The sequence below is a fragment of the Ceratotherium simum genome, chromosome 33, assembly GCF_057802395.1.
Source record: "Ceratotherium simum simum isolate JZ-2026a chromosome 33, ASM5780239v1, whole genome shotgun sequence".
In the NCBI taxonomy this organism is placed as follows: domain Eukaryota; kingdom Metazoa; phylum Chordata; class Mammalia; order Perissodactyla; family Rhinocerotidae; genus Ceratotherium; species Ceratotherium simum.
This window is the reverse complement of record NC_141932.1, coordinates 3,838,109-3,974,667: the sequence shown is the minus strand read 5'-3', so window position 1 is coordinate 3,974,667 and position 136,559 is coordinate 3,838,109. Positions and strand designations below refer to the sequence as shown.

The following is a 136,559-nucleotide window of genomic DNA, read 5'->3' as shown; positions in this document are numbered from 1 at the left end:
ACGCATTCCAAAGTCTTCTTTTTGTATAAAGATTTAGGGCTCCCCACTGAGGAAATGGGATCTGAAGATGTAGCTGCTCCGCGAGTAAGCTGTGTCCCATGCAGCCTGCGTGTTTCTTGCTTGTATTTGAGGAGGCCCAGCGTGCTGGTTGACAGCTTGGGCTCTGGAGAAAGGTTTCTTGAGTTCAAATCCCAGCTCCACTCCTTGCTGGATTGCAGCCTTGGGGAAGTGATTTTCTCTTGATGCCTCATTTTATCATCTGTAAAATGGGGATATTAACAGAGTAGAAGCCCTCTTATCATCATGATCAGGACCAGTAGTTGGTTGGTTCATCAAAAAGTTGTTAAAATGGGCAATTAAAAATACTTTAAAGCATGTAAATGTACACTCATTTGCCACTCTTTTGATATAGGACCAAGGTTTTGCTTTATTTTTAGTGTGGGTCTATGCACCTACAATCTCCAGTTTGTCCCTTAAAAGGGGAGAAAAACATAGGAACTCTTGCAAAGCAATTTGAGCATAGACCCTTTCTACACCAAAACAAGAGAAGAAGTCCATCCATACAGCGATCTTGCCTATTCGAAGGTAATACGTTTCTGTCGTGGTGGTGGTTCTTTGTGTGTGTGTGTGTGTGTGTGTGTGTGTGTGTGTGTGTGTGTGTGTGAGGAAGATCGGCCCTGAGCTAACATCTGCCAATCCTCTGTTTTGTTTTTTTTTTTTTTTTTTTGCTGAGGAAGACTGGCCCTGGGCTAACATCCATGCCCATCTTCCTCTACTGTATATGGGATGCTGCCACAGCATGGCTTGACAAGCAGTGCGTCAGTGCGCGCCCAGGATCCGAACCAGGGAACCCCAGGCCGCCCTAGCGGAGCGCAAGCACTTAACTGCTTGCGCCACCAGGCCGGCCCTGGTTGTTCTTATTAACAAGTGGCCTTTATCACATCTTTCCCAAGTACTTAAATTTGCTTTGATGGAAACAATTCTATGCACTGAAATTTTCCTGGTTTATGTAATAGTTAATGGCTTTACAGAGTTGAAATCAATTCTATTAGCATGAAAAGGTTTGGAATGAATACAACTAACTCTTGGTAATCATGCAGCTGAACTACAGAGAAGAAAGCTGGCACCAGAGAGGAGGGCAGGCATATCAGAGAGCAGTCGGCCGGCCGCGGGCACCCGTGAGCCCTGGACTTCGGCCGTATGTCTTACAGAGGGAGTGGGGGACATCCCTTATCCCAGAAATCACTTAAAACTGGAGTTTGTTTAAGAAAGATTCTACTGAATCTACCTCCGAGGGTTGTTTTAAGGTTTAAATGAAATAACAGTTCTAAAACACAATGCTTGGCACACAGTAAGTTCTCAGTAAACGTTAGTTAGTATATTATTATCTAGGGCAGCGTTGTCCAGTTGAAATCTAATGTGAGCCATAGTAACTTTAAACTTTCTAGTAGCCACATTAGAAAGTAAAAAGATGTTGGTCAAAGGGAACGGACTTCCAATTATAAGATGAATAAGTTCTGGGGATCTGACATATATCACGGTGACTCTAGTTAACAATACTGTACTGTATACTTGAAAGTTGCCAAGAGCGTAGATCTTAAATGTCCTCACCATGCACAAAAAAGAGGTAATTATGTGGGTGATGGGGGCGTTACCTAATCCTATTGCGGTAATCATTTCGAGATATATACGTGTAGCAAATTATCATGTCGTACACCTTAAACTTATACAATGTTGTGTGTCAATTCTATCTCAATAAAGCTGGAAAAAAGTAAAAAGAAATAGGCGAAATCAATATTAATAATATATATGATTTAACTCAATATAGCCAAAATATTATGATTTAACATGCAACAGATAAAACCATTATTAATGCAATAGTTTACATCCTTCTTGTTGTATTAAGTCTTTGCAATCCCGTATGCATTTTTCACATATAGCACATCTCCCTTGGAATGCTAAATCCTCATCAGAAATCATTGATCTGCAGTTAGATGCCATAAAGTTTACAGTTGAAAAAGTAGATTCTCATATCCGAGTTGTTCCAAACATGCTTAAAAGTTGTCCAATAATTGAATAAAGTAGCAATTTTAAAATTTTCATTAAAATTAAATTAAAAAGTCAGTTCCTGCTCATAACCCAAGTCATAAGGAAACATCCGAAGGACACTTTACAAAACAGCTGGCCAGTCCTCTTCAAAACTGTCAAAGTCCCCAGTAAGCAGGAAAGTCTGAGAAACTGTTATGGACCAGAGGAGGCTGGGGAGACAGGGCACCTCAAGCGACTCAGGTGTCCTCGATACGACTCTGGAACAGAAAAGAACCTTAGAGGAAAAATGGGGAGAGTGGATCAAGTTTGGAGTTTAGTTAATGGTATCGTACCAATGTCATGGTCTTTGTTTTGACACATGTGCTATGATTACATGAGATGTTAACAGTTGGGGAAGCTGGGAGGGGTGTGTGGGAGCTCTCTGAACTACCATTGCAACTTTTCTGTAAATATAAAATTATTCCAAAATAAAAAAGTTAAGGGCTGGCCCCGTGGCGTAGTGGTTAAGTGTGTGTGCTCAGCTGCTGGGGGCCCGGGTTCGGAACCCGGGCATGCACCAACGCACTGCTTGTCAGGCCATGCTGTGGCGGTGTCCCATATAAAGTGGAGGAAGATGGGCACAGATGTTAGCCCAGGGCCAGTGGCATGATGTTAGCTCAGGGCTGATCTTCCTCACACACACACACAAAAATTACAAAAAAAAATCCAGGTCTTCAATTGCATTTATTTACATCTTTGTATCTCTGTTTCTTCCTCTGTGAAATGGGGAATAAACAGCACCTGTTTCACAGAGCCATTGTGGGGATTAAACAAGTTAATGCTTTTAAGAGCCTGGACCAATGCCTTCCTGTTGGAGGCACTCAGCACGTGTTAGTGTCTGTTACTATTACTGTTGCTGTGATTCTGATTGTTCATACCTAAGTGCAGAGGCCTGGACTTGACCCCCGACATTCTGATTTCGATAGTCTAGGTCCGAGCCCAGGAATCAGTATTTTATCCAGTGGCACCGGGGTCTTCATGCAGCTGGTCTGAGGCCTTGACTTTGAGAAGCGCTGGAGTGGAGGGCAGGGAAGAGGCAGCCAGCCTGGGGGACAGGCCTGTACTAGAACACGGCACTGGGACAGTCCCCCTGGGAGCCCATCGTCTGGTGCCCCTAGGGCAGCCACTGCTGCAGTCCCCTCACGCAGCACCCTCCCCTCGTAAGCCTACCAGGCATCTGTTCTGTTTGTCTCCTCTTCATCCCATTGGTGACAGAGAGATTCCTGCCCTAGGGTTATGGGGATGGCCCCACGTGACACCTGACACTGCACAGATGAGATTGACAGCAGTTTATCAGTCACAAATATTCATAGCCTGGGGGAGGAGGACACAGAAGTCCACCCAGGGCCACAGGGGGGTTGCACTCAGGAGCAGAGTGACCAAGAAGGGGCTGTGGGGGCAGGCTTTTGGTGTGAGCCTCGGTTCCTGTGACTGGCTTATTTGAATAATTCCACAGGCTGGCAGGGAGGTGAAATTCATTATGTTGGGGACTGGGTGTGGTGCGGCTGGCCGGGCTGAGAGGGGAACTAGCTGGGGGGGAGCCTTTCCCACTGGGTTGAGGACAAGGGTGGCGAGAGCAGGGGACCTCACGGTTAGGGCTTGGGGCCTGTGAGGCTCAAAGATCTTAAGGCACCACATGAAATTTTAGATCTTACAATACAGCATCCTGACTAGTTTTTAATTATTCTGCAAGACTCAGGAGCTGCACTATGTGCCCCTTCCCTGCACCTCCCCTGAACCCCCAGGAAGTCTAGGGGTTGGGAGGCACCTTTACTGGACTCCTCAAGCCACTGAGGCAACATTTCCCGCCCACTTTCCCTCTGGGTTGTAATGGTTCTGTCTGTCTTCCCCTCTAGGCTGTGAGTCTGTGGGGCAGACACCATGTCTGATTGTCTCTGTGGACCCAGCTGCCAGCCCCAGGACTGGCACCCAACAGGCTTCCATGATTGTTGGATGAATGGAAAGCCAGAGTGCAGGGCCTTGCCCAGTGCGATGGATGAAACGCGGTCATATTTGTTCTTGGCAAATGGGACTATGTCTTTTTCCCAGCCCCCTCAAAATCCATTTAAAGGAAGAGTGGTAAAGCAATAGATAAAGAAATAAAGACTTTCCTAGACTCCTCAGGGGGTAATTTCCCATGCTCGAGCTCCAATGACTAAACAGGCATGTAAAAACTTCTCCAAAACCAAGCTTCGTCTGACTTCCCAAGTCAACCTAACTCCATTAAAGGGGGTGTGGGTGTGGCTGTGTTGGCACAGGTGCATCTGAGCTCACAGGAAGCTGTTCTCTTTTCTTACAGCAATTTGGGTACACATGGAGTTGCTCCTTTAATAAATAAGAAGAAACTGCTAAAAGCCACAGAAACCAACGGCGATGGTGATGACAGACAGATGGAAGGGAACGCCAACTCCTTTAGATAAATCAGGCAAAAATGATGGTACTGTGTCCTTTGTCCTAGTGAAACCCAGTACTAACTAATTAGTAAAAATTAGTTTATTACAAGGAAGAGGTTCTATATGCTCACCAGAAGCAGCCCAGGTGGTTGACGTTAGCTTTTTGTAACTTCTACTGCATACCTTTAAGGGCCTTTGTACATCCGATCACTCCTTCTCTTTCATGGTATGGTGAATGTAGCTCTCTTAAATTTTATTTAAAATTGAGTTTTGTTAATGTGTCAGCTCATCACAGCAATCGATGTCAGATCCCCCCTCCCAGTTTTATTATGATATAATTGTCATATAACATTATATTAGTTTAAGGTGTACAAGATAATGATCTGATACATGTATATATTGCAAAATGATCGCCACAAGTTTAGTTAACATCCTTCACCTCACATAGTTACATTTTTTTTCTTGTGATGAGAACCTTTAAGATCCACTCTCTTAGCATCTTTCAAATACACAGATGTCAGACTTTAATGAGCTGGTGAGAGTTTACCAGGTGCCCGAGTTATTCAAAAGCAGGATGGGTGCTTAGGGAAACCCCTTGAAGAGCAGTGGTTCTCATGGGGCTGCCCCCTAGGGGACATGTGTCAGCACATGGAGACATTTTTGGCTGCCGAGATAGGTGGGCAGGGTGGAGGTGTCGCTCCTGGCATCTAGTGGGTGGAGGCCAGGGAGCTGCTCAACATCCTACAGTCCACAGGACGGCCCCACACCCAAGAACGATCAGACCCGAATGTCAATAACGCTGAGGATGAGAAACAAGGTTCACTTTCTTCCTCTCCTCGCTCCAAACATAATGTCCCAGGCTGCTGCCCGGCTTGTTCACTGCTGTCTCCTCGGCAACTGGCACTTATTGCGCATTTGATAATGACCTGTTGAGTGACTAAATGCCTGTCATCGAGGCCCAGAGCACGCAGGGGGAGGCGGGGGTTCCTGAGAGCTAGCACTGACCCCGCTTGCTTGAAGACAGGCGTGAAATGGCAAGTCTAGGTTTCCAACCAAATTGGGAGCAAAAAATAATAATAAAAAGGAGTGAATGAGTTCCAGCGGGTCTCTGAGCGCTTACTAGAAAGCAGGCACCCAGCCACAGTGCTAGGTGCTCGCACCAAGATTCTTATTTAAATACGGCTTCCACAACCCCACGCAGACGGGTCACGACAGCCCCTCCCGTCCCAACCCCGGGCTCCTCCCACGACCCGCCCCACGGCCGCCTTCCCCATGCGCATGCGCTCACTGCCTCCCCGCAGGACTCAGCGCATGACGTCACCACGCAAGGGGCGGAGAGCGAGCGAGCGGTGTTACCATGGTGACCGCGACGCGCTCAGAAACGTCCACAAGTGACGGTCGAGCCCCCCATAACAGACCCCAAGGCTCGCAAACTGGCGGGCCACTCGCGAGGCAGGACCTGGGAGGCGGGGCCAACGAAAGAAAGCAGCAACGCCTGGGTCGCGGACATTTCTCACTCCCATCAGCGACCCTGTCGCTCGGCGGCCACTTCCGGATCCAGGGTCGGGTCGCCAGCTCCCAGCCCGTCCGCAGCGTGCAAAACTACAACTCCCAGAAGACTTCGCGGCCACCTCCCTCCTTCCTTCCCGCTTCCCCAGCAATAACTGCTGGCCAAAGCATTTACAGGCGCTTTCTATCCATAGAGTCATGCCTCGATGTAAGTATTTGTATCGCAACCTCCTTTTTACTAACAGGTGCGCCTCTCGTTTCTCTGCCCCTTTGAGACTACAATACCCAGAAATCTCTGGGCCGCTCTTCCCCAAGCCCTCAGTTGTAGGGTTGCCTTGGAGACAGCGAGACGCCGGAAACCTGACCAATGAGGCGGGGCCAAGCTGGAAGAAGGATTCCGATTGGAGGACAGGCCACGCCGCCTGCTTTAAAGGACCGGTCAGGGGTGCACATGCGTATTGCGTTGGCCCCGCGCGCATTCTCTGTCGGGGAGGCTGGGGGTCCGCAAGGCTCCGGCGAATGGGCGATGTCGGAGGTCGAGTTGGGGGGAGGCGGAGTCTGCGCGTGCTCAAGGCCTCGCCCCCAAGCCAGGAGTGCGGGCTCCGAAGTGCCCCGGGAGGTGAGTGAGACCTCCGGCTCCCCTGCCCCGGTTTCGGGATGAGATTCTCAGTCTCCATGGTAACGTTCCTTCTCGCTCGCATGTGACGTCATAGCTCCCCCTCTAGGGGGAGGGGAGAGAGCAAATTTGAAAGTCGTGGATTCTGAGCCGCGCCTCCTCCTCCGGGCCGCCCACCCTGAATCCCCCACCCAGCGAACGGTGGGCCGGTATCTTTTCATCCTTTCTGGGCCTCGGTTTCCTTTCTCGTGAAATGATCTTGGGAGCTCCTCCTCTGCCGCTTACTAGCTTTGGGACCCCAGGCAAGGTACATAGGCTCTGTACCTCAGTTTCCCCATCTGAAATGAGGATGATAATAGGGGCCGGCCCTGTGGCGCAAGCGGTTAAGTGCGCGCGCTCCGCTTCAGCGGCCGGGGGTCGCAGGTTCGGATCCCCAGCGCACAGATGCACCGCTTTTTGGTAAGCCATGCTGTGGCGGCGTCCTACATAAAGTGGAGGAAGATGGGCACAGATGTTAGCCCAGGGCCTGTGTTCCTCAAGAGAAAAGGGGAGGATTGGCATCGGATGTTAGCTCAGGGCTAGTCCTCCTCATAAAATAAAAATAATAAAATAAAATGAGGATGATAATAGAATTTGACCCGTAATGTTGTTGTGAGGATTAAGGAGCCTTGGGATAGTGCCCCGCACACAATGACCACTCGAGTGTTAACGTCTCTGATTGTCATCATGTTTTTTTAGGGCATTTGATCAGGTCCCTTCCCCCTCTGGGGTCTCAGTGTGTTGATCTGCAAATTCTTCATATTGGGTTTTTTTTTTTTAAGATTTTATTTATTTATTTTTCCCCCCAAAGCCCCAGCAGATTGTTGTATGTCATAGCTGCACATCCTTCTAGTTGCTGTATGTGGACGCGGCCTCAGCATGGCCGGAGAAGTGGTGCGTCGGTGCACGCCCGGGATCCGAACCCGGGCCGCCAGCAGCGGAGCATGCGCACTTAACCGCTAAGCCATGGGGCCGGCCCGTCGTATTGGGTTTTGTGAGCACGCAGCTTTGTTCTCAGCACACAACCGATGACTTTGTTCTCCCAGAGGGATGCTTCAGGGTTTGGTGGTAAGACACCAGAATTCCAGAAATCTGCCGTTGTCTCGTCCACTGCTGTGTGACCCCAGTGAGTTTTAACCCTTGACAAGCCCTGGATTTCCTCAAGTGGAAAATGATGGGGATGGACTTCTAATTCTAGCTTCTGGTCCAGGCACTGCCCCTAACTTTGCTTGGTGACCTTGGGCAAGCTTTCTGATCCAACGTTGCACCATCTGTGAAATAACCAAGGAATGCACAATTGAACTTGGAGGTAGCTTTCTGGGCTAAAATTGCAGTCGGTAGATCTGGTGCCCCACGCAGACGTCATCCCACTGTTACTCTCCCTTTGTGGTGGCGGAGTATCCTTCACCTCTTAGTCTCAAATAGGCCTTCACCCATTGCTCATCAGTACTTGTTTTCCCAATTGTGTAGCAAAAATGGGCCCACCCATGTTTCCCTCACCCCTTTCTGAAACAGGAGTGTTAACTAAGCCGGTGCCCTGCATGACCCCTGGTGGCATAAGGCATCGGCAACATTGAGTCATGTGGTCAGGAAGTTATTATTTTTCAGTTCCCTTTCAGGTTTTCTCATTAGTGAGGGAGTGACCGTATCTATCCCAGCTCCAATGCCTACCCATCTCTTATATCAGAGTATATCTTGTTTCATTGTATTTACTGTAAGAATCTGTTTTCTCTTTATGGCAGGTGATACTGGCTTTCCATTGGGGCAGTACAATGAAGTTTCATTATTAAAATAGTTTTTGAACATTCAGTGGTTCTTATTCTTGGTTGTACATCAGAGCCACTTGGAACTGTAAAAAAAAAAAAAAAAAAGAATACCAGCCCCACCTCTGGAGATTGGTTCAGATTTTCTTGGTTGTAGCCCAGTGCATTGTGTTTTAAAAACTCCTCAGAAGATTCTAATGTGTAGTAGGATTGAGAAATACCGACTAGATGATCTACAGAGGTCTGTTGTGCTCTCACATTCATTAATTTTTTCATTCCTAAATCCTAAAGAGGTCTCTGCTTGTCCCCCCTTTGGCATCCTTCATTTGGTCACTAGCCCCTTCATTTAAACTCATAGTCACCCCATCACCTAAACTAACAGCTAGGGACGGTTCGCTTGCCTTGCCTCTTCCAGTGTGTAACAGCTGCTGGCATTCTGTGCTGCTATGGGCTGAATGTTTGTGTGTCCCCCACCCCCGCCCCAAAATTCATATGTTGAGTCCCTAATGGCCAATGTGATGGTATTTGGAGGTGGGGTCTTTGGGAGGTAACTGGGTTTGGATGATGGAACCCCCATGATGGGTAACTGGGTTTGGATGGTGGAACCCCCATGACGATCCGGATTGGTGCCCTTATAAGAGGATGAAGGGACCAGACCAGAGCTGTCTGCATCCATTGAGCCACACGACCTCCTGGAGGCAGGAATTCAAGTCCATGTTTTATAGACGGTCGCTCAGACGTTAGGAGGTGGAGCTGGGATAAACGTGTTTGGAGCCAGGGCCCTTTGTGGACATCGCGGTGCTAAGCTGGGGAGGTGGGTGTAGGGTACTCACCCAAGAACATAATTTTTTTTTCCCCTTCTGGAAACCCCTTGGATGACATGTGCATTTTAAAACTCTTTCAGGTGGAGCGACTTAGCCGGAGGCACGGGAGCAGGGACGTTTCTGGAGAGTAAACCCATGAGGACACGATGGAGGTCACTCAGTGCCCTGAGCCCCGAGAGGCCTGGAAGCAGGACCCAGCCGACGACCAGGAGCTGCTCTTGGGGGAACTGACCATCGTGGAAGGTGAAGGCCACGGATGTTATGGGTTTGGGAGGAACGCCCGCCGGACTGTCACCAAGCCTCGGAAAACTCCTCCGGATGAGAGGCAGCACCAGTGCGCCATCTGCGGGAAGAGCTTCGAGCAGCATTCAGACCTGCTCAACCACCAGCGGATCTACAGGGGGAAGAAGCCCTTCAAGTGCAGCGAGTGTGGCAAGGCCTTCAGTTACCCCTCGGCCCTGATGGTGCACCAGAGGACGCACACGGGCGAGAGGCCGTTCCCCTGCGCGCAGTGCGGCAAGGCCTTCAGCCACAGCTCGGCGCTGCTGCTGCACCGGCGCGTGCACACGGGCGAGCGGCCCTACGCCTGCAGCGACTGCGGCCGCGCCTTCTCGCAGAGCTCTTCGCTCATCCTGCACAAGCGCACGCACACCGGCGAGCAGCCCTATGACTGCCCCGCGTGCGGGAAGGCCTTCACCCGCCACTCGGCCCTGGTGGAGCACCAGCGGGTGCACACGGGCGAGAGGCCGTACGCGTGCAGCTGCTGCGGCAGGGCCTTCAGCCAGAGCGCGCACCTAGCGCGCCACCAGAAGGTGCACGTGGCGCAGAAGGCGCACGGTTGCGGGGACTGCGGCAAGGCCTTCCGCTCGCCCGCCGCCCTGCTGCGGCACCGGAGGATCCACACGGGCGAGCGGCCCTTCGGGTGCCCGGTGTGCGGGAAGGCCTTCACCCAGCGCCCCTACCTGGCGCAGCACCTGCGTGTGCACTCGGGCAAGAGGCCCTTCGAGTGCGACCAGTGCGGGAAGGCCTTCGGCAAGTGCGCGCACCTGGCGCGCCACCGCGGGACGCACGCGTGTGCCCGGGCGCGGCCGGGGAGGGCGCACGCCGGGGAGGGGAGGCGCCCCACGAGCGCGAGGACGCCGGCGCTGCCTTGGGGAGCTCCTACCTGCTGCCGCCCCACGCCTGCGGCTTTAGGCGCGGCAGAGGCCTCGCCCAGTATCGGCGGCTGCACACCCTCTAACCTGTGTCCCAAACTGGGGGGCACTAGCTAACCGGCGTCACAAATGGGGGTTGGACGGTGGTATGGCCCACTTGGTTCATCACCTCGGAGACACGGGGTGGAATTTGGGGAAGGGAATCAACAGCAGAACCTCCTTGAGAGGCCTCGTTATGCTCCCCTTTGAAAAATATATTGGAAAGCCTTATTTTGTCAATCTCGGAGTTTCTGTGCCTCTTACTTTGGAGCTGAACATGAGACTGTAGGGATAATGGGTCATCGGGCCCCTTGGCTGCACTTCCCCGTGCGGGCGCCCGCTCTGGGCCGGAGGGTCGAGGAGGTGAGAGCACTGCTTCAGAACGTTCCTCTGTGGAGGCCAGGAGACCAGGGCCTGGGAACTTTTTAGGCATCTCCATATGTATATACGTGGGTGAATAGCTTTCTAGTCTGCCCAGAGCGCTGCATGTGCGCCAGGTACCGGCCTAAGCGCCTGACAGAGGGAAGGCATTGAATCCTTGTGCCACCCCTTAGCTAGCACTGTTGTCGCCTCCATGTTACAGGTGGGAAGACCCGGGCTCCAGAGGGGAAACCAGAGCTCAGCGCCACCTTGGCAGCTGGGCCCAAGGAGCTCACTCTTAACCACTAGGCAACTAGTAATCAAGATGACGCTCCTTGAGCCCTTGTCAGACACCCAGTGGACATTCTCTCGTCTCATTCTTCTGGCGACCTCCTGGGGCCCGGTCTCATTCTGCTTTCCCGGGTGAGAAATCGTTGGTGAGGTAGCTCAGCCAAGCCTGCTGGCCCCTCGGGGTTCTTCCTGCTGCGCTGCCAGGGGCCCGCAGTCCTCCTAAGACAGCGTATGGGGAATTGATGGGGGGTGGTCCCTGCCTCCTGCAGCATGCCCAGTCTTTGCCCAGCCCCGTGGAGGCATGAAGGTGTGGGTGGCTGCTGTTCCACTTTCCTGAGAAAGAGTCAGGAGAATGTGTACTCTTCGTGTTTTAAGACTTCATCAGTCGTCATAGTAACAATCTTTTGGCCTTGCAGGCTGCTGGATCGTAAGATGTGGTTGGCCTTTGTTCCCTGGTCCCTGGGAGGGAACCTGAAACCTTTGGAATTTGTTTTACCATGGTGGGCCCCTTGGACCACACATGAGCTTATGCTAACAAGGTGCCTTGTGGTGGGCCCCTGGGTAGCTTCGGGATGGGGGCTGGTCATGCTGGCAAGACCACCCTTGTGATTCGAGGGTTGGGGCTTTGTGATATAACCCAAGCTCCAGGGAGGAGTCGGGGCTGGAGATTGAGTTAAATAATGTGGCCGGTCATCCAGTCATCATGCCTACCTAATGAAACCCCAGTAAAAACCCTGGACCCCCAAGGCTTAGGTGAATCTCCTGGTTGGTGATAAATGTCAGTGGGCCACATCCTGAGGACACACAAGCTTACATTTGGGACTCTCCCAAACCTCCCCATGGCTGGCCCTGATTTGTATCCTTTATAATAAAACTGTAACCATAAGTATAGGGCTTTCTTGAGTTCTGTGACATTCTTTTGAGTTATCGCGCCTGAGGGGGGTAGTGGAACCTGTGAACTCATAGCCAGTCTGTGCAGAAGTGAGGGGGCCTGGGAGCCCTGGAGCTTGTGACTAGTGTCCGAGTGGGGGCGATCTTGTGCCCTCAGCCTGTGAAGTCTGGCCTGACATAATCAAATTCCCTCTAATGGTATTGTGATTTTATTTCCTTTTTTGCACATTAGGTTTGGTCTGGAATTAGTGGTCAGACGGCAGCGCTCCAGCCGAGGGTGCGGTGGGGAAGGTGATGAATGAGCTGGCTGGCTGCTTCCCCCTGTGATAAGCAAGATCTCCTTTGATAATGAATTGGGCTGCTTAAAAAACAAAGTGTGACCCCTGATCTAGACCAGGCATCTGCTTTGTCACTGCTAACTCGAGCTGCCATTTCTGGGAGGTTTTCCCGTGCAACGAGCAAAATCCTAAGACCTGGACCTGACTTCGCTCCCCAAACAGCCAACGCAGATGGGGGGGCTCCTGCTCCCTGATATAATGCATCCTGCTTACGGGTTTGCACTCTGCATCCTGTCCTGGGTCTGGATCTTGACTCTGGAGCTCCCTAGCCATGGAGCCGGAGCGATGGCAAGAGTTTCAATTCCTCAAGTTTAAAGTGGCAGATTGCGTCTCTTCCCAGGGTTGTTACAGAGTAAATGGGCCAGCAAAGGCAGCTCTTAAGACAGGGCCCAGCACAGGTGTTCAATAATCGTTGGGGATTGTTTTCCTTTTTTTCTTTTGATAGTAAATGTAAAGAGGCTAGCACATAATTGTTTTCAAAAATGATACATATTATCTGTTTAATAGAATTTGTATCAGCTAATAATAGCTACTATGTACCAAATACTCATGTGCCAAAGCCTGTAAAGCGCTTATACTACTAAACCTTCACTGCAGCCCGGTTTATGTGTTCCTCTCGACCCTCCCCATTTCACCAGTAAGAACACCAGCCTGGAGCGGCCCCCTCACTTGGGCAGGGGGCCACTGAGCAGGTGGACAGCCCAGCACACCTGCTTAATGTCAGAACCTCCGCTGTTAGCCACATTGTCTTCCTACCTCTGATACTGTAGTGATTATGTAGCATATACAGGTGTGATTTATAATAAGAAATATATATTTGGTCTTTGTCCACATTCCTGACACAGAGCTCCTAAAGCCCTTGGAATTTCATTAATGATGAGAACGATAAAGTTGCCTTTTATATGTTAATGAGGTGACTTTTGGAAAGCACCTGAGGATGGGCTGGTTGCCAAGGAAGTAACCACCTAATTGGAGGGTTGGAACTTGCATGTTGAATCAATTGCCAATGACCAATGATTTAATCAATCCTGTCTACGTAATGAAGCCTCCATAAAAACCCAAAAGGATGGGTTCGGAGAACTTCTGCGTTGGTGAATACGTGGAGATGCAGGGGGAGTGGTGCCCTGGGAGAGGGCATGGAAGCTCCCCGCCCCTTCCCCATACCCTGCCCTATGTGTCTCTTCCATCTGGCTGTTCCTGATTTCTATTATAGTAAACCCATAATCTAGTGAGTAAAATGTTTCTCTGAGTTCTGTGAGCCGCTCTAGCAAATTAATCGAACCCAAGGAGGGGGTCGTGGGAACCTCTGATTTACAGCTGGTTGGTCAGAAGCACAGGTAACATCCTGGTCTTACGATTGGCATCTGAAGAGGTGGGAGTGGTCTTGTGGGACTGAGCCCTTAGGCTGTGGGGTCTGATGTCATCTCCAGGTAGATAGTGTCAGAATTGAGTTGAATTGTAGGACTCCCAGCAGGTGTCGGGGAATTGCTTGGTGGTGTGTGAAAAAGACACACGTTGTAATTGGCATCAGAATTGGAACACGTAACCCCTTTCTGGATTCTGGAGTCCTCCCGGCCTCCAGGAAAGGCGCCATCTTTCTTTTTGACTCTAAACAAGACCAGGGTATGAGTGCCCCTGAGCAGAGGGATCTCCAGCCTTGGGAAGGTCTGATGGTGACACACGGCCCTCTTCCCTCCCTTCCCAATGCCTTTCCGCCAGCACGGATGGTATCCACCCCACAGGGCTGGGGGAGGCTTAGATGTGTTGACCTCAGTGGCTGAGGGCCAGCTGAGTAATAGGTCATTACTACTTCATGCAAATTAAAATCTAAAAACCCCTCAGGCTTATGGGTCTCAAACTGTGGTCCCCCAACCAGCAACATTTGCACCCTCTGGGAGCTTGTTAGAAATGCACATTCCCGGGCCCCTCCAGACTGTGGAACCAAAGACTCGGAGAGTGGGGCCAGCAAGCTGTGTGTTCACTGGCCCTCCAGGTGATTCCTAGGTGCTCAAGGTTGAAAATGGGGTGGAGAAGAGACAAAATTAGGATCATTAGGAAACTTAGCAGATTGGGTATTTTTTTTTTTAGCTGAGGAAGATTCGCCCTGAGCTAACATCTGCTGCCAATCTTCCTCTTTTTGTATGTCAGCTGCCGTCACAGCATAGCCACTGACAAGTGGTGTAGGTCCACACCCGGGAACTGAACCCAGGCTGCTGAAGTGGAGTGCACCCAACCCCAGAGCTGGCCCTGGGTATTCTTCACTGAGTGAAGAGGGAGAGGGAAGCACTCTACTCCGAGACTTTTCTTGGTGGCTTCTGCCCACAGGAATGGTCAGGTAGGGAGCATTAGGTGTCCTACAGACCCGTGAGAAAGTCACAAGATTCCTTTTTGTTTCTTCAAGGCTCATAAAAATTGGAATAGCTGTTAAATTACAGCACAGTCTGGTCCTTTGTAGTTGCAAAGTTTAGCAGCAACGTTACAGTATTTACTTAATCTCTTGCACCTTGGAATCATCTGGGGAGGTGGGGGCTCCGTCCCAGAGGCTGGGCTTCAGTCGGCCCCAGGAGATGCTGCACCAATTGTTTAAAGGAATGGTAGTTATGTGACAGGGTGGAGGTGTTAGCTAATGCTGCGCTGTGATCGTTTTGTGATGTAAATCTATCAATTCAACACGCTGTCCACCTTAAAGTTACACAATGTTGTATGTCAATCATATTGTAACCACAGGCCCTCCAGGACCAGTTCAACTGACCCCATCTTATCAACAGAGTAATTAAGAGTGCTGTTTCAGGAACTGAGACCCCCTGTCCAGTTCAGGCCAGTTGAGACCACCAGCCCATTAACTGGGCCTGTGCAAATGCCTGATAAGTGACCCTTTTGATGTCAAGGGGCTGAAAACTCCACTCTCAGATCATGCTAACACCACCATTTTGTGAGCATGTGTTTTATGAAGAGCCGTGAAGCTTGATTACACTTGCGCAGGTCATCAATTACCTCACCTCTCCTCACCTCCAATCATCTATCTCCTCACTGCAGACCACCCTGCCCTTCATGCCATAAATTTGCCCCAAGCCCTGGATCAGGAGACAGATGTGAGAGCATATGCTCCGGTCTCCTTGCAGACAGATCTAGCAATAAAACTGTTTTCTTTTCCCAAAAGCTGATGCTGTAATAATTGGCTTTTTTTTAAATGTGCGTCAGGAGAACCCCATTTGTGTGGTAACAATATCTCAATAAAACCAGGGGGATGGTGGGGGGTGGGAGAAGAAAGAAGCTCCCAGATTGAGAGCCAGGCATATTAGTCCAAGACTTACCTCCTCACTCATTCCTGGGACACAGAGTGCCTGCCTGGGGTGAGGGTGTCAGCTGCTCCTCGCAGCCCTCTGGGATGGGGGGGGGGGGGGTGGTCGGGTCGGCAGACAAATGAATGGGCACCCAGAAGAGTGTGAAAAGTGCTGTGATGAGGAAAAGTACAGGATTCTAAGGGGTCACGAGCAGGTAAGTCCTTCCTCCATCCAGGCTGGGGAGGCGGGGCAGGGTTACCCCAGGGACCATTTCTGGGAAGAAGTGCAGTGACATTTAAGGAAGAGAGATTTGGTGAAGGCACGTGGAGGGGGTACACTCTTCAGTCCACATCCCATGGCCCAGAACACTGCTGCAAAGGAGGCTGAGAAGCATAGCCTGGGCTCCTGGGCGTCACAGACCAGCTCAAAGTCGGGGTCCATCATTGTGCTGGACAGAGAGAGCCTGACTGCTGGGAGCAACCAGCCAAACTGCTGGTCAAATGCATCTAATAATAATAACTAAGCAACTGTGATCATAAAACAACCAAATGCCACTAGCTGAGCACACACTAGGCAGCAGAATTTCTGCCAACCACTTGACATTATCTCATCGAGTCCTTCCAGTAACCCAGAGGTGCTTTGCCCTGTTGTGTTCTTTTTTTTTTTTAATAGAAAGTTGGGTTTTATTTATTTTTTTAATTTTTATTTATTTATTTTTTTCCCCCAAAGCCCCAGTAGATAGTTGTATGTCACAGCTGCACATCCTTCTAGTTGCTGTATGTGGGACACGGCCTCGGCATGGCTAGAGAAGCAGTGACTCGGTGCACTCCCGGGATCCAAACCCAGGCCGCCAGCTGCGGAGCGCCCGCACTTCACCGCTAAGCCAAGGGGCCGGCCCTGCCCTGTTGTGTTCTGAGTCTCAGTTCCCTCTGCTGCTGTGCAGGAGGCACAACTCCCTATATGCACTATGAGGATTTAAAGAAGTGACACGTGATGCTCCTAGCACACAGTAGGACCTCAGTAGACGGAGTTGCTTTTCTGAGAGCGGTCTGGCCCATGGGGAAGGCTCGCGCGCCATCTGGTGGTTGAACAGCACATGGCCATGGTGCCACCTGGCGGCCACGTCCCGCAATTGCTCCGCCGGTCGCTGAGGGGTGTTGCTTCTCCACGGCGGTTCTCAAACTCAGTCCCCTGCGGGGGCCGCGCGGATGAGGTAAGTGAGGAGGGCTGACTGGTTGTGAGACCTGGGCGTTGCTGAGGACTGGAAAGCCATCCCAGACCTCCAGCAAAGTATTGCCGCGTGGGGATGCAGACTCAGAATTCTAATGTGATTTTTTCAAAAAGTCCCAAGTCATGTGGAAAGTCTCTTTTTTTTTTTTAGAGGAGTTTTAAGTTCACACGAAGAACCTTTTGTTTTTTTGCAGAGGAAGATTCGCCCCAAGCTAACATCTGTTGCCAATCCCACCCCCCCCCCCCACCCATCCCGCGCTCTTCTGGTTCTTCTGTGTGAGCCACCGCCACAGCATGGCTACTGACAGATGGGTGGTGTGGTTCTGTGCCTGGGAACACCCCCCGCCCCCCGCGGCTGCCAAAGCGGAATGCACCAAACTTTAACCACTAGGCCATCAGGGCTTGCTCAAGCATCTCTGTTTTTAGAGATGAACACTAATTGAAATTGTTTTGCAAACACCGTGTTGGCCAAACACACCTGGAGGTTGGCTATAGCCCAGGGCCCATGGATGATTTGGGCCTTATAATATATATATATTTAAATCTTCCCCTCACTTCTTTTCTTGGTGATCATGATGGTTAATTATATTATGTGTCAACTTGACTGGGTCACGGGGTGCCCAGATATTTGGTTAAATGTTATTTCTGGGTGTGTCTGTGAAGGGGTATCCGGAAGAGATTAGCATTTGCATTGGTAGACTGAATAAAGCAGATGGCCCTCCCTGATGTGGGTGGGCCTCACCCAATCAGTTGAGGGCCTGAATAGAACAAAAAAAGGTGAAGAAAGGGAGAATTCTCTCTCTGACATTGGTCTTCTGCTGCCCTTGGACTGGAATTTACAGCACTGGCTCTCCTGGGTCTCCAGCTTGCAGACAGCAGATTGTGGGACTTCTCAGTCTCCATAATCACATGAGCCAATTCCTCATAAGAAATCTCTTTATCTATTGGTGCTGTTTTGCTGGAGAACCTGGACTAGGATAGCGACATTAAGGGCCCCTTATGTGCCGCACACTTTACCTGCATTATTCTCATGTCATTTTCTCTGCCACTCGAAAGGTTGTGGTTATTATCTCAACTTTAAAATCATTAATAACAATAACAGCTAACATTTATTGAGCTCTAAGCATGTGCTAGATGTTTTGCTAAATGCAATACATAAATGACTTCTTTGGGTTTCTACACCAAGTCTTTGAGGTGGATTCTGTTGTTATCCTCATTTTGCATATGAGGAGACAGGCACAGAGAGGTTGACCACCTTCCCCAATGTCACACAGCTTTAGATGGTCTTTTATTGTCCAGTTCACCACAGGCCATACTTAGCACACTTTACTCACTGATCCTGTGGCCTAATGCCTCTAAATATTTGAGATTTCCACCTCTAATCTAGACCCTTAAAATTGACACATGATCATAAAATAATTTTGAATTTTTGGCCTGAAATGGACCATAGATAGGACTAGACCAATCCCTTAATTTGACAAGTGAAGAAACTGAATCCCATAAAAGTTATTCAGGCAAAATCACATAACTAGTTCTTTCAAGAAAAAGATGAATGGGGCCGGCCTGGTGGTGCAGTGGTTAAGCTTGCAGGTTCGGATCCCGGGCGCGCACCGACACACCGCTCATCAGGCCAGGCTGTAGCGGCGTCCCATATAAAGTGGAGGAAGATGGGCATGGATGTTAGCCCGGGGCCAGTCTTCCTCAGCAAAAAGAGGAGGATTGGCGTGGGTGTTAGCTCAGGGCTGATCTTCCTCACAAGACAAAAACAAAAACAAAACAAAAAAGAAAAAGATTAAAATTTATGGAAGAAAATTTACAAAGTATTTAGGGAATCTATTTGAACTTGAAAAAATATATTGATATATGGCTGGCTGGATGGAGGCGACAAGTACTAGGGTGGTGGGTGCATCAGGGACATGGGGCTGACTTGGCAGAAAAGGGGGAATTGAGGAGGCAGAAAGGGCTGAATGTGACTGTGTTGGGGTCCCCAAGACCACCCCAGGTTTGATGATTCTGGAGGAAAACTCGGAGGACTCAGCACAGAGCTGTCCTCTGGGCTGTGAGTCATTACAGCGAAAGGCGAAATCAGCAGAGGGAGAGGCGCGGGGGCTTCCAGTTTTATGGGTTGTGTTTCACTCTTTCTGAAGTTACATTTTGTTTTTGAGTATGTACAAGATCTACCTGGTTCAAAAGTCAAATTTATATAAAAAGATGGACAACGGGATGTTTCATTCCTATCTCATTCCCATGAATCCCCTGGAAGTAACCATTTTCATTAATTTTTATCATTTCCCTTCTGTGCTTCTTATGCAAAAGGTGTAACACTGTTACACTCATCTATACCTTCCGCATTTTACTTAGCAACCCATCTGGAAATCATTCCCTAACAGGTGCCAAGTTCATCCAGTTCTGTGTGTGTGTGTGTGTGTGTGTGTGTCCCCGCATCCTGGTCAATATTTAGTGATTACAGACTTGTAATTCTTGCATTGTAATGAGAAGTAGTAAACTATTTCATAGTGGTTTAAATTTCGATTTCTGATTACTAATCAGGCTTAGCATCTTGTTATTATTCATTGGCCATTCAGATCTGCTTCTGTAAGTTGCCTGTCTGTATTTCTTTACCATTTTTTTCAAATAGGTCGTTTGTTTAAATCTTATTGATCTTCAGGCGTCCTTTACATAATCAGGGTACCATTTCTATACCACTAATAGGCACTAGAGTCCCTCCTCTCAGGCTATGTATTGCTGGGTCCTTTCGTTTATGGTTTCTCAGGCTTTTTCTTTAAAGACTGAAGGGTGTTCCTTTCTGGATGAAGGAGGATCACATCACACTTGGGAACAAAGATGCAGCTGATGGAGACAATCACCACGGCCACCATGGCCTGGCCCTGGGTGCTGTGGTGACTTGGGAGGAGGGCCACCCAGACACTGCAGGACACCAGCACGCTGAAGGTGACCCGCTCGGCTTTGTTGAAAGTGTCAGGCAGGTTCCTGGCCAGGAAAGCGACAGCAAAGGTCCCCAGAATCAAGAAGCCCAAGTAATCCAGGACACAGTAGAAGGCAGTGATGGAGCCCTCGTTACGCTGGATGATGATGTGGCCAGGCGAAGACTGTGTGTCCTCGTCTGGGAAGGGGGAAACGTCCCCAACCAGATCCCACAGGGGACCCCTCGGATGAGGGAGCAGAGGAGGACAACAGACAGAGCTGTTCGGGGGCCCGCCCACCTCCAGATCCTGCTCGCTGGCCTTGTGGCCTGGAAGGCCATGACCATGGTGATGGTTTTGTCCAAGATGGAAGACCCGGCCACGATGAAGCCAATTGCGAAAGTGGTCTGTCAGAGGAGGCAGGTGGCAAGGGTGGGGCGGCCGAGGAAGAGCAAGGAGCCCGGGAAGCAGAGTGTGAGGGAGACGAGCAGGATGTAGCTGAGGCTCCGTTGTTGGCTTTGACGGTGGAGGTGTCTCGGTGCCTCACAAACACCACAAGGATCAGAACCGAGAGGGCAGCGGAGGACAGTGTCACGCACGCCAGACCCAGGCCCAGGAGCTTGTCAGAGGCCAGGAATGTCTCCGTTTGGGGCAGGCAGTGGCCCCTTTTCTTGTCTCGCAGAGTCTGCACTGCCGCATGTCTGGAAGGAACAACAACAGTGTCATTCTCTTTAGGACGGGGCACTGCACGTTTGATACGAGGCCCTTGACTACACCTCACCTTCCCTGCTCTGTGGCTGGGCACTTATTTCTCTGTTTTTCTCTTGATTGTCTTTTTTTTTTTTTTTTTGGTGAGGAAGATTAGCCCTGAGCTAACATCTGTTGCCAATCCTCCTCTTTTTGCTGAGGGAGACTGGCCCTGGGCTAACATCCGTGCCCATCTTCCTCTACTTTATATGGGATGCCACCACAGCATGGCTTGATAAGCCGTGCGTAGGTCCACACCAGGGATCCGAACCTGCGAACCCTGGGCCACTGAAGCGGAGTGCAAAAACTTAACCACTATGCCACTGGGCCGGCCCCTTGACTGTCATTTTTTAAGGACATGTAATCACTTCAATGCTTTCCTGGAAAGACATCCTGGACAAACTGTCATTACAATGTATTGAGTATTTTTGGAATAATATGTATTGATTTCTCCCCGTGTGTGAATTGACAAGCTTATAAGAGACATCCTCTGAGACACCCAATGATGGAAATCAGAGTGAGTCTTGATGATCTCTCGTGACCCCACCTTAGTCTTAAAGCCAGTGTGGCAGCAGGAGATAAATTCAGGGATTTCACGTGGTCGCGCGTCAAGATGGACAACTGCATGAAGTGAGGAGCGTCAAGTGCTTCCCTTTCTTGAGTGAGTGAAGCAGATACACGCTCCAGGAAACACACCAAAAAACCCGTGAGGGACTATGCGACGTGCTCCGCAGAGACAATGTGCCCTCAGATCGCAAAGATTTCGCTATTAAAATTAGTCTCTGCTAATCCCAAATTGAGGTGGTTAATGTATTCGATAAAAGATGTTGGCTGATTCAATGTGAACGTGAATTATGAATGAAAGACAAGACACTATCAAAACAACCAGGCGGATAGCAAAGAATTATAATTTCCAATAGTCAACATACAGCCTTTGCTTTTCTTGTTCTTCTCCTTCTGATTCCTCTGCCCTCTTTTTATGTTGTGATTCCGTATGAACTCCACCATATAGTTACTTGTGGGACACAGCAAAGGAGGCCCCGTGCAGGGCGACAGCGGGTGGGGCGCATGGGCACCTGTGCAGAGGGAGGAGCGGTTCCAGGCAGAGGGGACCTGGCGCGGGCGCAGCGCGGCCCGAGGCATCAGGGTCAGAAGATGGGGTCCGACCCTGTGTAGGTGAGGATACATCGTACCCCCCCACCCCCACGTTTCCCTTGATTAAACCCTCCAGATGCAAAATATATAGTGGATGAGGGGATTCGACCTTGTCTACCCGTCTTCCCACATTTATCTTGTTGTGGGAGATCAAGATTTGGTCACCCTGAAATCTATCTCTTTACCTTGATTGTTTTCTCTGAGGGACATTTGACCTCCCCCACTAACTGCCTAAAGAATTTGACATGGTGGCTCCTTCCTGGAACAGATCTTCTATCATGATGGCTGTAAAGATAACGTAGGATAAATGTTACAATAGGAAAGGCACCAAGCCTCTTTTATCAAAAACTCTGTCTCTCCCTGACCACATTATCTATAGATGACCCTGAAAAGAATTGTCTTCCTGCCCTCTGAAGTCCCAGACCACTACCCACCCCCAACACGTTCCTTGCCTTTAGCTGCAATATTTAAGCAAGCAGCTTAGACAGAGGGACGAGTTGCTCATTTCTGAGTTTCTCCCATGTATACATGTTATTAAACTTGGTATTATTTTCTCCTGCTAACCTGTCTTGTTGATTATTTGGCCAGCCATAAGAACCTAAAGGAAAAGGGAAGAGGGAGATTCTCCCTCTTCCCCCGACATTGTACTAAGTGTTCCAGAATTTAAATATATACGGAGTAGGGGAATTTGCACCGCGGTATTGCATAATGGGTGCAAAAATCAGGGCAGGGAATTCACTGTGAACATGGAGAATGCAAAGTGCCCGAGAGCAAAGCACTGGACCCTCGTGTCTTTTCCTATGTGAATAATGACGGGCTTCACCCAACGCTGCAGGTCGGGGAGGGTCATGCTTTTGCTAAGGGGCTAGATGGTGAATGTTATCAGCTTTGCAGCCAAACAGCCCCTGTCACAATTACTCAGCTCTGCTGTGGTAGTCCGGAAGCAGCCATAGAGAATAGGTAAACAATTTGGGCTTCTCTAAACAGCTCAGAGAGCCCACCCTCAGGCACATTCGTCCCGAAGAGCTGTTCGTGAGGATTGTTTCATAGGCATTGGAATCTTTGGGTCAATCTGGGCATTTCCTCCTCCATTCAAATCCAAATTGGACAGGGAAAACTATTTCCCAAGTGTAACTCCAAGATGCCTAGGGAGACTCCTTGAACCCTGTTTTGTGGGCAATCCGGATCTGGAAGGATGGTGGTGTCTCAGAATTTGCAGAATGGAGAAGTTCCCCAAATAGAAAATGTGAGTTGAATCTCAGCTGTCAGGGATTGTGACTTTAATGTCTTCCTCTCACCTGTTCTATCTGCAAATTGTCCCTCCGGGCAGGGTCTGCAGTGGAAGCAGCAGTGGGGCCAGCCTTGGCGCAGGACCTGGCTGGAACCAGGAGGGCAGCGCTCACTGCAGACCGAGCGAGGAGGCTGGCGGCAGCAGACTCCTAACATCAGATTGCTGGACCTCCAAGGGAAAGAAGTTCAAAACCACTTTCCCTTTTCATACCTCTCTTCATTCTCAGTACGAGTCAGGGTCAAGGGCCATCTCGGTTAGATTAACACAACGTTAATTATAATTTAGGATATTTTGACTACAACTAAGAGAAATCCCAAGACAGACAAGCTTACACAACGGGAAAAGTTTTTGACACGTAGCTGGGAGTCCAACACCTTTTGTGTTTCAAAACCAAGCACATCTTTTTCTGTCCTGTTTTCATTTTCTTAGCAGCTTTTGTCATGGTGGCAAAATTGTAATCAGCTGTTAGAATGTCCATCCGTGAACCACAGTGTCCATGGAGAGAGGAGATCTACTGGGAAATAACCAGGTAGAGTAAGGATGCTTCTCCTCCAGAACACCCGAGAAATGCATTTTCCAGTCCGATGAGTTGACATTTTCCCTTATGCCTTCCATGAACCACACACTGCGGTCAGCAAGTGGAATTACACTGGTGGACTCGGGCATGAGGCACATTCAGCTCCCACAGAAGCAAGAGTGAGGTGGATTTGTCCCAAAGAGAATGGACTGCATACGGAAAGGTGGATATTGAAACAAAATTTGGCGGACCTGTGAATGCAAGGAGGGCACTTGTCTCCTCTAATGATGAGAAGACGGGAGGAGGCTCAAGACAAAGTGTGAACCTCTGAGGAAGGGGCTGAGTTTTTGGCCCAACATGATTCCCGTTCCCCATAGCCTGCCCGGTTTAGGCAAAAGGAGTCTGGCAGGGATGGTCTGGCTATTGAAGAAATGCACCAGATTGAGGGAGGTTATCCATCTTCCAGCCTGCATACACACTGCACGTGCTCTCCCTGGAATCTCACAAGGCGGGGTGGCATTGATGACAGGCATCACATGGTCCCTGGACAAACAAAGTCTTAAATTCCTCCCTGCCTCAGCAGGGATTTATCCACTCCTTGTGGTTTAGGTGCAGTTGGTGAAGAGACAGTAGGAAAGATATGGGCTTGGGGTGGACTCAAGTTTGCCAACTAGTGTCCATCACCAACTTCTTCCTTCCTGACAGAACCCTATGCTCTGCTCCCCATCTCTCCCACAGATGCCTGGATGGGGCATCCATATGCCTCCCATGAAGGTAAGCCTCCCTCTTGCCTTGTGTTCCGTGACTCCTGTTGGGTCTGAGGCTAGTTCCGTTTCCCTGGCCTGTATCTGCATCAGGATCACTCATATCACCCAAATCAGTCCCACTGGATTGACGTGAGGGGAAAGTAGGGGTTCTGCTGGGAAACCTGTCATCCCCATCAAGAAGGGGGTGAGACATTTCCTCTTCTTCCTCAGGACATAGTCCACCTAGACATGAGCCCTGGAATACCTGCAGACCCTGAGGATGACGAGGATGCTGGGGGGACAGGGCAGAGTCCTCATTACACGGATTCATGCATCAAACAACTAAGCACCAACTGTGATCCGAGCACAGGTCCAAGGAGCAGAGATACTTCCACAAACAAAACTGTCCGAGACCTAGTCTCATGAAGCTCACCTTATTACTGTTTATTCTGAACTTATTCGCTACCCTTTCTCCTTATCACAAACTCCACGAAAGCAGAAACTTCTTTTGTGTGTTCACCACGGAAATCCTTGCTTCTAGAACACCAGAGAAATCTCGTAGCAGGAGCTCATGCTTAGATGAGTGATTAAAGGCCACTCATTGAACACAGACTATATATATATTTACATGTATCATCACCTTAATCCTCAGCTGAGGCTCACCTGTGCCTCTGGTGTCCTCACATTTGCCTAATCTTGATGCAATTAGTTTGTGTCACTTGCATCCAAAGATTCCTGATTCATCTAGGACTCAGCACAGGGTTCTAAGCAGGGCTGTGTTATCCTCAGGCCTCTGTGATATAGAGTCCACTCTGACGGCAGAGAGAAGAACGGATGACAGAGATTCCTGTTTCTATCAAATTGGCAGAGGAGATCAACCAAAGGTACCTAGCAACCATTCTCTACAAAATCCTGCCTGTGTATGAAATACAATAATCAGCATTGCGATGCATAAAAGATCTGGGAAGAAAATCCTCATGTGTTATAATACAAAGAAACTGAAAAAGAAAGGTAAAGTGCTGACCTGTGAATTCCTTTAGGTTTCAGGTTTCAGTAAGCTGGATTTTTGGTTTTAGCAGACAAGCCAGAGAAGAAAGGCTTTGTGTGTGCTTGAGAGCTGAAAATGAGACCACCTCTCCACATCAAGCCACATCCCTTAAAGTCTTTACTTGTAGGATTAGAGGGAAGTGAAAAAATCTTCTTGCTGGTAAATTCATTACATGATGGGTTCGTCCACTTCTGCCTGGGCTCAGGGTTACGTGACAAAATTTCCGTGTTCTTGACCACGGCCAACATCGACACAATTCTAGGAGTTCAGTTTTCACTACCTCAATGGTCTGAAATTCCTAAGCAATAGCTATGACTTAAACAGTAGAACCCAGCTGCGAATATCAAGTTACGCCTCAGAGAAAATTTTTTAAAAATCGTCTTAGGAGGGCATACCATCCACTGGGCATTACAGGAAATTTTTTCAAAACATTAGCTAAAAATCTGTTATTTGAAATAAGGTCGTGACAGTAAGATGTTGAGCTTACGACTGACTTTGGTCTGTTTAGGCTTTGTGGTTGTGGTTTATGGGAACGAAGAGGGAATCAGAAATAGTCAACAGAGCAGGAAGCCACATAAGTGTCACTTGCTTACCTGTGTCACCCCTCCCAGCCACCTGATGGCGCTCTCATTGATGAAAATCCTTGCCTTTGATGAAGCGCTGGCATAGAGATTGCCAATATTCACTATGTGAAAGGAACCTTCTGGAAGCTCTTTTCCGTAAATAACATCAAACTTAGCAGAGATATCTCCATGGGTGTCAAAGATAACTTCTTTTCCCTGGGGAGTTATGAAATGGATTTTTCTGAAGTAAGGCAGCAGCTGTGGATATGAGGACTCCTGAGGTGTTGGGTCTGGGATGGCGCTCTCCAGCCTATTTTTCTTAGCTTTTAATTTACATGAAATTAGGGATGTTATTTTAAATATGAAAGAAATTTAGAAAGTACACGTTTTTGGAATATAAAGTAGAATCTCTCCGTTTACCTCCATTCTCCAAATTCTCTTCTCCTGCACTGGGATAACTAAAATTACCAGTTTGATGTAAAAGAACAGAGGTTGGCAACTTTTTCTGTAAAAGTCCAGATAGTAAGGATTTTTGGCTTTGCTGGCTATAGCGTCTCAGTCACAATTACTCAACTCTGCCCTTGCTGTGTGACAGGAGCCAAAGACAATACATATATTAAGGGGTGTGGTTGCATTTGAATAAACTTGATTTACAGAAATAAGCAGGACACTAGATTTTGATCATAGGCTATAGTTTGTCGACCGCCATCTAGATCTTTCTCTTACACACATTGTTTATGTGTGTGGTGCATCTTTGTATCAGTAGGACCAATTCTAGGCTCTGCGACGGCCCAGCTCACCACCACCTCCTGAGCAGTTGAAGACAAGAGCTTCCTAGACACTCTTCTGTCATTCTGTGACCCACCCCAGCCTCCATGCAATGCTACTTAATTTTTTTGTGTGTGTGTGAGGAAGATCAGCCCTGAGCTAACATCCATGCTAACCCTCCTCTTTTTGCTAAGGAAGACCGGCTCTGAGCTAACATCTATTGCCAATCCTCCTCCTTTTTTTCCCCAAAGCCCCAGTAGATAACTGTATGTCATAGTTGCACATCCTTCTAGTTGCTGTATGTGGGACGCGGCCTCAGCATGGCTGGAGAAGCGGTGTGTCGGTGCGCGCCCGGGATCCGAACCCAGGCCGCCGGTAGCAGAGCGCGGGCACTTAACCGCTAAGCCATGGGGCCGGCCCCTCTACTTAATTTTTAATAACATCAGTGAAACTATGCAAGTGTTCTTATTCAGTACTACAATGGCTTCCTATTACTCTTGGTATGAAATACAGGCTTCTCACTGTTCCCTGCTCAACAAAACTCATCAGGTCCTGGCCACATACTCTAACTTCACATGATGGTCTGTGGAAGAACCAAATGTGAGTGGTGTTTAATCACTATTAACACAGAGTCATTTCTTCATGCTAAAGGAAACCCAATAGTTGAAAGGAATGTAAATATGCCCTTTTCTCTCCATGAATGAGCATTTGCCTGAGGTGTCCCTTTTTTTTCCCCAAGTATAGCAAAATAAACTCAGCTGTTAATTTCAATAGCCTATTTTCTCCTTACGAAGTGAGACTCAACATCATCTAATTAAATATGATTGTCCTCCTCCTTCTCCATCCCTGACTTTAGCCTCAGGGGGCTCCTTTTTTTTTTTTTTATACTTATCATTTTATTCCCATCCTAGAACTGTTGCACTTGGAGACCTTTCTGGAAATTCTTGAACCTAGATCCTCAAATGATCATTCAGGTGTTTATTCAGAAAGCACTTCCTAGACCAGCTTATCCACGCTGCCCAGCCACCACGTTCCAGCACACCCCCATTTTGGTTGCCTTCCTAGCACGTACCGGTATCATATCAACAGCTAGAATTATCTGTGTACTTTGTTCTAATGTCTCTCCTCCATTCTCACTAGGATTTTAAGGTCCACTAGAACTAGGATGAGCCTGCCTCTTTCACCACTTTCTTGAGTTCCTGGAACTGTGCTGGAAACAAATGAAATGCTCAAAAAAATCTGTATATATAATGAATCATTCAATTCTTTCCTGACTCCTCCACAGCATATATGACTCAGAATAGAATAATGTTTCCTTTTTTGTTGACCACTGTGACCTTCTTAAAGTTAAAACATCACTTATGCAGCTTTCCATGTTAACTATCATCCAATATTCTGGCATTTACTACAAATCCAAAATTAAATTGACTAAATGAGATAGAATCCATCATTACCGTCTCCTCCTCACGTTTAGGGCAGAATCAGAGCTCTTTCTTGCCCCGGTACTCAATGGGATGAGTGCATTTTCCCACTGGTAAGATTAGTCTGTTTCTCACCTGCCAGGGCTGATGGATTCTCTGGGTCTCAGCAAGAGTTGCTGTCCCCAGGAGGTGCTCATCCACTTTCATGGCCTGGAGCCCGTGCGCAATGCTGTACACAGCCGCGTAGGAATTGAAGAACACGTCTGGGTCACTGAATGTCAGGAATGGAATGTTCCAGCCCTTCTGACTTGCTTCTGAAGAAAACTGAATTTTCTCAGTCTCTGTCTCTACTGCCTGTTTAGACCACTCACATCTGAAATTGTTATTCCAAAACCTGCCAAGGAAGGCCTCTTCTTGAGTCCTAGTTGGCTGATGGAGGCTGAAGAATTCTGAAAACTCTCCTGTCATGTTGTGATCTATGAGGCTAAAGGTTGTCTGCAGAACTTGGAAAATGTCAGGAGTGGTGGTATAATCACTCTGCACAGTAAACTGGCTGATCCAGAGCCTCCAGGCCACGTAACTGTCTGAGAGACTCTGTAACACCAGGCAGAAGATCCCATTACTTATAAAGACCAAGATGGCCTTGGCAGCGGATTCCTTCATCACCTCCAGGTTGCGCCTGATCTTCACATTTGACAGATAAGGGGGAATTTTCACACTGAACTCAATGCATACCAGAATGTTGGACAGCTCGGTGCTTATCAAGTGACTCCCCTGCTGGCTGCAGTCATCGTCCTGGGACACCAAACCCACCCACGTCCACCCAAAGTGGGTCAACAGTTTGGTCAGGCTTGGATAAAATGCCTGATCACTAGCAATCATCCAGAGGAAGGATGGGAACTGGGTCTAGTTGCTGACAATGACCGTGCTGGACGCGAAACTCACCTGGAGGGAGAGGAGATTTTCATAGGATGACAATGAAGGAACATGAGGGAAAACAGTCACAGCAAGAGTAGCCAAGAAATTGTTATCAATATAAGAATTTGGGGATTTCTCCCCACATGCATTCTCACTCTCTTCAATAGAAAAAGCAATGCATATTGATCTTGAAAACAAACCAAAGAATTGATGCCTTAACATAGTCAGTATGGTCCTTCAGGAAAACTGTGAATTCATATAGTTAGCCAGAGACCTCATTTTGAGATAGATATTACATGTAAAAAATAGAGTTCATATATTTAATGGAGAAATATACAATTACAATAAAAAATCCAATTTTGGAGAATTGATTGTGTGCAAAGGAGTTCACATATGTGTTTTTACTGCCCTCAGGATCTCTTTCAAGTTGGTTTTGTTGTTATGGAACACCCAGGAAAGTTTTCGCTCAGAGAAGTTAAATACTCCAAGTTCTTCCAGCAAGCATGTGCTGAATAATTGTTTTAATTTAGGTCAGTCTAGGGGCAAAGCCTCCAATGTTTCTATAACACCTGGATAAAAATATCTTCCTTCCTTGTCCTCAAGACCCAGAAAATACAAACTAAGCAGTGCCCATGTACAACATGCTCTGAAAAAATTGCTTGTACTTCAAAGATTAACGACTTCACCATCCTTCTTCATGGCTCATGGCAATACCGAGAATTTGGTAAATCACAGGTTCTTCAAACTTTTTTTTCTGCTCTAAACCTGAAATCCAGAGCTCTCCGTGACACAATTACATCGAATTTTCTTTTGAGGATGAGATTATTTTATTTTTTAATACTTAATTAAATTAATCATTCAAAACCCTTTATTGAATATTACTTCTTCAGTGATTTGAAACACCACCATTAGCTTATATTAAATTTTTTTATTGATGTCATAATAGTTTATAACATTGTGAAATTTTAGTTGTACATTATTGTTTGTTAGTCACCGTATCAATGCCTCCCTTCACCCCTTGTACCCATCCCTCAACCCCCTTGCCCCTGGTAACCACCAAATAGTTCTCTCTGTCCGTGTGTTAGTTTATATTCCACATATGAGTGAAGTCATGCGGTGTTTGTCTTTCTCTGTCTGGCTGATTTCACTTAACATAATACCTCCAGGCCCATCTATGTTGTTGCAAATGGGACAATTTTGTCTTTTTTTATGGCTGAGTAGTAGTCCACTGTATATATATACCACATCTTCTTTATCCAATCATCAGTCGAGGGACACTTGGGTTGCTTCCACTTCTTGGCTATGGTGAATAATGCTGCAATGAACATAGGGGTGCATAAGCCTCTTTGGATTGTTGATTTCAGGTTCATTGGATAGATACTCAGTAGTGGGATAGCTGGATCATAGGGTATTTCTACTTTTAATTTTTTGAGGAATCTCCATACTGTTTTCCATAGAGGCTGCACCAGTTTGCATTCCTACTAGCAGTGAATTAGGGTTCCCGTTTCTCCACAACCTCTCCAACATTTGTTGTTTTTTGTCTTGGTGATTATAGCCATTCTAATGGATATAAGGTGATATCTTAGTGTAGTTTTTTAAAATAATTTTATTTATTTATTTTTTCCCCCAAAGCCCCAGTAGATAGTTGTGTGTCATAGCTGCACATCCTTCCAGTTGCTGTACGTGGGACGCGGCCTCAGCATGGCCGTAGAAGCGGTGCGTCAGTGTGCGGCGCCCGGGATCTGAACCCAGGCCGCCAGCAGCGGAACGCACGCACTTAACCACTAAGCCACGGGGCCAGCCCTTAGTGTAGTTTTGATTTGCATTTCCCTGATGATTAGTGATGTTGAACATCTTTCCATGTGCCTATTGGCCATCTGTATATCTTCCTTGGGAAAGTGTCTGTTCATATCCTCTGCCCGTTTTTTGATCAGGCTTGTTTTTTTTGTTGTTCAGTTGTGTGAGTTCTTTATATATTATGGAGATTAACCCCTTGTCGGATATATGATTTGCAAATATTTTCCCCCAGCTGGTGGATTCTCTATTCATTTGATCCTGGTTTCATTTGCCTTGTAGAAGCTCTTTAATCTGACAAAGTCCCACTTGTTTATTTTTTCTTTTGTTTCCCTTGTCCAAGTAGACATGGTATCCGAAAAGATCCCTTTATGACCAATGTCAAATAGTGTACTGCTTATGTTTTCTTCCAGGAGTTTTATAGTTTCAGGTCTCACCTTCAGGCCTTTGATCCATTTTGAGTTAATTTTTGTGTATGGAGAAAAAAGATGGTCTACCTTCATTCTTTTGCATGTGGCTGTCCAGTTTTCCCAACACCATTTATTGAACAGACTTTCCTTTCTCCGTTGTATGTTCTTAGCTCCTTTGTCGAAGATTAGCTGTCCGTAGACGTGCAGTTTTATTTCTGGGCTTTCAATTCTGCTCCATTGCTCTGTGTGTCTGTTTTTGTACCAGTACCATGCTGTTTTGATTACTATCATTTTGTAGTATATTTTGAAGTCAGGGACTGTGATGCCTCCAGTTTTGTTCTTTTTTCTCAGGATTGCTTTAGGTATTTGGGGTCTTTGTTGCCCCATGTGAATTTTAGTATTCTTTGTTCTATTTCTGTGAAGAATGTCATTGGGATTATAATTGGGATTGCATTGAATCCGTAGATTGCTTTAAGTAATATGGACATTATAACTATGTTTATTCTTCCAATCCATGTGCATGGGATAGTTTTCCATTTATTTATGTCATCATCGATTTCTTTCAATAATGTCTTATAATTTTTATTGTATAGGTATTTCACCTCCTTGGTTAAATTTATTCCTAGATATTTTATTCCTTTTGTTGCAGTTGTAAATGGGATTATCTTTTTGAGTTCTCTGTTAGTTCATTATTAGCATATAGAAATGCAACTGATTTTTGTAAGTTGATTTTGTACCCTGCAACTTTGCTGTAGTTGTTGATTATTTCTAATAGTTTTCCAGTGGATTCTTTAGGGTTTTCTATATATAAAGTCATGTCATCTGTGTATAGTGAGAGTTTCACTTTTTCATTGCCTATTTGGATTCCTTTAAATCCTTTTTCTTGCCTAATTCCTCTGGCCAAAACCTTCAGTACTATGTTGAATAAGAGTAAGGACAGTGGGCACACTTGTCTTTTTCCTGTTCTCAGAGGGATAGCTTTCAGTTTTCCCCCGTTGAGTATGATGTTGGCTGTGGGTTTGTCATATATGGCCTTTATTATGTTGAGGTACTTTCCTTCTATACCCATTTTGTTGAGAGTTTATATCATAAATAGGTGTTGGATCTTGTCAAAGACCTTCTCTGCATCTATTGAGATGATCACGTGGTTTTTATTCCTCATTTTTTTAATGTGGTGTATCATGTTGATTGATTTGTGGATGTTGAACCATCCCCATGTCCCGGGTATAAATCCCACTTGATTATGGTGTATGATCTTTTTAACTTATTGCTGTGTTTGGTTTGCCAATATTTTGTTGAAGATTTTTGCATCTGTATTCATCAGTGATATTGGCCTGTAGTTTTCCTTCTTTATATTGTCCTTGTCTGGCTTTGGTGTTGGGGTGATGTTGGCCTCATAGACTGTGTTAGGATGTATTCCATCTTCCTCTATTTTTTGGAATAGTTTGAGAAGGATGGGTATTATATCTTCTTTGAATGTTTGGTAAAATTCTCTGGAGAAGCCATCTTGTCCTGGACTTTTATTTTTTGGGAGGTTTTTGATTACTGTTTCAATCTCTTTACTTGTGATTGGTCTATTCAGATACTCTATTTCTTCTTGGTTCTGTTTTTGGAGGTTGTATGAGTCTAAGAATTTATCCATTTCTTCTAGATTGTCCAATTTGTTGGCATATAGATTTTCATAGTGTTCTCTTATAACCCTTTGTATTTCTGTGGTATCCATTGTAATTTCTCCTCTTTCATTTCTAATTTTATTTATTTGAGCCGTCTCTCTTTTTTTCATAGCTAGTCTGGCTAAGAGTTTGTCAATTTTGTTTATCTTCACAAAGGACCAACTCTTTGTTTCATTGATCCTTTGTATTGTTTTTTTTTTGGTTTCAATTTCATTTATTTCTGCTCTAATTTTTATTATTTCTCTCCTTCTGCTCACTTTGGGCTTTGTTTATTCTTCTTTTTCTAGTTCTGTGAGGTGTAGTTTAAGATTGCTTATTTGGGATTTTTCGTATTTGTTAAGTTGGGCCTGTAGTGCTATGGATTTCCCTCTCAGGACCACTTTTGCTGCATCCCATATGAGTTGGTATGGTGTATTTTCATTTTCATGTATCTCCAGCTATTTTCTGATTTCTCCTTTAATTTCTTCAATGATCCATTGGTTGTTTAGTAGCATGTTGTTTAGTCTCCACATCTTTGTCACTTTTCCAGTTTTTTTCTTTTTTTTTTTTTTGGTGAGGAAGATCTGCCCTGAGCTAACATCTGCCAATCCTCCTCTTTTTTTGCTGAGGAAGACTGGCCCTGGGCTAACGTTCATGCCCATCTTCCTCCACTTTATATGGGACACCACCACAGCATAGCCTGCCAAGCGGTGCGTCGGTGCGCGCCCGGGATCTGAACCCGTGAACCCCGGGCCGCCACAGCAGAGCGCACACACTTAACCGCTTGCGCCATGGGGCCGGCCCCTCCAGTTTTTTTCTTGTAGTTGATTTCTAGTTTCATAGCATTATGGTTGGAAAGGATGCTTGTTACGATTTCAATCTTCTTAAACTTATGGAGGCTTGCCTTGTTTCCCAACATATGGTCTATCCTTGAGAATGTTCCATGCATGCTTGAGAAGAATATGCCTTCTGCTGTGTTTAGATGAGTGCTTTCTATGTATCTATTAAGTCCCTCTGGTCTAGTTTTTCGTTTAAGTCCACTATTTCCTTATTGACTTTTTGTCTGGATGATCTATCTTTTGATGTAAGTGGAGTCTTAAGATCCCCTACTATTACTGTGTTGTTGTTAATATCTCCTTTTAGGTTTGTTAATAGTTGCTTTATGTACTTTGGTGCTCCTGTATTGGGTGCATATATATTTATAAGTGATATGTCTTCTTGGTGGAGTGTCCCTTTTATCATTATATATTGCCCCTCTTTGTCTTTCATTACTTGTTTCACCTTGAAGTCTACCTTGTCTGATATAAGTATGGCAACACCTGCTTTCTTTTGTTTGCCATTAGCTTGGAGTATTGTCTTCCATCCTTTCACTCTGAGCCTGTGTTTGTCTTTATTGTTTTTTTGTGTGTGTGTGAGGAAGATCAGCCCTGAGCTAATATCCATGCCAATCCTCCTCCTTTTTGCTGAGGAAGACTGGCTCTGAGCTAACATCTACTGACAATATTCCTCCTTTTTTTCCCCAAAGCCCCAGTAGATAGTTGTATGTCATAGTTGCACATCCCACCAGCTGCCATATGTGGGATGCTGCCTCAGCATGGCTGGACAAGCTGTGAGTCCGTGCATGCCCAGGATCCAAACCCGGGCTGCCAGCAGCAGAGCACGCGCACTCAACCACTAAGCCAAGGGGCCGGCCCATGTGTTTGTCTTTAAAGCTGAGATGTGTTTCCTGGAGGCAGCATATTGTTGGGTCTTGTTTTTTAATCCATCCCACCACTCTGTGTCTTTTGATTGGAGAGTTCAGTCCATTTACATTTAGAGTGATTATTGACATATGAGGGCTTAACGCTGCTATTTTATTGCTTTTTCCAGTTTTGCATTTTCTTTATTTGTCGTCCCATGTGTTTTGGACTGCCAGTTCAGTTTGGTAGGTCTCTAGACTGTTTTCTTAGTTTTCTCTTTATTTATCATATATGTCTCTGTTCTGATTATTTGTTTAGTTGTTACCATGAGGTTTGTATAAAAAATCTCATAGATGAGATAGTCCATTTTCTGATGGCCTCTTATTTCCTTAGACTAAGTCAGTTCCATCCCTTTCCTCTTCCCCTTCTAACATTCCCTGAATTCCTTTGCCCCAGAAACTGTACTGTGAAGAGATTGGGTTGAGATCAGGCTGCGAGCCATTGGCCATGGGGAGAGACCATTTTGGACTTTGGATTACCCTGATCCCAACAGAGCCTCTCCCAAAAAGTCTCAATCCCCTCTGGTAAACTCCCAGGGGCTCCTGGGTGGGGAGACTCCTCTAAGACACTTCAGAAATGCATTTTCTCCATGCTATGCAAAGTGACCAAAGATCTGAATCTTCTATTTGTCATCACTTTGCTTTCCTTAGGGTTTTACCATGTGTTTTCAAAATGTGTGCAAATGGAATCATTCTGTGTGTTTTTCCTCAATATTGTGCTTACGCCATTCATCATGTTCTTGCCCATGACTTTAGTTTATTCACGTTCACTGTTGTTTCTTATTCCAAACTATAGATATTGCTGATTATTATTCTGCTGTATAGATATTTCACAATTTATGTATTAGTTCTCTTACAAAAATCCTGCTATTTATATATTGGGATGTGTCTCTTGGTGTACATGAGCAAGAGAACTTTTCTAGGTAGGACACGGACAGGTGAATACAACTTCTGGGGGCTGGGACATGATGCATTACCAGTGTTTTCTTTCTTTTTTTTTTTTTTTAAAGATTTTATTTATTCATTTTTTTCCCCCCAAAGCCCCAGTAGATAGTTGTATGTCATAGGTTCGCATCCTTCTAGTTGCTGTACGTGGGACTCGGCCTCGGGTTGGATGGAGAAGTGGTGCCCTGGGGCGTGCCCGGGATCCGAACCCGGGCCGCCAGCATCAGAGCGCGCGCACTTAACCGCTAAGCCATGGAGCCGGCCCACCAGTGTTTTCAAGATAGAGTGCAAAATATTTTCCAAAGCGGTTCTATCCATTTCACTCCTACTGCCCTATGCTCGAGAGCTCCTGCTTACAGGTTCTCACATCATCTTAATCACAATATAAATGTTTACCCTTCTATAATTCTAGTACACCATTTCTCTCACAATTGTTTTTCTGTTTCAAACCAATCCACTGAGTTTTCAATTTTAATTATTCCATTTTTGTATACAATTTTTATTTTGCAACTATCTCAAATTTACAAAAAATTCAAAGTATCGCAAAATTAACTTTTATCTTCACAAAACATTTGAGAATTATTTTCTAATCCAGAACGCTAACACCCTTACTTTAGTGTATATTCCCCCAAAGCAAGGCTTTTCTCTTACATATCCACAATACAGCCATCAAATCTAGGAAATTCACATTGATACTTACTACCATCTAATCCTCAGTCCCTAATCAAATTTCACTAATCATTTCAATAAAGTCCCTAATAGTGAAAGTATACAGGTCAGAATTACATGCTGCTATTAGCTTGTCATATCTCTTCAGACTCCTTCGGACTGGAAGAGTTTCTTCTTATTTATTTGATTTTTTTCACCTTGACACTTTGGATGACTATAGGCCATTTTGTGGAGTGTTTCTCATTGGGGTTTGTCTGGTGTTTCTTCTTGATTCGGGTTATGAATGCTTGGCAGGAATATCTCAGAAGTGATGCTGTGTTCTTCTCATTGCATCCTTTCAGAGAGTGCATGATGTTTTTAATTACATATATTTTTATTTTTATTTTTTCTTGAGGTATAATTTACATAAAACATTGTGTGAGTTTAAGGTGTACAATGTGTTGATTTGATGCAGTTATAAACTGCAACATGATTAGTACCTTAGTGTTACCTAACACCTCTATCATGTCACATAATTATCATTTCTTTTTTTTGGGCAAAGGAGAAACCACAAACTTGAGCTGTAGTGCCACCTTCTGGAAAATGAAAGAGAGGTTTCTAGCAGCCAGCCTGGTAAGTTGTAAGAACTAGAGAAGATATAAAAGCTTAAGAATTCTACCACAAGAGGGAACAAGAAGTGTGGAGCAGGTGTACCCATACAAGTTCAAAGAAAACCCCAGACACAACAGTACCAATGAACAGAATATCCCACGTGGAAGCAACCAGCAAAGATTTGAGGAGGTGTCTGCTCCTTCAAATGTGACAGCAGCAATGCAAAACAACAAGGAATGTGAAGAATCAAGGAAACATGTCATCACCAAAAGATAACAATAACCCTCCAGAAACCAAGCTCAGAGGCATAGAATTTAGCAAGCTAGCTGATAAAGAATTCAAAATAGCTATTTTGAGAAAACTCAATGAGCTACAAGAAAACACAGAGAGACAATTCAACGAAATCAGGAAAAAAAATACATGAACAAATGAGAAATTTAACAGAGATAGAAATCATAAAAAAGAACCAAACAGCAATTCTAGAGCTGAAGAATTCAATGAATGAAATGAAAAACGCAATAGAAAGCCTCTCCATCAAAGTGGCCAGTGGAAGATAGAATCTGTGACCTAGAGAATAGGAACTTTGAAATAACTCAATCAGAAGAGAACAAAGGGAAAAGAAGGAAAAAGAGTGAAGACAGCCTAGGTGATCTAGTGCATCCAACAGATGCAAAAATATTAGAATAATAGGGGTTCTAGAAGGGAGAAGAGAGGGGAAAATGGGGGAGAATATATGGATGAATAAAAAGTGCCAGTTTAAGCACAGAAAAACTGAGCCACAGAGACATCGCCCTATTTGCTACTAGACGCATTAACATCTTTTTATTTTCCATATTTCTGATGCTTTGACATCTGGGGCCTTGTTGACCCTGGAGGGACTGTCCCACCCAAGGGTAGCTAAGTGCTAGATATAGCAAACTACCCTCCCACGTGCATGCCTTTCATATGCAAACCAGCCAGTCCAGAGCCTCACCCAGCCACCTCCTTTATTGGGCTCTCACAGGCCACTATCCACCCGCCGTAATCTCCCCAGGGCCATGTACCAGACAGCTGAGAACAGTCCCTGCACCCCAGAGCCCGCTGAAATTATTCAAAATAGCCAAGGTCCTCTGTCACCTTGAAATCATAAAATCACCATCCTGGTCCTAATCACAGTCACTGTTTGCCCAGCCTGCTCAAATAACCTCATCTTATTTACTCTTCTATTCTACCTTTTAATACCTTCAACATAGGGAGCCCTTATTGACCCTTAAAAACATGCTCTGTCACTTTGTCATTTAAATCCTTTCCATGGATTTCCATTGGATTTGGAATAATGTCCTAAGTCCTCAGCAGATGTTCAGGGTCCAGCAGATGTTTAGGTTTTGTTTTGTTTTGTTTGTGAGGAAAATCAGCCCTGAGCTAATATCCGTGCTAATCCTCCTCTTTTTGCTGAGGAAGACCAGCTCTGAGCTAACATCTATTGCCAATCCTCCTCCTTTTTGCCCCCAAAGCCCCAGTAGATAGTTGTATGTCATAGTTGCACAGCCTTCTAGTTGCTGTATGTGGGACGTGGCCTCAGCATGGCTGGAGAAGCGGTGCGTCGGTGCGCGCCCAGGATCCAAACCCGGGCTGCCAGCAGCAGAGCGTGCGCACTTAACCACTAAACCACGGGGCCGGCCCAGATGTTTAGGTTTAAATGGTATTAATATACCATTTAAACGTGTCCAGCCTCACCTCCCACTTCTCCCCTACACCTTCTCTCCACACAACCATCACCTTATCTTTTCAGGTCCTTAATAAGCCACAGTATCTTTCAACTCTAGACCTTTACACATGTAACCCACCCTGCCTTTTTCCTTCTTCATCTAACAATCTCTGATTTATTCCTGACACCTCAGGACAAATGATTCTCTCTGTCCTGAAATTCTTCACTAATCTGTCTCCTCTAGCCAGCCCCACATGATCAGGAATATCTGCATTAGGATTCTCTCCAAAGCCCCATTAGTTGCATCTTTTTGAATTTTCTGTCCATCTCCTCTCTCAGACTAGAAGTTCCGTTAGGATACCATGCTAACCACCAAACACAGCCAAGTACAAGATGCAGAGAAGGAACTCATGTGGGAACCTCATTCCACCACCTTCCTCAATTTCTGATGCCACTTGCTTACGTGACTTTGAGTAAGACAGTGTAATGACATCTTCATCCCTCACCACAAATTCATCCTGCAGAAGTCTCAGGTTTTCAATACTGCATATGACATAGAGGAAAGTAATCCCTTCAAACTACAAAAAAAATCAGTAGCAATCTACAAGATTGCCTACCCAGTTTGACCTGCTAGTTCCAGCCTTAGCAATCTTAGAGACAGCTGGCTCTGGTTCTTGGTGTTGATGGAAATACTCTTTCAAGCCAGATGTGGGTACAAAGGATACAGAGACTGGGACAGAACAATCTGCATTTTGCTGAGGTGGCCCTGACGAGTCACAGCTGTATAAACGAGAAGAGTAAAAGAGAATGGCTTTATCATCAATGACAGCTGACTCAGAGTACTTTTTGAGGTTACATGGATTTTTAAGAGTTTCCAGGGCCGGCCCTGTGGCTTAGCGGTTAAGTGTGTGTGCTCCGCTACTGGCGGCCCGGGTTCGGATCCCAGGTGCGCACCGACTCACCGCTTGTCCGGCCATGCTGAGGTGGCGTCCCACATACAGCAACTAGAAGGATGTGCAACTATGTCATACAACTATCTACTGGGGCTTTGGGGGAAAAAAAGGAGGCGGGATGGCAATAGATGTTAGCTCAGAGCCGGTCTTCCTCAGCAAAAAGAGGAAAATTGGCATGGATGTTAGCTCAGGGCTGATCTTCCTCACAAAAAAAAAAAAAAAAGAGTTTCCAAAGGTCAATAAACAAGCAGAGAATCAAAGAAATAATGATTTTCTTTTGAAATGAAGGGAATTTAGAAATCATTCAGGTCAACTTCTCATTCTCAGGTCAACTACCCTCATTCTCTGGCAACTTTTTCCAAGGTCACACAGCCAGTAGTTAGCTAAATTGTGGATCAGTCCTATCCAATGTTATGGATAAATCCCATGACAAACTGTGACTCTACTAATAATAGTAGAGTCTACTAATAATAGAGTCTACTACTAATAATACTAGAAATAGTTTAGATTTATATAATACTTGGTCTGGAAAAAATGTGTAAGCCATGTTCACTCATGACCTGGGCAGTGTTTGTAAATGTTCATGATTAATGAAATTAAGATGCTCAACTTCCTTCTAATGTGAAGGTGCTGCTACTCATTTACTTGCACAATTTTTCTCCTTCCAAGAATTGACCAGTTTTCTCCTTCTAAGAATTTGTCAGTTCCTGGATGCAAGATTCATGGGAGTCATTAGTTAACATAAGCCCAAATGACACTGGCATGCTGCCAATGTGACAGCTTTATGTAATTTTGTCTATATCAGAAGAACTTGAAATTTTATTCAGGCTAATTTTTAAATCCAGAAATTTGAATATGATTTTTTTTCTAAAATTTCTCTAAGGTTTAAGGATAGGTATTATTTTGTGATTTTATGAATATTTAACATTCCAGGATAGAGAGTAAAAAGTTGATATGCACGTGGGAAATAGACATTGACTTTTGTTATCATGTGTTCACCTCTGGAGGATGTGTTATGGCTAGCACAGGCTCCCTGTGCATGCCCACACACCGGTCATTGGGGCCACACTGGACTGGGAATGGTCATCATCTTGGACAAGCAAAGACATTTGCCCCCAACCCCATTGCACAGAACAATAAGAACTAGGAAAACTCACGTAGCACCACTCAGTGGAAATGCCACAGCTTGTACTCCCAGTATACTCTACCAAAAAACTCCTTGGCATTTTCATATCAAACTGAAATTTCTAGAACACCTGTGTGGCAGAAAGCAGAATGCAGAGAACAAGGCAGAATATTGCCCTGGCTTGTTTTATGGTGCTACACACTGCATATGCAATATCTCCTCTTATACAAGGAAGCTAAGGCTCAAAAAGGTTTAATTACTTTCCTATAGCCATCCAGTAACTGAGTGGAGACTCAAGGAAAAGTTAGAATTTTCTTGCAGCCCATGTTCCTATTTATTAGGGGACTACGTGGGCTTCTTGTCACCCCACAGGGAATTCAGGACTCCCCTGGAATCACAGTGGAGGAAGTCAAACATGGTCTAGGTGGTCAGTGAAGTCCAGCCTGGAGACATGATTGTAGAGATCACGGACTGAGGGTCTCCCATTTGGGCAAGGAGGACCTGCAACTTCACTGAGTCTTTGGGATGAAGGCCTGAATTCCAGCATCTTTTGCTGGGGGAGCCCTCATTTTTAGTGGAGGCCCAGCTATTGATAACAGTGATATCATTTTTTAAACCTATGAATACTGACACACAGAACTTCACTGTCAGCAAACTAATTAACTGTGGTGATGGTTGCATACCTCTATGAATATACTAAAAAACATGGAATTGTATACTTTATATGGGTGAATTATATGGTATATGAGTTATATCTCAGTAAAGCTATCATTTAAAAAAAAAAAGAAGGGGCCGGCCCAGTGGTGTAGCGGTTAAGTTTGTGCGCTCTGCTTCAGTCGCCCAGGGTTTGCAGGTTTGGATCCAGGGCACAGACCGACACACGGCTTATCAAGGCATGCTGTGGCAGGCGTCCCACATATAAAGTAAAGAAGATGGGCACAAATGTTAGCCCAGGGCCAATCTTCCTCAGCAAAAAGAGGAGGATTGGCGACAGATGTTAGCTCAGGGCTAATCTTCCTCACACACACAAAAAGAGAAGACTTATGTTAGCGTGAAAATAGGAGATTGAAATAGATGACACTGTCTTCTCCTTCCCTATCCAGGAACCAGTTGGACGTTGGAGATCATCCACTCCAAGGGAGGTCCCAGCTGGGAACAATTTGTTGTCAACTGGGATCGATTACCATAGACAGAAAATAAATCTAGCTAGGCGGAAACAAGAATTAGAAAGACCCACGCTTCTAAACCTCCTGCTTCCCTGTTTAGTTCCTCCCCAAGTCACTCTTCAGTTCCAAGGCCAAGGTGAGCTAATAATGCGATGTCAGCGTGGATCACTTCTCTGGTTGTCCTGAACGCCTGTTTTTGTGGGACAGATTTAAAACTTGATTCATTAAAGTGAGCATATTAGAAAACTTTGTTCAAAGCTACATATTCATATACTAGACAATCTCCTTGGTATTGCTCCAGAGAGCACTCAGTTTTCCTTAGCTAAATAAATCTCGGCAGGCCGGCCCCGTGGCTTAGCAGTTAAGTGCGCGCGCTGCGCTACTGGCGGCCCAGGTTCAGATCCCGGGCGCGCACTGACGCACCACTTCTCCGACCATGCTGCGGCCATGTCCCACATACAGCAACTAGAAGGATGTGCAGCTATGACAAACGACTATCTACTGGGGCTTTGGGGGGAGAAAAAAAAGGAGGAGGATTGGCAATAGATGTTAGCTCAGAGCCGGTCTTCTTCAGCAAAAAGAGGAGGATTAGCATGGAAGTTAGCTCAGGGCTGATCTCCCTCACAAAATAAATAAATAAATAAATAAATAAATAAATAAATAAATAAATAAATAAATAAATCTCTGCTGCACCATAGTGTAACGTGCCCAACATGGGGTTGCCCATGTGGAAAGCAGCTCAATTATAAATCATCCCCTACTATACAGAGGAAATATCGGTTTGGTGTTCACATTTGAAACCCAGTTGTGTTCCTTTAATCACGACATCTATGTAGGGCATGTCTTTACCAATCAACAGCTCCAGAAACCTGTGATACATAATTTCAGGAGCTCCAAAGGAAGGCTGTAACTTTGAATATCCCTAGGGATATAAGTGTGGCTCTGTACCTTAGATTATAGCTTAAATCATGTGATACAAAATACCATTATCTAAATAGCATGAAACTCTCTCAACCCATCTTATGTGATGTGGTAGTGGAGGAATGATCAGAATATTCTTATATCAGAGTGTGTTGTGGACGGATTATTGGGACCCCTCTCCCTGGTCTAACAGGCAAATCTAGCAAGTAAATTGCATAGGCTTTAAGTCAGTACAATAATCCATGCTGTACTGTGAGGCAGCCGTGCAGGCCATCTTCAGCCTGTGTCAAATGACCTTGCTACCCCTCGTCTCATGGTTGAGATGCCAGCAGGATGAATCACAACAGGAAGAGATAACGGGTACCTCGCTCTCACATTTCCCAGCTGCATTTCTTAGAAGTAAGGGAATAATTAACTACACTGGTCCTTGCCTCCCTCCACACATAGATAATGTCAGCATCTCTGAACTAGTCTGATGTATAACCAAGGAATTCTTGTTTATGTTACCTTCAGTGTATAATCTAGAGGAAAGCCAAGATGTACCCTATCCCTTTTTGACATATATGAGATCTAGTTGTAAGTTTTTTTTCCTCTTCCCTGCATGAGCACTGGTTGTGAAAGAGACACAAGCTGCACTTAGACTCACACACCTCGGAGCAGGTCCATCAGAGCCTCTGTTGAATTGTTTCCCAGGTTCAGACTCCTCATGCTGGTTACTGAATAAACTCCTCCACTAATAACACCCAGACTCTTTATTTCAGTCAACAGTGTTGTATTATATGAATGTTGTACTGTATTTCTATTTGTCTGCTTGTTACTGTAAGGGTCATTTATTTGACTGTCATCTCCATGACTCTGGAGACCATCTTTATTTTGTTATTATTCTACCATTTTACACCAACTTGGCAAAATACTTGGCACATAACAGAAACTAAATAAAATATTGGATAAATGAAATAATAAACAAAAACGACTTAAGATCAAGCTCTGGAATATCATTGTGATTTTGCATCAGAAATATCCGGTTTGAACCTTGGCTCTTAAAATTTTCACTTGTTTAGAAATAGTGTTATGTCTTTGAAGCTCAGTTCTGTGTGCTCAAACTAGCAGTATTTTTTCATCCACGCATTCACTCTTGAACTCATGTAGAAGTCCCAGGGCCTGTGGGTGCCCACCTTGTGGTGAATTCCTTAGGGAAAGCATCTTCTCAGACAGCAGGCGTTAGCTTCAAGATGTCAGTGGAGGTCATGAGGCCAGGAGGAAACCGACCAAACCAAAGACAAGGCCTGGATGGTGGGCTTGGTTCTGGGACAAACTTGCTGCCTTAGTCAAGTTCTCCTGCCTCTTGGGGGAAGGTTGCCTCATTCAGAAAATGGGCAGATCAGGGCCTGATCAGGATTCAGGACATCTGACACCCAGCACTCTGGTCTCGCTGAGTCCTGTGGTCTCTGGATGCATAAAACTTTTTCCTCAGTTCAGGGCTTCCCAAAATTTCCCACCAAAGTCCCGACAAACAGCAGAAAGAATGATACTCACTCTTGGGAGGCGGGCTAAGGAAAACACCAAAGAAACTGCCCAGGAACAGGTTTATCTTGAGGCTTCTTGGATCTCTTGGCCATCCCCTTGTTCTAGCACCACCAGGAACTCAGAAGAATCTCCTAGTCCAAGAAGACGCTTGCTCCAAGGAACAAACCCCGAAGGGGCAAAAAGAGCAGGGGCTTTGGAGTCAGCAAGTCCTGGATTCAAAAATCAGTTCTGACCCCTTCTGAGTGACCTTGGGCAAGTTACTTAACCTCCCTGTGCCTCAATTTATACACCTGGAAACTGGAAATTTTAGTAGAAACCAACTCAGAAGAGGGTTAAAAGCATTAAATAAAACATTAAATGGAAAAAACACTTCTGGGCTGGCCCTGTGGCTTAGCGGTTAAGTGCGCGCGCTCCGCTACTGGCGGCCCGGATTCGGATCCCAGGTGCGCACCGGCGCACCGCTTCTCTGGCCATGCTGAGGCTGCGTCCCACATACAGCAACTAGAAGGATGTGCAACTATGACATACAACTATCTACTGGGGCTTTGGGGGAAAAAAAGGAGGAGGATTGGCAATAGATGTTAGCTCAGAGCTGGTCTTCCTCAGCAAAAAGAGGAGGACTAGCATGGATTTTAGCTCAGGGCTGATCTCCCTCACAAAAAAAAAAAAAAGGAAAAAACACTTCTGACCAGGGACAGCAATCAGTAGGTGCTAGTTGCTAGTAGTGGTGGCGGTAGTAACAGTAAAAGTTCTAATAATAAGAACTGTTAGCTGCTCTTTTGATTATTACCACCACCTAGTCGCAGAATTGGGAAACCAAAACTAGTTCCTCACACATTGACTCTTAATACCTAGTCCCAGAAATTCGCTCGCTCATAGGGTCACATCAGAGCAACCACAAGCCCTGGGTTCCCACCACACATACAAATATTGTGATTTATAATAAAAATATATATATTTGTTCTTCATCTCTTCCTGGCACAGAGCTCCCAAAACTCTTGGAATTTCCTAGATGAGAGAGAAAAATGTGTCTTTTCTTATGTTAATGAAATGACCTGTGGAAAGCCCCTAGGATGGGGGCTGGTTGCTACGGGAACAGACCAAGAGATTATAGGGTTGTAATTTTCAATTCTACCTCCTCAGACCTCTGGGGAGGGGAGAGAGGCTGGAGATTGAGTTCAGTCACCAATGGCCAATGGTTTAATTAATCATGCCTATGTAATGAAGCCTTCATAAAAACCCCAAAGGAGCCAGCCCTGATGGCCTAGCGGTTAAAGTTTGGTGCACTCCACTTGGGCAGCCCAGGTTAGGTTCCTGGGTGTAGCCATGTTGTGGCAGCAGTGGCTCACATAGAAGAACTTACAACTATACACAACTATGTACTGGGGCTTTGGAGGGGATGAAAAAGGAGAAAGACCCACACAGATGTTAGCATGGGGTGAATCTTCCCCTGCAAAAAAACACACAGAAAAACAAAAGAAAACCCCAAAATGATGATTTCGGAGAGCTTCCGGGTTGGTGAACATGTCACCGGCACTGGTCAGATTGGTGTGGTGGGGTCCCAGGTTCTCGTTCCACGGACACAAAAGAATTTGAGAATAGACACAGTGGAAGTTTTGACAGAGGAGGATTTATTAGCAAAGGGAAAGTACACCCTCAAGGGGAGGGGCAGGCAGGCTGGAGGTGAGCAAATGCCCCGAAGTTGTGGTGGTCGGTGGCTATGGTGGCTATGGAAGGTTGGGTCCCAGGTGTGGTTGAGGGTCTTGGGATGTGTGCCAATCAGGGCATAGTCTCCACCCCCATGTGTGGGGGTGGATTTTTTCCTTACATAGGCATCTCCAGAATTGTCATGGCGAACTGTCATGGCAGTGATCCCCCACAAGAAGAGTCAAAACCGAAGCGCAAATGAGGGTATAATGAGGCTTGGGGCTACTCTAGGTCAGGGTTGGGGGGAGTGTTGCATGTCCAAATAGCTGCTGCCTGGTAATGAGGATGCTGTGCCTGGTGGAGTGACCTTGCTCCCAGCTCACATCTAGCTTCCTGCCTATGTCAAACATGTGGAGGTGCTGCAAAGAGTGGCACATTCAGAGAGCACGGAAGCTCCAAGCCCCTTCCCACATACCTTGCCCTATGCATCTCTTCCATCTGGCCAGTCCTGAGTTATATCCTTCTATAATAACTTGTAGCCGGAAAAACCCGGGACCCTGTCACCATAGCTGAATCAGTGAACACAATGACCAGGGGATCAAGGAAAAGAAAAATGGTTTAATTTTCCAGCAAAATGAGGCTGTGGTGGGCTTGTGCCCCAAAATCCACAGTCCTGAGGCATTAGGAGTCGGGGTTTTTTAAGGAAAGTCTGTAGGAAAGAATGTACTCTCCCGTGACTGTGATTAGAATGTTGTGGGGCGCCCAGACCTCCCGATGCCAAGCCGGCTGTTACCTCTATCTACAGCAGGAGATTTAGGGCTCCACTGATCAATCTTCCAGCATCACCTGAAATTTCGAAATTTTGTGCTGGGGAGTGGAGGGTGTGGGAGATCAAAATTGACCACTCTGAAATATCTCTCTTTACCTTGATTATTTTCTCTGACGGTCATTTGACCTCCCCCAAACCGCTGCCATAAGATGTTGGAAAGGCACCAACAAGCCCCTCTTATCAAACATTCTGTCTCTCCCAGGCCACATTCGCTAGGTGGCCCTGCAAGGAGTTGCCCAAAAAACATTTACATCTACAAGGGAAATCTCCATTTGTAAAGGTATCTCCCTCTGTGCGCTGGGAAGAGGGGGGGATGGCCTTGTCTCTGGAAACTCTTATCAGTACAGAAGGAAAGGACTTAAATCTATATACTCTTGATTACTGCGATTCCTGTCTCTCCAGCCACATTCTCTATAGGTGGCCCTGTAAAGAATTGTCTGACAAACATTTACATTTCCCTCTCCATGTAAATTGTCTTCCTCTCCTCTGAAATCCCAAACCACTACCCCCCCAACATCCTCCTTTGTCTTTAGCTGAAGATGATATTTAAGATGAGAATCTCTGCCATTTTGTTGAGAAACTCAGTTTCCCTGGTTTCTCCCAGGTATACATGTTATTAAACTTGGTATTATCTTCTCCTGCTAACCTGTCTTTTTAATTATTTGGCCAGCCATAAGAACCTTAAGGGAAAGGGCGGAGGGGGATTCTCCCTCTTCCTCGACAACAGCAACTGCAGCCAATTAACGATTACAAAGTTTACAAGGTTTTAGGTAGAGGCGGGGGAGCTGTGGCTTTGCAGTTCAGTGTCCTCCCATCAGCCTGCATTTGGCTGAGGTAAGGGAAGCTGCAGGTGTCCTCCATTTATCTGTCCCTGAGGCGAATGGTGGATTCCGCCAGGAACCAGGAGTTGGGGAGCTTCAGCTTCTTGATACTTTCAGGATGTCAGTCTCCCTGTAACAAACCTCAAGAACTGGTAATTAGTCATTATTTCAGTTTGTAGCCACCTGGGCTTTTAACAATTTATTACCTCTATTTGCCTTGTGGAATTCAGGGATACAAAGGTTAAAATGACCAATATCTACATGTGAAGGGAGCTGGACAAGCAGGAAAGAGGGAATGAGTGCTTTTTGGTTTTTAACCCCATATATGCTGGGTTCAGTGTAGGGGAACAGATATCAGGGTGGGCATCAACCTGATGCTCTAGTAAGTAAAATGTTTCTCTGAGTTCTTTGAGCTGCTTTAGCAAATTAATAAAACTCAAGGAGGTTGTCACTGGATCCTCTGACCTATAGCTGCTCAGTCAGAAGCACAAGTGACAACCTGGACTTGCAATTGGCGTCTAATGTGGGGAGTGGGGGGCAGTCTTCAGGACTGAGCCCTTAACCTGTGGGATTTGATGCTACTGTCAGCTAGACAGTGTCAGAATTGAGTTACATTGTAGAACACCCAGCTGGTGTCAGGGAATTGCTTGATGGTGGGGAAAAAATCCACACACTGGAATTGGAATCGGAATTGTACATACACAAACCTACAAAAACACAAAAACTGGGTCTCTACACAAAGTCACAAACAGTGGTTTCTCATACACACGTACACAATTGATATTGGCTCAAGACAAGGTTGACATAAGGGAAGCCATATTGTAGAAAAGAAACCGTACTGTAACTTGGAATGACCTCTGACTAACTAACCCAGCCGGATATGCACCCTCCAGGAGATCTAACTGCTCTGTAGATTTCACGACCCCTGCTTGTGCGTGTACTTCCCAGCTGCAATAAGATGATAACTTTGTTTTTTTGAGTTCCTTAGGAATATGATGATCCCCCAACAGAGAGTCTATGCTGATATCCATCATCAATGAAACTGAAAGATCTGGTATGGTGACTCCCAGTCTGTGACACCAGAGGGTCAACATTCCTAACCCCCTCCCCTATAACCCAATGGCCTATGTAACTGCTGTAAGATTTTGTGCCCCTTAAGATGGTCCTTTGAGACGTCAGTCAGCCATCTTCCCCCATGCTAGCAAGCTGTAATAACCTGCCCTTTCTTTTCCACCATCTTGCCCCTTCACGATTGGCTTTTGTCTCGAGGCAAGCAGATTGTGCCCTTTGTTCGGTAACACAATCACAAAAGCTGGGCCACACACATACATACACAAGCATACACTTCCACAAATGGTACTGTTCTACTCACACATATACACATTCACTATCTGTGGGTCCCTACACACCCCTACACAGCCACAAAAGCTGCGCCTCACACACAAAACACAACAAAATAAGGGTACTGTGGACAGACTTTTGGGACCCCTCTTCCTGGTCTAAGAGACAAATCTCGCAAGCAAACCGTATAGGCTCTAAGTCAGTACAACAATCCATGCTGTCCTGTGAAGTGGCCGTGCAGGCCATCTTCAGCCTGTGTCAAATGACCTTGCCACCCCTCGTCTCGTGACTGAAGATGCCAGCAGGATGAATCAGCAACAGGAAGAGAGAAACGGTACCTAGTTCCTACATCCCCAGCTGCATTTCTTGTAGATTAAGGTAATAAATAATGACCCTGGTCCTTGCCTCCCTCCACACATTGATGACGTCAGCATCTCTGAACTTGTTTCATGTCTAACCAAGGAATTCTTGTTCATGGTACTTTTAATGTATAATCTACAGAAAAGCCCAGATGTATCCTATCCCTTTCTTACATGAAATCTAGTTGTAAGGTTTCTTCCCTCTTCCCTGCACATACACTGTTTTGTGGAAGAGATATAAGCTGCACTTAAACTCACACCCCTTTGAGCAGCTCCTCAGAACATTCTGTCGGATTGTTTCCCGGGGTTCCCAATTCCTCACTTTGCTCATCAAACAGACTCCCTTAATTAACCTTTACCCAGACTCTTCATTTCAGTCGACAGCACACAATCACAAAAACAGGGTCACAAACAATGTTTCATTCTCACACGCATACACAACAACACAAACTGGGCCTCACATACACAAATCACACCCTGGGACTTGCACGCCCAGACGACAAAGGCGGGTCCCCACCTCAGACCTTCCCTCTGAGACTGGCGAAGACACTGCAGTTACCTCACGAACCAAGACAGCGCGCGCCCGCGCCACCTCCAACCCCCGCTCCCCCAAGCCCGCCTGAGGGACGCGCAGGGTCTCCTGGGAAATGTAGTCTGGGGGCCGGAAAGGCGCCGCGCAAAGGACTCTGGGGCTCGTCGTTCAATGAAAGAGTAAGTGAGATTCCGCTTCGGCCTGGACGACCATCCCTCTGCCCTCCTCGCGGGTCAGTTCGTCTCGGGCCGGACAGATCCGAGCCACCGCAGGCCAGGATCCCTCAACCTCACGTTCTGGGCCTGGCGGACCAGAGCGGCGCCGCGTCCGGGAGGCTTCTGGGAGTTGCAGCCTGAGCTCGAAGTGCGCAAGCGCGGGTGAGCCCATCTCTAAGTCCCGCTGAGCCCGGGGGACAAAGGAGAGGGTCCTGGGGCGAGAAGCCACCCGACAGGACGGCAACATGCAGGTGTGGGAGCCGAGGAGGGCGGCTAACTGCGGAGGTTGGGTTGGGTTGCACAGATCTAGGAACGGCCTCACCACCTGAGGACGCCTACGTGACTTCATGAGGGGAATGAGGAGTGGGGCCCCGGGGAGCGCAAAATAGGCCATGCGCGTGCGCGCGGCCGTGCGTGCTACGTGTTGGTGCAGGGGCGGGGCGTCGGGCTGGCGCGCGTGCGGCCACCTCCCCTCTCCTGGACGGCTGTGATTGCGTGAGCGTGCTTGCGTACGCTGTTGCGTGTGAGGGGGCGGGGCCTCCGGCTGTGCCCTGTGGCAGGGTCCCGGGTGAGGCGTCTGTTAGCGTGGGCGCCGCGTGGCTTTGTTTAGGGGCGGGCCCTTGCGCTCTCGGGGAAGCCCTGGGGGTGGTGCCACGGCCCGCAACGTGTTACGCGTGTGAGGGGGCGGGGCCGGCGGTGCTCTGGGGTCCCGGAGGGGAGTGCGCAGGCGCGGGTGGTAGACGCGGGGAGCGCAGGGTGCCTGCGAGGCGGTGAGGGTGGTCGACCCCGGGACGCGACCTGGGAGGACGGAGGTGAGCGTGGGGGTGTGTGTGTTGGGGGGGGAGATTGTGTACCTGTGCGTCCGCGGATGCGTGGGCTTGTGGCCTGTGACCTCCTGTGGGGCTGTGGGTCTGATACTGCGTAGGGTTGTGATACTGTGTGGGCCTGTGGGCCTGTGACCACCTGTGATGTTGTGGGCCCGAGACTGCGTAGAGTTGTGACACTGCGTGGGATTGTCGACCTGTGACCACCTGTGGGGTTGTGGGCCCCAGACCGTGTAGGGTTGTGACACTGCGTGGGGCCGTGGGCCTGTGACCACCTGTGGGGCTGTTTCCTGAGATTCCGAGGAGCTCTGCACCTGAGGCAGTGTGTGAGGTTGCTGTCTGGTTGTGTGGTGGACTGAGTGTGAGGTGGAGTGGGCCTGCGTATTTGAAACGTGTGATGGCGTCAGGTATACTGTGAGATGAGGGGATGTCGGTGGCTCTGTGTGTCTGTGTGACGGAGGCACCCCGTGTGGTGACGAGCGTGACTTAGGACTGTGTGTTTCCTGTGGGGTCTGTGGTGTGTTTGTGAGGAAGAAATGACTGCACCTGTAGGGGGCTGGAAGTGGGTGTGTGAGTGTGGCTCTGAGAATTTGTGTTGTTCGAATGGTTTTGTGTGTGTGACAGACTGATGTGGTCGTTTATCACAGTCTGGGATGACTATGTGACACACTGTCAGTGGTTTTGTGGTTGTGAGTGTGTGATTGTGCTGTCCTGGTGTGTATCTCCCCGTAACTGGGGGGTAGGTCCCTGTGGGGAGGAGTCTGAGCGGCTGCACAGGTGTGATGGGCTCTGGGAAAGGGAGCATGTGTGCTGTTGTGCTAGGCTTTCTCCTCATGAAATAGGATAACCGCACCTGCCTCAGTGTTGGGAAAATGAAATGGGGTAACGTAGGTGAAGCGGGTCGTTTGTCTTTGACCCTGTGCAGAGGTAGGGGTGTGGTGGTGAATGCTGGAGGAGTTTTCACCTCTGAACTTGAGACTGGGAGTTTGTCCTGGAAGCTGAGGGTCTGGCCTCTCCCACTTGAGCAGCGGTGCCCTTGGTAGCCGAGCCACACACCTCCCTGCATTGTCTATTTCTGTCTTAGTGTGCTTTTGAAGGGAGGGTGGAGCCCACCCTGGCCTCTGGGACCTGTGGCTGGGTATGGTTGTGTGTCTCCTTCCTAACCAGTATAGCTCGGGGGAGAAAGAGCATCAACTCTGGGACTCCTGGTCCCATCACTCACTAGTTTTGTGACTTTGGGAGAGGTTACTTAAGTTCGCTGCACCTCAGTTTCACCTGCAAAAAACAGGGATAATAATAGTACTAACCCTAGGCTTGTGGTGAGCATTAAGTAGAATAGTGCCTGACACAAGTAAGCAACATATAAATGTTAATTGTTTTATTAACATAATAACGGCAAGGATCCCATACCCAGAGAATAAAATTCACAGGAAGAAAAGCAAAGAGTTGAGCCCCAGAGTAAAGGTTTCAGGTTAACAGATAAAATAATCTTAAAGTCTAGGTCAGGGCTTAGATTCAGAATTTTCTAGTCAGGGTCCTGGGAGGGGAGACCAGGAACAGAGAATCTTCCTGGATGGAGATGTCCCTAGGGAACCCGTGGGGTGAAGACTTGACCTGGGAAATGGCAGGGCCCAAGGGGGAGTATTTTCTAATAACACAGGGGTCTGGAGATGTCTCTGTGTCTAGACCAGTGTTTCTCAGCCTCGGCGCTGTGGATACTTGGGGCCAGATAATTTTTTGTTTGAGAGAGGGGGTTGTCCTGTGTATTGTAGGGTATTTAACATTATCCCTGGCCTCTTCCCACTAGATGCTAGTAGCACACTCCCCTGCCCCAGTTGTGAAAGCAAAAATGTCTCCAGACACTGCCAGGTGTCTTCTGGAAGGCAAAATCTCCCCAGTTGAGAGCCGTTGGTGTTCAGGACCGTGGTGAGGGCACACTGTGGACATTCCCAAGGCATGAGGATAGGGAGGAGAGCGAGGGGGCTGGAGGAAGGAGGTGATAGAGGGGTGTTGACTGAAATAGAGTTTAGGTGATGGGAGAGAAGGAGTTTATTCAGTAATTGGCGTGAGGAGTTGGAACCCTGGGAAGACAGTTCCACAGAGTGCGCTGATGGAACTGTTCCAAGGTGTGTGAGTTTAAGTGCAGCGTATATCTCTTTCACAAAACAGTGTACGTGTAGGGAAGAGGAAAAAAGTTACAGGGCTGGATTGCATATATGTCAAAAAGGGGTAGGGTACATCTGGTTTTTCTCTAGGTTATATGTTAAAGTTAACGTATAAACAAGAATTCCTTGGTTATACATTAGACAAGTTCAGGGATGCTGGCGTTATCTATGTGTGGAGGGAGGCAAGGACCAGGGTCATTAATTATTCCCTTAATCTCTAAGAAATGCAGCTGGGAAATGTGAGAGCGAGGTACCCGTTATCTCTTCCTGTTGCTGATTCATCCAGCTGGCGTCTTCAGTCCTGAGACGAGGGGTTGCGAGGTCATTTGACACAGGCTGAAGATGGGCTGCACAGCTGCCTCACACGACAGCACGGATTATTGTACTGACTTAAAGCCTATGCAGTTTGCTTGCTGGAATTGCCTGTTAGACCAGGGAGAGGGGTCCCAATGATCTGTCCACAGGAATAATGTTCCTGAGATGAGAAGAAAGGGTGTCTGTGGCCTGCAGCCAGGTAGGCTCTAAGAGACATTCACTTATTCAGCGATCGAGTGCCTGCCGTGGGCCAGGCACTGTGCTAGTCAGCCGACAAGACAGACGAGGTTCGTACTAAGCGTTTAGTAGGGAGCTTGCATTTAGTAGGGAGACAACAATTAAATTTATAACAAGTGGCATAAGTATTTTGAAAAGTAAAGCATGGTGAAGGGATTATGGGTGACAGCAGGTGCTGTTTTCAAAATCAACACCCAGGCTTCACATGGGCATCTTGGTCAACTCCAAAGCCAGGAATGGCCACCATCAGTGACTCAGTGGAATCCCTCGATCAGGGAATCCAAGAGTTAGGCTTTGAGCTTATCAAAGACTTTTTCTCCTCCAATGCTGAGGTCCAGGTTTCAACAGGGAGGTCAGATCCCAGCCCTGCCCCTGAGGCTGAGACTGGGGCAGTGGTTCTAAAGCATGGCTTTGCATTAGCATCACCTTGGAAAGCTTTTAAAAAAAAAAAAAAAAAAGGCCCAGATTCAATCCCCAGAGATTCTGATTTAATTGGTCTGGCATGGGGATCAGCCATCAGTATTTATTAAAAAGCTCCAAAGAGATTCTAATGTACAAGCAGGGTTGAGAGCTATAGCTCAGAGCTTCTGGGCTCCACAGGGGCTTCTAGGAATAGAAGAAATTAATGTGGTGGCGGGAGGGGAGGGTACCACTGACCAGTACTTTCAATACCTTAACAAAAGGCAGTCCTGACAGTTGCACGTGCCTGCGAGGTGGACATTCCTTGCCCTGTGCTACAGGTGTGGAAATCTGTTCCATCGAAAAGCAGAGAAATGGCAGGGCCCACATTCACGTGCAAAGCCGGTGTTTTCTGTTACAACTGGACCTGTGTCTTTAGAGAACGTGTCTTTGTATGTCCCTGGGGCTGGTAGGTGCAGGGTAGGGGTGATCTTCAAATATTTGACAGGTGGTGCAGCAAAAACAGACTCTGGCTGAACGGAAGCAGTGAGACTGTGCCTGTGCACTAAATGGCTGGCTTGCAGGTATGTCTGCCAGGTATGCACCCCAGCTCAGCACAGCCCTCCAGGATCAGAGGGGTTCCCGGGGCTGAGAGGAAAGACCCTAGTTGTCTGCCACGAGGGGAGGCATGGCCGTTATCGAATAACTCTTTGAAGCTTGTTCCCATCCGGGTTCTAGCCATCCTCACCTTAGGACTGAGAATTTAGCTTTGTGCCTTTCAAAGCCCTTTTCCACCCTGTGGTGTGGGACTCGGAAGACTGGCCAGGTACAGCCCTGCCCTGAGATGGTGTGGGATCCAGCCTCTTTATCTTATTTGTGTTGTTGTTTTGAAGAGGTAATTATATATGCATGATACAGAATGCCAGAGTGTAGACAGGGAAACTGAGTTCTGAGTTTCCTTTCCCATGCTGGGTGACCCAGTTCCCTTCTTCAGGGACAGTCACTACTACCAACTTCTTGATTATCCTTCCAGAACTTGTGTATGCCTTTTCAAACTCATGGTCTCTATCCTGTTTTGTTTTCTCTAACCAGTTTTTCTGTACCTTTTCCCTCATCATTATCCCATGTCCTGGAGATCATGTCACATAGTACACGAGGACTCGGTACAGTTGACATTTGGCCAGATCATTCTTTACTCTGGGGGCCGTCCCGTGCATTGTAGGATGCTTAGCAGCATCCATGGTCTTCACCTACTAAATGCCAGGAGCACTCCCCCCACCCCTGGTTGTGACAACCAGAAATGTCCCCAGACCTCGAAAGTGTCCCCTGGGAGCAAAATCCCCCCATGTGAAGAACCACTGATGTAGTGCTACCTCGGTCCTTGTGAGGTCTCCGTGGTGTCCCATTATGTGCACATAACATTCACTTAGCCATTTTCCTATTGATGGCAGTTGGGTTGTTTTCAGTCGCTTGATAACTAACGTTTGTTTAGCACTGGCACTGCTCTGAGTCTGTTACATGTTTTCACTCATTTAGTCTTCACAACAGCCCTGTGGAGCCATTGTTATTTGCCCCATTTTACAGTTGAGGAAACTGAGGCCCAGAAAGGACACGGAGAGCATCTGAGGTGACACACAGAGGGTGGCAGAGGTAGGAGCTGACCCCAGTCAGCCTGGCTCCAGGCACACTCCCTTCACCACTAGACCTTCCTGCCTCTTCTACAGGCCCTGCCATGATGAATACCCTTGTGTGTCTGTCGTTTTACACACGTGCAAGGAGTTCTGAAGGCAAATACCAGAAGTGAGGTTACTGGGTATGTGCACCTTCAGTCTTAAAGGCGTTGCCAAATTGCCCTTCCATTGAGGTTGTGCCAGTTTCTCTCCAGCCAGCACCATATGAGAATTGTAACCATAGTCCTTTTAGTGGGTCTCAGTCTTTGGCCTTCTGGATGCTTGGGGTATACTGACTTAAGGAAAAGAAAGGTGAGAAATTACCATGTGCCAGTTGCTGAAGATAGCTAGCATAAACAGCCAAGAGTGAGGTAGGTTTTCTTTACCCCGTTGTACAGATGAGCAAACTGAGGCTGTGTGTAGCTCTCCCACAGCCAATAATTGGCAGAGGCAACCTTTGAATCCAGAATTACCTAATATCAAGCTGCTGTTCTTTCCTCCCTGGCAGTGCTCAGTTCCTCGGAGAAAATTATTTGTGGACAAGAATCGTGCTTCTCCAGTTTGGGGCGCGTGGCTGAGCGCAGACAGCTGTGAGAAACCACAGGATGGACATGATGCCACTTCCTGGTGAAATCCATCTTACTTGAGGAATCAGAAGGGAAAAACCAAGTGATGTACTTACCTGGTAAACAATTTAAAACATGATTTTTATATTAACACAAACTCAGATTTATTATGACGTAGGATGCAAAAGTCAGATGTTTCAAAACAAAACAGAACCAGCCAGCAAAAGAGTTTTCTACTATGAGGTAGCTGCTTTGGGGTGTGTCCCAGACCGCAGAGCTAGGCGTTAACCTTCCTCTGATGTTCGGGGATATTAGTCAAAAGTGTGACAACTGCCAGACAAAGAATAGAGGGCTTCCTTCTCCGAGGCCCCGGGCAATCGAGTCCTGGGGCTGGCTCGCACTGGCTCATTTGAACCTGCTGTGTACACCTCTCCCCAGCTCCTTGCTCGATGACATCAGCAAGCTTACGATAGCTTACGGTAGCTTACGATGGGCCCTGGTGGGAGTATTTACACCATGGAAATGGCAGATGCTACAGATCACCCAGCACACCCCTGCCATAGGCTCTAACGGAGAGAATTCAGGCATCCAGGATTCTGGGGCCGGCCCCTTTGTCTTCACTTTTTGCATGAAGGAAGCCTTGCTCAGTGCAGTCAGAGACTTGAAGGCCAGGCCACTTGGTTTGTCACTGAGCCACAGCTCCTCACCCTTAACGTGGTGTTCTGCCAGTCTCCCCAAGTCCTGTGGCTGCTCTGATATAACAAAGGTAAACGTCTTGTAACTATGGTGCCACATGGACACCTCCTGAACCCTGCCGGAGATGACAGCAGGGACGTTTCCTGTGTAGACACCTGTCCCACACTAAGAGGGTAGATTGTGCTGCTGCCTGTGGACAGGCCAGGCTCTGTCACTAAAGCTCTGTGACAGTGGGCAGCTCGTCTTCCCTCTCTTGTCCTCAGAATGGAAAATGTGGACTCCGTGTGGTCTGTTTGCTCTAAAGATGAGAGGAGAGCACATTATGTATATAAAGGATCCAGCACAGCTCTCATTCTCCTACTTATTGTTAACTGAGGAGGTGATGTTGTCCCTGGGGGTAGAGCATATTCAACACGCACACCTGAGTGCTTCCACAGAGCACGTGGACAGGACGGTCACTCAGCTTCTCTCCCAGACTCACAGCCCACAGCACCGGCCCCACCTGTGCTAGTACCAACAACCGCGATGATGAATATGGCTACCCTTCACTGAGCACTGGGCCTGGTATTATCTACTCACAACAGCAGCCCTTTGCTGGCGTAAAGGGTCAAGGTAAAGGCCTAGTAAGGTTCAGTAACAGGTCACACAGGTACACAGGAATGTTGGTCAACTCAGAGTGTCTAGTGGAGGACAGGAGGTGAAGGCAAAAGCAAATGTAGTAACAGCAGAATTCATTTCCCACATAATGAAGTGGCACCCAGTGGAGGTCCAGGGGGTCCCTACCCTAGCCAAGGGGGCCGGGGAAGGCTCCTTGAAGGAGCGATGGTCAAGAAAGTTAGTATTTATTAGGGGGCCATTTGATGGTTCAGGTAGCAGTCATTAGCAAGCCCCTTCCATGTGCCCTCCACTGGTCCACGGCACTTGGGGCTTGCACTTGAAGGGGTGGAGACACACTGTAAGCACATAGTGAGTAGGCAAGTTATGTAGTATTTTGGGAAAAACTCAGTCTTTCCCTGTGTTTCTCTCCTTCACCTATCCTCTGTCACACTCACAACACTTATGACACGAGATATGTGGGCGTTTTCCCCACGCCAGGCAATTCTGTGACACCAGCTGGGTGTCCTACAATTTAGCTCAATTCTGACACTGTCTACCTGGAGATAGCACCAGATCCCAGAGATTGAGAGCTCAGTCCGACTAAACTGCCCCCTACTTCAGACACCAGTCACAAGTAGTAGGTCCCAAGGTCACCCACAATTTCTGTCCGACTTGGCTACCAATCAGAGGTTCCCATAACCCTCCTCGGATTTGATTAATTTGCTAGACCAGCTCACAGAACTCAGGGAAACACGTACTTAATGATTACCAGTTGATTATATAATAAATGATACAGGTGAAGTGAACTGCCCGATGAACAGATACACAGAGGAGGTCTGGGAGGGTCCCGAGCACAGGAGCTTCTGTCCCTGTGGAGTTGGGGTGTGTCACCCTCCCATTACATGGATGTGTCCACCAACCTGGAAGCTTTCCAAGCCCTGTACTCTTGGGATTTTTAGAGAGGCTTCATTACATCGGAATGATCAATTATTAATTCTGTTTCCAGCCCCTCTCCCCTCTTTGGAGAAGTTGGGGACAGGCTGAAAATTCCAAGCTTCTGATCATGGCTTGGTCTTTCTGGTGACCAGCCCCCATCCAAGAGCCCACCCAGAGTGACCTCATTAGAACAAGAGATGCTCCTAGTGCTCTTATCACTTAGGAATTTTACAAGGGTTTTAGATCTGTGCCAGGAACTGGGAGCAGAGACCAATATATATATTTTCTAGTATCTCACACGTAGCATGTTAGCAGTGAGAGCTACGGAGAAAAGAGAAGTCAGAGCTGGGTGAGGGAGTCAGGAGTGAGGGTGGGTGGGGTTGGAAGCAGGTTGCAGTTTTAAAGAGAATGGTTAGGGTGAGCCTCACGGAGAAGGTGAGATTGGGGCGAAGATTGAAGGAAGTGAGGAACTGAGGCAGGGAAGAGCATTGCAGGCGGGGTCCTGAGGCTGGGCTGTGGCAGCAAGTTCAGGGACTGGCAGGGAGGCCAGCGTGAGGGAGGGGAGGCTTGTAGGACCTGAACTTGATTCTTCTTAATCCTCACAACTCCAGACATAGTTCTGTATTGTCCCCTTGTAATAGGGGAGGAAACTGTGGCGCGGAGAGGTTAAATAACTTGCCCAAGGTGACACAGCTGATGAAAACAGTCCTCACACCCAGGTGGTCTGACTCCAGAGCGACGTGTTTCACACACACCAGACTGCCCAGCCCTTCCCTCTAACCCAGAGGGTAGCCAGCTGTCTGGGGGGAGATAACCCAGTTAGATTCCTGGCCCCGCAGCTTCCTTGCCCTATGACCTTGGGCAAATGATTCCTGCCTCTCTCTGCTTCACTTTCCTCCTCTGGAAATGGCATGAATAAAAGTACTTGCCCCTAGGGTAGGAGTGAGAATTAAATGGTAGTCTTTATGGAATGATGCCTAGCACATGTAAAGCACTTGTATTTATTAATATTATTAATAATTAATCTTAGTATTAGTAGTTACTTACTACTGCTTTTCTCTTTGTAAAGAGAAGAGCATAATAAACCAAACGTTCTTCTGGCTCGGTTCCCTTAAACAGTACAAGGCCATCTTATAATTCACATTTTGAATCAAAACATACCCATTGTCTAACTCTGCACTTAATTATGACTTTGGTTTCATTTATCTTCCGTACCACCACCCTCAAGGGAGAAAACACAACAAACATCTATAGAGAGAAATCTATATTTCCATTTTCCAGACTGCATCCTGCTGTACCTTTTTCATAGAAAAATCACCAAGTTTTTTATGATGTAGCCACTGTTGTTGGCACTGGGTGTGATGATGGCGTTTTTCAGAGGTGCGTGCTATAGCATTTAGGGAACCGTCATCATGCATGTCTACAACTTACTTTGAAATGATTCAATTTTTTAAAAAGTAAGGAAAATGTTAACATTCTGTAAAGAGTAATCAGGTGTTCATTGTACTATTCTCTAGGTTTCAAGTTTTTTGAAATGGGGGAAATAAAAAGTATACCCCCATTTCTGCCTTTTCTAGACCTTGCTTCCCTCCAAAAGACAGGTTCAGAGGGCTTGGAATGACTGCTAGCAAAACTGTTTGTCTATGACGGGGTGTCGGCATAGAATGCTTGCACCCCACACTGATTTCAGCATGCCAGGAAGCACTTGGGACTGGCTGTTCAGTCAGTCAGCAATTATCTCTTGAGCATCGCTCTGTGCTGGGTACACTCAGCTCCTGGAGGGGAGCAATGGACAAAGCAGTCATGGTGCCTGCTCTCACGGAGCCCAAGTTGTGGTGGGGAGTAGTGCCCGTGTAAACACACGCTTACACAAGCCGTTTTCAGGAAGCAGTGAGTGCCGTGAAGAAAATGGAGTGGTAGAAGGGTATAGACTCCGTAGTATGGAGCAGCACTGGCCTGTGGAAACAGAACGCAAGATGTAGAATTTTAAATTTTCTGGCAGCCACATTGGAAAAAGTAAGAAGACACAGAAATTCATCATTACAGTTAATTTTAATAATACATTTTATTTAACTCAGTATATCCAAAATATTACAATAAATCCAAAAATTACCAATGAGATGTTTCACCTTCTCTTTTTTCATACTAAGTCTTTGAAATCTGGTGTGTGTCTTACATGTGAGGGTAACTCAATCCAGACACTGAATTTTCATTGGAGATATTTGATGTTTATTTAAATTTCATAAAATTTACCTTTGGAAAAGTAGATTCACACACCCAAGTTGTTCCAAACATATGTAGAAGTTTTATAGTAACTGAATTGAGGATCAGTCTTTAATTTTAGATTAATAGTAAATTTTAATTCAGTAATTTTTTTTTTTTTTGGCGGGGAAAGATTTGCCCTGAGCTAATATTTATTGCCAATCTTCCTCTTTTATTTTTTCCTCCCCAAAGCCCCAGTACGTGGTTGTATATTCTAGTTGTAAGTCCTTCTAGTTCTTCTGTGGGAGCTGCTGCCACAGCATGGCAACTGACAGACAGGTGGTGTGGTTCTGCGACCAGGAAGTGAACCCGGGCCTCCCAAGTGGTGAGCGCCAAACTTGAACCACTAGGCCATTGGGGCTGGCTCTAATTCAGTAATTTTAATACTCAATTTATTATTTCATTATGGTTTTAATAAGTTAATTGAAATGAAATAAAATTAAATGCTCATTTCCTGAGTTGCACTAGCCTTGTTTCCAGAACTCAGCACATGTGGCTAGTGGCATGCACATTGGACAGCACGGGTGGAGAGTGGCTGGGCGATACTACAGCCTCCTTAGGAATGATGTTTGACATCTCTTCCTCCCTTCCGCCCACCCTAATCCACTCCTCTGATTTCCACATACCTATCTAATGAGTCCCCTCTTCAGCTCTTGCTTCCCCCCAACCAACACACACGGTTTATTCACCACAGAGCTGCCCAAAACAATTTTGTTAAACATTGTCAGATATGTCACTCCACCCAGCCCCCTGCTCCCTCAGTGATGTCTTGTCACACTTAGGGTCTATTCCAGACTGCTCACCCCCGCTTCATGGTCTGGCCCATCCTGACTCAGCCTCCTTGTAGTCCCCTGCTCCCCACCTGACTGTCTCTGCTTCAGCACACCGACCTGCTTGCTCCTCTCCAGCACCTGCCGCGGGCCTGTGCATCTGTTGTACTTGTCCCCAGAATGCTCTTCTCCCAGTGCCCAGGTAGCTCACACTCACACTACATGCAGACTCAGCTCAGTGTTGCCTCTAAGAGGCCTTCCCCTACGACCCCGTCACTCTACCCCCTGCCCTGGTCCTTGTTTTCTTCATAGCAGTGATCTCAGCTAACGCTATGTTCCACGTGGACCTGTCTTCCCTGCTGGAATGTAGTGTGCGTGGGAGCTGGTACTTCACTCTAACTCACTGCTCTCCCCCAGCACCTGGGACAGTGCCTGGCACCTGGTCGGCACTCAACACATACTTGTCAAATGGGTGAACGGGTGTCTGCGGGTCTCATTTGCCTCCTGCTTGGGAGCCTTCTGTGATCTTTGGAGTGGATAGCGTTGGCCCTGGCCCCTCCCTGACCTTGAGAAGGGGCAGGAGTGCTGCAGAAGGGGTTCTGGCCTCCCTCCATGTGCATGTCTGTGCATGTGTGTGCATATGCGTCTGTGACCAGGGTGAGGGGCCAGGGGATACTTATCTTAGAGACTCTGGGACCACCCAGAAGGCCCAGTCGGCCTCATGACTTCTCTTCTCCTGCAGCCCCACGTTCTCAGCACACGGCCCCTCTCCAAACGCAGACCCTCAAGGGGCAGGAAAGGATGCCTGCTGCACGAGGAAAATCCAAGTCCAAGGTAAGTAGCGATTCCTCTTCTTTCGGGAAAGTTCCATCTTTTAAGACACAGACCATTTGCTTTCCTTCCACGAAAACTTTCTGCCCAACGGAGACCCAACCAAGACCTGGTTTCTTCCCATCACCACAGAGACTGGGGCGTGAGAAGGGCCCCAGGAAACCGCTGAGCGGCCCCTTCTCCTTTTTCTCAGGTGCACGTGACCGTTCACGATTTGTTCAGCATCTCCAGGGTCTCTGCCAGTGCTGGGAGAAATGCACTCCCCAGAGGGAAAACAAGAGCCACCGTGATTTCTTGAGGTGGACATGAGTGCCCGGTGGGACCTGCTGAGGCAGAGAGGGATTGGATGTTTCACTTCCGAGTTAATCTCTTAATGTCACTTTGTTTTTCCTTGTAGAACCCATATTCTCTTTAAGAGGAGGAACTGTCTTTAAGGGACTCCACGTAGCCGTGTGCTCAGGTTGAGTTCGTTGGAGCCAGGCCAGTGAGGTGCCCTCAGCCTCCTGTGATAAGCAAGCTTCACTGCTTTAGATGATCAAGTGATTTCTTGCAATAAGCATCTTGAATTCGCTTTCTCATAACAAACACTTTTGCGATCTAAGTTATGTGTATTGCTGCCGTAACAAATTACCACAAACTAGGCAGGTCAAAGCAGCATATGTTTCTCATTGCACCGTTCATGGGTCGAAGTTGAGGTACAGCATGGCTTAGCTCGGTCCTCCGCTTTGGGTCTCATAAGGCTGAATTCAAGGTGTCGGCTGGCTGTGGTCTCGTCTGAGGCTCAGGGTCCTCTTCTAAACTCACTGGTTATTGGCAGAATTCAGTTCCTTCTCACTCTTTCCAGGTGGCCCCCTTCTTCCACCTTCGAGCCAGTAGCAGCAGGTGAAATCCCACTCGTGCTTCAAATCCCCCCCCAACTGACTTCCCTTTCTACTCTCCTCGTCTGTCACTAGCTGGAGAAAATTTTCTGCTTTTATGGGCCCCTGTGATTAATTAGCTTGGGCCCACCTGGATAATCCAGGATACTCTCCCTATTTTAAGGTCAATTGATTAGTAACCTTGATTACATCTGCAAAGAACCTTTTGCTGTGTGTAACATAGTCAGTCATGTGCTCTTTAGAGAGCAAGTGGTGAGGAGCATGAATCAAAAGCCAGACTGCCCAGGTTGAACCCAGCTCCTCAATTTACCGGCTCTGAGAACTTCAGTAAGTCACCTTATCTCTCTGGGCCTCAGTATTCTCATCTGTGACATTGCTGTGATTTTCTCCGCAATACCCCACTGGGGCTAACATGAGCACTAAATGAGCCACTACATGCAGGGTGCTCAGAAAAATGTCTTGACTTTGTCGGTGCCCAGTAAATCCAAGTTGCCGTGTTTTTTGTGCAACACAATCTTTAATAACAGCTATATCATATAGCTGTGTTTTATTTTATTTAGTACACCTGCCCCTTATGGCCTCAGAACCCCAAATGTTTCCTGAATAGATTCCTGGCACCACGTGTCTCCCATGTTTGGGGCGAGTCCATCATCTCCTCCAGCTGTGTGGAAGCACGAGCTCACGGTGAAAGGGCGTGATTTTCCATTTCAGGCGCCAGTGACGTTTGGGGATTTGGCCATTTACTTCTCGCAGGAGGAGTGGGCATGGCTGAGCCCCATTCAGAAGGAATTGTACGAAGATGTAATGTTGGAGAACTACCAGAACCTGGTCTCTCTCGGTAAGGCTCTCCTCCCCCCATAATCCACAACTGGCCCAGTGAGGGACATGAATCAGTCAGTCTCAGGAAGACAGAAACCACTCCAGTTTTGTTTTGTTTTTTTTAAAAGCTTTATTGAGATGTAATTTACACATTATACAATTCACCCATATAAAGTATACGATTCAGTGGTTTTTAGTGTGTTCACAGAGTTTTGCATCCTTCACCACAGTCAATTTTAGAACATTTTCATTACCCGCAAAAGAAACCCCATGAAACCCCATATCCATTAGCACTCACTCTTCTTTTTTTTTTTTTTTTGGTGAGGAAGATTGTCCCTGAGCTAACATCTGTTGCCCATCTTCCTCTTTTTGCTTGAGGAAGATTGTCCCTGAGCTAACATCTGTTGCCCATCCTCCTCTTTTTGCTTGAGGAAGATTGTCCCTGAGCTAACATCTGTGCCAATCTGATGAAAATTTCATTTCTGTGCCGGAAATGAAAATAAGTATTTTCGTTTCTCTTGGGTAGATACCTAGGAGTGGAACTGATAGTCACACAGTAACTGTATATGTAACCTCTTGAGGACACTCCAGTTGTTTTAAGAGAAAATTTGATATAAGGAATTGACTTAATAGGTACTGTTAAAAGGTGAACAGAGGACACTGAGTTAACACAGAGAAGGTAACTGCAGAATGCAGTCACCATCCTAGGGCTGGGGGAACTAAGGGAAGAGTTTGGGGTTTTAGGACTTAGAGGAAAGGACTCACTGCTGAAGGAGGAGAAGGGTGTGCTGCCTGGTTGGTTTATACTCCTGAGGGGGCAAGATGAGGCTAGTTCTGGGAGTGCAGAGGAAAAGAGAAAAGCGGAAATGGAAACCACCAGAGTCCCTATTAGGGGGACACTGACAGGGAGCAGCTGGTGAAAAAGAAGTGTGGATTGCAGAGCCCCTGCACCACAAAACAGATCGGAGAACACTGGGGTTGAAAGCTGCAAGACAGTAGCTTAATAACCAGCCTCAGGAGTTTCTGGTCCAACTTTTCAGGAAAATAGTTGGCTCTGTAGAGATGGAAATGAACAACTCTGCTGACTGTAACCGAACTTTCATCCTCCTCATTCTCTGCCTGCCCTTCACATCCTCCATGCTCCCTTGTGCTTTTCTTTTCTTGACACAAGTCTGGGCTCTGATGTCTGTGGCTCCCCCATCAGGCTCAATTCTGATGTTTTTCTTGTGTGCAGGACTTTCCTTTCGGAGGCCAAATGTGATCACCTTGTTGGAGAAAGGGAAGGCGCCCTGGGTGGTGGAGCCAGTGAGAAGACGCCGGGATTTGGGTGAGTGACAGAGAATCAAGGCTTAGAAGTCGGCATTCCTTGTAAGAGTGCGCTCCATCTGAGAGGGCAGCCTCTTTAAGATGATAGTTGAGAGCGAGTTTCCTCACCTCTGGGGCCTCAAGTCTGTGCAGAAAATTCAAGTCTCTTCCATATGAGTCCCCAGTGGGAGAAGAACCAACATTAAATAAGCTGTTACTAGATATCAGACACTCTTCTAAGTATAGGTTTCTCCCAGCAACCCTATAAGGTAGGTACTGTTATTATTCCTGTTTTATAGATGAGGAAACTGAGGACCAGAGAGGGTCAATGACTTGCCCAAGGTCACTCAGCTAGGAAGTGGCAGCAGAGCTGGGTTTGAACCCCAGCTTCCGGTCTCAGCAGCTCAGCTCTTTTTTTGTGTGTGTGTGTGTGTGAGGAAGACCAGCCCTGAGCTAACATCCATGCCAATCCCCCTCTTTTTGCTGAGGAAGACTGGCCCTGAGCTAACATCCGTGCTCGTCTTCCTCCACTTTATGTGGGACGCCACCACAGCATGGCCTGACAAGCAGTGTGTTGGTGCGTGCCTGGGATCCGAACCCAGGCCACCAGCAGCTGAGCGCGCGCATCTAACCACTATGCCACCGGGCGGCCCCAGAAGCTCAGCTCTTAACACCGTCATCCCCACCTATCACTTTCGTTGCCTCAGCTTTCATATTTCCCTTCAGAGAAAGTGTGTCCCAACTTCTCTAATGATAGCACTTTTAGTGATAATGTTCAAACTTGCATCATTTTCTTCATTCCTTAAAAAAAATTAAAATCTTCTCCATAACTGTTCCTTTTGACTACTTTTCAAGAATTCATTCCCTTTTCTAATAGATTCCTCTTTGGTTGGTCAAGTTACATGGGTTTTTATTTTTTTAGTTGTGGTAAAGAACACCTAACATTAACTTTACCATCTTAACCATTTGTAAATGTAGAATTAAGTATATTCACATTATTGAGCAACATATCTCTAGAAGTTTTTCATCTTTCAGTGCTGAAACTCTATACTCACTAAATACTAATTCTTCCCCACCTCTCTCCCCAGCCCTTGGTAACCACCTTTCTACTTTCTGTTTCTATGATTTTGACTACTATGGATACTTCATTTGAGTGGAATCATACAGTATTTGACCTGTTGTGACTGACTTTTTCACTTAGCATAATGTCCTCAAGGTTCATCCATGTTGTAGCATGTGACAGGATTTCTTTCTTTTTTTGTGTGTGTGAAGAGATCAGCCCTGTGCTAACATCTGCCAATCCTCCTCTTTTTTTGCTGAGGAAGACTGGCCCTGGGCTAACATGTGTGCCCATCTTCCTCCACTTTATATGGGACGCCGCCACAGCATGGCTTGCCACTCAGTGCGTCGGTGCCCTCCCGGGATCTGAACCGGCAGACCCCGGGCCGCTGCAGCAGAGCACGCGCACTTAACCACTTGTGCCACCAGGCCGGCCCTGGGATTTCCTTCTTTTTTAACGCTAAATGATATTCCATTGTATGTAGCTACTACATTTTCTTTTTCTGTTCATCTGTCAATGGACATTTGGGTTGCTTCCACCTCTTGGCTACTGTGAAGAATACTGCAATGACCATGGGCGTGCAGATGTCTCTTTGAGATCTTGATTTCAGTTCCTTTGGATGTGTACAGAACTGGGATTGCTGGATCATATGGTATTTCTATTTTTAATTTTCTGAGGAACTTGCATACTGTTTTCTGCAGTGGCTGCACCATTTTTTATTTGCACCAACAGTGCACAAGGGTTCCAACTTCTGCCCATCCTTGCCAACACTGTTATTTTCTGTTCTTTTGATAGTGGCCATCCTTATGGGTGTGAGGTGATATTGTGGGTTTGATTTGCATTTCCCTAATGATTAGCGATGTTAAGCATCTTTCCAGTTGTTTATTGGCCATTTGTCTATCTTCTCTGGAGAAATGTCTGTTCAAGTCCTTTGTCCATTTTTAATAGAGTTATTTGTGTTTTGTTGTTGAGTTGTAGAAGTTCCTTGTATGTTCTGCATATTAACTCCTTATCAGTTATGTGATTTGCAGTTATTTTCTCCCATTTTGTAAGTTACCTTTTCACTCTGTTAATTGTTTCCTTTGACATGCAGAAGTTAGGTTTGATGTAGTCCCATTTGTCTATTTTTTATTTTGTTGCCTGTGCTTTTGGTGTTATATCTAAGAAATCAATGCCAGATCCAATGTCTTGAAGCTTTCCCCCTGTGTTTTCTTCTAGAAGTTTAATAGTTTTAGGTCTGGCATTTAGGTCTTTAATCCATTTTGAGTTAATTTTTGTTTATGGTGTAAGGTAAGGGTCCAAGTTCATTCTTTTGTATGTAGATACCCAGTTTTCCCAACACCATTTATGGAAGAGACTGTTCTTTCCCCATTGTGTAGTCTTGGCGCCCTTGTTGAAAATCATTTGACCAGATGTGCAAGGGTTTATTTCTGGGCTTTCTATTCCATTCCATTGGTGTATATATCTATCTTTATACTACTACCACACCATCTTAATTACTGTTGCTTTGTAGTATGTTTTGAAATTAGGAAGTGTGAGGCCTCCAAGTTTGTCCTTCTTTTTCAAGATTGTTTTGGCTATTTGGAGTCCCTTCAGAGTCCATGTGAATTTTAGGACTTTTTTTCTATTTCTGCAAAGAATGTCATTGGGATTTTGAGAGGGATTGCATTGAATCTGTAGATCGCTTTGAGTGTTATGGACATTTTTACAATATTAAGTCTTCCAATCCACAAGCACAGAATGTCTTTCCATTTACATCTTCTTTGATTTCTTTTAGCAGTGTTTTTTAGTTTTCAGTGTACAAGTCTTTCACCTCTTTGGTTAAATTTATTCCTAAATATTTTGTCTTTTTTGATGCTATAGTAAATGGGATTGTTTTCTCAATTTCCTTTTTGAAGTGGTCATTGTTAGTATATAGAAACAAAACTGATTTTTGAGTGTTGATTTTGTATCCTGCCACTTTGCTGAACTCGTTTATTGGTTCTAACAATTTTTTTTTTTAATTTTTTATTTATTTATTTTTTCCCCCAAAGCCCCAGTAGATAGTTGTATGTCATAGCTGCACATCCTTCTAGTTGCTGTATGTGGGACGCCGCCTCAGCATGGCCGGAGAAGCAGTACGTCGGTGCGCGCCTGGGATCCGAACCCGGGCTGCCAGCAGCGGAGCGCACGCACTTAACCGCTAAGCCATGGCGCCGGCCTGGTTCTAACAATTTTTTTGTGTGGAATCTTGAGGGTTTTCTACATATAAACTCGTGTCATCTGTGAACAGAGAGAATTTTACTTCTAGTCCCGTTTTTATGGCTTTTATTTTTCTTGTCTAATTGCTCTGACGAGAACTTGCAGTACTACATCAAATAGTAGTGGTGGAGTAGGCATTCCTTGCCTTGTTCCTTATGTTAAAGGAAAAAGTTTCAGTCTTTCCCCATTTATTGTGATATTTGCTATCGGGTTTTCAATTATGGCCTTTATTATATTGAGTTAGTTTCCTTCTAATCCTAGTTTGTTGATTGTTTTTATCATGTTGAATTTTGTCAGAAGCTTTTTCTGTATCAATTGAGATGATCATGTAGTTTTTGTCCTTCATTTTGTTAATATGATGTCTTACATTGATTGATTTTCCCATATTGAACTATCTTTGCATTCTAGGTGTAAATCCCACTTGCTCATGTGTATGTTCCTTTTAATTGCTGTTAAATTTGATTTGCTAGTATTTTTAGGATTTTTGCATCGATAGTCATCAGGGATATTGGTCTGTAGTTTTCATTTCTTGTGGTGTCTTTTCTGATTTTGGTATTATTAAGGTAATGATGGCCTCGTACAATGAGTTAGCAAGTATTCTATCCTCTGAAAGAAATTATGGAGAATTGGTATGATTTTTTCCTTTGGTAGAATTCACTGGTGAACCTATCTGGGCCTGGTGCTTTCTGTTTTGGAAGGTTATTAATTATGGATTCAATTTCTTTAATAGGTATAGGTCCATTCAGATTGTCTATTCTTATGTGAATTTTGGCAGATTGTGTCTTAAGGAATTGGTCAGTTTCACCTAGGTTATCAAATTTATGGACATAGAGTTGTTCATAGTTCTGTCTTTTATCCTTTTAATTTCTATACGTTCTGTAGTGATGTCCCCTCTTGCATTTCTGATATTAGTAATTTATATCTTCTCTCTTCCTCTTTGTTAGCCTAGCTAGAGGCTTATCAGTTTTATTGATTTTCAAAGAACCAGCTTTTGGTTTCCTTGTGTTTCTCTGTTGATTTCCTGTTTGCAATTTCTGTGATTTCTGCTCTAATTCTTATTATTTCTTTTGTTCTGCTTACTTTGGATTTAATTTGCTCTTCTTTTTCTAGTTTCCTTACGGGGAAATTTAGATTATTGATTTTAGATCTTTGTTCGTTTCTAATATATGCATTCAGTGCCATGAATTTCCCTCTAAGCACTGCTTTCACTGCATCCCACAAATTTTTGATAAGTGGTTTTCGTTTTCATTTAGTTCAAAATATTTTTTAATTTCTCTAGAGATTTCTTTTTTGACTCATGTGTTATTTAAAAGTGTGTTGTTTAGGGGCCGGCCCGGTAGCGTAGTGGTGAAGTGCACGTGCTCCACTGTGGTGGCCTGGGGTTCGGATCCTGGGTGCACAGTAATGCACTGCTTGTCAAGCCATGCTGTGGTGGCATCCCATATAAACAATGGAGGAAGATGGGCACAGATGTTATCCCAGGGCCAGTCTTCCTCAGCAAAAAGACGAGGATTGGCAACAGATGTTAGCTCAGGGCTAATCTTCCTCACAAAAAAATAAAATAAATTAAAAAAATAAAAATGTGTGTTTAATCTCCAAGTATTTGGGGATATTCCAATGACCTTTCTGTTACAGACTTCTAGTTTAATTCCATTGTGGTCTGAGAGCAAACATTTTATGATTTCTGTTCTTTTTCCATTTAATTTGTGTTTTATGGTACAGAATATAGTTTATCTTGATGAATGTGCCATGTGAGCTTGAGAATAATGTGAATTCTGCTGTTGTTTGATGAAGTAGTCTGTAGATGTTAATTATATCCAGTTGAATGATGATGTGGTTGAGTTATCCAGTTGAATGATGATGTGGTTGAGTTCACTATGTTCTTGCTGATTTTCCGCTTGCTGGATCTGTCTGTTTCAGAGAGAAGGGTGTTGAAGTCTTCAACTATGATAGTGGATTTATCTATTTCTCCTCGTGGTTCCTTCAGTTTTTGTCTCATGTAGTTTGATGCTCCGTTGTTAGGCGTGTACACGTTAAGAATTATGTCTTGCTGAGGAATTGACCCCTTTATCATTATGTAATGCCCTTCTTTATCCCTGATAACTTTCCTTGCTTTGAAGTCTGCTCTGTATGAAATTAATAAAGCTACTCCTGCTTTCGATTATTGTTTGCGTGGTATATTTTTCTCCATCCATTTACTTTTTTGTGTGTGTATGTGAGGAGTTCAGCCCTGTGCTAACATATGCCAATCCTCCTCTTTTTTTTGCTGAGGAAGACTGGCCCTGGGCTAACATCCGTGCCCATCTTCCTCCACTTCATATGGGACGCCGCTACAGCATGGCCCGCAAAGCAGTGCGTCGGTGTGCGCCTGGGATCCAAACCGGCGAACCCCGGGCCGCTGCAGGGCAGTGTGCGCACTTAACCACTTGCGCCACTGGGCCGGCCCCTCCATCCATTTACTTTTAATCTATGTATGCCTTTTTATCTAAAGTGGGTTTCTTGTAGACAGCATACAGTTGGGTCATGTTTTTTGATCCATCCTGACAGTCTCTTTTAGTTGATGCATTGTAGACCATTGACATTCAAAGTGATTATTGATGACATCTACCATATTCGTTGCTGTTTTTTATTTGTTGCCTTTATTCTTTGTTCCTATTTTTGTCTTCCACTCTTTTTCTGTCTTTTATGGTTTCAAATGAGCATTTTAAATGATTATATTTTCTGTCCTTTCTTCTCATATCAGTTATACTTTTTGTTTTTTTACACTTCTTTTACTGGTTGCCCTAGAGTTTACAATATACGTTTACAACTTTCAAGTAACACTACACCACTTCATGGGTAGTGTGAGTACCTTATAATAAAATTATACTATTTCCTCCCTCCCATCCCCTGTATTATTGCTTTCATTCACTTCACTTATATATAAGCATATATATATACACACACACAAGATAAATACATAAGCATATGTGATCGAATACATTGGTGCTATTATTATTTTGAACAGACTGTTATCTGTTAGATCAATTAAGAATAAGAAAAATAAAAGGCTTATTTTGCTTTCATTTATTCCTTCTCTGATGCTTCTCCTCTCTATGTAGATCTAAATTTCTGACCTATATTATTTTCTTTTTTTTTTTTTTTTGTGAGGAGGCTCAGCCCTGAGCTGACATCCATGCTAATCCTCCTCTTTTTGCTGAGGAAGACCGGCCCTGAGCTAACATCTATTGCCAATCTTCCTCCTTTTTTTCCCTTTTTGTCCCCAAATCCCCAGTAGATAGTTGTATGTCATAGTTGCACATCCTCCTAGTTGCTCTATGTGGGACGCAGCCTCAGCGTGACTGACAAGCGGTGCGTCGGTGCACGCCCGGGATCCGAACCCAGGCCGCCAGTAGCGGAGCACGAGCACTTAACCACTAAGCCACAGGGCCGGCCCCTGACCTATATTATTTTCTGTCTCTCTAAAGGACTTCTTTTAACATTTCTTGCAAGGCAGATTTACTGGCATTAAAGTCCCTCAATATTTGTCTGAGAAAGTCTATTTTGCTTTTACTTTTGAAGGATATTTTCACAGGGCACAGAAAGTTCTAGGATGGTGGTTTTTTTCTCTTAACACTTTAAATATTTCACTCTACTCTCTTCTTGCTCACGTGGTTTCTGAGAAGAAGTTGGATGTAATGCTTATCTTTGTTTCTCTATTGGTAAGGTCTTCTTTTCCTCTGATTTCTTCAGGATTTTTTCTTGATCTTTAATTTTCTTCAATTTGAAAATGACATGCCTAGGTCTAGTTTTCTTAGCATTTATCCTGCTTGATGTTCTCTGAGTGTCTTGGATCTCTGATTTGGTGTCTGACATTAATTTGGGGAAATTCTCAGTCAGTATTTTTCCAAACATTTCTTCTCTTCTCTCTTTCTTCTTCTTCTGGTATTGCCATTACGCATATGTTACTTCCTCTGTAGTTGTCCCACAGTCTTTGGATATTCTGTTGTCTTTTCAGTCTTCGTTCTCTTTGCTTTCCAGTTTTTGAGAACTCTATTAATAAATCCTTTGGCTCACAGAATTTTTCCTTAGCTGTGTCACATCTAATAAGCCCATTAAAGGCATTGTTCATTTCTGTTATAGCATTTTTGATCTCCTAACATTTCATTTTGGTTCTTCCTTAGGATTTCCATCTCTGTGCTTTATATCGCCATTCTGTGTCCATTAGAGCCCTTAGCATATTAATCATAGTTGTTTCAATTTCCTCGTCTGATAATTCCAACGTCCCTGCCATCTCTGAGTCTGGTTCTTAGCTTGCTTTGTCTCTTCAAATTGTGTTTTTTGCCTTTGGTATGCCTTCTAATTTTTTCTTGATAGTTGAACGTTGATGTATGAGTTAGAAAGAATTGCTGTAAATAGGCCTTTAGTAATGTGGTGAGGGGTAGCAGGAGGGGAAGCATTCTGTAGTCCTATGATCAGGTCTCAGTCTTTTAGTGAGCATGTGCGTCTGGAATGTGAACATCACAAGTGTGTGTTTTTTCTCCCCCCTTAGGTGGGACAGGATGGGTAGAGTGGGCTGTAGTTTGTATTTCCCTTCTCCCACATGGAAGGCTAAAGTCAGCTGGAGTTGGGTATTTCCATTTCTCCAGGTCAGTTAGGCTCTGATAATACCTCAGCAGAGTAGGCTCTGGTTAACTAGTTTCCCCTGAGGGCAGACCTTGTTAAGAGGAACAGAGTGCTCTGGCATATTTCAAAGTGATTTCTTTTCCCCTTTCCCTGCTGGCAGCCCAAGAGGATTTTTCTCTGCTATTTACAGTGAGAATCTGATCACGCTCCTAAAGGTAAATCTCACAATATTTTAGGGGTCCCCCTATGATTAGGTGCCTCTGGAGTTTTTAAGTGTCAGACTTGTCAGCACTGAGCCTCCAGCAGTTCATCAATTACAGTTCAGGTTTTCTTACCCCAGCACAAGTTCCTGTGGTAGTTTTGCTTGTGAGTCTCTGCTCTGCTAAGCCGTGACTCCCTGTATTCTTCTGTCTGTCTCTGCAGTCTTGGAGGCAGCAGTTTGCTCTGTGTCTTTCTCTCTCTTATGAATTCAAGAGGAGTTGTTGGTTTTACAGTCTGTTTAGCTTTTTATTTGTTGTTAGGACGAAGTGGCAACTTCCAAGCTTCTTACATGAGAAACCACAAACCAGAAGTCTGGTTTGTTTTTTTTTTTATTTTAAGAATACATTTTTTAAATAGAAGCTTTATTGAGGCATAATTTACCTGTTGTAAAATTCACCTATTTTAGGTGTATAATTCCGTGGTTTTTGATAAATTTACCAAGTTGTGCAACCATCACCACAATCCAGTTTTAGAACATTTTTTTCACCCCAGTAGGAACCTTCATGCCCATTTACAGTTAATCCCTGTTCCCACTTCCAGCCCCAGGCAACCACTAATCCACCTTCTGTCTGTATTCTACCTTCTGCCTTTTCTAGACATTTCATATAATAAAACTACATTCATCTAATGAACAACCTATGGAGTTTAATGTGGTATATGGCATAAATTTATCCTACAAATAAGACTTTCCTATTTATTCCAAATTGCAAACTTTCCTGAATTCTATTTATTATCTATTTCTGTAAAGTCCTTACTATGTTAAAACCATAATAAGACACTAAAAAGTAATTGTTTTGGTTAACATCATTGTTATTTTGATAATGATAATGACTGCATAGACGCTTCATTTCTCCAGCACAGGAAAACAAACATTTAATTTCTTGATGTCTTTCAGACTCAGGGTCTAAATGTGAGACCAAGAAGTTACCTCCAAATCAGTGCAACAAATCTGGGCAAAGCATCTATCAGAAACCAGTTTCTGCACCACAAAAAGTTCCCACAGGAAAGAGGGGCTGCAAGAAAAATATAGTGCTGGTAAAAACCAAGAAAGTACATTCAGGGAAGAAGTCTTTAAAATGTAACGACTGTGGGAAAATCTTTTGTCAAAGCTTCTCTCTTAAACTTCATCAAAACTCTCATATTGGAGGGAAGCCTTATGAATGCAGTAATTGTAGAAAAACTTTCAGACAGATCTCATCCCTCATTCTTCATCAGAGAATTCACAATGGAAGGAAAAGCCATAAATGTGATAAATGTGGGGAAAGCTTCATTCAAAGAACAACCCTCATTCTACATGGGAAAGTTCATGATGGAAAGGAAACCTTTGACTGTGGGAAGGCCTTGAGTCAATGCCCATCTCTCAGTATACATCAGAAAATGCACTTTGTTGAGAATGTCCACTGGTGCATAAAATGTGGGAAAGCCTTCAGTCGAATGTCATCGCTTTTACTTCATAAGAAAATTCACAGTGGAAAGAAAATACATAAATGCAGTGTATGTCGGAGAGGCTTCAATAAGAAATCAGTCCTTGTTAAACATAAAAGAATTCATACTGGAGAGAAAACCCATGAAAGTGGGAAGACCTTAAGTCAGAGTCTACAGCAGAGAAGTCACCATTTAGAGAATCCTTATAAATGCAGAAAATGTGGAAAATCCTTTAATAGGATTTCATCCATTATGCTTCATCAGAGAATTCACACTTCAGAGAAACCCTACAGATGTGATAAATGTGAGAAGGTCTTCAGGCGGCCTTCAACCCTTATTCTACATCTAAGACTTCATGTTGGGAAGAAACTCTACAGATGCAATAAATGTGAGAAGGTCTGTAACCGGCATTCATCCCTTATTCAACATCAGAAAGTTCATAAAAGGAAGAAGAAACTATTTGAATGTAAGGAATGTGGGAAGATGTTTTCTGGAACTGCTAACCTTAAAATACATCAAAACATTCATTCTGAAGAGAAGCCTTTCAAATGTAATAAATGTAGTAAAGTTTTCGGTCGCCAGTCATTTCTTATCGAACATCAGAGAATTCATACTGGAGAAAAACCCTATCAATGTGAGGAATGTGGGAAAGCCTTCAGTCATCGCATATCTCTTACTCGACATAAGAGAATCCATACTGAAGACAGACCCTATGAATGTGATGAGTGTGGGAAAGCCTTCAGTCAGAGTGCACACCTTGCCCAACATGAAAGAATTCACACTGGAGAGAAACCATATACATGCAAAACGTGCGGGAAGTCCTTTAGTCAACGCACATCCCTTATTCTACATGAAAGAAGTCATACTGGAGAGAAACCCTATGAATGTAATGAGTGTGGGAAGGCCTTTAGCAGTGGCTCAGATCTTATTCGACATCAGAGAAGTCATTCTTCAGAGAAACCGTATGAATGTAGTAAATGTGGGAAGGCATATAGTCGGAGCTCATCCCTGATTCGACATCAGAATTCACATTCTGAGGGAAAAGCCTAAGGAGGTTTTAAATATATGAAAGCAAAGATTGAGGCAGAGGCATGGAAAAAATGCATTTGTATATAACAGAAGTTTTGGACCATTTGTTGATGTGTCCCACTTTGAATGCCAAAGAGCAAAAGTCATGGGTGACTTTTGACCTGAGCATTTGAAATCAGCTAAGGCAATGACCTATCATAGGTCTTAATTTCAAAGTAGCAAGCTCATATGATTGGATCAGTCATTTTTAATGAATACCATTCTTCATTTGGTAAGAATCACTGATATTTTGTTTCCAGTGCAAGTTTTAAAGCTATTTCATTGGACGTATACAGCAAAGTAGAATTGTAAAGTCCATTTCTGTGGATGGGGCTTTGAGCCTGATTTAAGGTCACATGAAGAAAGAGTTTGAGTTTGTCCCTTAGAACTAGAACTATCACATATAAGGGACTTTCTGGCAAACCAGGGTGTCCTTTTCAGCTGACAGAAACTTGTGCTTGAGTATAAAGAAGAGTGAGTCTTTACATGGATAAAGATAGCACTCATAATTGCGTGGAGCAATAGAGTCATTATCAGCTGTCTCCATGGATGTGAAGATATATGTTCTTCCTGGTGTGAAAAATCTAATAAGCCTGCGATGGGCTAATAGGGGAGAAAAAGGATCTACTGAAGAACAAGACACTTCAGAGCAGGGAGAAATTGTTATTGTTTTATTTGAAAATAAATTTGTCTATATTTATATGAATAAACATTGCTATTTTTGTGTAAGAACACTAGTGTGCAATAGGTGATTGGTGGAGAATGGAGTGTCATGGACTGAATGTGTCTCCCCAGAATTCATGTTGAAGTCCTAACCCCAATGTGATGGTATTTGGAAATGGGGCCTTTGGGAGATAATTAGGTTAGATGAGGTCATGAGGGTGGGGCCTTCATGATAGGATTAGTGTCTTTAAAAAAAGGGACAGCAGAGAGCTGGCTTGCTCTCTCTGCCATGTGAGGACATGGCAAGAAGGCAGCTGTCTGCAAGCCAAGAAGGTAGCTCTCACCAGTCTCCATCCATGCTGGCATCCTGATCTCAGACTTTCAGCCTCCAGAACTGTGAGAAATACATTTCTTTTGTTTAAGTCACCCAGTCTATGGTATTTTGTTACGGCAGCCCAAGCTGACCAAAACATCGGGGAAACCCTGGATTTGTGTATCAGGCTCTTTTCATGTCAGCTGTTCATCATATATCATAGCTTTCAGTCCCTCTTTCCAGCTTGTGCAAAATATATAAGAAATAAAATCAGAGTTCTTTTTTGTAATTGGGTTCTATACACTTCGATTCTTCTGTGTGTTTATCTGCTGCAGAAGCTATTTTTGAGAACACCCATATCTTGTTAAGACCACTTTGTAGAACTTGTGACCACATGGATTAGGTCACTCTAACTTTGACCACAACTGAGAAAACAACCACCAGATTTGTGAAGGGTGAGCATGCATGTGGATAACAGAACAATGAATGTTCCATTTAAACTTATGTCAGTTCTGTAAAGTCAGCATAAAAAAATCAACCCTTGGAGCAAATGGGTGACAAACAACAGAAGGCTCACAGAAAGCCTTGTCTTTTCTCCCTCGCGTTCTGCACACACGTCCCTCTACGTTGTTAATTCCTCTGCCAGTCTGCTGTAGAGGTTGGTTCCAAATCAATGTCACAAACCCAATATATGTAAGATAAATTGATAAGACACTTCTTGCCTGCAGGCACTTACAGTTTACTAGAAAATACAGGTTATTAAAACATGGAAATGTTTAAGGTACACAAGAAATACAGAGGATGATGAGCTCATGGTGATGGGAGGGCATGGGGTCAGGGATTGCTTTTGGAGAAGGTGATAGTATTAAAGAACAGGAATTTACTAGACACAGAAGTTGGAAGGCTATTGAAGGCAAAGAAAGTACAGATGCACAAAACACTGGCAGAGGGTAGTAGACTGGGTAGTTACAAGTTCAAGCATTTAGTACAGTGACTGGCACATAAGTGGTAAGCACTCAATAAATATTGAATGAATAAATGAAAATATTTTAGTATAGCTGGACTGTCTCTGAGGCATAATCCTAAGGGAATGCTTAAACCTGAAGGTGACCCAGACATTGAGGTAAACCCTTGGGAAAACCAGCCCTCTCAGAGATCACTGGTGATGTTTGAAGACTGGGTTTGAACTTAGGGTAACCATGGCAGCAACAAACCTTAAACCTAGTCCAATTCCTGACCATATTAATGAACACCACCCCACACACGCACACTTAACACAAACACTAAAGGCTTAACAGAAGGAATGACATGACCATTTTTAGGAATTAAGTCTCTTCATCTCTGTTTTTACTGTCCTACATAAGATATCTGGCTTTTGGCAGGAAAAAAAAATTATAGGGCATACAAAAATGCAAGAAAAATAAACACCCCTCCCCACCACCAAGAGACAAAGCAATCCAGAACTGCTCAGAAATGACATAGCTGTTTTTCTCTCTGACACAGAATTTAAAATAACTGAGTAATATATTAAAGGCTTTAATGGAAAAGGTGCACAGCAGGCAAATTAAATGGGTCATGTGAGCAGAGCGATGAAACTATATAAGAATTAATTGGGAGGACCAGCCCAGTGGCCTTGTGGTTAAGTTCACGCTCTCTGCTTTGCTGGCCCGGGGTTCGCTGGTTTGGATCCTGGGCACAGACCTATGCGCTGCTCATCAAGCCATGCTGAGGTGGCGTCCCATATAGAAGGGCTAGAAAGACCTACAACTAGGATATACAACTATGCACTGGGGCTCGGCGGGGGGGGTAAAAAAAGAATCAAATGGAAGCACTAGAAATGAAGAACACAGTAACAGAGATGAACTATGTCTTCAATAGGCTCATCTGACACAGCTAAGGAAAGAATAAGTGAACCTTAAAGTAGGTCAATAAAAATTACCCAAACTGAAACACAAATTGGGGAGAAAAGGTGAGAAGAACAGACCGTCCAAGAGCTGTGGGAGAAGATCTGTTGGTTCAACACATACATAATTGGGATTCCAGAAGGAATAGAGAAAATGGGGCAGAAAAAATATTTGAAGAAATAATGGCTAGTGACACCAAAACTCAAATCTATAAAGCTCAGCACCAGGAAAGATTAAATTTTTTAAAAATTTCAGAGGAACGAAGATAAAGAATTACAGCAGACTTAGCAGAAATCATGCAGGCTGGAGGACAATATAATGACATCTGTAAAGTGCTGAAAGAAAGAAGCTGTCTTTATGAAATTTTTCATGAAGATATCTTTCAAAATTGATAGAGAAATGAAGACTTTCCCAGAGAAAGAAAAACTGAGAGAATACATTGCCAGAAGACCTACTCTATAAGAAATGTTAAATGAGGTTCTTCAAGCAGAAGGAATATGAAACACAACAGATACTTGGATATACACAAGGAAGTGAAAATATCTACAAATGGAATAAATAATGGTAAAGTAACTTTTCTTACTTTTAGCCTATCTAAATATCTAAAAGATAACTAGCTAAAACAAAAAGTAAAATATTTTGTGTGTTTATAGCAGATGTAAAATATATGACAGAGCACAAAGGACGGGAGGGAGAAATTGAGAATACGTTATGTAAAATCTTGTTAAATGGTATATTATTTGAAGATATATTCTGGTTACTTAAAGATGTATATTGTAAACCCTAGAGTAACCACTAAAGTTTTTAAAGAGATATAAACAATTAGCTGGTAAAATGAAATGGGATAATTAAAAACGCTCAGTTAATCCAATAGAAAGCAGAAAAAGAAGAAAAACAGAACAATTAGAAAGTAGTTAAGAGAATAGATAGATTTTAATCCAAATATGTAAAAAATTACATCAAATGTGAATGAGCTAAAGACACCAGTTAAAAGAGAGATTGTAAGACAGAATGAAAAAGCAGGACCCAACTATATGCTGTCTGGCAGAAATCCACTTTAAACATAAAAGCATACATAAGTTAAAAGTTAAATAGTGGGGAAAAAACAAACCATGCAAACACTAAATAAAAAGCTGAAATCACTTTATTAGTATCAGATGAAGTAGACTTCAGAACAAGCAATATAATCATGGATAAAGAGAAACATTACAAAATAATAAAGGGATCAATTTTCTAGGTAGACATAACGATCCTAAATATATGCATAAAACTACAGAGGTACAAATTACACAAAGGAGAAAAGAACAGAAAGGATAAACAGACAAATCCATAATTATCATTGGAGACTTCACCACTCCTCTCTCAGTTATTGATACAACAGGTAGAGAGAAAATCTGGATATAGAAGACCTGAACAACACAATCAACCAACTTAACTGGTTGACATTTTTTATAAAACTCTCTACAAGAGCAGAATATATATTCTAAGTACACATGAAACGTTTCATCAAGAGAGACCATAAAACAAATACTAATACATTTTCAAAAATTAGTAATCATATAAAGTATATTCCCTGACCATAGCAGAACTAAACTAGTAATAACAGCGAGATATCTGAAAATATTTGGAAGGTTTAAATGACAAATTCCATTTCTTTAATAGATACAGAGATATTCTGGTTACCTATTTCTTCTTTTTTTTTTCTTTTTTAAAGATTTTATTTATTTTTATTTTTTCCCCCCAAAGCCCCAGTAGATAGTTGTATGTCATCCTTCTATTTGCTGTATGTGGGACACGGCCTCAGCATGGCCAGAGAAGTGGTGTGTCGGTGCGTGCCCGGGATCCAAACCCGGGCCGCCAGCAGCGGAGCGCGCACACTTAACCGCTAAGCCACTGGGCCAGCCCAACCTAATTCTTCTTGAGTAAGCTTGGTAGTTTGATTCTTTCAAGAAATTTTTCCACTTTATCTAAGTTGTCAAATTTATTTGCATAAGGTTCGAGACATTCCCTTATCCATTTAATAACTAGAGTTTGTAGTGATGTCACTTCTGCCATTCCAGATGTTGGTGACTTCTATATTTCCTCTTTTTTTCATGATCAGTCTGAATGAAGATTTATTGACCTGCTTTTTGTTTTCAGTTTCTTTTAAATTTATTTATTTATTTATTTAGTGTGTGTGTGTATGTGTGTGTGAGCAAGATCAGCCCTGAGCTAACATCGATGCCAATCCTCCTCTTTTTGCTGAGGAAGACTGGCCCTGAGCTAACATCCGTGCCCATCTTCCTCCACTTTATATGGAACGCCACCACAGTGTGGCCTGACAAGTGGTGTGTCGGTGCACGCCCGGGTTCCGAACCCAGGCTGCCAGTAGCAGAGCACGCGCACTTAACGGTTGCACCAGGGGGCTGGCCCCGTTCAGTTTCTTATTTCATTCATTGCTGTTCTTTGTTATTTCCGTTCTTATGCTAACTTTGGGTTTCATTGCTCTTCATTTTCTAATTTGTTAAGGTAGAAATTGATTTGAGAGCTTTCTTTTATAAGTTAGTGCTATTATATATCTAAGTATTGTGTTAGCTGGATCCCACACATTTTGATATGCTGTGTTCTAAGTTTCATTCAATTCAAAATACTCTGTATTTTCCCTTTTGATTTCTCCTTTGACCCGTGGGTTACTAAAAATTGTGCTATTGAGGTCCAAATATTTGGGGATTTTCCAATTATTTTTCTGTTGATTCTAATTTAATCCATTCTGGATTAAAACATATTTTGTATGGCTTGAATCCTTTTAAATTTATTGAGACATGTTTTAAGGCCTGGAATATGGACTATCTTGGTAAATGTTCTGGGTGCACTTGAAAAGAATGTGTATTCTCCCGGTCTTGGGTGGAGTGTTTTTTAAATGTCAGTTAGGTCAAGTAGGCTGATAATGTTCAAGTCTTCAATATCCTGACTGATTTTCTGTCTACTTGTTCTATTGAGAGATGCATGTCAACATCTCTCATTATAATTGTGGATTTGTCTCTTTCTCTTTGTAGTTTTATCGGTTCTTTCCCCAGCTTCAGGTAATTTCCTCACATGCATGTTCTGACCAGTATTCAGGTAAAAATTACAATTTTTACTCAGGTAAAATTCAGATAAAAATTCTGCAGATGTCTAGGTTTTTTTCTCTCTAAGAGCTCTCAGGTAATTTATCCTGTGAACCTTAGCCACTGCAGTCTCCCTGACTCCCAGCTCCATCTCCTCAATCAGGGAGCCCACAGCCTGGAACCTCCATGCAGTTATCTGGAGACATCGTAGTACTCACCTCATTTGTTTCCCATTTCTCAGGGACCTCTGTTTCATTGCCTGATGTCTAGTGTCTTGAATACCAAGGTTTCATATATTTTGTCCAGTTTTTAGTGTTTCTGACAGGAGGGTAAACTATGCTCTATAATTCCATCTTCACCAGAAGTGCAGATCTCAAATAAGGATTTAGCGAGGGCAGGGATCACTGTAGATCCAGGATTTATTTTTTATTTTTAAAAACAGTGTTGCAATTAACATTCTTAGACACATGGTTTTGAAAAGTTTTACCAGTATTTTTGGAGGATAAATTGCTAGATTAAAAGATAAGGCATATTTTAATAGATATTAAAGGCCAACTTGCCTTTCCTCTTCAAGCTAGTATCTATCTCGAATGAAGATGGATTCTTGTAGGAATTTTATTTACCTTTGTCCAGTGCTGCCTACATCTTGCCCACCAAGTTGGGATATAGTAGTTAAGTTTTTCAGAATTTCTCCTGCCTACTTTTTCTCCATTATGCTGCTCTGACCAGAGGGCAGAGAGTGTCAAAGATCCAAGCATGTTATTTTACTGTGGCCCTAACTGTTGTTTTGTATTACACTTCATAGTGTGTGATATGAGGCAATATCAGTTTCCTCTTTCAATGATGCTGGCATAATCTTTATTTTTTTTCATTTTGTTCAGTTTTGGTAGAAGGAAGTTCTGTACGTCTGAGTCTGCCGTCATTCCATAGGGTCTCTGAAAGGCTAGACTTTTACATTTTTGAATGAGTAGAGCTCTTCCTGATCTAGCTGCTTATCAAAGGGCAGTGCTGCAGACTAGCAAGATATTTGTTTTAGTCCAGTGATTTCTCAAACATTACCATGTATTCAGTTCACCTGAGGATCTTGTAACGCTGCAGATCCTGAATTACTAGGTCTGAGTTAGGGTCGGGATTCTGGGATTCTAACACATTATCAGGTGATGCCGATGCTGCTCCTCTCTGGCCCACACTGAGTAGCAAGGATTTAGCCTTTCCCTTGCAGTCCTGCACGTCTTGGCAGTTTCCCTCTCCCCTGTTCAGGATAAATCGCCTTTTCAAAACCCATGTGTTGGGCCAGCCCCATGACTTAGCGGTTAAGCGTGCGCGCTCCGCTGCTGGCGGCCTGGTTCGGATCCAGGGCGTGCACCGACGCACCGCGTCTCCAGCCATGCTGAGGCCGCGTCCCACGTACAGCAACTAGAAGAATGTGAAACTATGAAGTACAACTATCTACTGGGGCCTGGTGGGGGGAAACACATGTGTTTCCATCTTAAACCCTCCCGTGCCTCACCCCTGCCACTCATGATTGTAAACAGAGTTTAGGGAGGCTTCTAAAGCCAGACTTGAAAAAGTAGTGCTGTGGCTTCAATCAAGGTGCCTTTGCTTTTGGCCTTCTGGATATGCCGCTGCTTTGGAGGAATTTGGGCTCTTTGATGCAGCATCAGTTTCCTTTCCCAGGATTCTCACCACATTTAGCAGCATTTCCTTACAGATTTTGAGGCTCAGAATTAGAGGTGTTTCTTCACTTCATCAAAGATAGAGCTTCCATATCTGTTTCTTATTCTTGTTGCTTTAACTTGGTTTCAGAAAAGAGAAACAGAGACATCTTGGTTCCCCCACTTTAAATTCAGAAGTTAGTAAATATTTCTGATGGCTCCTCGTACATACATTAGAATTTGCCTCCTTTGTGTGTGCACCAAACTACCACTCTTCTGTAGAGACCAGGAGAAGGGAGGGGGAAAGTGAAGTTTCCCGACTTGAAGGCAACCCTCTTTGTAGATAGATCTGCTGTCCTTTATGTAAACAGCCTTACTTTCTGTTTGTTGTCTCTACCTGACACTTTCTGTGAAGGAAGCCTTCTTTGGAGTGTTTTAAAAGGAACTCCCCTGAAGTCTCCGGGCATGAATGGTCCAGGTGAGTTTCAACCACTTGTCTCCCAAGCCCTAGCTTCTTGCTGGGGTTACCCTGTCCAGCATGCAGCCATCTCAGTATTGCTGGCAAGATAGCTTAGTTACAAGCTACTGTGTACTGAGTCCACTTGACCCATGGACGTTTAACTTACCCTTTCTACAGGGTCTGAGGCAGCACCCCCTAATCAAATACAGTATTTCTGTAGCAAAAGATATGCATATTGACATACTTAGTGACTCTATAAATGCCCTCACGTCAGTTCTGGTCAGGTTTTTTCTTTATGGAAACCGATTCTTAGCCTCCCTCCACCCTGCCCCCATTCCATGGGAATTTTGTAAAGTAGTCAATCCAGTGATCCATTCCCCCTGCAGACCCTGACCCAGGGTGCACTTGACCCAGACTGACCAGAATCCCTCATACCATGGACCCAGTGATTGGTCCAGAGTGGGCACAAAGCCTAAACTGGAACAAAGCATAGTTCCTCCCAGGGACTGACATGGAGGCTAAGAGAGATCACCTTGCTTTTGAGAGTAAAAGCTCTAAGGACCTTTTATTTATTTATTTATTTATTATTTTTTTATAATTTTATTTATTTATTTTTCCCCCCAAAGCCCCAGTAGATAGTTGTATGTCATAGCTGCACATCCTTCTAGTTGCTGTATGTGGAACACGGCCTCAGCATGGCCGGAGAAGCGGTGCGTCGGTGCACACCCGGGATCCAAACCCTGGCTGCTAGCAGCGGAGTGCGCGCACTTAACCGCTAAGCCACGGGGCCGGCCCCATCTAAGGACCTTTTAAATCTAATATCGTCAGATGCCATTTTTTTCATTCCAAGAGACAGAGCCTGGCAGAGAATGAACAATTGAAAGCAGATCTGTGAGCTGCTGATCTCTGATGAGTCTGAGCACGTAAGTCTAGCTTGCCTGAGGCTGCACCATAAATGCTCTACACCTTTCAGTTACAGGAGCTGGTAAATATCTTTTTCCTAAGCTAATTTGAATTGAGTTTCTGTCAGAACCCTGATTACAGTTGCTGTTTCTCCATTTACCAACTTTGTATACTTTTTATAAGTCTTCCTTATGAAAGATAAGGATTTAACTCATTCCACAAAGTGAGTCATGTATTAGCTCCTCTGATGTATTTTAACTTGAACTATAGCTAACCTGTATTTCTTATTCTGTCGGCTTAAGGCAGATCTCTTGAATCCCCTCTATGTATGATCAGAACATTTCTCCTTATCCTGGCTTCAATCTCTCATTTCCCTGTCAACGTCCCACCATCCAATCTATCAGCTATATTTTGCCTTTCACATTATTAAGTAGATATTAGATCTATACACATACAGAAACAGAGACTTTAGTGATTTGTGTTTATATTTTAAAGTTGAAAATAGCATTAGATCATTATCACCATATAAATATTACTCTCTGAAGAGTCAGAGCCAAGCAATGTGTGAAGATTACATTTCCTTCTCTAAGGTTTCTAATATTATGATCCCAGTACCCACTTAAAGGAGTCTATTCCTAATGTCAGTCAAATGGATTTTCTTTTTTTATATTCTAGTTATTTTACAAAATGATGTCACATTTTACGGGGGCTTGCTTTATATTGGGACCATGATGTCTGGTATAGCTTCTCCTTTGTTTTTCCCAGAGCCAATAACTGCCTTTCATTTCCTTCTTCCTTAAGAACAACTTTTGTCTTCATCATATTGCTAAAATCTTCCAATTGCATACTAATTCTGTTTAATGTAACCCATTCCATTCTTCCTGAAGATTTTCTTGACTGACTCCCTGGATTCCTAACCTACCAGTAATTTGGTCTGATTTTTGCAGAATGGTCATCCTAGTCATCCTTAACACCACTTTCCTACATTAGATCCACTATTTATTGAAGCATTTCCTGCTGCCTTCTTCCTTTTCCATCCAAATTTTGCCAAAGCTAATCCTTTAAAACCTAATAAAGGATAAGTGGGAGTAAACTGAAATAAACTGAATATACCAATTATCAATATTTGGCCTCATATTGTTTGGGTATAGACTTCTAGATTCAAAGTAATTTTAACCTCATAACTTGGAAGGTGCTGTTTTGTATTCTGTCACATAATATTGTTCATGGGAGGGAAGGCTAACACTATCTGGATTGTTCTTTTTTAGGAGACATTTACATTTTTTGAAAGTTTCCAGGATGGTCTCATCTTTAGTATTCTGAAATTTCACAAGCATATTTCTGGATGTCTTTTTTTTCTATTGTAGGTGTGATTTTTTCCAGTTCAGCCTGTCCAACATTCAGTGAATTATTCCAAGCTGAACATAACTTTCTTTAGTTTAGAAAGAGCCTTAATCATTTATTTGATACATCCCTCTTATATTGTCTGTTAGTTTTTTTCCAGAACTCCTATTAGTTAGATGTTGGACCTTCTAAACTTCCATGTTTCTTTTTCTCTCTCATTTTCTTTTTAATTTATGACCTTGGTGAGTTTCCTTAATTTTCTTTCAAAACTTCTAAGTTTATTACAGCAATAATATTTTTTTGTTCTTAGTAGTTCTGTCTTGTCTACTTCTCTTTTTTGGTAGCTTTCCATATTTGTTTTAAAAGTGCACCATCTGTTCAAATCTCAGACTAACATCAACTTTTATTTTCCTTCTCTTATTGCATAACTTTCCCCACTCTGGGTTTAGTTCTGTCTCTTGGTCTTTATTATGCTGATAGTTTTTTCATATGTGATGATCCTTAGCTGTCTGTTCATATTTATAAATGATATGGTTTGATTATCCTAGGTAGATAGCAGGGGCTTCTTTGGATATTCTCACTGTAGATCTGTTTCCCTGAAGGAGAATCTCTGTATGCATGGGAAGGGCTGGCAAGTCAATGAAAGAATCTCCAAATTCCAAAAAGGTTTCAATTTAGGCCACCAATTTAGTTCTCCATAAGTTCATTCAATTTTTCAGTTTAAATTTTTTAAATTGTATTATTACATTCTTGTTTAAAACTTCAAACGTTACAGATAACACTAAATCCCCTCTTAACCAGAATATTCAATCCCAGTCCTCTCCCCAGAAGCACTTAGCAGTCGGATGTGTGTGTTCAGAACTTTTTCTAAGCATTTGCATACTTATATAAATGTACTAGAAATATATTTTAAATATATAATACTCTACTATTCTGCAAATTTTTTTTCATTGTCTTTGAGTCAAATCAATATCATCAGTCCATTCTTGTAAACTGCTGCTAGTATTTCTGTCATGCCTCTATTGATGAGAATTTAGATTACTTCCAGCACTTCATGTACTAACCATACTGCCCTCCAAAGGGGCTATAGTGACCATTTAAAAAATTTCAGTGCCTCCAAAGTGGCAGTGAAGGGGGTACTCTTTTCTCCACACAACTGTCCACTTTTGATATTACATTATTTAAATTGCAGCTATTAATACTAGAGAGGCTAAACAGGGACTCATATTTATTGGCCATCTGTATTCTATTAATCGCCCTTTCCTATCCTTTGTCCATTTTCATTCTTCCTTAGTTGTTCTGTACTTATTTATAGGTATTCTTACATCTTTGTTTGTATTATATTACCAATATTTTCCTTTCTGTTGCTTTTTAACTTTGTTTAAAAGCATGCTTTTAATATAATCAACTTCATTAATCTTTTCCTTTATGGCTTTCATTTTTGTCTATTTTAGAAAGATATGTCCAACACCAAAGTCATAAACATATCCTACTGTGTTTTCTTCTAATGATTTTACTTATTTACTTTTACATTTAGGGTTTTATTGAACTGGAACTCATTTTTGTGAACGGGGTGAAGTAAGGATTGCATTAAATTTACTTATAGAAGAGAGAGTGGAATGGGGAAGCTGTTAGCAGGGGGTACTAACATAACTTTCACCTAGAAAAGCATTTAACAGTCTTGTCATCATGTCTCCTCATTGCCCACAGCTCTACACAAGCCAATTCGAAGCCTGAATTTCTCTAGCGATTGTTTGGGCAGATTGGCTCCCATTACTGAAATCCCTAACATTCAAACATTTCAGGTAGAGCTTCTCCTGCTACATTTCATGAATGAGTACTCTTCTCCCTTTTGTCTTTTAACTTTCATCCACTGATGGCCCTTTCTTTTGTGCTTTTTTTGTTTGCCACGTTTTACATTGTTTTATCTGTTTAATAGGGGGAATATAAATGTGTGCTGTTTGTTAACTGCAAAAGAAAAATCTTGGTTTTCCCAATGAAGATTCTGATATTGACAAGTTGCCTTTCAGAAAGGTTTTACAAATTCATACTCCCTCACTTCAGTGCATAGAACTATCTCCTTTCCTATGCTTTTGCAGTGCACATTTTTGTTATCAATGTAATATTGAAAAATGGATAGTTCATTGGTTTAGCTTGTATTTCTTCTGATCCTAGTGAGATTCAGTACTTACCACATGTTCTTCAGTCATTTGTTGCCTCTTTATACCCTTTACCCCTGAGGGGAGGAGAAGTATCATTTTCTAAGTGATTTGTAGGAGCACTTTTATGTTAAGGATATGGATTTCATAAGTTATATATGTTGTAATAATTTTCTCCAATTTTTATGTCTAAAAACCTTTTGGGGGCCGGCCTGGTGACACAGTGGTTAAGGGCGTGTACTCCACTTCAGCGGCCCGGGGTTCACAGGTTCGGATCCCAGGTGCTCACTGATGCACCGCTTGTCAAGCCATGCCATGGCAGTATCCCATATCAAGTAGAGGAAGATGGGCATGGATGTTAGACCAGGGCCAATCTTCCTCAGTAAAAAGAGGAGGATTGGCATCGGATGTTAGCTCAGGGCTAGTCTTCCTCACCAAAAAAAATAAATAAATAAAAATAAAAAGATAGGGGGCCGGCCCCATGGCGTAGTGGTTAAGCGCACGCGCTCTGCTGCTGTCGGCCCAAGTTCAGATCCTGGGCGTGCAGCGATGCACTGCTTGTCAGGCCATGCTGTGGCAGTATCCCATATAAAGTGGAGGAAGATGGGCACAGATATTAGCCCAGGGCCAGTCTTCCTCAGCAAAAAGAAGAGGATTGGCGTGGATGTTAGCTCAGGGCTGATCTTCCTCACACACACACACAAAAATAATAAAAATAAAAAGATAAAAATAAAATTAAAACCTTTTGTTTATACTATTGTTGACTATGTAAAAGCTTAATAGAGGTCTTACACAGTCAAACCTAGAATCTTTGTGAGTGTGTGTCTGCTGGATCTCATGTCATGTTTAGGAAGATTGTTCTCACTCTGTGGTTATAAAGTGTGTTAGTGTTCTCTAATAACTCTGTTTCACATTTAGATAAAAGAATGAGAGGATTGTTTCTGTACAGAGCAGAATCAATTTTACCAATACTATTAGGCCACTGACATGAAATACCACCTTTATTATATATTTTCTTTGTGTGTATATCTGTATGAATGTATATGTGTGTATGGTCACATGCACACAGTGTTTCGAACCTTATAAAATTCTTCTTAGGATTTTGTTAGGTACAAAGTTTCTGTAGATTAATTTGGAGCCTGCTAACATCTGTATAATACTGAGTCTTCCCCTACAGAAGGATAAAATGTCTATTCAAGTATTCCTTTTTATCCTGCATTAAACTTTCATCATTTTGTTTGTACCTGTATTCATATGTGAATTGGTTATTGCATTGCTTCCCTACTCAAAGCCTTCAGGAGGCAGGAAGCAATATAAAGTATAAAACAAGTCAGATGTAAGGGAACAGGGAGTGGTTTGAACTGTGGAGAACTGGAAAACAGATGCTCACCTAAAGGGATTCATATTCATTTTAAACTTGATGCATACCAAACCAAACATGTTTGTGGGCAGCCAGTTTGTGAGTACTGACATGTAATTTTGGTTTCTTTTCCTCTCTAGTTTTGGAATTACAGCTTAGAAGCTTAACAACTTTTTCTATTTTAAATAGAATATGGTTATTCTATAAATATTTTAAATAGACATAGGTTTAATACAATTCATCCACCTGGAATTAGGAGAGTTCAAACTTACACTTTATTTTCTATTCTTCTTTGGTTATTGATCATTTTAAGTTTTCTGTCTTTTTTTAATATCTATTTTGCCTTTGTTTAAATGTAAATGATGAATACATCTCAGTAAATTCTACTTATCTTATTACAAGTGATTTTTTAAATCTGGCTTCTTAGAACTGTTGAATATCTAACGCAGTTAGTTTTTTCTTACCAACAAAGTCATCTCTCTATATATTCATGCTGAAATAGAAGCTACCATCTTACTCTATATCATCACAGACTCGAACATCAATCCTACTGTATTAGATACCCTTGTCACCCATCTTTAGAACTATGACTACTGTTCTTAATCAAAAATCTTTACAATCTCTTGAGTTTTGAGCTGCTACTGCTTATTTCTCAGCTGATCATTGCTGAGATGATCAGGTCTTCTTTGTATACCAACAGTATCTTTTTATCTTACATTAATACTTATTGAGTGATTACTTTATGCTAGGCACTCTGCTGAGCAATTTACGTGCATTATCTCATTTAATTCTCCCATTAACTTTTGAGGTAGTACCATTATTATTTCCATAATATAAATAAGACGACTAAAGCTTACAAAGGACAAATGTTTCTCCAAAACCAGAGGGCTAGAAAATGGAAGAGCAAGGATTGGAACTCAGACCTATTTGATGCTGGAATATGATTTCTTAATTCTGGATAAGTATCTAAAGAATGAGATAGATACTGACATGAGATAGGGCTTTGGAAGGTAGACTGGAACAAGGTATTGGGAGGGGCGATCTTCTAGGCTATTCTGAGGAATGTGTGCTTTAACCTAAGAACTGTGGGATGCCAATGAGGGGTTTTAATGAGGGAGAAATGATATTATCAAACTGTTTTTAACTACAAGTTTGGCTGCAATGTGGACAACTGGCAAAGGAAATGGTAAGTACGGGGAGACCAATTAGAAAGCTATTTCCATAGTCCATGTCAAATAGATTACTGTGTATTGGAAAAAGATGATGGAATGGAAATGGATTAAAGGAGTCAGATTCAGGGCATATTCAGGAGATAAAACCTACAGGTCTTGGCAGCTGACTGGACATGGAGGGTGAGGGAGAAGAAAAAGTCAAGAATGACTCCATAGTATGAATTCTCTCATGATGAGCAAGGTGTGCACGCTGCCTGAAAGATTTCCTGCAATCCTTACATTCATAGGGTCTCTCTCCAGTATGAATTCTTTGATGTAGAGTAAGAGATCCACTATAGCTAAAGGCTTTCCCACAAACATTACATTCATAAGGTTTCTCTCCAGTATGAATTCGCTGATGTTGAGCAAGGCCTGCATTCTGGCTAAATGTTTTCCTACATTCCTTACACATATAAGGTTTTTCTCCAGTATGACTTCTCTGATGTTGTGCAAGTGATGAACTATTGCTGAAGGCCTTCCCACATTCAATACATTCATAGGGTTTCTCTCCAGTATGAACCCTCTGATGTTGATCAAGGTATGCAATCTGGCTGAAGGCTTTCCTACATACTTTACATTCATAAGGTTTTTCTCCAGTATGAACTCTCTGATGTTGAGCAAGGTGTGCATACTGGCTGAAGGCTTTCCTGCATTCCTTACATTCATAGGGTCTCTCTCCGGTATGAATTCTCTGATGTACAATTAGGTATCCACGATGGCTAAAGGCTTTTGCACACACATTACATACATAAGGTTTCTCTCCTGTATGAATTCTCTGATGTTGAGCAAGAAATGAACCATTACTAAAGGCCTTTCCACATTCAATACATTCGAAAGGTCTCTCTCCAGTATGAACTCTCTGATGTTGAGTCAGATGTGCAATCTGGCTGAAGGCTTTTTTACATTCTTTACACTGATAAGGTTTTTCTCCAGTATGAACTCTCTGATGTTGAGCAAGGTGTGCATTCTGGCTGAAAGCTTTCCTACATTCTTTACATTCATAAGGTTTCTCTCCAGTATGTATTCTCTTATGTTGAGCTAGGTTCGCACTCTGGCTGAAGGTTTTCCCACATTCGACACATGCATAGGGTTTCTCTCCAGTATGAATTCTCTGATGAAGAGTAAGAGATGAGCTCTGGTTGAAAACTTTCTCACATTCACTACATTTCAAAAGTTTCTTTTCTACATAGACTTTCTTATGTTTCATTTGAACAGATTTTTTTTGGTAACTTCTCTTTTGTGGCTCATGCTTATGTACTCTTCCTTCGGTGGGAAAACTCTGTTTTATAGCAAATATTGCATCCTGATGGAAAGTTTGCCAAGATTTAGTATATTCATTACTTTGATCTTCAGTGCGGATTTCTTTATGAGTGATGATCAATTGACTAGAATGTACTTGCTGACTTCCCAACTGGTTCTTAAACCAGTCCTCACTTTTACAGTCTTCTCTCAAACTGGTGCAGTCGAGGCTATAACTAAGATGGCTTCTTCCCATTGTCGCTACTTTGGATGATTCTTCATAAATAACTTGCTTTGATGAAAATTCATTGTTTTTAAATGCATACTCCCAATCTAAAAGACAGCAAGAACACAAATGTCTTCTGTATTTATGCATTAGAAGAGAAGTACTTCTAAAACAAAAATTCGTGAATAAAATACATAAGCAGTTTGAGGAATTAACAGCTGTTAAATGCAGTCTAAAAAGTAAGAGATTATAAAGAATGAGAGCTTAATAAAATTAAGGAACTAAATTAATCATACATAAACAGTAAGGTAACTATCAGAAAAATTAAAAAAGAAGTCATCTAAAATCACAATCATCATTTTATATCTATAATAATATAACACCCAAACACCCTTCCTCTCTTGCCTCAGGTTATCCTGCATTCAAGCTAAGTTCATTATCTTTAAAAAACTAATGTCATGTCAATGTGGCTAAAAAACCTCCGTAAGATCTTCAGACCCAAAGACACACCAGGTATTAGTTGCCTTAGGTTGTACATGAAACTCTATGGTTAAACTTCTGCAGCCTGAAAAAGGTCTTCCTGAATATAATTTTCTATGTGATACATTCCAACCAAATGTAAATTTTCAATTGATCCTGAAGCTAAGGTGCCTTCGTATAGAAGTAATTATGAATCAAATTGCTTGATTTTATTAACCTACCACCAGCCTTAACTTGCCTTCCCCTTTCCATTCCCAAATCAAATCACTTCTTCTGCTCAAGACTTTCCAATGGTTTCTCACCACATTTATAATAAAACCAAAATTCCTATTATGGTTTATAAAACCAATGTAGCAGATGAACATAAATGTAAAACCTTTAATAAAATTATAGCAAATCAAATCCAGGAAAACATGAAAGCATAATCATGACCAAGTAGAGTTTATCCCAGGAATGCAAGGTTGGTTTAATATGTGAAAATGAATCATTGTAATTCACCACATTAACAAATTAAAGATGGAAAATCAATGATCATTTCAATAGATGTAGAAAGAGTATTTGACTAAATTCAACACCTATTTATTATAAAACTTCTCAGCAAACCAGGAATAGAAAGAACTTCCTCAAACTGATAAAGGGCATCTAAGAAAAACCTATAACTAACATCAACTTAATGGTGAAGGACTGAATACATTTTCACTTAAGATTGAGAAAAATGCAAGTATATCTGCTCTTACCAATTCTATTCAACATTGTACATGAGATCCTAGCTATTGCAATAAGTCAAGAAAAAGAAGGCATAAGGATAAAAAAGGAAGAAATAAAACTATATTTGCAGATAACATGATTGTCTATGCAAAAAGTCCTAAGGAACCTACAAAACAACTACTAAATAAATCTAGCAAGGTCATAAAATATGAAGTTAATATAAAAATCAATATACATTTCTGCATACTAGCAGCATACAATTGGAAAATGGAATTTTTAAGAATTCTATTTATAATAGCACCAAAAACCCCCATAAAAGACACAGGGAAAAAATTTTTTTAGATATATAAGACCACTACATGATACTACAGAACATTACTAAGAGAAAGAAGACTGTAATAAATGGCTAAATAAACCATATTCATTAACTGGAAAATTGAATGATGTTAGGATGTCAATTCTCTCCACACTGATGTATAGATTCAATGTAATCCCAATCAAAATCTCAGCAGGTGTTTTGGGTAGAAACTCCCAACTTCATTCTAAAATTTATATGGAAATATAAATGATCTAAAATAGTCAAAGTGATTTTACAAATTGAAATATCTGATATCAAAATTTACTATAAAGCTACAGTAATCAAGAAAGTATGGTATTGGTGAAAGGATAGACATACAGATCAAGAGAACAGAATAGAGTTCAGAACTAGACTCATGCATATATGGTCAACTGATTTTCAACAAAGGCACCAACAAGGCAATATAACAGGGAAGGGAAGGTTTTTTCAACAAAGGGCACTGGAGCAACTGTATATCCAAATGGGGAAAAAAAATGAACCTCAACCTCTGCCGCACACAAGACAGAAGAAAAATTAGCTCAATGGATCATATACCAAAATGTAAAAGCTAAAACTTCACAAATCATAGGAGAAAACCTAGAAGAAAATCTTTGTGACCTGGAGGTAGCAAGAATTTCTTAGATATGACACAAAAAGCTCCAAACAAGACAAATTAATACGAACTTTACAAAAATTGAAAACTTTGGATGTTCAAAAGACAGCAGTAGGACAAAACACACACACACACACACGCGCGCGCGCGCCGCAATTGGCATACATATATCCCAATACATATAAATGACAAAGGACTTGTATTAAGACTATATAAAGAACTCTTACAATTAAATGAGAAACAACCCAATAAAACATGGGCAAAAGATTTGAACAAATACTTAACAAAAGATATATGAATGGCCAATAAGCACATGAAAAGATGCTCAACATAATTATTAGTCATCAGAGAAATGCATATTAAAACCACAATGAGATACCACAACACAATAATCAGAATGAATAAAATTAAAAATACCAACAATACCAAGATATGATGAGGATGTGGAGCCACTAGAACTCTCATATATTGCTGGTGGTAATGAAAATGGTACAATCATTTTGGAAAACTATTTGGCAGTTTCTTAAGAAGTTAAACATATTCCTATCATATGACTTAAGTTTTTCCACTTTTAGATATATGCCCAAGTGAAATGAAAACATATGTCTACACAAAGTCCTGTGCATGACAGCTTCATAGGGGCTTTATAATAGCCAAAAAACTGGAAACAACCCAAATGTCCATTAACAGGTGAAGGGAAAAACAAAATGTGGAATATCTACACAATACACTACTCAGTAATAAAAGGGATAAACTGTTCATACTTGGGTAACAATATGGATGATTTTCAAAATCATTATGGTGAGTGAAATAAGCCAGACATAACAGAATATATACTATATGATTCCATTTTGTTTAGATGCAAACTAATCTAAAATGATAAAGATATGATTAAGTGTTTGGAGCCGGGAGTGGAGAAGGATGGACTGCAAAAAGGCACAAGCAATCTTTTGGGGTGATGGAAATGCTATATCATCAATGTGTCTTGACTATGGTGACGGTTTCATGGGTGTATACAACTGTCAGAACTCATCATATTGCATAATTTATATGGATGCAATGTACTGTATGTAAATAATTCCTTAATAAAGTTATTAAGAAAAAAATAGATGGAAACAAAGGTAAGTAAAGACAGACTTTGATAACATAAAAAAGTAAAATTCAGTATATATAACAAGCTCTTTACACTGAAAATAGAGACTACACCTTGGAACCTATGGAACATTTACAAAACTAACTATATATCAGGCTATACAAAATCTTCAAATTGGTAGAAAGAAGAATTAGTACTAATTACTGTATGAGCAAATATCATAAAACAATTTGATCAAAATACAATAAAACCAGAAAACTTTCTTTTAAACAACTCTTGTGTGAAAGGGAAATTTTTAAAAAGTAGGTTACCTAGCAGATAGCAGTAACAAAAAAACTAAATATAAGAATCTTTGGAAGACAGCTGAAGCTATATTGAGAGGAAAATTCATAGCCCTTAATAATTTCATTAGTGAATAAGAGAGAATGAAATGAATAGATTAAGCTTGCATTTCAGCAAAATGGAGAATAAAATAAACCTAAGAAAATAAGGAAAGAATTAGTAAAGAGAAAAGCAGAAAATAGAGAATTGAAAAAAGAAGAATGGTAACACTAACAGATAAATCCATAAGCTGGATTTTAAAAATAAATAAAAATAAAATTGAGTAGCAACCTAATAATTTTTTTAAAACAAGAACAGCTATACAAAATAAATTAAAATTGAAAACTACTATAGCTATAAAAGAAATAAAAATATAAGATTATTTTGCTTAGATTTGTGAAATAAATGATAACCTAAATGAAAAGGATAATTATCTAGAAAAATAAAAATTTATAAAATTTAACCCAAGACAGAAACTGTAGAGAGGCCATTTACCAGACAGGACACTGAGAAAGTTGTCTAAGATACACTTCCCCACAAAGGCCCCACCCAGTACAGGGTTTATATCTCAAACTCTAAGACTAGGGATTCTCATCCTTTCACACTAACATCTCTAAATCAGACTTTTTGTTCTGAACCTGTCTCCCTCCAATGGCATGTTACATTTCTTCACTTGGAAATTTCCCCATCTCATAAAAATAAGTTTCTTATGTCCCAAGCCAAATTCATCATCTTTTCCCCTACCAACCTTGTTTCTATTAAATGTTGTTTCCAGTTATCCAGACTTGAAAATACAACTGGAAATGCTTTCTTTTTTTCTTTGATGGTTTTGAAACCCCTGAATAATCACAAGAATTTAACAATGATTTTCTCAATGTAGAAACTCTGAATCTTGGTAAAAGAATAAGTGAAAAATAAATGAATCAATCCTTCAATCTAAAAGGAATGAGTGAAAAGGAAAAAAAAAAGGCATTGGTATGTCTGGATTTTTAAAAATGTGATGGAGCAACTTGTGCAAAACTAAAAAGCAAGGACAAGGAGATGCTGTGACGTTTGGACCCAGAGAATAGGAAAAGGTTATCAGAGAAGACAGTAACGTGTGAGAGAATATATACAAGGAGAATAGGCTGGGGAGCTCATGCTAAAGATGCCTCAATGTCTCTTCCCAGGCCTTGAGCCTTTAAGAAAAGCTACCCAGGAAACATGTTATGAGCTGGAACCTTTCAGAATAGCTAAGCTTTTCCTTGCAATGGCCTCTACCTCCCTAGTTCTCTCTCACTCACCAGGGCATGTGCCTCTTGTCCCCTCCTTCTTCACCATCCAGGGCTCTTTTCCTTGCTCCAGTAATGAGATCACATCTGGCTTAGAAACTGAAACTCCTGCTTACAAGAAATAAAAGGGGAATTAGCCAAGCCCATAAATCAGATCAAGTCCCTTGGTCATGAGGAAGGCGGGGGCATTATAGAAGGGAGCTGAGGAAGAGAAGAAGTATTCTAAGAATGGGGAACATGAAGTTGCAGGAATAGTCTAATGAGGCTGCCAATTCTCAACCTATTTTGGGGAGCATAAGAAAGAGAAATTTAGTGAAGTACATCAGAGGCTTCCCAAACACTACATTGGAAAGTAGCCCTATATGCCGATTCTGAATTATAGGGAGACCTCCTTACCCAGTGATACCAGGCTCCTATAGTTCTCCAACATCACCCTCCTGTACAAATTCCTCTGAGCAGGGTTCAGCCATTCCCACTCCTCTTGAGAGAAATCTACAGCCACATCCCCAAATGTCACCAAATCCTGAAATGACATAAACATATCCTTGCTCAACTAGTGTTCTTACCCTGATATGGGCATAGCTTGAAGAGTTAAATTGTCTATACTTTTAGAGAGAAATATTTCATATAGTGAAATTTTCTGGGAGTATCTTAGGTTCTGAGCAACACATGTCAAGTAATTGCTACATGACTTCACTGTGCTTAGTTTTGATATTCTGTCATGGAAAGTGTGCAATTTCAGAAATAGTCTCTACTGATGAAGAAAAGATTTATAACACACAAAAATGGGCAATAAAAGAACATTGTAAACAATCAAATGTAAAATATTCACATTATTCATACTACTTGCTAGAGCATTTCTCAACATGGAAAATCAGAATAGACTGGGGCAGTGAAAAAAGGCTTCAAGGAGGAGGCAGGAACATAAGTTAAGCCTTACAAGACATATGTGGTCTAAAATAGCATTTTTCCAAACTCTACAATGGAATGGTCAATGTTCCAGCTATATCAATAGCATATATATATAGGAAAATATATTTGATGCTTATAATATTGATTTTCTAAAATTAACTACATATGTAATAAAAATAGTAAACAATTTTTATAGTGATTTTGCAAAAATATAAATTAAACAAATGTATACCATAACAGAACAATCAGGGGCAACAAAAGATTATCTAACAGCTCTCGATTACCCCACTAAGTTTCAAAGACAGTTGGTAACTTATCATGCTACCTAAGAGACAAAACAATAGTAATTTAAGCACTATAAATTAACTTAAATAGTAAACATTCCAAATGTGATAATGAAGTGCATCAAAAAATACCACAGGTCTTATTAGAGGAACATACCCAACTGTGCATGTCTAATGAGCAAGAGAGTTTTTTTAATGTTACACTACTGCTCTCAAATAATACGACTGTAGCTTCAATTAAACATCATTATAACATGGAATAAGACCTAGTCTGCTCCCTAAAAATTCAAAACAGGTATTCTTACTAATGAGGTAAATCTGCTCCAGACTTATCAGGGCTTGCTGTATGGCTGGTATATGCTTCTTAGGTTTGGCATGTCACCAGGCAAAGCCTATGCTTGGGCTGGCTGATATCCAGATGCACTCAATGATACACACCTGAACAGCTGAACCCACTTGTTAAATACTGAAATACCGCCACACTGTTTGGTAAGCAGCTACTGCACTGAGCCCTGCTAGTGACCTTCCCAGGTCTCCCCCAAATTCAGTAACTGAAGGGGAATGCCTAGCCTGCCAGTAGCCTCCACGATACCAGCTGGGGTAAGTTCTGTTCTGTGCCCTCCCCTTCGTGCTTGTCAAATATGAATGTCACTCCTATTCTTTTTTTTTTTGAGGAAGATTAGCCCTGAGCTAACATCCGTTGCCAATCCTCCTCTTTTTGCTGAGGAAGATTGGCCCTGGGCTAATATCCATGCCCATCTTCCTCTACTTTATATGGGGCGCTGCCACAGCATGGCTTGCCAAGCAGTGCGTAGGTCCACGCCTGGGATCCAAACCTGCAAACCCTGGGCCGCCGAAGCGGAACGTGTGAACTTAACTGCTATGCAACCCGGCCAGCCCTGTCACTCCTATTCTTAATGTGACTCTGCAGAGTAATGCTCCTACTGAAGATGGATTTAAGCAGATCAATGATTTTACACAGAAACATTTTTAATGGAAAAAATGAATCAATATGTGAATTGCTAGTGCCTGAGTAATGGACAAAAATGTTAAGGAGGCTATAAGGGAAGCAAAAGTATGAGTCTAAGGAACATCAGTTACATGCATCAGCTTCCATCTTACATGCTTCCATCTCTAAAATACTTCTTAATACAGGGAAATCTGGGAAGTGAGTAAAGGATTCAAGAAAGGAAGGGAACATGAGTTGGATCTTAAAAGACGAAACTTGTGCTAGACAGGGCTGGGCACTGTCAATCGTCAATTCTATTAAAACTCAAACACTTCAATACAAACTTTAAAATTTTGTGCAAAAAAAGTGTTCCACACACATCATTTCTTCTATAGACAGGTGAGGTAGCTTTTGCCAGGTAAAGTTCTCAAAAGACATTTTTTAGTTGCACACACAAACTAATGGATTCCAGGTTTCTATTGTCTGATTGACATTTTCCTCTCAGCCAATGAGACTTGAATACCTTCAGATATTTTCACATTCATTTTGATTTGATAAAACAGGAATTTAATCTAATTTTGTCATCATTAAAGAAACTTAGAAAATAATGTCCAGTATTTCTATCCTCAGTCAATTTTTTCCCTTTTTAAGTTAAAGAACTGGAAGTCCTCCATGTCCCACACCGACTCACCATGTCCACCTACCTCCTAGAAGCAATCAAAATTTACAGTTAGTGTATATTTGTTCAGATGTTTCCTTATACAGACATGTCTATGATTATCCATACATATTCATTTATTTCACATCACTTTTGTTGGATGGATAATATTACCTGGTGTAAATATGCCATAGCTTATTTACTAACCCTCTGCTTATTTTCAGTTATATGAATCTTAATTTTTCACTATGATGCTGCAAAAGTCTCTAATTATTTTCTTATATTCCTAGAATTTTTTCTCTCCATTGAGACTAGGATTTCTCAAACTTACTTAACTTTAGAAAAAATTTTAAATTACACTATTTTGACCAAGCAAGAATAGGAGCTAATGAAAAAATAATTCAGGCTAGGAGTAAAGTGTTGACCAAAGAAATACTGATAGGGGTTTTTCAGGTAGAAGGAAAATGGAAGGAAAAGGAAAATGGAAGCATAGAAACACAGGAAGAAATTAAGTGCCCCAAAACAGTAACTATAAACTAAATATCTACTAATAATATCTTGGAGTTAAACCACTATAGGGGTCTTATCTTGTTCAGGAAGTGGTAAGAGTACTAATTATAGAAGGAAGATTACAGAAGGAAGAAAGAAGATTATTACATAATGAGTAATGGATACATATTATCCTAGAGTGGCCACTAAAAGAATAATAAAAATAATGTATAATTAACTAGATAATAAGGAAAAAAATACCTAATTTATCCAAAAGAAGGCAAAAAAGGAGAAATAAAGGAACAAAGAACAAATGAGATAAGTAGAAAATGAATTGCAATATGGTAGACTTAAACACAAATAAATCAGTAATTAAATGAAAGTGTACTAAATATTAATTAAGAAGACCAAGATTATCAGACTGGATTTTTAAAAACCAACATTTTGCAAGGAGATACAGGGAACTGTGGAAGGTACACAGGGCCACGGGAGTGCCCTGCTGTGAGCATAGTGAATCGTGAGAAGGCATAGAGGATCGTGGGAGGCACAGGGGATTGTGGGAGGCACAGAGGGCCAAGTGCCCAGCTATGAGCACAGGGGGAAAATAACCAACCAACTATATGCTGTTTACAAGAGGCATACTTTAAATATAATCTTTACAGAGAGAGGTTCTCAAAAAGCGTGCATTAAAATCATCCTGGGACTCAATAAAATTGTGGTTTCCTGGGCCCCACCACCAAAGACTATGATTCAGGAGGTCTGGGGTGGGTCCTGGAAACAGCAGTTGGACTGATGGGCTCTGTCTATTCTACACATCATACCCTCTGCTTTCTCCTTCCATTACCAATTCAGTGGTAGGAAATAAGAGGTAGCTGCCACTCTGGTCTCATTCACAGAATTACAGAAGAGGAGGAGCAAATGCAAAGGTTCAGAGACAGGAAAGGGCTTGCAAAGTTTAAGGAACAGCAAGCTGACCTGTGTGAGTGGAGAAGAGAGAGGTAAAAACTTGTGGAGAATAAGGTCTGGCGTAGCCAGAAGCTGGATCACCTATGGCCTTATATGCCATGGTAAAGACACTGGATTTCATTCCAAGTAAAATGGGCAGCCCATGAAGGTTCTTGGCAAAGGAATGAAATGATGTGCTCCATCACACTGCACACGCTGCTCCACAGAGTCCTTCATTATTTTCTACCACCTTCTTCAAACCATCACTCACTGTCACCTGTGTTACTGACCCTCAACATATATGACCACTTCACACATCTGACACAGCCACTAGTGATGTGGATATGTCACTTTCCTCCCTTGGCCTCGGCCTCTGTTTCCTCATTTGTAAAATGAATGACTTGGACAAGATCACCCATAATTTTCTTTCTGGCTTTATCATTTTATGAGCCTAGATCTGTGGTGTCCAATACACTAGCTACTAGCCACATGTGGCTATTTAAATTTAAATCAATTAGCATTACAAATTCAGTCTTAGTCACACTAGTACATACAAGTGCTCCACAGCCACATGTGGCTAGTGCTACTGTACTGGACAGTGCAGATATAGAACACTTCTACCACCACAGGATGCTCTACTGGGCAGTGCTGCTCTAGTTGATTTCTGCTTCTGGCTCATCTTCCTCTTTACAACCATTCTCTATATTTTCATCTAGCTTTTTTTTAAGGAGTATTTCTTTTTTCTTTTTTTTTTTTGAGGAAGATTGGCCCTGAGCTAACATCTGTTGCCAATCTTACTCATTTTTTCTTTTGTTCTCCCCAAAGCCCCAGTACATAGTTGTAAATCCTACTTGTAGGTCCTTCTAGTTCCTCTATGTGGAATGCCGCCTCAGCATGGTTTGATGAGTGGTGAGTAGGTCCACGCCCAGGATCCGAACCGGCAAACCCTGGGCCGCTGAAGCAGAATGCGCAAACTTAACCGCTACACCACTAGGCCAGCCCTGTATGGTTTTATTTTTTATATTTAACCTACAGAATGTATTTAACTTTGAAGTATGAGGAAGAAATTGTTTTTCTAAATGAATAATCCATCCCTTCTCCACTGATTTAATATAACATCATTACATTATCATATAATAAATAAATGAGCAGACACTAAATGCCAGAAAGACAAAGACAGTGTGTATTTTTATTTACCATGGTATTGCCAGCACTTAGTACAGTAAGTCTTTTATAACTATATGTTCAGTCAATGAATAAATATTTTCCCTTCTTGTTTATATTTGCATTTGTTTCTGGACATTATATGCTGATCTTTTCATTTGTTTCTTCTGGCTCCCATTCCACACTACTGTTTTCATTATTATAGATGTATATAGCCATTTTTTAATGTAGATTCAAGTACTCCCTCCTATTATTCTCCTTTTTCAAAAAATTTCCTGCTATTTTTCCATATTAATGCCACTAATCTTAATGGATGACCTAGAATATCCTAGCCATAGCCCACCACTAACTCAGAATGTCCCTAAAACAGGACCTCATTACTCCCATGGAATCCTACTTTTCAAAGCCCAGAGTGCCTGAAAAAATCCCTGCCCTAGCTGACGCACATTTTAATACTCAAGACCCAATACATCCCTCTCCTCAAGATCACCTTGAGCAAGAGACCTTGCCATGTACTATGACTAAGACTACCCAATAGCCCCCGTCTTGCCTTCCTCTCAAACCAAGGTCTGTGGAAAAGCTCTAAACTAGTGGTCACATCTGAGCACACACCGTGACCTCAATGAAACAAGTCCCTATAATGAAGGCTTTCATATCCTACTAAGGAGTGTATTTTTGCCTCTTGAGAGCTCCTAACAGAACATTTAACCCACAGGAGGTGCTACACTCTTTCTTGAATGAAGATGAAAAGGCTGGCTGAGGAATAAAAAAGGAAGCTCACTGGGCTTCTGGGGACCTCCTTTTACTGGACTGGAGAACCTGAGGACCAGGTCACTGAATGAATGGGACTTTGTTAGGCTGGGGAATTTCAGAAGAAAAGCAAAATGTTCATATAAAACCTGAAACACAAGGCACTTCAGGGAAAAGAGAAGAAACACTTCATTACCTTGGACATGGCTTTAAGAATTTAAGAATTTATGACAGCTCTTCTGTCCTCCTCCTTCAGGCTCCTCTCTGGGAGAAGGGCAGTGTCTGGAGAAAATAGAGCTGGAGAGGGAGAAAGAAACCATAAAATGCCAGGCCTGCCCTCAGCTGCCAGCATCACCAGCCTAGAAACCCTCCTTTCCTTCTCTTTGCCCTTCTCCCCCCCACCACAGAAGTAGATTAGAGGTATCACTAAATTGGTTATTCCTATCTAAATTTACAATTCTTTTTCCCATGTGCTTTAGATCTCAAGAACGCAGTATAAACTTTCTGTGCATAAGTCGCCTCCTCATTTATAATTATAAAGAATAACAGTATTTACCCTTCCAAATGGCACTACCAAGTAAGGATTATTTCCCTCTTCACACAGGAAGGCTCTTCATCAGTGAAATTATTCAAGGCTTCATGGTAGTAAGTAATTGAGTCCAGATGGAAGCCAGGTCTGACTTGAGTCTTTCCACCAGATGACGATGTTGAAAGGGACAGTATCCCCACCCTTTCTACAAAGATGAGAGAGAAAGCATCTTTACACGGAGTAGGCATCAGAGGGGTCATGTGGTCCAGAGGACACTGGACCAAAGAGTCAGGACATCCTACTTCTGGTCCTGCCTTAATGACAAAGTGCACCTGAAAACTATACCTAATCTCTTAACTTTTCTGAGAAATTTCCTTAGAGAGAGATGGAGGGAGGACTAAGTGTGAACAGTCATCAAAACCCCTTAATCATGAGTTATTTTCCACTAAACCTCACTGCCTTGGCAAGTAAAGCAATGATCTCCAAAGCAGCATAACTTAGTGTTAAGAACTACTGCGTTTGGGGATCAGAAGCCCCGCACTCAAACACCCAATCCACCACTCACTAGCTCTGCAACCTCCTTGGAGTTAGGAACCACTCCAAACCTCAGTTTCCTCATCAGTGAAATGGTACCTACTCTCTATCAATTGTTGGGAGGATCATGAAATGATCCACATAAAACATTTACCACAGTGCCTGGACATCCTTGTGCTCAATAAATGTCAGTCATTCAGTCATTTATTTTCATAAATAGCACACAGTAGGTCTCCCCTTCCTTCTTCCTCTTCAATTCCTCACTAGGAGAGGAATTAAGAGAGGGATGGAAAGACCTTCTGTGCCAGAGAGGGCTGAGGTCCAGCAGCCTGTCTCTTCCTCTCTAGCTTTCTCCTCTTCTTGGGCTGTCTTCCTCTCCCTTCGTCTCTCTCTCCTTAAACTCCATCTTTTCCCCTTCATCTCAGGCTCTACCCCACGACACAGCCTCTCAAACCCTGGAGCACACTGGCCTCGCCAAGCACCGGCACAGCCTGCCGCCCACCACTCAAACCACACAGTCCCTCATGCTGGCAGCTCCCCTGGCAGCCTGTGGACAGTCTCAACACTGCAGCCCATCCTCCCCTCACAATGGGTCACACAAGGCCCCTCCTGGTCACACTGTCACACTGACATGATGACACTCGGTGTTACATATCACGACACATAGTTCTAAGGTCACACAATCTCACGCAGTCTCATATCACCACACACTGCCACAGTTTCACACAGTCACACTCACTGTCACATATGGTCATACACATTCTTAGTCACACATGGTAACGGCCTGACACTGTCACACACATTCTCAAGCATTGTCACACAGTCTCACACGTGTCCCACACGAACGGGCAAACTGTTCACACACAGTCACACACACTCACACTGTCTCACAAACGGTCACACGGTCTCACAAGGGTCCCATGCACACGGTGACACTGTCTGCACACACGGTCCCGCACAGGGTGACATGGTCTCAAACTCCCACACACATTCTCAAACACTGTCACCCACGGTGACACGGTCTCACACACTGTGACAGGCCCCCTCACAGCCCGCTCCAGCACGGCAGGCCCCCCCTAGGCGCGCGCTCGCTCCCGGACTCCTCACCGCCTCCTCCCTGCGGGTCGGCACCTCCCTCCGCGCGGTCGGCGGAGACCGGGAGCCGAGCGCCCCCGCGGGCCGGGGCGGGGACTCGATCGCGGTCCGACCGGCGGACTCACAAAGGGGCCGCGGCGCTCGGGCGGGCAGCCGGGGCCGGCGGCAGTGGCCGCTGGGAAATGGAGTCCGAGACCGGGCGCGGCGCGGCGCGGCGCGAAGCATGCTGGGACTGCTCTCCGAGAGCCCCGGGGCTGGCAGGCGTTTCCTTCCTCCTCCCTTTCGAGTCGTCTCTGCCACGGTCCCTCACCCCCGACCCTCCGACCGAGAAGTAGGACCGGCTCAGCCCTCTCAGGCGGCCGGACCACAGCCCCCCACCGACTCTGGCCCAAGCCTAGGCGGGCCAACTCGGACTACGCAAGCGCAGCCTGTTCGGGTCCCCCGAAGGCGCCCAGAGCCGGTGCACGCGCCGCGCGCGAGGACGGGGGTGGGATGCGCACTCGCGGTGGGCGGGCCGGCGACCCTGGTCCGGCTCCAGACCCGGCACCGGGGAAAACGGAGCTGGCGGGGCTGGGCGTGGGGACCACGGCGCGCTGGAGAGGGTCCGGGGAGGATGTACGTGTGGTTAAGAGCTCAGGTTGCCCGGGATTTCTTTCCTCTCTTTATTTTTCTGTTTCTTCTCTCTCCTCCTTATCCTGTCCTTCATTTGCCAATTATTGAGCGCCTACTATGTGCCAGGCACTGTTGTAGGCGCTGGGGACGCAACTGTGAACACGCAAAAATCCCCACCCGTGGAGCTGACATTCTCATGCGGGGGAAATTCAATACAAAACAAAAGGATACTGGTAAATGTTGGGGATTGTTACGTGTTATAAAGAAAAGCAGAGTATAAAGATCACTCTTGCAGTTCTTCATTCTGTCAGTTATACCCTCTTGTTCCTATTCAACGTGTCTTTGAAAATATTTTATAAACTCCTACCTCTAATCTTAACACCAATTGATGTCTCAACCCTTCTCAACTCAACTCAAAATTGGGTTATAGGCTCCAATGCTTCAGTGTAAATTGTCTCACCAAAGTCACCAATGACAAAAAGCATTATATGACCGGGGAATTTATATATTGAAAAAATCTTAAAAGCAAATATTTACCAAGATATTGAAACATTGTTTATAGTAATAAAATGTTGAATGTAAACAATATGATCACAAGTAGAAGAATGATTAAATAAATAACAGTACTTTTATGTGTTTGAAAAGTATATAACTTATAAAATGATTGTGTGATGATGGAGCAACATGAGGAATACTTTTTGGGTTAAGTTTTTCTTTAAGGAGGAACAGAGCTATTACAATTGCACTAAGACTGCAATAATGGAAAACTATTCCTATGTGTAAAAAGTAAAAGACACACAATCCGCAAAAACTGTGGTTGGTTTTGTGTCTGAGTGTTGAAATTATGATTGATGTCGTCCCCCTTGCTTTTTCAAACCATACAGACAAACCTTATGTAAATTAAGAAGATCAGTAAACTTCCAGATTTTTGCAGCCTTTTACACATTTCACAAATGTATGAAGAGATTGGGCATCTTTAGCCTGAAGAAGATAGGTGGTAACACTTTTCATTTTCAACCATTATCTCTTACGCTGCTTCTGTTGGCAAAACTCTACAAAGCTTGGCAATATAGTCACTAAGTGAATTAAACTTAACTTTGATTTGCATAAAAAACACATTTATCATTTTCAAGTCAGTAATCAACAAACAGATGTCTGCCTGGCATATCTAATTTTTTTTTTTTGCTGAGGAAGATCCGCCCTGAGCTGACCTCTGTTGCCAATCTTCCTCTTTTTGCTTGAGGACGATTCGCCCTGAGCTCACATCTGTGCCAGTCTTCCTCTATTTTGTATGTGGGTCACTGCCACAGCATGGCCACCAACAAAGTGGTGTAAGTCCATGCCCAGGAACTGAACTCAGGCCGCTAAAGCAGAGCACGCCAAAGTTAACCACTAGGCCATGGGGTTGGCCCCCTGGCATATCTAAATTTAATGTAATAGTCTCTGTACATAATCTTGAGTACTAGAGATTGTCAATGCAAATAATCCATAATCAATCTAAAAATCAAAATTGGGTGAGTTTATTATGAGCCAGGTCTGAGGACTATAGCCTGGGGGGCTTCATTCCCCAAGGAAGGAAGCACACCCTAGAAGTGGAGTGTACAGTGCAGTTATATACTGTCTTGGAACAAAGAGCATAAGTCACATATGAGAGGAATATCTTTTACTACTGTCACAAGATGCTTAGCTGACAGAGCAGGTCAGTCACAAGGTTAGCACAGCAGGTCAGTAATTAATCATCAGTTTCCAGGAAGAGATGCTTTTCCTTAAGGAAATGCTGATATGGGAGAAGCCACATCCTATCTTTAAGGGCATCATTCTTGTCTTTGGGACACTGTAAGTGTTTAAAGTAGATGTATAATGCATGCTCAACAGGCCACGTCAGGCCTTTCTGGAAAAACAAGGTCAGGCCGAATTAGTTCTAAACCAAATGGCTTCCTCATATACTCCAATATATCTTATTGATTTTCATTTATTTATCAAGACAAAATATGGACTCCTCAGAGACAGAAGGACCCATTTATTTTGCCCTCAATGGTCACAATGAAGATGCAATATATTTATTTTTTCATGAGTTAGTATTGGAGCAAATTTAAGTCTGTAATCTATTTTGAGTTAAGTTTTTAAGAGGTGTGAGGTCAAAGTTCTCTTTTTCTTTTCTTTTTGGCTACAGATGTCTAATGGCTCCAGCACCATTTGTTGAAAGAGCTGTTCTTCCTCCATTAAATTGCTTCTGTACCTTTATCAAAGATCAGTTCAGGCCAGCCACAGTGGCATAGTGGTTAAGTTCGGTGTGCTCTGCTTCGTTGGCCCACGTTTGGTTCCCCGGCGCAGATCTACACTACTCGTCTGTCAATGGCCATGGTGTGGCAGCGGTTCACATACAAAAGAAAAGAGGAAGATGGGCAACAGATGTTAACTCAGGGTGAATCTTCTTCAGCAAAATAAATAAATAAATAAAAATCAGTATCTGACAAGTACTTGTATCTAGAATCTGTAAAGAATACTTAAAATTGACTAATAAAAATACAAACAACACAATTTTAAAATGGCCAAAGGATTTGAATAGCCATTTCTCCAAAGAAGATATCCAAATGGTCCATAAGCACATGAAAAAGTGCTCAAAATCATTAGTACTTGGGGAAATGCAAATCAAAACCACAATTACATACCAATTCCCACCCATTAAGATGGCTGGAATCAAAGTCAGATAAGTGTTGGTAAGGATGTGGAGAAATTGAACCCTCATACATTGCTGGTGGGAATTTAAAATGATGCAGTTGCTATGGAAAAAATTCTAGACATTCCTCAAAGTATGACCCAGTAATTTCAGTCCTAGGTATATACCTAAGAAAAATGAAAACATGTATACATGCAAAAACTGGTAGACAAGTGTTCATAGCAGCATTATTCATAATAGGGAAAGATGGAAACAACCCAAGTGCCCATATTATTCAGCCATAAAAAGTAATAAAAGTAATGAAGTACCGATACACATGCTACATGGATGAATCTTGAAAACATTAGACTATGTGAAAGCCAGTCACAAAAGACCACATATTCTACGAGTCTGTTTATATGAAATATCCAGAACAGGCAAATTCAGACAGAAAGTAGATTAGTGGTTGCTTTGGGCTGATGGGAGGGAATGGAGAATGACCACCAATGGATACAGGATTTCTTTTTCTGGGGATGAAAATGTTTTAAATTTAGATATGGTGATAGTTACACAACCCTGTGAATATACTAAAATACCATTGAATTGTATACTTTGAATAGGTGAATTGCATGGCATGTGAATTTTATCTCAATAAAACTGTTAAAATCAGTTCAGCATATTAGTGTGGGTTTACTTCTGGATTCTCTGTTCTATTCCATTGACCTATGTGTGTATCCCTTTGTCAATACTACATTGTCTTAATTACTGTAGCAACATAGTAAGCATTGATATTGGGTAGAGTAACTTCTCCCACTTTATTCTTTGTCAAGATTATTTTAGCTATTTTAGAGCCTGTGCCTTTCCATATAAATTTTAGAAAAAGCTTATATATGTCTAAAAAATATCTTGCTTTTATTTCCTTCTTTCTGCTTGGTTTGGGTTTATTTTTGCTCTTCTAGTTTCTTGACACAGCAACTTAGAATATTGACACAGCAACTTGAGACCTGTCCTTATTTCTAACGTAAGCATTTAGTGCTATCAATTTCCCTTTAGCACTGCTTTAAATACATCCTACATATTTTGTTAGGTTGTTGTAAAGAAAACCTATGCTCTTCCCCGTTTCTCCTTTACTACTCACACAGAATACTTCATTACACTTCTGACACCAGATGTGTGAGGGGTTTTTTTTCCCCACACCACGCAATTCTGCAACACCAGCTGAGTATCCTACAACTTAACCAATTCTGACACAATCTACCTGGAGATAGCATCAGATCTCACAGGTTTAGTGTTCAGTGCCACAAGACTGCCCCCCTTCAGATGCCAATCACAAGTCCTGGTTGTCACCTGTGCTTCTGACTGGCTGGCTATAAATCAGAGGTTCCCAAGACTCCCTCCCTTGGGTTTGATTAATCTGCTAGAGTGGCCCACAGAACTCAGGAAAACTGTTTACTTACTATTTACCAGTTTATTATAAAAGGATATGATAAAGGATATAGATGAACATCCAGATGGAAGGGATGCATAGGGCAAGGTATGTGGGAAGGGCCCACTTCCTGGTTTATAGACAGCCATCTTCTCCCTGTAACCTCACATGGTGGAAGGGGTGAGGGAGCTCTCCAAGGACTCTTTTATAAGGGCACTAATCCCATTCATGAGGGTTCCACCCTCATGACCTAATCATCTCCCAAAGGCCTCACCTCCAAATACCATCACTTTGGGGATTAGCTTCTAACATACAAATTTTGGGGGGACACATTCAGTCTATAGCACTGAGCAAATAAATTCTGTTCACCAGGAAAAAAAAAACCTCTATCTATATCTGGAAGGTAGACTCTGTGGGCTTTGGCATCTGATTGAATGGGGAGAGGGTAATGAGAGGGAGGAGTTGAGGATACCATCTAAGTTTCTAGTATGAGTGGATAGTGGTGCCAAGTGGTTTAGTTGCACAACTTCATAAGTCTGGTTAAAACATGCACAGAGTTCTCTGAAATAAGGTTATGGAATGAATAGACTTAGATATAAAGATAACAATAGCTATGAAGACAACAGCCAAAGATGAAAAGAGATCTAGGTAAAATACTGAAAAATTTGAGGGAAACTAAAAAACTTCTCAAATAATTAGAGGGCTCAAGTGTATATTACCTATAAAACTTTCTTTACAAATAAATACATATTTGAAATACCAAAATACTGAAAACGTTTAAATTTTCTTCTAATTGATGGAGAGAGATACAATCTTAAAACAGGAAAGACCGTATATAGAATTGTCAGTAATAACAGCAAAACATAGTGTTAATCCTGAATAATTGCTATTAATGAAAAAGAAAAACACAACACAACAAAAACCAACAGCACACATAGTTTTGTTTCCTTCATTTTATAGATGGTATGTCACAAAAGTTATGGGAGGTGCCCACGGTCATAGTCTTATGGGGAGTAAGTAGCTAAGATAGGGTTAGAATCCACTTTGTTGTTGTTTCTTCGATTCCTTGTTTGGAGTTGTTTCTTTGATTCTGTTCTGAGAACCAAGAACTACAGGACATGGTCTCCCCACAGCTGATCTCATTCATGTGATAATGGCTGGTCCCATCACCGAGAGAAGGAATGTGGCAGAAGCATGAAGGTAGCTGGGAGTTTACAGGAAAGGGGAACTGGAGTTATTCTGCGTGTGCTTTGGCACGGGAGAGTGCACAGGGAGAGTGACAGTGATCTCTTGGGCAGTGGTTGACAAGGCAGCTGTGTATTTGATAGAATGGGGAGGCATCAAGACATTCATGTACTCCTGCAAGGAAGAAACTGGCGGCCAGCCTCCAAGACTGCCCTCAATGATCCTTGCCTCCTAGTATTCATATCCTTGTGTAGTCTTCACCCACATTGACTCAGTCAGAGCTGGTCTATGTGACCAATAGCGTACAGTGGTGTGTGACTTCAGAGGCTTGGTCACAAAAGTCATTGCAGCTACCAGATCACTCATTTTAGAGGAAGTCAGCCACCATGTCATAAAGACACTCAATCAGCCTTATGGGGAGGCCCACACGGAAAGGAACTGGGGCCTCTTGCCCAAAGCCAGCACCAACTTGTCAGCCATGTGAATGAGACACCTGGAGGCAGATATTCTGGTTCCAGTTAAGCCTTCAGTTGACTGAAGCCCTAAATGACATCTTGACTACACTCAGCTAAGCCGTTCCCAAAAATCTTGACTCACCAGAGAGATGATAAATGTTGACTGTTGTTTAAGCCATTAAGTTTTGGGGTAATTGTTATGCAACAATAGGTAACATACAAAAATCAAAGAAATTAAAATTATGAGAGACCACATCAGAGAATAAGAAATAAATCCAAATGACCCAACATAAAATAGGAGTATTAAAATGAAGAAACAAAAAGAGATGAAAGAGAACTACTATATAGAAGAAAAATTTTGGTCATTCTTTTAAAATAACCATGTAATATTTAAAATTAATCATTTATAAGTCATGAAGAAAACTTTAATAAATCTTCAAAGTACAAATTTTACACACAGCATTGATTCATCACACTTTACAGCATAACGAATTCCAAACAGACTGAAGTAAACGTATTTTAAACATCCCCATAAAGTTCTACAGAAAAATAAAGATGAACATTTATTATTTGGGTAGGAATTTGAGCAAAATAAAAGAGAGGATAACGAAAAAAACTGATATGCCTCAGTATATAACAGAATAATACAAAATAACTACCTGATAAAGAGACTTCCCAGTTTAAGATTCTAGTCCAGACAGCTCCCCTGAAATGATAGTATTTTCAACTGTATGTTTAGCAGACATTTCAAACTATCCTATTCCAAACCAAACACCCAATCTTACCTCCACAGATGTACTCCTCCCCAGGTCTTCCTATCTCAGTTAATGTTTCTGATCTTCTAGTTTTTCAGAATTCCCTGGAGTTATCCTTGACTACTCCTCTTTCTCTTGCTAGTCCATCCAGTAAATCAGCAAATCCTGTCAGCTCCAACTTTAAAATACATACAGAATCCAACTCCTTCTCATGTCCTCCTCTGGTACCATCCTGTTTCCAGATTAGGCCTGAGGTGGGCATTCCGTGCAAGAGGGAGATGGTTGGCCCAGAGCCACAGTCAATTCTGGGAAATGTAGTCCAGAGCCCCACCAGTCAGGACAAGCAGAGAAGGCAGCCTTGTTTACCTGCCTGATCTGTTTGTTCTGTCAGACTGGCCAGCCACAAACAACCCATCCCCACTTCGGGATCGGGGGTTTCTTGCCTTCAGCCTCATTATGGCTGTGTGGTCCTGTCCAAATTTGTTCCCAGTTATGTCATCCAGCTGCCTGACAGTCACAGCCTCAGGGGACCTGGCCGACCCACCCTACAGGACAGACCAGAAGTGCTGATATTAATTCCATCTTTTATAGTTCTTTCTTGGAAACATCTGGCCCAGCACAAGCCGGGAATGGCCCAGTGACCTTCTTCAGGTTCCAGCCCAGAGTCCAGGGCTCCAGTCTCTTTGTTTGGTTCTGTTTCCATGAGGCCTCCTGGCCTTTGTGACATCATGAAGCAAACGTCCTCTCTGAAGATGCTTTCTCCAAGGTTCCAACACATTGGCTCACTCACCACTCAGAAGGCAGAGGTAGCATTTCCTCCACCCACAGGTCCTGAGGTCTGGTTTGGTGGAAAGACCAACTCATCCACTCCACCAGCTCCTTGAGCAAGCCGTTTAACCTATCGCCATCTCCATTTACTTCATTTATAAAACAAGGAAAATAATACCTGTTTTATACTGATGGTATACGTGAAGCATAGAGCACAGCTTTTAATATGATTAGTTTGAGAATGTTGGAATCAGACAACTTTTCAACACCAAGGAGTCTTTCAAAGAGGTGAGAAGAAAATTTTTCTTGAAGCACAAAAGGGACAGGATCCTGAGAATAGGGTAGAGTTTAATTAGATACAGCAGGGCATTGCCCTCGCACCGTTCCTTCCCTCCTTCCTCCCTCATTCAAACGTGCTCAAGCCAGGGCCAGGACCGGAGTGAGGTGACAGATACTCCTTCAGGCACAATGTTTAAGGGTGCACCAAAAAAAACTCAGTAATCAAAAAACATAATAGTTTAATTAAATATTTTTAAAAACAAAAATTAAAGTAAAAAATCCATCATGAACAAAACATCAAAATTTTAAATAAAGATCTGGTTACTATATTAAACCAAGAAGTGACTGAGCACAGACAGTGGCAAATTCATATCACTTGATTAACTGTGACCACTCTAAAGTGACCATTTTTGTTTTTGCAACAAGTTTTCTGTGGGGAGATAATTTGAGACTACAAAGATGTACTGTTCATCATCAATCTTCACCAAAAGATTTAGGATCAATGAGATTTCTGCCTGAATCAATTACTGCTGTGATGGTTAAAGATATTTTCTAACTCTATTATTCCTTCTACATTCACTTGCTGGAATTCTACTATAAGTTCTTCACTTTCTCATTCATTCATCATTTATTTTAGCATGGACATATGAAACATTTTATTAATGAGTTATAATGTATTCCTGTCATTATTCATATTGATGCTCAAATTGTCCCAATTTTGGCCCACAGAAGCCCCCTTGGAGCTGAATCCTGAAGAATACACTTCCAAGAGCTTTTTTTTTTTTTTTTTTTAAAGATTTTATTTATTTTATTTTTTCCCCCCAAAGCCCCAGTGGATAGTTGTGTGTCGTAGCTGCACATCCTTCTAGTTGCTGTACGTGGGACTCGGCCTCAGGATGAACGGAGAAGTGGTGCCTCGATGCGCACCCGGGATCCGAACCCGGGCCGCCAGCATCGCAGCGCGCACACTTAACCACCAAGCCACAGGGCCGGCCCCCAAGAGCTTTGACAAACATATTATATCCATGTAATCACCACCCCAGTCAATATATGCAGGGTTTCCATCATCCCCAAAAGTTCTCTCCTATTCCTTTGCAGACTTTTCCCCCACCCCTAGCCCAAAGCAACCAGTGACCTACTTTCTGTCACTATAGTTTTGCCTGTCCTAGAATTTCACTTAAAATAGATGGATGTTGGGGCTGGCCCTGTGGTGTAGTGGTTAAGTTCAGCCTGTTCTGCTTCAGCAGCCCAGGTTCATGGGTTCAGATTCTGGGCCCGGACCTACACCACTCATCATCAGCCATGCTGTGGCAGTGACCCACATACAAAATAGAGGAAGACTGGCACAGATGTTAGCTCAGGGCTAATCTTCCTCAAGCAAAAAAAAAATAAAAAGAGGAAGATTGGCAGCAGATGTTAGTTCAGGGCAAATCTTCCTCAGCAAAAAAAAAAAAAAAAAAAAAAAAGATGGACGTGCAGCTTAGCTTTCAGCCAAAAACTCAAGGAAACTTCTATGCATATTTCTGGAGCTCTTTCTCTGAGTATCTCCCTCACTCCTCTTCCCTCCTCTTCCATACTCTGCCTTGCAAATTGCAGTCACTTCAGTTTCCCCGAGCTCTGTTATTTGTCTCAACTTAGAAAATCTGTTATGCTCTGCTTGGGTTCCTCCTCCCTGCATTGTGGTCTGGAATATGCCTTCAGATTGGGCCGGCTCCGTGGCTTAGCGGTTAAGTGCGCGCGCTCTGATGCTGGCGGCCCGGGTTCGGATCCCGGGCGCGCCCCGAGGCACCACTTCTCCGTCCAACGCGAGACCGAGTCCCACGTACAGCAACTAGAAGGATGTGAACCTATGACATACAACTATCTACCGGGGCTTTGGGGGGAAAAAATGAATAAATAAAATCTTTAAAAAAAAAAAAAAATATGCCTTCAGATAGAAAGCCACTGCAATTATAGGAGCTCATTTATTTCCTCCTCTCCCAGTGATCAGAGTCCTGCACCACCAGTTGTCCACTGTCGGAAATGACTTGTTTCCTACATATGACCTAGTTTCTATTTGTTTATAGAGTGGGAAGAGAAGTTTAGTACTATTACACCATCATAGTTGGAGGCAGGGAATCCTCCGTGACATTTTTTGAGCATTTCTCTACTTTTTAGCACAAGAAGATGCTCCATACTCATCTTGTACTTTTCCTGCCCCAGTCCTGGAATCACATTTCTCCAGGAAGCTTTGGTTCCTTTCATTAGAGAATGGTATTTAGAAACCGAGGTCTGCACGCTAAGTATGCTCATTGCTACTGGGGCATCATTGCTTCCAGGCCCATTCACCAAACAGAAGTAGAAAATACACAAACACACAAATATTTTTTTAAGTAATAAGACTATAGAATTAATTTAAATAAATACTTTATTTTAGGAATCTTTGATTTACAAAACAAATTGCAAAGATACTGCAAATAGTTCTGCACCCAGTTTCCCCTATCTTTAACACATTAGTATAGTATTTTTGTTAAAATTAATGAACCAACATTGATACATTATTATTAACTAAAGTCCATACTTTATTTTTTCTTAGTTTTTATCTAATGTCCTTTTGTATTCCAGGATACTACATTGTTTTTAGTAGTCATGTCCCCTTAGGCTTCTCTTGGTTGTGATGATTTCTCAGACTTTCCTTGTTTTTAATGACCTTCCCAGTTTAGAGGAGTTCTGGTCAGATATTTTGTAGAATGTCCCTGAATTTGCATTTGTTTGATGTTTTGTCATTAGACTGGGGTTATGTGTTTTTGAGAGGAAGACCATAAAGTGCCATTTTCATCACAGCTTATCAAAAGTACATGCTATCAGCATGACATCACTATGGCTGTTACCTGGGTGAGGTACACACATTTTTAATCTTGAGTTCCCACTAATCCAACACCACAGGGTTCTTCCTTACCTTGCAACATCCTTTATTTATACCTCTCTTCACCCACAGTAAAACACCGGCTCCCAAGAAACCAATACAGTATATCTATTCATTTGCTCAATCCTACAATGCATACACAATAGTTTCCAAATCACTACCCCAAAGCTATTATGAAAAAAATCTAAGTTGAGTTCAGAAATTACTTGATCTGTTTTGTTTCATCTTTTGTCTTTATATATTAGGAACATTAGCTCCTTATCTGAAATATATAAAGTCATAAATATCTTCTATCTATTTGTCACTTGTCTTTTGCCTTTGCTGTTGATGTATTTTGCCTTACAAAAGTGCTTTAATTTTATGTTCTCAATGGTAGCCATCTTTTCTTTTTTCTCTCTTTCTTTTTTTTGTGAAGATTAGCCCTGAGCTAACATCCATTGCCAATCCTCCTCTTTTTGCTGAGGAAGACTGGCCCTGGGCTAACGTCCATGCCCATCTTCCTCTACTTTACATGGGACACCGCCACAGCATGGCTTGACAAGCAGTGTGTCAGTGCGTGCCCGGGATCTGAACCCGCAAACCCAAGGCCACCTGCAGGGGACCGCACGCACTTAACTGCTGCGCCACCAGATGGGCCCCAGTGATCTTTCCTTAAGTCTGGATTTTTGAGTCATAATTAGAAAGTCTTTCCACACATCCAGGCTATATGGAATTCACCTCTGTACACATCTGGTACTTGTATAGTTTAATTTAGACCTCTGATCAATTTGGGTTTTATTCCTGCATGATGTAAGGTATGAATCCAATTTTATCTTTCTCCAAATGACTATCCAGTTATTTCCCAAGATTATTTATTAAAAAGTCCATTTTTACTCCAATGATTTGCCACCTTTATTATACACTAAATTTCCCTCTGTATTTGATAATATTTCTGGATTTTCTACTCTCTTCTACTGGTCTGACGATTCATGAGCCAATACCACACAGTTATAATAACAAGCTTTTTAGAATGCTTTAATATCTGATTGGGTTAGCATACCTCACAGCTTTCCTTTCTCAGAGTATTCCTAGCTATTCTCGGATGTTTATTTTTTCATTTCAACTTTAGTATCAACTTGTCTATTTCCAAGAGGGAAAATCGTATTGGCACTTTTATCGGGCTTAAATTAAATTTCTAAAGTAACTTAAAGGAACTGACATCCTTGAGACGTGCAACGACATGGACACGAACAAATCTCAGATAAGATGTTTCCAGAAGGCACACACAAGGGTACATATTCCAAAGGAAACAAGGTCAAATCAAGAGACCAGAGCTCTGGACTTGGGGCCTGGCTCGAGGACCACCTGTAGCACCTGGGACCTTCTCTTCATTCAGAGACCAGGTACAACAGGGCCTGACCAGGATATGGGGCATCGGACCCCCGACATACCGGACCACGGGGTCAAGTCCAGGGCTTCCCACACTTTCACTGCCAAAGTTGAACCACCTGTGGCAGCAGGTGACTTGGCCGAGAGAGGTCAACCCATAAAAGAAGGTTCGGATCCCAGGCGCGCACCGACGCACTGCTTGTCAAGCCATGCTGTGGCAGCGGCCCATATAAAGAGGAAGATGGGCAGGGATGTTAGCCCAGGGCCAGTCTTCCTCAGCAAAAAGAGGAGGATTGGCATCGGATGTTAGCTCAGGGCTGATCTTCCTCACAAAAAGAAAAAAAAAGAAAAGAAAACTCCTTGACATCTCATTTAAAACATTTTTGCTGATTTTATATTCTCTTTCAGAATCTACATTTCAGCTTAGAAATAAGGCTTAAAATTAGTTACCAGGGGCTGGCCCGTGGCGTAGCCTTTAAGTGCACGCACTCCGCTTCTGGCGGCCTGGGGTTCGGATCCCGGGCACGCAGGGATGCACCGCTTGTCAGGCCATGCTGTGGCAGCGTCCCATATAAAGTGGAGGAAGATGGGCACGGATGTTAGCCCAGGGCCAGTCTCCCTCAGCAAAAAGAGGAGGATTGGCAGATGTTAGCTCAGGGCCCATCTTCTTCACACACACACACAAAACAATGTTACCAGATAAACTCTTGGGCTTTTTCCTCCCTTCAAACCTTCTGGTAAAACGGCTGCTCCACGGAAATGGTGATTTAATAGGTGAGAAAAGTTTTCACACAGACACAGTTTTACACAGTCACACACAAGCGTGTATCCAGCGCTGAAGAGTTCCAGTCACACACTCAACGACCAGGTCAGAACCCAACACGACACACACTGTCACAAGAACCACCGCACACCCGGTCGCTCACATTCACCTGCAATCAGACGGAGACAATGACGCGCAGACGGCACCGCCGACGCCATAGACCTTCACACACCGACCACTGGCCTGGAAAACGCTCTGTCGTGTCCCCCACGGCCCAGCACACACGAACGTTCGGGCCCCGCACACCCTAAAACATCGCGAGAGCCTGCCTTGAGGCTTGACTTTGGTCTTCACACCTAGAAACTACGTTTCCCAGCAGACACTGCGGCGCTGGCCCAATCGCGACGCAGCATCAGCGGGGCTTTGTGCGTCTGCGCCATCTTCCGGCTCCCGAGTCCGCCGGTGCCGAGGGGGAAGTGCACCCCGGACTGCGGGGTTCGCGGCCGCAGTGGCACCTGGATCCGAGGAGGAGGCAGGTGAGGGACTCCGGAGCGTGCCAGGCGGTCCGGGGTCCGTGCGGGAGCGGGCGCCGCGGCCGGGCGGGACTCGGGCCTGGGAAGAACCGGAACGTCTCGCCCCAGCGTCGGTCTGCGGCTTTCCCGGCTCTGGACTACATTTCCCATCGGCCCCCGCGGCGCCCGCCCCGCTAGCGCCCCCTTTCTGCGTCTAGCCTCATACCGCGGGTTCATTGACCCCTTAGCTGGGTGTGGAGGGGTCCCGACCCCCTGGAGATGCTTGTGGATGTTTTACATTCATTTTTACTCTTGCTTTTTTTTTTTTTTTTTTTTTTTTTAATCTGGGACGAAGTCTTGTTTCATGAGATTCTCAGAGTTGCAAGACTCCAAAAGATTTGGGACCACTAGTTTAGAAGCGAAGACTTGGGAACATTTCAGATAATCTTGTTCAAAATCTATGTCCAACAATGGGGAAATGGTTGAGTAAATCACGGGCCACTTATGCAATAAAATATTATACAGCTAATACAGATGCTAAAACAGTGGTCATAATAAGGAAAAATGCCTATTACATGATATTAAGGAACATTCATAATTATCTCATTTACACATTATTTAGAATTCAATATTTGTAAAATGCCAGGCACTGCCCTAAGTTCCTTTATAAAATGCTACTCGTGTAATGAACTCAGGAACTGGTTAAATGTCATCACTCTTAATACTCAGATATTTTCTATTCCAGTTTTGTTTTTGGTCTTTGGGTTGTTTGTTTTGTTTTGTTTTTGTTTTTAGTTCATGTGTTAGTAGGTGGGTGGGTCTGAATTCTTTTGCTGAAAGTTCTCATGTTGTACAAAGGGTCCAGTTGTGAATATCTTTCATTGTCAGTTAACGTCATCCCACAACATTCTGGATAGTTGCTTGGCGTCCGTCATACGGCTGTGCCAAAAAGGATTCAACCATTTGCCTACTTGTGGACTCTTAGGTACTTACTTTTGGCTCTGTGTTTCGGGAAATATTGTGCATTCAGCTTTGCTACTGTTATGTCTCGGTACAGACGCATATTTATGTGATGGTAATGGAGCACTGGGGCCTGCTCCATCTAATTTTCCCATTGCAACCACACTCCATTTGTTGACTCAAGGCAAGGTCCACAAAATGGTGTCCAACAGGCCTTAGGTAGGGCTGTGGGGTTCTTTGTGAATTTGGAAGTTGGGTAAAGAGCCAGGGAGACTTGTGAGGGTGTTACATTGTGGGCGTGAGAGAGTTAAATGGTCTGGTTCTGGGAAGGCTTCATTGTGGGCTGGGCTGAGGCAGATCAGGCAGGCTTGGCTGCTTGGCCTGAGGACAGCCTTCCTTGTCCTTGAGACACAATGTGATCTCAATCACTGGCCCAGGTCTGAGCATCCCTACCTCAGATTTGCATCAGTAACAAGATGGAATTTTCTGGGTATTTAGGGGAAATGGGAGAGAAAGGGCCACTGGTCCCCTGTCTCCTTGCAGTAGGTAAAGCTGGGTTTCCTGGAATTGGGTGAGGGCCACAGTTTGTCCCAACTCCCTCTAGTTTTTGTGAGGGTGGGAGTAAAGGGTTGACGTAACCATGGCATTCTGGGAGCTGTGAGGCAAGCCTGGCCTCTCATGTTTGCTCTTTCCTCCCCCAGCTCTGCCATCTCAGGACTCTGCCCTTCCCCAAGAGAGGAACCAGGAGAAGGAGGACCCGTCAGCCCATGGGATTCTAAAAGTCATGTCCCTTGTGAGTTTTAAAATCATGTAAATATTTGCTTTCCTAATCCTGAAGCTTCTCACCTGGGTTCCATCCAAGAATCTGGTTCTCAGAGGTTCCCATTTTAGGGAATAAAAAAACCAGGCAGGGGACAGCCCCGTGGCTTAGCAGTTGGGTGCGTGCACTCCGCTACTGGCGGCCAGGGTTCGGATCCTGGGCGCGCACTGACGCACCGCTTGTCCAGCCATGCTGAGGCGGCGTCCCACATACAGCAACTGGAAGGATGTGCAGCTACGGCATGCAGCTGTCTGCTGGGGCTTTGGGGAAAAAAGGAGGAAGATTGGCAATAGATGTTGGCTCAGGGCCGGTCTTCCTCAGCAAAAAAAAAGAGGAGGATTGGCATGGATGTTAGCTCAGGGCTGATCTTCCTCACACACACACAAAAAAAACCAGGCAGCTAGTACCTTTTCCCATCACCCCCTCCACTCTGACCAGTGCCCACGTATTTATTCTGTATAGCATTTCACATCTTCTGATGGCATGGTATTCTGCCAGGAGGCCAGATGGAGCAGAAATCATTTCTTTGTATAACTTGAGAGCATCCCTCAGAGGAACCGAGGTCTGATGAAAAGGAGATGAATACTTATGAGACACATCCCATAGAAAAGCAGGGGAACTAGTCTCCTTTGGTCCCGATTTCATTGTGGGGTACAGTCTCCTGCTTTGGGAGGTATCGATGGTTGGGGGTGTAATTGAGGCTTAGCTGGGAATCCATGAGAGATTAGATGCCAGGATTACGGTCCAGTTTGCAGTTGAACAGCATTTGAATCTGGGTCATTCTTTTTTTTTTTTTTTTTGTGAGGAAGATCAGCTGTGAGCTAACATCCATGCAATCCTCCTCTTTTTTTTTTTTTGTGAGGAAGATCAGCCCTGAGCTAACATCCATGCCAATCCTCCTCTTTTTTTTTTTTTTGTGAGGAAGACCGGCTCTGAGCTAACATCTATTGCCAATCCTCCTCCTTTTTTTCCCCAAAGCCCCAGTAGATAGTTGTATGTCATAGCTGCACATCCTTCCAGTTGCTGTATGTGGGACGCCCCCTCAGCGTGGCCGGGGAAGCGGTGCATCAGTGCGCGCCCAGGATCCGAACCCAGGCCGCCAGTAGCGGAGCGCGTGCACTTAACTGCTAAGCCATGGGGCTGGCCCCCAATCCTCCTCTTTTTGCTGAGGAAGACTGGCCCTAAGCTAACATCTATTGCCAATCCTCCTCCTTTTTTTTCCCCTTTTTCTCCCCAAAGCCCCAGTAGATAGTTGTATGTCATAGTTGCACATCCTTCTAGTTGCTGTATGTGGGACGCGGCCTCAGCATGGCCGGACAAGCGGTGCGTCGGTGCGTGCCTGGGATCCGAACCCCTGCCGCCAGTAGCGGAGCGCACGCTCTTAACTGCTAAGCCATGGGGCCGGCCCCAGAATCTGGGTCATTCTCATCAGGCTCTTCAGCTTAAGAGCGAGAGAAGTGCAGAGCTTCGGATTTTGAGACGGTCAGCAAGATGGATAAATTGTTCAGAATCTGGAGAGTCAGAGCTCGGAAGAGCCAGCAGAGATCTGATCCAGCCTCTGCATCCAAAATAAGAGACTAGTTGAGTCATGTTTTTCACTAGATAGAAAATTGTACAGCTGACAAAAGTAATCTAAATTCAAGATTTTTCTCATAAGGAAAAATGCTTGTGATATGTACTGAGATAATGATGAATCTATGTTTTCAAGCAGTTCTCAACTTACATGAAAATCCTATTTTCTAAGATAGAAATATTTCTTTAATAAAATATTTTGGGGTAAGTCTATCAAAAATTGTTGGCCTGGCTTTTTTTTTTTTTTTTTTGGTTATTCCATAAAAGCAGAAATTATAGGTCTCACATTGAGAATTGATGATATGCCAAGGACAGAGTAGGCAATGTGCTTTATTACACTGTTTGTCACAATCGGGAAAACTCCATTTAGCTGGATTTTAATTTTCATCCAAGACTTGGGTACAAGAGCTTTGGTTTGGAGTAAAAAGGAAAGTTTAAGGACATTTGAATATTCTGTTTTACTCAAGCCCATTTTCTCCTGTCACCTGCTCACATTGGAGGCCTCCAGCCCCAGCCTTCAGCCTTTTCACCAGAACACCCCCTTCCTGCAAAGACCCCCTCCATCTCTTCTCGTCCCACCGAGAAACATTTTCTTGAAATAGGCATATAACGTACCTGCCTGTTGTTCCAGGGGTCAGACTTGTTCAGGGATGTGGCTGTAGTCTTCTCCCAAGAAGAATGGGACTGGCTGGCGCCTGCTCAGAGGGATTTGTACAGAGACGTGATGTTGGAGACCTATAGCAACCTGGTCTCACTGGGTAAGGTGACCTGGCCCATTAGTTTGGACATTACCCTCGGGCACATCTGTTCCTTCCTTGCCAAGTTAGGGGTGCCTTTTGAGTAGTGAAAGGGCAGCTCCATGGGCCAAAGCTACATCTTCCCCGACCCTGAGGTGACTGGCACCTCTTTTCCTGGCTCTTCTTGCAACTGCCCCTCCTGCTCGATGACCAGGCCCTGGATCGGACTTCTGGGGCCCCACACATAACCAGGTGGCATGTTTTTTCTCACATCCAGGTCTTGCCATTTCCAAACCTGATGTGATCTCCTTCCTGGAGCAAGGCAAAGAGCCCTGGATGGTGGAGAAAGCAGCGAGAGGAGGCCTGTGCCCAGGTGAGTGAGGCCTGTGTGGGAAGAGAGAAGCCATCGCAGATAACCATCCAGGTGGTTGGCGAGGAAGCAGGCCCCTTGAGTTAGAAAATTTTCCTTCCAAGTTGCCAAATTCAGAGGTCAGGTCGCAGTTATCATCTTAGCTTGTCAGCAGCATTTGACAAAAGTGGTTGCCTCTTCCTTCCTGAAACATTTCTGTGTATTTGGCTCATCACTGCCTCTTATTCTCGCCTACCTCATGAACCATCCTCAGCCTCCTTTGGTGGATCTTCTCACCTTCTCTAAGTGTTGGAGCACCCCAGGGCTCAGGCTTGGGCCTCTTATTTTCCGTTTATTTCTATTCCCCAGGACCTCCATTACCATGCTGTATATACCATTCACACCTGTGCTGTCTCCTATGGAGCCACTGGCCCCATGTGGCCATTGACATTTAAATTAATTACAATTAAATACATTTTAAAATTCAGTACCTCAGTTGCACTTGTCACATTTCAAATGTTCAGTAGCCACTTTGTGGTTAGTGGCTAATGTATCGAGCAATGCAGATAACAGAACATTTCCATCACTGCGGAAAGTTCTACCTTCACCTTCAGCTTCTCCCTGAAACTCCAGACACCTGTAACCAACCCCTTCTCATCGTGTCCACTTGGATGTTCACCAGGCAGTTTGCACTTAACAAGTCCAAAAAGGAGTCTTTGATCCTCCCTAACAAATCTACTCTTCCCCTTTCTTCTGCACTTTAGTAATACGGGACTCTGTTCTTCTACTTACTCAAGTCAAAAACTCTTGAAGCATCCTTGACTTTTCTCTCCCACACACTTATTCAGTCTTTCAGCAAATCCTGTTAGCTCTACCTCGAAATATATCCAGAATTTAACTACTTCTCACCAACACCACTGCTATCATCCACATCCACACCACTGTCATCTTTGGCTTGGACTATTGCAGTAGCCTCCTCCTCGTCCCTCTGCTTCCACTCTTGTCCACTACAGTGTATTATCCACACAGCAGCCAGAGTGACCTTCTCAAAACTTCAGTGAGGTTGTGTTACATCTCTGCTCAAAACCTGCCAAAGACTTCCCATCTCACTCAAGAGAAAGTTCAAAATTGATAGCCTGGCCTAGAAAGCTCTATGTCTGTGCTGTCCAATATAGTAGGCACCAGCCACATGTGCTATTTAAATTTTAATTCTAAATAAAACTAAGTAAAATGTAAAATTCCATTCCACAGTCGCCCTGGCCACATTTCAGATGCTCAGTAGCCATGTGTGGCTGGTGGCTACCATATTGGATAGTGCAGAATAGCACGTCAGTATCACAGAAAGTTCTGTTGGACTGTGTTATCTGCTTCCCCGCTTCCCCTCTGATTTCATCTCCTGCCACTCTCTCTGTTGCTCATTCAGTTACAGCCACATAAGCCTCTTTGCTGTTCCTTTAACATAGGGGTTGGCCAATGTTTCCTTAAAGGGCCAGACAGTAGATATTTTAGGCTCTGTAGGCTACCTGGTCTCTACCACAACTACTCAGCTCTGCTGTGGTAGCACTACAGCAGACGATACAAGTTTACCCACCCTGGCTTTGACACAGGAAGCATGCTCCTGTCTCAGGGCTTCTTCCCTTGCTGTGCCCTCTGCCTAGGGTGCTCCTGCCCTGGATCGGGGATTTCTCAACCGCAGCAGTGTTGACATTTTGGGCGGGATAATTCTTTGGTGTGGGGGGCTGTCCTGTGCATTGCAGGATGTTTAGCAGCCTCCCTGGCCTCTACTCGCTAGAGGCCAGTAGGCCCCTCCCCTCATTGGTGACAACCAAAAATGTGTCCAGACATTGCCAAATGGCCCCTGGGGGGCAGAATCTTCCCTGACTGAGAACCAAAGTTACAATGTGATGTGAGACAAAAAACATATCGATAAACAGTTTCCACCAAGTACGATGTCCTGTAAGAGAATTTCAGATGGGGAGCTCAGAACTAAGCGTTACAGATGTGGGAGATTCACCCACACTGAAGTGGTCGTTGGCCCCGGGCAGTGAGTGAGGTCAGGTGTGGAGTGAGCATCCGGGGTGGGGGGGAAGGCGTGTACTGCCGTGTAACCTAAGATACGGTTCTGGGGATTAGGATGTGGGCAGCTCTGGGGGGCTGCTATTCTCCCCACCACACCTGTAATGTCAGAGAGTAGATTTTTGCTTTTGTTTTGTCATTTGAGTTTTGACAGAACATATTTGTTTGTTTGAGGTGCTCAATTTTTTTACTCCTTAGATGTGTGGGTTTCTGTCACAATTAAAGAGGACTTCCCCCTCTGAGGTTATAAAATGAGTCTCCTAGGGTTTTTTCTAGTTTATTTATGATGTTATTTATGATCCATATGGAATTTATCCTAGTCTAAGATGTGATTTCACATTAGTTTCCAGATTGTTATGCAGTTATTCAAACAGCATTTATTAACTATTTTATCTTTTCACCACTATCTGTAGAGCCACCTTTATCATCTGCTATAGTACCTCTGTATTTGGATCTGTTTTTGGACTTTTTGTTCTATCCCATTAATCTCTCTGTCTAACCATGTGTCAATCCCATACTGTTCTAATTATTGAAGGTTTAAATATGTTTTAAATATCTGGTAGAATTAGTCCCTCTTCATTCTTATGTTCAGAATTTTCTTGGCTAGTCTCATTTATTTTTCCAGCTGAACTTTAGAATCAGAATGTCTGGTTTCAAAAAAAAATCATATAATTTTTCTTACTGAGATCATGGTAAATTTATGGATTAATTTGGGAGAAAACTGATTTCTTTATTATGTGGAGTCTTCTCTATTAAAGAACATAATACACTTTTCCCTTCATTGATGTCCATCCCTGATGAAGGTTTTAACATTTTCTTTATATAAATGTTGTACATTTCTTACTACATTTATTCTTAGTATTTTATATTTATTGCTGCTATTGGAAATGGCATAATCCATAATATGGACTAATATAATATGGTATTCATCCAAGTATACTCCAACTTGTTATTTTTTATGTATGACAAAAGCCATTTATATCTTCAGATTAAGTTTTTAGCTACCCCAACTTACTGAATTTTCTCACTGTTTATGACAGTTTTTCATGTAATTCTCTTGAGCACTCCAAGTATTCAATTATATCATCTGCAAATAGTGAAAATGTTTCTGTATTTTTATACCTCTTAGGTTTTTTTCTCTTGTCTGATTATGATGCTGGTTATGTAGCACTCCCAGAACAACGTTAATGGGGGTAGTTTACATATTAATCTTGTTCTTGACCTATAGGAATATTTTTAATGTCTTCTCATTAAGCATAATATCAGGTTTAGGAATGAGATAGGGATGTTTTATTAGGTTAAAAAAGCATCCACCAGGGCCGGCCTGGTGCTGTAGTGATTAAGTTCACGCACTCTGCTTTGGTGGCCCAGGGTTCACATGTTTGGATCTCGGCATGGACCTATACACCCGCTCATCAAGCCATGCTGTGGTGGCGTCCCACATACAAAATAGAGGAAGATTGGCACAGATGTTAGCTCAGGGAAAATCTTCTTCACCAAAGGAAAAAAAAGAAAAAGCATCCACCTTTTCATATTTTATTAAGTTTTTTTTTCTTTCAGTCTATAAACTCTGGATTATATGAGTAATTTCCTAATACTGAACTCCTAATACTGAATACTGACTCTATTTATTTAGTTTTGTGAGGAAGACGGGCCCTGAGCTAACATCCGTGCCAATCCTCCTCTTCTCACTGAGGAAGACTGGCTGTGAGCTAACATCCATTGCCAATCCTCCTCCCTTTTTTTTCCCCCCAAAGCCCCAGCGGACAGCTGCATGCCGTAGTTGCACATCCTTCTAGTTGCTGCATGTGGGACGCGGCCTCAGCATGGCTGGAGAAGCGGTGCATCAGCACACGCCCGGGATCCGAACCCGGGCTGCCAGTAGCGGAGTGCGCGCACTCAACCGCTAAGCCATGGGGCCGGCCCTGAATACTGACACTAAACATTCAAGTGTTGCATTTCTTGAGCCAGTTGTAGTAATTTATATTATTTCTGGAAAATGTTCTTTTTTAATTTTTTTTTAAGTTATGGTAAAATATATATAACAAAATTCACCTTTCTAAAGTGTATAGTTCATTGGCATTTATTACACTTACAGGGTTGCACAACTGTCACCCTTATCTAGTTTCAGAATATTTTTATCAACTTGTGATATTGTGATTTATAACAAGAAATATATATTTGGTCTTCATCCCTGTTTTCTGGCACACAGCTCTTAAAAACCCCTGGAATCTCTGAAGTCCTAAGTGTCTCCTTATATACTAATGAGATGACTAGTGGCTGGGGTCTCCTCGATAGCTTCAAGATGTGGGCTAGTTGAGAGGGGAACCAATTATATGATTGGAGCGTTGGATCTTTGAGCCCCTACCCCAAAACCTCCAGGGAGGGGAGAGGGGCTGGAGGTCGAGTTAATCACTAATGGCCAATGATTTAATCAATCATGCCTACATTATGAAACTTCCATAAAAATCCCTAAAGTATGGGGTTTGGAGAGCCTCCAGGTTGGTGAACACATGGAGGTGCTGGGAGGGTGGTGCCCAGACCACATGGAAGCTTGACATCCTTTCCCCATATCTTGCCCTGTACATCTCTTCCATCTGGCTGTTCCTGAGTTAGATCCTTTGTAATAAACTGGTAATCTAATAAGTACACTTTTTTCTTGAATTCTGTGAGCCATTCTAGCAAATGATTGAACCCCAGGAGGGGGTCATGGGAACCTCCAATTTATGGGGCAGGTAGGGCTTGTGGGACTGAGCCCTTAATCTGTGGGATCTGACACTATCTGCAGAAAGATAGTGTCAGAATTGACTTAAATTTGTAGGTCGCCCAGTCAGTATCTGCCAGAGAGTTGGACAATTGCTTGGTGTGAGGGAAAAACCCACACATATTTGGTGACCAAAAGGGTCAGAAGTAAAGAATGGAGAGTAGAGTGGTGTTCAGAAGTGTGTTTTTCCTAGACATACCCCAATAGGAAACCCTATACCCATTAAGCCGTCATTCCTTATTTCCCCCTACCCCCAGCTCCTGGCAACCACTAATCTGCTTTCTGTCTCTATGGATTTGCTTATTGTGGATATTTCACATAAACAGAATCATATAATATGTGGTCTTCTGTGTCTGGCTTCTTTCACTTAGCATGATGTCCTTTTTTTTTTTTTTGTGAGGGAGATCAGCCCTGAGCTAACATCCTTGCTAATCCTCCTCTTTTTGCTGAGGAAGACCGGCTCTGAGCTAACATCTATTGCCCATCCTCCTCCTGTTTTTCTTCCCCAAAGCCCCACTAGACAGTTGTATGTCATAGTTGCACATCCTTCTAGTTGCTGTATGTGGGACGCGGCCTCAGCATGGCCGGAGAAGCGGTGCATCAGTGCGCGCCTGGGATCCGAACCCGGGCCACCAGTAGCGGAGCGCGCGCACTTAACCGCTAAGCCACCAGGCCGGCCCAGCATGATCTCCTTAAGGTTCATCCATATTGTAGTATGTGACAGGATTTCCTTCCATTTTCAGGCTGTATGTATATGCCATGATTTTTTTATCCATTCATCTGTTGATGGACATTTGGGTTGCTTCCACCTCTTGGCTATTGTGAATAATGTTGCAGTGAACATGGGTGTGCAGATATCTCTTTCAGATTATGCTTTCAATTCTTTTGGATATATACCCAGAAGTAGAATTTCTGGATCATATGGTAATTCTATTTTTAATTTTTTTAGTAGCCACCATACTGTTTTCCGTAGCAACTGCACCATTTTACATTCCCACCAGCAGTGCACAAGGGTTCCAATTTCTCCACATCCTTGTTAACACTTGTTATTTTCTGTTTTGTTTTGTTTTTTTCCATAGTGGCCATCATAATAACTGTGAGGCAATATCTCTTAGTTTTGATTCACATTTCTCTAATGATCAGTGACGTTGAGCATCTCTTCATATGCTTGTTGTCCATTTGTATATCTTCTTTAAAGAAATGTCTATTCAAGTCCCGTGCTCATTTTTTATTTGGGTTATTTTTTTGTTGTTGACTTTTAGGAGTTCTTTATATATTCTGGATATTAACCTCTTACCAGATATATGATTTGCAAATATCTTCTCCCATTCTGTAGGTTGCCTTTTCACTCTATCATTTCCTTTGATGCACAGAAGTTTTTAAGTTTGATGTAGTCCCATTTGTCCTATTTTTGCTTTTGGTGCCATATCCAAGAAATCATTGCCAAATGCTACGTCATGAAGGTTTCCCCTGTTTTCTTCTAGGAGCGTTATAGTTTTAGGTCTTACGTTCAGGTCTTTAATCCATTTTGAGTTAATTTTTGTATATGGTATAAGGTAAGGGTCCTGCTTCATTCTTTTGCATGTGGATATCCAATTTCCTCAGCACCATTTGTTGAAGAGACTGTTCTATCCTCATTGTGTGGTCTTGGCACCCTTGTCGAAGATCATTTGACCATATGCATAAGGGTTTATTTCCTGGTTCTTTATTCTGTTCCATTGGTCTATATGTCTGCCTATATGCCAGTACCACACTCTTTTGATTACTGTAGCTTTGTAATATGTTTTGCTATCAGGAAATGTGAGACCTCCAACTTTGTTCTTCCTTTTCAAGATTGTTTTGGCCATTTGAGATCCCTTGAGGTTCCATATGAGGAAACCAAACATTTTAATGCTAAAACTATACATAAGATTTTTAGACATTATTTCATTGGTTGTCCAAAAACAGTGACTACTAATGCTATATAATTAACTTTTAAAATACTCTGTCAGGTCCTATCAGGAAAATGTGAAAATAATACAGATGATCTCACTATTTTTGTTGCTGTTTTGCAACTTTACAGAGAGTTGAACAGAAGCCAGAAGATAGAAAATTATGACTGTCAGTACTATCTTAATTTAGATGAGTGGAGAAGTGCTCATGGAATAAACAATACTATACTCTGACTGCCATAAATCAACAAAACTCAGCTGTGCCAAGTGTCTGTGATAGAAAAAGTGGCAGTTTGGAGTGAGGAGTGCTTTTAATGGCATGTCCTTAGAGGCAGCTGAGGTTTTTTTCACTTTGCCAAAAAGACCAAGTAATGTGTGATTACTTTAATTCCTAAAACCAGACTTCCATTTGAGCATAGTTACGTGTTCCCAACCTAATTTTCTTCTGTCCACTAGGCTGGCTTTAATATTCCATGGTCCACTGCAATCTTTTGGTTGTCCTTTACAGGATGGCAGCCAGATGTTGCTAACCGTTGAGTAGATCGACCAGTTCATAGGTGGCCATCACGATGGCTGTTTGGAATCTGTCTCACCCGAGTTGTTAGACCATAATAAAGAGACCCATAACCTTCCTCTTGAACAACCAAACATGGCATCTGAAAAAATATCTGTACTTTGTGCCCTCTTCACATAGTCTTGTTGTTACAACTTCATGTGGATACACTGTGGTTGTGGCACAAGTTTATGAGGTGACAGCAGCATCGTGCCCACAAAATCTGACACTTCTTTCACAGACTCCGCATCACCTTCCATTGTTGAAGGAATCTTTCATTCCAGTAGTTTCTGCTTAATACTTTCACAAATAACCAAATGAATAACAGTCCCTGATATGCCACATGAAGCATATGAAGCAGACATGCTCCTATAAAGTCCTCTTGGGCCATCTGTCTAATACACTTTATGAACACACTCAAAAGCACCCAATTGCTTTTCTCCATGGTTCCCTGCATCAAGCTGTAACCAATTCTTTATTAGCCAAATAGGATTGGTTGCCGTGATTGCAGTAAAACAGGCCACTGCAGCCAAAACCATGTATGGGGCAGAATCAGGATCAAATACACCATTCAGCTTTTCCTTGCAGTTTGAATAAGCAGCAAAGAATGTTATTCTGGAAGAGGCCACCCCCATTAAATTGGGGCCTGATCCTCTTAAACAAGGAACAAGGCTCTTCTTTTTCCTAGGTCACCTTTAGGCAGTGGAAAAGTGCAGGAGAGACTGGTCCAGTTGACACTAGCTCTAGCCATGATGTTCAGCTAAACCTCAGAGATAGACAGCATCACAGCAGAAGACCACAGCTACATGTGGCATATCACATGTCCATAACTTCCAGTGGGCATGTGAGAATAGCCCCCTGTGCCACCACATCCCCCGGCAAGCAGATGCACCATTGTGTTCCTCTGACCAGACGAGGATCCAGCCACCTCTCTCTATCATTTTTTTTTTTGTAAATAACTTTTGGTTTTTTTTGAGGAAGATTGGCCCTGAGCTAACATCTGTTGTCAATCTTTCTCTTTTCTCTTTTTTCTCCCCAAAGCCCCAGTACATAGTTGTGTATCATAGTTGTAGAGTTGTAGCTCTTCTATGTGGGACGCTGCCTCAGCATGGCTTGATGAGCAGCGAGTAGGTCCGCGCCCAGGATCCAAACTGGTGAACCCCGGGCTGCCGAAGCAGAATGCGTAAACTTAACTGCTGTCCCACCGGGCCGGCCCCTCCTTCATTTTTTAAAATCCACTTTATGGGCCGGCCCCGTGGCTTAGTGGTTAAGTGCATGCGCTCTGCTGCTGGCAGCCAGGGTTTGGATCCCGGGCGCGCACCGACGCACTGCTTGTCCGGCCATGCTGAGGCCGCGTCCCACATACAGCAACTAGAAGGATGTGCAGCTATGACATACAACTATCTACTGGGGCTTTGGGGGAAAAATAAATAAATAAACAAAATTAAAATCCACTTTATTGAGGTATAATCTATACTCAAGAAAATGTATGCATGTTAAGTATAATATTTTGATGAGTATTAACAAATGTATACACCTGCATAACCACCACTACAGACAAGATAAAGAACATTTTCATCACCCTGAAAAGTTCTCTTGTGCTCCTTCCCACACAGTTGCTCATAGCTCAGGCCCAGGTAACCAACGATTTGCTTTCTGTCACTCTAGATTATATTTGTCTTTTCTAGGGTTTCATAGAAACATTCATTTTGTAAAAACGTGGTTCAGAGATGATTCTGATCCACACTAACATTTTAGAACTACTCTTATAGTCTCTCTCTCTGATTACTTCATCTCAATTTATGGTATTTCCTCTTTCTCTGTTCTACTTGTCCATTTCCTAATTGCTTAGCCACATTCAAGAGCTTATAGGTATTATCTTGAGTCTAGACTTTCTAGTTTTTACTATAGAAGTTCCTTTTTCTGCAAAAAGAAAAAACAAACACATACTTGCTTTTTTGTTCTTTTTCAGTATTGGAGTCCTGGTATGATACTAAGGAATTATCTCCAAAGCAGCACATTTATGAAGGACAATCCCCCCGGTGGGAGATAACGGAAAGCCTTACAGGTTATGGTCTTGAGTGCTCGAGCTTCCAAGATGATTGGCAATGCAGAAGCCAGCTTGACAGACAACAGGGAAGTCCAGATGTACATTTGAGTCAAATGATAATCAGTCATGAAGAAATGTCCACTTTCGACCAGCAAGCATCCCTTACTTTTTATCAGAAAATTCACACTGGAGAAAAACCCTATGGGTATAATGAATGTAGAAAAGACTTCTGGCAAGAGGACTTCCTTCTTAATCATCAAGGAATTCATAGTAATGAGAAACCCTATAAATGTAAGGAATGTGGGAAGGCCTTTAAATATGGCTCACGACTAATTCAACATGAGAATATTCATTCTGGCAAGAAACCCTATGAATGTAAGGAATGTGGAAAGGCCTTCAATTCTGGTTCAAATTTCATACAACATCAGAGAGTTCATACTGGTGAGAAACCTTATGAATGTAAGGACTGTGCAAAGGCCTTTAGTCGAAGCTCACAGTTGATTGAACATCAACGAATTCATACTGGTGAGAAACCCTATCAATGTAAGGAATGTGGCAAGGCCTTCAATCGGATCTCACATCTTAAAGTACATTATAGAATTCATACTGGGGAAAAACCCTATGCATGCAAGGAATGTGGGAAGACCTTTAGTCATCGGTCTCAGTTGATTCAACATCAGACTATTCATACTGGCAAGAAACTCTATGAATGTAAGGAATGTGGGAAGGCCTTTAATCAAGGCTCAACTCTTATTCGACATCAGAGAATTCATACGGGTGAGAAACCCTATGAATGTAAGGCATGTGGGAAGACCTTTAGGGTGAGCTCACAACTTAAGCAACATCAGAGAATCCACACTGGAGAGAAACCCTACCAATGTAAGGTATGCGGTAGGGCGTTCAAACGCGTCTCACATCTTACTGTACATTATAGAATTCATACAGGTGAGAAACCATATGAATGTAAGGAATGTGGGAAGGCCTTTAGTCACTGCTCACAGCTGATTCAACATCAGGTAATTCATACTGAGGAAAAGCCTTATAAATACAAGGAATGTGGGAGGACTTTAAATCATGATTCAACTATTCAACATCAGAAGATGCATAATAGAGAAGCACAAGTGGATATAATAAATGTAGAAAAGCCTTCCATCAGCACTTACCCCTTATTAATCATCAGAGAGTTTATGTTAGCAAGCAACCATATGAATGGAAGTAATGGGAAGAGCCCATTAGCTTAGGCTAATCAAAACTTACTCCTGTCTTGGAGAAAGACTTGACAATGTAATGTAAGTGAGAATGCCTTCCTTCAGAGCTCTCCTTAATCCTGAGTCATAATATTCATATTGAAGAAAAATTTTATGGATGAAAAATGTTTAGACCATGTTTGTCAAAGAGACAAGGAAAGGTTGGAAAAAATTTTGTCTCTAACACATTCTAGAATCATATTTTCTAGCCACAGTGTAATAATTTTAACAATAGCCAAAAGTTTTAATTTTCTTGGAAATTAAAAAGAAACAAGCCAAATTTACTCTTGGGTTAACAAGGAAATAAATCATGCAGTTACCATGAATGGTATTGAAAAGAATGACAATGCGAGTTTTACATGCCAAGAGATGTGGGTTGTGGCTAAAGCTACTCAGGAATTTCTATGGCCATTAAATGCATGCAGACATGAAAACCTGAAAGATTATACTCAAATATACTAAATGTACTATTCAAGAAGCGAGAGAATACCAAACACCCAGATGATGAAAGAATGAATGAATAGAAAATGATGAAATAGAAAGTGGTTGTTACAGTCTCAGTTTTTATCCAAGATCCAAGAGTAAACTAAATTTACGAGAGGGTTTCTTAATTTTCCATGTTGTTTAATTGTTTTGGGTTATCTTTTACAACTTCTGTCACAGACAGAAGGGGTTGGTTGCCTACCTAGCAGCCATACCCAATTCCCCTTCCTATTGGTGCATCTGTGTTTTGCCTTAGAATCTGAAGATGTCACATGCAAATATTTCAGCCTCTTTTGCAGCTCAGGATGGCCCATATGTTCCAGTGTATGGCCAGTATGTTCTAGGGATCTGCGGGGGCTTCTGGGAAAGACTTTCCTCATCCAGAAGAAAGATATATTTGGAAGACTCCTTCCCTATCATTTCCTGCTTTTAAACATTTTCCTATGAGAACATGACACCTGGAGCTGCTGCAGCCATCTTGGAACTAAAAGGAGAAACCAGAGGATCTCAGAGAAGCTGACCCAGAACACTGAGCCAGAAGGCCAATTCTGGAACTGTCTCTCTGATGCCTTGTTATGTAAGAAAAATAAACCTTTATTGCTAAAGTTACTTTTAGTTGGGTATTTTGTAAACTTGCAGCCAAAAGCATCCTAAATGATATAACTTCAAATTTTATTTTATTATGATAGGTAAACGTGGCCTGAAAATACCTACTTTTTTGAATTTGACATTTTTCTTTGTGACTAAGTACAGGATTGATTTTTGTATATGCTCCATAACATTGAAAAAGAATATCTATTGTACATTTCTGGATACAAGATTCTGTTTAAGCCAGTAGATTATAATGATAAAATTCACCATGTTCTTATATTAATTTGGTATACTGGATGAGAATTTCCTAAAATTGAATTTTTTTAACCAAGATCTTGAATTTCCAGAGATTTTCACTCTTTATGTTGTTTGGCCTTTAATGACATATTACTTAACCCCTATTTATGAATCATACCTTTTATTATGATATAATATCCCACTCGGTTAAGTGTAGGGGTCACCAAACCAAATCTGGCCTGCTGCCTGTTTTATAAATAAAGTTTTATGGGAACACAGCAGTGCTCATTTATTTACATATAGTCTACAACTGCTTTTGTCCTACAACAGCAGAGCTGAGTTGCTGCAACAAAGACTGTGGCCACATGAAGCCTATATTTACTGTCTGGCCCTTTAGATAAAAAGTTTGATAACTCTGGCCTAGTGTAATCCTTTTGGTATTTTATTTCCATACCGTGTGATACTAACATTAATGATTTATCTTTGGTTACCTGGTATGTTTTTGCCCATCCATTTATTTTCAACCCGTCATTTTAGTTATTTCTTACAAAAAACATACAGCTTTTTTTTTTTTTTTTTTTTGCTGAGGAAGATTTCACCCTGAGCTAACATCTGTGCCAATCTTCCTCTATTTTTGAGTATGTGGGCTGCCAGCACAGCATGGCTGCTAACAGAGCAGTGTAGGTCCGTGCACAGGAACCAACCCCAAACCCAGGCTGCTGAAGCGGAGAGCCCTGAACTTAACCACCAGGCCGCCGGGGCTGCCCCATACAGCTGATTTTTTAAAACTCAAAATTTGAATTTTTCTTTTCTATAGGGAAGTTCACATTTTTATTTAGTGTAATAATTCAACTTTACTGCTTTCATTTTACATGGCGTGTACTATTTATGTTATCTTGGTCTTTTCCTTTCATTAGTTGGCTGATCAATCCCCTTTTCTCTTGCTAAATTGGAACTTCCTGCTGTGCTTAGGGTAGTGGTTATCTGCCCATTCTTAATCATTATTTTGGCAAAATGAGAGCACTATTCTACTTTCTCACCACTAATTTTCTCTGCCACTCTCCTCCAGGAAGAGGC

The 136,559-nt window shown here is 43.3% G+C and overlaps 4 protein-coding genes and 1 pseudogene across 11 annotated transcripts; 3 read left to right on the top strand and 2 right to left on the bottom strand.

Annotated features, from left to right (window-relative positions):
* Nucleotides 1-6,484: 6,484 nt before the first annotated feature.
* Nucleotides 6,485-15,517, top strand: LOC106803275 (uncharacterized). The gene is given in 3 exon segments (XM_014794224.2): nucleotides 6,485-6,609; nucleotides 9,313-10,335; nucleotides 10,338-15,517. Coding segments are annotated over 2 exon segments (1,092 nt in total). The 5' UTR covers nucleotides 6,485-6,609; nucleotides 9,313-9,378; the 3' UTR covers nucleotides 10,473-15,517.
* Nucleotides 15,518-49,813: 34,296 nt separating this feature from the next.
* On the top strand, nucleotides 49,814-77,045 carry ZNF667 (zinc finger protein 667). Of its 6 annotated transcripts, none has more exons than XM_087421043.1 (6): nucleotides 49,814-50,002; nucleotides 62,020-62,111; nucleotides 63,698-63,824; nucleotides 65,040-65,132; nucleotides 73,177-73,231; nucleotides 74,173-74,437. In XM_087421043.1, the coding sequence occupies exons 3-6, from the start codon at nucleotides 63,751-63,753 to the stop codon at nucleotides 74,305-74,307; spliced, it is 357 nt and encodes a 118-aa protein (XP_087277169.1). In that variant the 5' UTR covers nucleotides 49,814-50,002; nucleotides 62,020-62,111; nucleotides 63,698-63,750; the 3' UTR covers nucleotides 74,308-74,437. The 6 variants fall into 6 exon arrangements, with proteins under 6 accessions (XP_087277169.1, XP_087277167.1, XP_087277166.1 ...); XM_087421040.1 differs by lacking the exons at nucleotides 49,814-50,002; nucleotides 73,177-73,231 and adding exons at nucleotides 54,065-54,364; nucleotides 55,959-56,135 and having other exon boundaries at nucleotides 63,740-63,824; nucleotides 74,173-77,045; XM_087421041.1 differs by lacking the exons at nucleotides 49,814-50,002; nucleotides 73,177-73,231 and adding an exon at nucleotides 50,383-50,652 and having other exon boundaries at nucleotides 74,173-77,045.
* Nucleotides 77,046-84,620: 7,575 nt separating this feature from the next.
* ZNF583 (zinc finger protein 583) lies at nucleotides 84,621-105,509 on the bottom strand. 2 transcript variants are annotated; one of them, XM_087421050.1, is made up of 6 exons: nucleotides 105,438-105,509; nucleotides 103,824-104,001; nucleotides 103,464-103,564; nucleotides 97,513-97,639; nucleotides 97,129-97,224; nucleotides 84,621-92,400 (listed from the first exon to the last, which is right to left on the bottom strand). In XM_087421050.1, the coding sequence occupies exons 3-6, from the start codon at nucleotides 103,470-103,472 to the stop codon at nucleotides 90,923-90,925; spliced, it is 1,710 nt and encodes a 569-aa protein (XP_087277176.1). In that variant the 5' UTR covers nucleotides 103,473-103,564; nucleotides 103,824-104,001; nucleotides 105,438-105,509; the 3' UTR covers nucleotides 84,621-90,922. The 2 variants fall into 2 exon arrangements, with proteins under 2 accessions (XP_087277176.1, XP_004439165.2); XM_004439108.3 differs by lacking the exons at nucleotides 103,464-103,564; nucleotides 103,824-104,001; nucleotides 105,438-105,509 and having other exon boundaries at nucleotides 97,513-97,651.
* A 13,537-nt stretch (nucleotides 105,510-119,046) lies between these two features.
* Nucleotides 119,047-135,263, top strand: LOC101397955 (uncharacterized). 2 transcript variants are annotated; one of them, XM_087421061.1, is made up of 6 exons: nucleotides 119,047-119,136; nucleotides 120,001-120,097; nucleotides 120,774-120,865; nucleotides 123,096-123,222; nucleotides 123,479-123,574; nucleotides 132,847-135,263. In XM_087421061.1, exons 3-6 carry the CDS (start codon nucleotides 120,857-120,859, stop codon nucleotides 134,163-134,165), a joined length of 1,551 nt encoding a protein of 516 aa, XP_087277187.1. In that variant the 5' UTR covers nucleotides 119,047-119,136; nucleotides 120,001-120,097; nucleotides 120,774-120,856; the 3' UTR covers nucleotides 134,166-135,263. The 2 variants fall into 2 exon arrangements, with proteins under 2 accessions (XP_087277187.1, XP_014649834.1); XM_014794348.2 differs by lacking the exon at nucleotides 120,001-120,097.
* LOC106803266 (solute carrier family 25 member 36 pseudogene) lies at nucleotides 130,730-131,775 on the bottom strand (annotated as a pseudogene).
* Nucleotides 135,264-136,559: the final 1,296 nt, after the last annotated feature.

What these genes read in the sequence shown, in the direction of transcription:
- ZNF667 (XM_087421038.1), top strand. Translation starts at nt 60,769, where the DNA reads ATGGCAACTGACAGACAGGTGGTGTGGTTCTGCGACCAGGAAGTGAAC. An exon ending in GAACCCGGGCCTCCCAAGTG is followed by an intron (nt 60,833 to 62,019) that starts GTGAGCGCCAAA and finishes CTTCTCCTGCAG; the next exon opens with CCCCACGTTCTCAGCACACG. An exon ending in GAGGAAAATCCAAGTCCAAG is followed by an intron (nt 62,112 to 63,697) that starts GTAAGTAGCGAT and finishes TTTCCATTTCAG; the next exon opens with GCGCCAGTGACGTTTGGGGA.
- ZNF583 (XM_004439108.3), bottom strand. Translation starts at nt 97,651, where the DNA reads ATGTCATTTCAGGATTTGGTGACATTTGGGGATGTGGCTGTAGATTTC. An exon ending in TAGGAGCCTGGTATCACTGG is followed by an intron (nt 97,225 to 97,512) that starts GTAAGGAGGTCT and finishes TCTTGTAAGCAG; the next exon opens with GAGTTTCAGTTTCTAAGCCA. An exon ending in GACAAGAGGCACATGCCCTG is followed by an intron (nt 92,401 to 97,128) that starts GTGAGTGAGAGA and finishes GCTGTCTTTTAG; the next exon opens with ATTGGGAGTATGCATTTAAA.
- LOC101397955 (XM_014794348.2), top strand. An exon ending in TAGCAACCTGGTCTCACTGG is followed by an intron (nt 123,223 to 123,478) that starts GTAAGGTGACCT and finishes TCTCACATCCAG; the next exon opens with GTCTTGCCATTTCCAAACCT. An exon ending in GAGAGGAGGCCTGTGCCCAG is followed by an intron (nt 123,575 to 132,846) that starts GTGAGTGAGGCC and finishes GTTCTTTTTCAG; the next exon opens with TATTGGAGTCCTGGTATGAT.